At 38.9% G+C, this 142,500-nt stretch overlaps 7 protein-coding genes across 7 annotated transcripts in view; 3 read left to right on the top strand and 4 right to left on the bottom strand.

The window, feature by feature from the left end:
- The first annotated feature begins 14,921 nt into the window (after positions 1 to 14,921).
- Positions 14,922 to 15,857, top strand: LOC133647998 (neurogenic differentiation factor 1-like). Its single transcript, XM_062043766.1, has one exon. It carries the CDS (start codon positions 14,922 to 14,924, stop codon positions 15,546 to 15,548), a length of 627 nt encoding a protein of 208 aa, XP_061899750.1. The 3' UTR covers positions 15,549 to 15,857.
- A 10,605-nt stretch (positions 15,858 to 26,462) lies between these two features.
- On the bottom strand, positions 26,463 to 37,168 carry LOC133647999 (probable ATP-dependent RNA helicase DDX41). The gene is made up of 17 exons (XM_062043767.1): positions 37,006 to 37,168; positions 34,037 to 34,132; positions 33,799 to 33,949; positions 33,629 to 33,703; positions 33,490 to 33,550; positions 33,275 to 33,411; positions 33,116 to 33,188; positions 32,653 to 32,806; positions 32,397 to 32,533; positions 32,069 to 32,231; positions 29,769 to 29,900; positions 29,610 to 29,681; positions 29,428 to 29,524; positions 29,114 to 29,263; positions 27,371 to 27,442; positions 26,880 to 26,990; positions 26,463 to 26,807 (listed from the first exon to the last, which is right to left on the bottom strand). The coding sequence occupies exons 1-17, from the start codon at positions 37,030 to 37,032 to the stop codon at positions 26,671 to 26,673; spliced, it is 1,845 nt and encodes a 614-aa protein (XP_061899751.1). The 5' UTR covers positions 37,033 to 37,168; the 3' UTR covers positions 26,463 to 26,670.
- Positions 37,169 to 38,909: 1,741 nt separating this feature from the next.
- Positions 38,910 to 64,303, bottom strand: fam193b (family with sequence similarity 193 member B). Its single transcript, XM_062045713.1, has 10 exons — positions 63,877 to 64,303; positions 60,457 to 60,735; positions 55,992 to 56,172; positions 52,052 to 52,270; positions 47,567 to 47,978; positions 47,312 to 47,495; positions 46,984 to 47,217; positions 42,996 to 44,022; positions 42,830 to 42,905; positions 38,910 to 39,319 (listed from the first exon to the last, which is right to left on the bottom strand). Exons 1-10 carry the CDS (start codon positions 64,030 to 64,032, stop codon positions 39,223 to 39,225), a joined length of 2,865 nt encoding a protein of 954 aa, XP_061901697.1. The 5' UTR covers positions 64,033 to 64,303; the 3' UTR covers positions 38,910 to 39,222.
- Positions 64,304 to 65,838: 1,535 nt separating this feature from the next.
- mxd3 (MAX dimerization protein 3) lies at positions 65,839 to 74,539 on the top strand. Its single transcript, XM_062045715.1, has 6 exons — positions 65,839 to 66,185; positions 71,513 to 71,612; positions 71,704 to 71,733; positions 71,797 to 71,911; positions 71,991 to 72,156; positions 73,459 to 74,539. Exons 1-6 carry the CDS (start codon positions 66,116 to 66,118, stop codon positions 73,578 to 73,580), a joined length of 603 nt encoding a protein of 200 aa, XP_061901699.1. The 5' UTR covers positions 65,839 to 66,115; the 3' UTR covers positions 73,581 to 74,539.
- A 565-nt stretch (positions 74,540 to 75,104) lies between these two features.
- Positions 75,105 to 91,197, bottom strand: prelid1a (PRELI domain containing 1a). Its single transcript, XM_062045714.1, has 6 exons — positions 91,093 to 91,197; positions 86,639 to 86,761; positions 80,393 to 80,618; positions 80,181 to 80,294; positions 79,929 to 80,007; positions 75,105 to 76,161 (listed from the first exon to the last, which is right to left on the bottom strand). Exons 2-6 carry the CDS (start codon positions 86,728 to 86,730, stop codon positions 76,040 to 76,042), a joined length of 633 nt encoding a protein of 210 aa, XP_061901698.1. The 5' UTR covers positions 86,731 to 86,761; positions 91,093 to 91,197; the 3' UTR covers positions 75,105 to 76,039.
- Positions 91,198 to 96,196: 4,999 nt separating this feature from the next.
- On the bottom strand, positions 96,197 to 105,222 carry npy7r (neuropeptide Y receptor Y7). The gene is made up of 2 exons (XM_062043768.1): positions 105,063 to 105,222; positions 96,197 to 100,473 (listed from the first exon to the last, which is right to left on the bottom strand). Exon 2 carries the CDS (start codon positions 100,417 to 100,419, stop codon positions 99,313 to 99,315), a length of 1,107 nt encoding a protein of 368 aa, XP_061899752.1. The 5' UTR covers positions 100,420 to 100,473; positions 105,063 to 105,222; the 3' UTR covers positions 96,197 to 99,312.
- Positions 105,002 to 142,500, top strand: part of trim105 (tripartite motif containing 105) — a 66,814-nt gene continuing 29,315 nt past the window's right edge. The window contains 5 exon segments of the mRNA XM_062046058.1: positions 105,002 to 105,010; positions 105,090 to 105,228; positions 129,838 to 129,950; positions 129,952 to 130,029; positions 141,296 to 141,391. Coding sequence (XP_061902042.1) covers positions 105,002 to 105,010; positions 105,090 to 105,228; positions 129,838 to 129,950; positions 129,952 to 130,029; positions 141,296 to 141,391 — 435 coding nt within the window.

Here is a 142,500-nt window from a genome sequence, read left to right on the forward strand (position 1 = left end):
TAACTATTATTATTGCATTGCTTCATAAACTACTGTAGTTTTGTTCTATATTCTAATGTAATGTTGTTATACAATCTTTCTTACCCAACAGGGTGTTTTCATTTTTCAACGGCATGTTTCATGTTGAAGTGGTGCTGTTTTGGGCACCGATTGAACGGGAGATGTTGATTTGAGGTACACGTTTTTAAGTTCGAAGCTCCGTCACAGAACCAATTAAACTTGTAAGTTGAGGTCTTTCCCAAAAGACACCAGTGGCTGTGACACCCACAGGAAGTGAATATTTAAAGACAAGATGAAGATAGTTCTTCCATCCATCCATCCATTTTCTACCGCTTGTCCCGTTCGGGGTCGCAGGGGGTGCTGGAGCCTATTTCAGCTGCATTCGGGCAGAAGGCGGGGTACACCCTGGACAAGTCGCCACCTCATCGCAGGGCTAACACAGATAGACAGACAACATTCGCACTCACATTCACACACTAGGGCCAATTTAACGTCGCCAATCAACCTATCCCCAGGTGCATGTCTTTGGAGGTGGGAGGAAGCCGGAGTACCCGGAGGGAACCCACGCAGTCACGGGGAGAACATGCAAACCCCACACAGAAAGATTGAACTCAGGACCTTCGTATTGTGAGGCACATGCACTAACCCCTGTGCCACCGTGCTGCCCGGAGATAGTTCTTATTGTAAGCTATTAAAACCTACAACATTTTGGAGCGTGTCCAAGCTATATTTGCCAAGTCCCAGGACACTGGTGTCGGGCGCCTTTTTCCACAACCTCAGTCCTCCCGAGTGCTTGCTCAGTGGCCTTGTGGTTCGAGTGTCCGCCCTGAGATCGGTAGGTCGTGAGCAATGTTCCCTCTAATTTCTCATGTGTGTGAGCAAACGCAAAAACTCCCTGAGCATTGAGTGGAGCCCATGTGAGCAACATCAGACGTGCACACTGTGGCTACACCAGCAGCACACCTGTCCCAAACCTGACTAAATAACAAGTTCAATCTCCATCCATCCATCCATTTTCTACCGCTTGTCCCTTTCGGGGTCACGGGGGGTGCTGGAGCCTATCTCAGCTGCATTCGGGCGGAAGGCGGGGTACACCCTGGACAAGTCCCCACCTCATCGCAGGGCCAACACAGATAGACAGACAACATTCTCTTATTATTATAATCAAATGACAGCAGTCATTTCCATGAGGTTGTTTTCTAATATAAGTGTTTAGGCCCACTTACAATGACAATAACAAAAAATATAGTTTTTTTATGAACTGTGTACTTGTATTGTTTGTCTGGGTGGAGGTCCTGCTTTGGAAATAATTTGTACCCCTTTCAGACATTGCATTTAGTTCCCATTAAAACATTCACATGTTGCACAATGAGATGTAAGCAGGGGATCATGTGTACATTCCTGCAACTTCCTGTTTGTAAAAAATATATTTTTATTAGTATCTATTTAATATACTAACAGCATTTCATGATTAATATTTATAAATGAAGATTCCTAATAAATGACACTAGAATAAGCACACATTTGATTGGTAAATCATAGTGTAACGACCTGGAATGACCCTGTGTGGTGTTGGAGTTGTCCGACTTTTTGTGTGGCTGTAAACGCATCACTGGCTAGGTGCCATATGTGCATGTGTTGGCGCAAGTGAGAAAGAGCGAGCGGCTGCTGTTGATATAACAAAGTTGCTTTTGGTCTGGTTTGTACTGCAGAAAATGACCACTTTTGCTGGATATCATTTTTTTTACTAATGTTTTGGTGATGTGTTTATGGCCGACAATAAAGAGTTTTGCTCAGTAAAGTGATGGATGGAATTCATGTCCTCAAAGCGTCTCGACAGACGTTACAATATTTGAACAATGATGACGAAATCTGTTTTCTCTGTCGTGTCGAAAATTGTTATGCGCTTATTTTTTCATTTGATTTTGTGCGTGGCATAGATTTGCCGTGCGCAGAGGACGCTTGAGCATTGCGCAACTGCACAGGCGCGCACCTTAGAGGGAACGTTGCTCGTTAGTTCAAACCCCAGCCGAGTCATACCAAAGACTATCCATCCATCCATCTTCTTCCGCTTATCCGAGGTCAGGTCGCGGGGGCAGCAGCCTAAGCAGGGAAACCCAGACTTCCCTCTCCCCAGCCACTTCGTCCAGCTCTTCCCGGGGGGATCCCGAGGCGTTCCCAGGCCAGCCGGGAGACATAGTCTTCCCAACGTGTCCTGGGTCTTCCCCGTGGCCTCCTACCGGTCGGACGTGCCCTAAACACCTCCCTAGGGAGGCGTTCGGTTGGCATCCTGACCCGAACCACCTCAACTGGCTCCTCTCGATGTGGAGGAGCAGCGGCTTTACTTTGAGCTCCACCCGGATGGCAGAGCTTCTCACCCTATCTCTAAGGGAGAGCCCCGCCACCTGGCGGAGGAAACTCATTTCGGCCGCTTGTACCCGTGATCTTGTCCTTTCGGTCATAACCCAAATCTCATGACCATAAGTGAGGATGGGAACGTAGATCGACCGGTAAATTGAGAGCTTTGCCTTCCGGCTCAGCTCCTTCTTCACCACAACGGATCGATACAGCGTCCGCATTACTGAAGACTATACCAAAGACTATAGAAAATATAAATATGGGACCCGTTACCTCCGTGCTTGGCACTCAGCATCAAGGGTTGGAATTGGGGGGGGTTAAATCACCAAAATAGCTGCTCACTGCTCCCCTCACCTCCTAGGAGGTGGAACAAGGGGATGGATCAAATGCAGAGGGTCATTTCACCACACCTAGTGTGTTTGTGACTATCAGTGGTACTTTAACTTTAACTTTAAAGGAGAAAAATGTCCTCCGATACTTGTGTCCACAGTGTTGATAGATGGGCCTGGCTGGTTTTTTTCAAGTCACGCAACAAGTTGAGGTTATCCTTCATTGAAGTTTACCTCACCGCGCGTCCCGCCCTCCCCGTCACATTATGCACGCTGCAGGTCCGCGGAGATGCCAGCCACCGTCTCAATGACCGTCTCCTCCCTGCCTGGTGCCTGCTGGGAGGCATCAGTGTCTCTCCCGCAGGAGGTCACGAGGCGTTGACCTTCGAAATGTTCCTCACACCTCCCCTGCTCAGCCCGGCACCAGATGGGAAGTGAGGCTGCGTTTTTTTTTGTTTTTTTTTTGAAAGGCGGCACTCAGGGTTGCAGGCTGTTGCTCTGCCAGTGGGGCTGAAGGAATGAAATATTCATGCAGCCCCAAAAACTGAATGGACACCCCGGGACGGAGTGTGCCGATTTATTCAACTAAGACCAGGCCTCATTAAACTGCTGGCGGTGAGGCAGGTCACGGTGATTTTCTTTACTGGTGCTCAGTCATGCTTGTCACGCAAACGGCGAAAAGAGAAAGGGGAGATACTTAATTTGTTCAAGTCGGCATCGCCCCCGACGCGTCGAAATGTGCGCGGCGGTGCTGGGATGGTTCCTCTCGTGTAATTGATGACCTAATGAGGCATTAAGCTCCTGTGTCACAGCGTAGAGCGTCGGAGTTGAAAGCCGAGCGGCCGCTGCGAGCGGCATATGGGAGGCGTGGGCGACTCGGCTCATGACCGAGGTGTGCGGCTGGTGTGAGGTGCCAGGGGACGGCAGATGATAGGCACGCTGAATTTGTTGCCTCAATCATCTCAGATTTGTGCTTTCCTCGAATGCAATAACAAGGAGAAACGGCACTCAATGGAGGCGAGGCTTCCACGGTGGATCATCAGAGTTGTCGTAAGATCAGAATCAGAATCAGAAGTACTTTATTAATCCCCGTGACCAGACAGTACCATCATACTTGCCAACCTTGAGACCTCCGAATTCGGAGGGGGGGGGGGGATAATATCGGACTGCCGATATTATCGGCCGATAAATGCTTTAAAATGTAATATTGGAAATTATCGGTATCGGTTTCAAAATTATCGGTATCAGTTTCCCCCTGGGAGGTGAGGGGAGCAGTGGGCGCCCAAGTTATCATTTTTGGTGATTTAACCCCCAATTCCAACCCCAGTCGCCAAAACATTTGGCGACTGAGCTGCCAGTTTTTTTTACCGTAAAACAATTTTGGTGTACAGTAATATACAATAAAAACAACAACCAATTTCAAGGTAAAAAACAAACAAACTGGTCACTCTATTGCATGACTATTACCTTTAAAAAACAGTGGTACTGTTTTTCCATTCCATTTAAAGTAATATGCTGTAAAAAAAATTTATAATAAATATAACGATAAAATTCTGGCGACATCAGCCTCCAAATTTGTTTTAACAGTAAAATCTAAAGATGTTTTATTTACAGGGTACGCAAAAAATATAATTAAATGCATAGGCAACTACACACACATATATATATATATATATATATATATATATATATATATATATATATATATATATATATATATATCAATCAATCAATCAATGTTTATTTATATAGCCCTAAATCACAAGTGTCTCAAAGGGCTGTACAAGCCACAACGACATCCTCGGTACAGAGCCCACATACGTATATATATATATATATATATATATATATATATATATATACATATATATATATATATATATATACTACCGTTCAAAAGTTTGGGGTCACATTGAAATGTCCTTATTTTTGAAGGATAAGCACTGTACTTTTCAATGAAGATAACTTTAAACTAGTCTTAACTTTAAAGAAATACACTCTATACATTGCTATTGTGGTAAATGACTATTCTAGCTGCAAATGTTTGGTTTTTGGTGCAATATCTACATAGGTGTATAGAGGCCCATTTCCAGCAACTATCACTCCAGTGTTCTAATGGTACAATGTGTTTGCTCATTGGCTCAGAAGGCTAATTGATGATTAGAAAACCCTTGTGCAATCATGTTCACACATCTGAAAACAGTTTAGCTCGTTACAGAAGCTACAAAACTGACCTTCCTTTGAGCAGATTGAGTTTCTGGAGCATCACATTTGTGGGGTCAATTAAACGCTCAAAATGGCCAGAAAAAGAGAACTTTCATCTGAAACTCAACAGTCTATTCTTGTTCTTAGAAATGAAGGCTATTCCACAAAATTGTTTGGGTGACCCCAAACTTTTGAACGGTAGTATATATATATATATATATATATATATATATATATATATATATATATATATATATATATATATATATATATATATATATATATATATATATATATATATATACATATTATTTAATGTTACAAGCGGCCCTCTGAGGGCAGCCATAACTGCGATGTGGCCCTCAATGAAAACAAGTTTGACATGCCTGCTTTGGAGCTAATACTAAAAAAAAAAACATCACCGGTTATTCTCCTATAGGTACTATTTCCAGGAGGATCTAATTTAAAAAATATTTGTATGCACGTACCACGCTTAAGACCTTCAGCATATCCGTGGAATTAAATTATGGAATGGATTAAGCAAATAAATCAAACAATATTCAGTTTAAAAGACTGTTCAAACTGCAAGTGTTCACAAAGTACAAAGAAGAACAATAATGATGAACATCTTAAATCTTTTTTTGTTTTGTTTTAGATAATGATTATTTATGTATTTGATATTTGTTTACTTACTTATGGTATATTATTTATGTATTCCTTGTTCTGTTACAAACAGAGAACAAGAAAATGGGATACAATTGCTATATCTAAAGGGGTAGGATTAAATAAGCTCAGCTTCTTCCTACTCCTTTTCGGACATGCTGTAATGAAACAACTGGAAATATGGGACGCTTTACATTGCATCGTATGCATGTTCGAAATAAACTGAAACTTAACGAATTATTTTGTCGGACTCAAGTGCAAAAGACAAATGTCTACTGCAGAGGATGCTGGTTCTCATGTATGTAATGCTGTAACGCATCTATGGCCTTTTTAATGATTCATAAATGGCTTTGAGAAGACTACTTATCAGTTATCTTGGCTGTGCCATAGACAGGTGTGTCTCTCGGGCCTTGCCTTCCACCTGCTGCTTTTATTATTCCTCTGCAAATACTGTTTACAATTTGTTTGAGAACAAACTCGCCGGTCAATTAACAAGTCCATGAGAAATAAATCTAAATCTATTTTCCACGGACGCCACCTAAAGAGACACTTGTGTAGAATAATGGTCAAATATCGCAGGCAATGACAATATTGGTGTAATTGTGGATTAAAGCACCGTTTTGCAACCACTGTGCCGCGGTAGTGTGCCGTGAGATACCGTCTGGTGTGCTGTGGGAGATTATGTAATTTCACCTATTTAAAAATATTTTTTTGCAAACCAGTAATTATAGTCTGGAAATGATGTGTTGTTGTCGAGTGTCGGTGCTGTCTAGAGCTCGGCAGAGTAACCGTGTAACACTCTTCCATATCAGTAGGTGGCAGCCGGTAGCTAATTGCTTTGTAGACGTCGGGAACAGTGGGAGGCAGCGTGCAGGTAAAAAGGTGTCTAATGCTTAAACCAAGAATAAACAAAAGGTGAGCGCCCCTAAGAAAAGGCATTGAAGCTTAGAGAAGGCTATGCAGAACGAAACTAAAACTGAACTGGCTGCAAAGTAAACAAGAGCAGAATGCTGGACGACAGCAAAGACTTACTGTGGAGCAAAGACGGCGTCCACAAAGCACATCCGAACATGACTTGACAATCACCAATGGCCCCACAAAGAAGGATAAAAACAACTGAAATATTATTGATTGCTGAAACAAAGTAGATGTGGGAACAGCGCTCCAAGGAAGACATGAACTGCTACAGGAAAATACCAAAAAAAGAGAAAAAGCCACCAAAATAGGAGCTCAAGACAAGAACTAAAACACTACACACAGGAAAACAGCAATGAACTCAAAATAAGTCACAGCGTGATGTGACAGGTCGTGACAGTACACCTACTTTGAGACAAGAGCTACACTATATTCCCAAAAGTATTTGCCCACCTGCCTTGACTCACATATGAACTTGAAGTGCCATCCCATTCCTAACCTATAGGGTTCAATATGACGTCGGTCCACCTTTTGCAGCTATTACAGCTTTTTACACTTCCCGGAAGGCTGTCCACAAGGCTGTGGAGTATGTTTGTAGGAATTTTCGACCATTCTTCCAAAAGCGCATTGGTGAGGTCACACACTGATGTTGGTCGAGAAGGCCTGGCTCTCAGTCTCCGGTCTAATTCATCCCAAAGGTGTTCTATCGGGTTCAGGTCAGGACTCTGTGCAGGCCAGTCAAGTTCATCAACACCAGACTCTGTCATCCATGTCTTTATGGACCTTGCTTTGTGCACAGTCATGTTGGAAGAGGAACGGGTCCGCTCCAAACTGTTCCCACAAGGTTGGGAACATGGAATTGTTCAAAATGTTTTGGTGTCCTAGACCGTTCAAATTTCCTTTCACCGGAACTAAGGGGCCAAGCCCAACTCCAGAAAAACAACACCACACCATAATTCCTCCTCCACCAAATTTCACACTCTGCAGAATGCAGTCCGAAATGTACCGTTCTCCTGGTAAACTCCAAACCCAGACTCGTCCATCAGATTGCCAGATGGAAGAGCGTTTGCTGCACAGGTGGCATCCTATGACAGTTCCACGCTGGAAATCACCGAGCTCCTGAGTGCGGCCCATTCTTTCACAAACAGTCTCCATGCCTAAGTGCTGGATTTTAAACACCTGTGGCCGGACAAAATGTTTAGGACACCTGATTCTCATCATTTGGATGGGTGGCCAAATACTTGTGGCAATATAGTGTATATTGATGCATGGTTGGTTGTGGTTTAAAGTCATATCCAACAATTGTGACAACGACTTTTTACTGTCAACTGAGTCTGAATCTGCCTTGGCTCAAAAAAGGTTGAAAAACACTGCATTAAAGTGAGTGATCCATCATGTATAGCATTGTTTTTCAACCACTAGTGTGCCGCGGGATATTGTCTGGTGTGCCGTGGGAAATTATGCAACTTCACCTAATTGGTCCAGAAAAAACATTTTTTGCAAATCAATAACTATAATAATGTGCCGTTGTCTAGTCCCTGTGCTGTGTAGATCTTGGCAGGGTAACCATGTAATATTCCATATCAGTAGGTGGCAGCAGGTAGTTCATTGCTTTGTAGAAGTCGGAACGCGTCGAGGATGGTTTGTTGTGATCGCAATATGCAGAGCACAGTGGGAGACAGCGTGCGGGTGAAAAGGTATGTAACGCTTAAACCTAAAATGAACAAAAGGCAAGTCCCGCTAGGAAAAGGCACTGAAGCATAGGGATGGCTATGCAAAACAAAAGTAAAACTGAAATGGCTACAAAGTAAACAAAAACAGAATGCTGGACGACAGCAAAAACTTACAGGGTGTGGAGCAGCAGACGGCGTCCACAAAGTACAACCATACATGACATGACAATCAACAATGTCCCCACAAAAAAGGATAGCGTATGCACAACTTAAATAGTCTTGATTGCGAAAACAAAGCAGGTGCGGGCAATAGCACTCAAGGGAAGGCGTGAAGCTGCTCCAGGAAAACAGGAAGAGTCACCAAAATAACAGCGCAAGACAGAAACTAAAGCACCACACACAGGAAACAACAACAAACTCAAAATAAGGCACGACAACTTGGTGGAGTTTCTTTTTTTTTTTTTACCCTTTTCTGCTGGTGGTGTGCCTCCGTATTTTGTTTTTTTATTAAAAAAAATGTGCCTTGGCTCAAAAAAGGTTCAAAAACACTGGATTGTTAATTGTTGAATTGTTATTTATTACTCCGGTACTCTTGTCTTGTTCTGTATATTGTACAGTATTTTGTATTTTGTTTTGTATATTGCACAGGATTGCTTATTATTTTTATTGGATAGTAGTCGGTTTATTTCAACTGTTAGTTTTTTTCTTGATTACCTCTTGTGTAATTTATTTTTACCCCATATTTGTTCCCACTATACCGCACCTTAAGTTGGAGTCCTTAATCTCGTAATATGCAAATATAATGACAATAAAGTCCATTCTATTCTATTAAAGGGAGTGATCCATCATGTATAGCAGTGTTTTTCAACCACTGTGCCGCGCACACTAGTGCCGTGAGATATTGTCTGGTGTGCCGTGGGAAATTATGCAACTTCACCTAATTTGTTGAGCTTGGCAGGGTAACCATGTAATACTCCATACAGTAGGAGTATCTGGCTACAAAGGAAACAAAAACAGAATGCTGGACGACAGCAAAAACTTACAGCGTGTGAGCAGCAGACGGCGTCCACAAAGTACATCCGTACATGACATGACAATCAACAATGTCCCCACAAAGAAGGATAGCGTACGCACAACTTAAATAGTCTTGATTGAGAAAACAAAGCAGGTGCGGGCAATAGCACTCAAGGGAAGGCGTGAAGCTGCTCCAGGAGAACACCAACAAAACAGGAAGAATCACCAAAATAACACCACAAGACAGAAACTAAAGCACCAAACACAGGAAACAACAACAAACTCAAGGTAACCAATGTAATCAAAAAGGTCAACCAACGAACGAGATTTCTCTATAGCAGGGGTCACCAACGCGGTGCCCGCGGGCACCAGGTCGCCCGTAAGGACCAGATGAAAAATAAATAAATAAATTTAAAAAAAATAAATAAATTAAAAACTTTTTTTTTTTTTTTTTTAAATTAAATCTACATAGAAAAAACACAAGCTACACTTTCAATCAGTGCATCAACCCAAACAACCTCCCCCATGCACACTCATCCACACCCACACACACAAAAGGGGTTATTTCTTTCTGCTACCAATATTCTGGTTCCCACAACATAGACAACACATCTGCAAGGGACACAGTCCCTGAAGCACACATGATTGTATAGGCTGCTGGTCCACTAACATTTTCATTAATTACTATTTTTTATGTAATTATTTTTATATTGTTTTACTTTCTTTTTTATCCAAGAAAATGTTTTTTTTATTTATTTATCTTATTTTATTTTATTTTTTTAAAAAGGGCCTTATCTTCAACAGACCAGGTTGTCAATGAAATTAGATTTGTTTAAAGGGTTTTTAAAACCAGGCCCAGTCCAGATAATGTCCAAGTCGGACTCAGCAACACACACCTTCATTCATGTACACAGAAAAAAAATAGGGAACACAACAGATTGCATATAATTTATAAACAAAATTACATTTTCAAAATAAGCATTTATGTACAGTCCAGATTATGTCCAGGTCACTCAAATCAGGGAACACAACAACAGATATCATATAATCTATAAACATAATTATACTTTCAAAATAAGCCCTTGAGGACTTCTCATCTTTTTTTTTTAATGTTTTTTGGCATCATTATCGTTTTCAACCATGTAACTTTCTAAAGTTAGAAAATACTGAATAAATGTTTTAAAGAAAGTAATACTAAGTGAATATCTGTTTTTTACCGAGCACTATAATTAAATTGACTAAATCATGATTGTCAATGAACTCTCCTAAAATAACAGAAACCACATTAAGCTTCATAAACAAACCAATCCTTAAACACATTTTTTCAACTTCCACCCAAAACAAAGACACAATATGACAATACCAAAACAAATGCAGGGTGGATTCAGGCTCCTGACAATAAAATCGGCAATCATCTGACTCTGTCATATTCCATAATTTTAACATTTTCCCTGTGGGTAAGAAGTTATAAATAATTTTAATTTGAAAATAACGATTTTGCACATCGATAGTGGTTTTATAGATTAGTTTGAATATTGCATCCCATGGCAACGGGCAGTCAAAAAAGTCCTCCCATTTTCCATTTGTGTTGTATGAGGCAGTCTTCAAAGATTTCTTTATTAAATAAAAATTATATATTTTTCTATTTATTTTATTTCCTTTTTGCCAACTAGAATTTCTTATTAGAGGTTTACAAACTAATAATTTAGTAGTTCCATAATTAATTATTTGTTTCCATCTTTTCCCAATTACTCCAGTTAGTTGATAAAATGAAAAGCTTGAGCAAGCATCACCATACATAGCTCTAAATTCATCATACTTCATAATTTTACCATTCTCATTGATAATATCATTGACAAAAATGATTCCTCTTTCAAACATATTTTTCCAAAAGAAAGGCTTTCCATCTATTACAATCTTAGAGTTAATCCATATTAACTGCTGCAAAATATCGTCTCTTTTTTCTGGCACATAAAATTCAAAACACCACTATGAGTGGATTGTTTCCTTTATGAACCCCGCCATGTTTCCCAGCAGACTCTCTGGGAGGGGATCACTTGTAAAAAAGGACACAATTTCTTTTGATACAGTACATGTTTTTTGTCCAACAGGACATTTGTGTACCACTCAATGTTTAAATACATCTTTGGAACAATTGATGCTTTTAAAGACAGACACATAGCTTCAAGGTTGAGAAGTTTCAGGCCCCCATATTCATACTCTTTGTACAAAACCTTTCTTTTAATCTTTTCTGGTTTGCCGTTCCAGACAAAATCGAAGACCCTCCGCTCATAAATCTTAAAAAAGTTTTGTGATGGAGCTGGTAATGACAAAAACAAATAAATAAATTGAGGAATAATTAACGAGTTGGCAATAGACATTTTACCATACAAGGTTAGGGATTTCCCTTTCCATAATTGCATAATTTTGTCCAGCTTTCTTAGTCAATTATCATACTTTGCTGAGCCTAGATCTTCCAGATTTTCTGGGACAACAACACCAAGTATGTTAACTGGTCCATCTGTCCACAAAACAGGCACTTTGCATTCCATTCGAAAGGACGTTCCCTTTAGATTTCCGATCCTTAACATTTTACATTTATCATAATTAAGCTTAAGGCCAGATTGCTGTGAAAATATGTCCAAAAGATTAAGAAGGTTCCGCAAACAATGAGGAAAAATCTTATCTTTGTGAATCAGCCTTTTCTGGCATGAACTTCATCAAGAACAAACACAGAACACACCTCACTGATGCACATCTGCAAGACTCACTCAGAGTTGCAGTGTCAAGTTACACACCAGAGTACAACACACTAGTTAACAGCATGCAATGCCAGGCTTCCCACTAACTGACAAAGAAACAGATAACAGATTTGGTGTCCAGTTCAAAGTGTGACATGATTTAAAAATTTGAGAGTTGACTTTTGTATTTTACATGAGTTATTATTTGTACAAACATGGTGCAAAGTAATTCATGATTTGTTAAAAAATGTTAGTGGCTAGCTAGTTAAAATGGGATATTGTGATTTCACAAGACTGTCTTAGAAGTGATCATTTGAAAGTGTTCAATTTGAAAAATGTGCACTTAGAGAAAATATAAAAATAAAGTGTTGCATATTGATATTTATCTGTTTCTATATATATTTATTGTGAGAAATCATTAAGATGATCAGTGTTTCCACAAAGATAAATATCATTAATTATTAATAATAACAGAGTTAAAGGTAAATTGAGCAAATTGGCTACTTCTGGCAATTTATTTAAGTGTGTATCTAACTGGTAGCCCTTCGCATTAATCAGTACCCAAGAAGTAGCCCTTGGTTTCAAAAAGGTTGGTGACCCCTGCTCTATAGAATCTCCTCTCTGGTCAACAAAAGCACCATGAAGATTAGCGGGAACTCTCATCCAACCCTTTTTTGATTACGCATGCACCTCCTGGTACCCTAGCACCTCCAAAACCCTCAAATCTAGACGCCAAACATCCCAGCACAAGCAAGTCCGATTACTTCTAGACCTCCACCCCAGATCACACCTCACTCCTACCCACTTCTCCAAAGTGGGCTGGCTCAGGGCGGAGGACAGAGTAAAACAACTTGCACTGAGCGTAGTCTATAAAATCCGCTACACCTCCTTGATACCGAAGTACATGTCAAACTACTTTCGTAACGTACATGACCGCCATAACCACAACACAAGGGGGAGCTCCACTAACCACGTTAAACCCGGATTCCGATCTAACAAAGGTCTTAACTCAGTCTCCTTCTATGCCACATCAATGTGGAATGCACTCCCAACAGGTGTAAAAGAAAGTGCATCTCTATCCTCCTTCAAAACCGCACTAAAAGAACACCTCCAGGCAACTTCAACCCTAAACTAACACCCTCCCCCTTCCACATCCCCGGATTGTAAATAACCAAATGTATATACTTGGTCTTATGCTTTCTGATCTCTCTATGTCCACTACTTGCTGTACATATCCTACCACTTCATGACTGAAGTGCTGATATCAACCAAACCTAACCCCCCCCCCTCTCCACATCCCATGTCCATTGTCCATCCATCCATCCATTTTCTACCGCTTATTCCCTTCGGGGTCGCGGGGGGCGCTGGAGCCTATCTCAGCTACAATCGGGCGGAAGGCGGGGTACACCCTGGACAAGTCGCCACCTCATCGCAGGGCCAACACAGAGACAGACAACATTCACACTCACATTCACACACTAGGACCAATTTAGTGTTGCCAATCAACCTATCCCCAGGTGCATGTAAAGTTTCAATAAAAAAAAAAAAAATCTAAATAAGGCATGACAACCTGGTGGAGTTTCATTTTGTTTTACCCTTTTCTGCAGGTGGTGTGCCTCCGTATTTTGAAAATATAAATGCGCCTTGGCTCAAAAAAAGGTTGAAAACCACTGATGTTTTTGATTGATTGATTGAGACTTTTATTAGTAGGTTGCACAGTGAAGTACATATTCCGTACAATTGACCACTAAATGGTAACACCCGAATAAGTTTTTCAACTTGTTTAAGTCGGGGTCCACTTAAATTGATTCATGATACAGATATATACTATCATATATACTATCATCATAATACAGTCATCACACAAGATAATCACATTGAATTATTTACATTATTTACAATCAGGGGTGTGGAGGGGGGTGGGGGGTGGGGGGGGTATGGACATCAAGTAGTGGACATAGAGAGAGAGAGAGAGAGAGAGAGAGAGAGAGAGAGAGAGAGAGAGAGAGAGAGAGAGAGAGAGAGAGAGAGAGAGAGAGAGAGAGAGAGATCAGAAGGCATAAGAAAAAGAAAAAGTATCTGCATTTGATTGTTTACATTTGATTATTAGCAATCCGGGGAGGGTGTTAGTTTAGGGTTGTAGCTGCCTGGAGGTGAACTTTTATTGCGGTTTTGAAGGAGGATAGAGATGCCCTTTCTTTTATACCTGTTGGGAGCGCATTCCACATTGATGTGGCATAGAAAGAGAATGAGTTAAGACCTTTGTTAGTTCGGAATCTGGGTTTAACGTGGTTAGTGGAGCACCCCCTGGTGTTGTGGTTATGGCGGTCATTTACGTTAAGGAAGTAGTTTGACATGTACTTCGGTATCAGGGAGGTGTAGCGGATTTTATAGACTAGGCTCAGTGCAAGTTGTTTAACTCTGTCCTCCACCTTGAGCCAGCCCACTTTAGAGAAGTGGGTAGGAGTGAGGTGTGATCTGGGGTGGAGGTCTAGAAGTAACCTGACTAGCTTGTTCTGAGATGTTTGGAGTTTAGATTTGAGGGTTTTGGAGGTGCTAGGGTACCAGGAGGTGCATGCGTAATCGAAAAAGGGTTGAACGAGAGTTCCCGCCAGAATCCTCAAGGTGCTTTTGTTGACCAGAGAGGAAATTCTGTAGAGAAATCTCGTTCGTTGGTTAACCTTTTTGATTACCTTGGTTGCCATTTTGTCACAGGAAAGGTTAGCCTCTAGAATGGAACCTAGGTATAGCTTTCCTTTGGGGGGACGCTCTTAAATGATTAATGCACATGCCTACCCTCTGCTTGAAGATAATAATACGGTTGTGATTGAGTTACAATGCACAATAGGTGCGAGAAAGAGACCAGCTTTGTGTAATTTCTTTGGCAGGCTCAGAAGGGGGCTTGGCTGCAGCAGACCTGTCAAGAGTCAGGCCGGGCAGGGACAAGGGTGGGGTGGGGTGGGGGTGCACTTGTATAAATGCTTGCATGCATGTTGCAGCGCCAACTAACTTGGGAGGCCACGATGAGCACCAAAACAGAGCTGCCGAACTGGCTCCAGTATGGCGAGGACTTCACGCAAAGCAACGCCGCTCCCAAAAGTTGGATGTGTCATTTCGCCATGAGAGCCGACGCGGCGGAGCACCTTGCGCCGGGCGGCGCGTCCGCCCCGGGAGTGCCCGACTCCGGCCGCGAGGAGGCGGGCGAGACGGCCACCCTGCACTGCGGGGGGCCGCAGAGGCACCGGCGGGTGGCGGCCAACGCGCGGGAGCGCAGACGGATGCACGGCCTCAACAAAGCCTTCGACGAGCTGAGGAGCGTCATCCCCTCCCTGGAGAACGAGAAGAAGCTGTCCAAGTACGACACGCTGCAAATGGCGCAGATTTACATCACCGAGCTGTCGGAGATTCTGGCCAGGGTGGTGCAGCAGGAGTGCCGGAGCTCGCACCCCGCGTCCACGGACAAAAGCTCCTGCAGGAGGAACCTGGTGAACACGCTCATGCCGGACCACAGCCCACGGGCAGAGCGCAGAGACTTGGTCATACTTAATGGGCCTAAATCTGACCTGAATAAAAGCGCGTCTTGCCCCAGCAGTGATGGGGAATCTTCTCACCTCAGTGACATGGAGGAACATCTCAGTGGGAGACTTTAAAACCAATACTAGGACATAGATCATAGATATAGGCTCTAGAACACAGGTGTCAAACTCAAGGCCCGGGGGCCAAATCTGGCCCGCCACATTATTTTGCGTGGCCTGTGAAAGCCTGGAAATAATATGCATTAATAAAATGCTAAATTATATATATTTGTTCTTTCCCTTTTGACATTAAAAATCATATACTGCATATCTTTTAAAATTCAATATTATCAAAATTAAAATATATTATCATGTATTCCAAACATATTTTTTGTTAAAATATCGGCTTGACTTATGATTTCAAAACAAATTATCAATCAAATTGTAGACTGTAAAATTGACAATAGTTTTTTTGTTTTTTTTTACCATAAAATCAACTTCGGTACTGTTTTTCCCCCCATACATATTAAGACACTAAAATGTAAAAAAACAAAAAAAAAAAACCATTAACAAGATTTTACTGTAAAAAAATAAACTGGCAGCTCTGTTGCCTGATGTTTACTGCTTAAAACAGTGGTATTGTTTTTCCATTCCATTTATTCAATTTTTTTATATGCTGTAAAAAAACAAAAAAACGCTGCTTTTACTGTAAAATTCTGGTACCTGAGCTGCCAGTTTTTAAAGTAAAGTTTGTCTCTTTTTTTTGCAGCTTATGTAAAAAAATATATTGTTAATGTATTATATACACACACACAATATATATATATATATATATATATATATATATATATATATATATATATATATATATATATATATATATATATATACACACACACACATGTATATTCATATATTACTCATTGTTAAAAGCGGCCATAACTGCGATGTGGCCCTCAATGAAAATGAGTTTGACACCCCTGCTCTAGAATGTATCACTTCCAATGAGAACTTTTTTGCACTTTACAGGAGCTGAACCACCATGAATGTCAAGAATGACTTTTTTTTTTTTTTTTTTTAACACATTTTTGGGAAATCTTTATTTTTGGTATTTATGTACACGTATATAAATATATATGGGATTTATGCAGGTTTTTAGAAAATTAAAGAGACTGCTGATATACTTTGTACACTTTTCATACTTTACATCAGGGATATTCAACTAAATTGTTCTGGGGGGTCACATTTCTAGAAAGTTTCTCCCTTTACTTTATTTTTTATATTGAGAACCGGCATCCTTTGCAGGGGACGTTTGTTACACATTTTGGGGAAAGATATAGCCCTGCAATGCGAAACACAAGTTTCTTAGGGAGGTTAAAATGCCAATGCAAGGATCGGACACACCCTAAAAGTTTTACATCAACAAATGGGTATTTCAAACACAAGCAATATGTTTGAACTGGTCCAAGATCCCCTACACCAGTGGTCCCCCAAAATCCGGCCCGCGGGAAGCTTCAAGTTGTTTTATTTTTTATTTGTCTGACCGCTTCCATGTTAGCTACCTCTCTTTCTTTATAATGTCTATTTTCTGCTGGATCTACTCTCTATTTTATGCTCCCCTCTTTTTGCTTCAGCTGTTACATATACTGTAATATTTTACATCAGGGGTGTCCAACTCATTTTAGCTGAGGAGCCGCATGGAGGGAAATCTGTGCACACGCGGGCCGGACTATTAAAATCATGGCATTGAAACTAAAAAATAAAGAAAACTTCAGATTGTTTTCTTTGTCTTACTTTGGCCAAAAATGGAACAAACACATTTTGAAAATATGACAATTAAAGTATAGAAAAAAATACCATGCAGCGGTAAAGTTTAGATCAGGGGTCCCCAAACTACGGCCCGCAGGCCGAATGCGGCCCGCCAGCGTCCAAAGTCCGGCCCGTGGGAAGGCTCAAGTTTTTTATTTTTTTTATTTGTCCTTTCTAATTAATTTTCTACCGCTGGTTACTCTCGGGGTCTCCTAGCCGCTCCGGCAAATCATATTGTCTAAAAATTAATTTTGCCATCGATAACGTGATATCGTGCTCACGCCGCAGTGTCGGCAAGTGCACACTTTCACTCAATTAGTGTGTGAGGAATATACATATATACATATATATATATATATATATACATATATATATATATATATATATATATATATATATATATATATATATATACATATATATATATATATATATATATATACATATATATATATATATATATACATATATATATATATATACATATATATATACATACATATATATATATACATACATATATATACATACATATATATATATATATATATATATATATATATATATATACATATATATATACACATATATATACACATATATATACATATATATATACACATATATATATAAATATACACACATATATATATATATACACACATATATATATATATATACACACATATATATATATATATATATATATATATACATATATATATATATATATATATACATATATATATATATATATATATATATATATATATATATATATATATATATATACACACACACACCTACACACACAGCCCCCGGCCAACTTTTTTTTAACCCAATGAGGCCCCCGAGTCAAAAAGGGTACATACACATGTCATTTCAAGGGTACCTTTATGGCAATAAAACATGTGTTCAGCTCAGACAATACCTATTCAATTAGGGCAGCATACTAATGGTATAGTGTAAGGCATTTAGAGACATTATGATAATAAAGTTTGGCATATTTCATTTTTGCATCATCTCTATTATAAGAACTTCATTCTTAACATGATCTTGTTTTATTGTCACTTGTATCCTTCAAGATTTTACTTATTGTTGTATTCCTAGCTTTTATTTTCTTGAACTATTTAGGAGGTTCCTTTGGGTTGTATAGAGTAGACAGTAGAGGGTTTTAACAATAGTACTTAAACTGGTACAAATTGATAAGGTACACAAATGTACCTTGAGTGCAGGGTAGAGAAACATCTCTCAAGAAAGGTACACATCCAGCGACAAGCATTGTACCCTTTTGGGTGGTATCTCTACTTTTGAGAGTGAGAACAAGAGCACTCTGTCGTTTTAAAAAATTGCTTTAAAAAGCGATAGTCAAAGATCATCTACATGACAACACCCTAGTGTTTTTGTACACGCTAAAAAATAATGGGTTATTTGATAACCCAATTTATGAGTTGCTAGTGTTGGTTTAAATTTTGGAGTTATTTTTATGAATAACAATAATTTTATTGGGTTTTTACGGTATAATTTTAACTCAATTTCTGGGTTTTTAAAATTATGAACCTTTTTTGGGTTGTTTTTCAACGAGTAACGCCTTTTTGGGTAAAAGGCTTTTAATTAAAAAGTTACCTTTTTCTTGAATGGAATTTTATTCTGGATTCCTCTCGTTAACATTATTTACAATCACCCAACATTGAGTTGGCCAACTCAACTATTGGGTTAAATAATCAAACCCATTAGTTTGGTTGGGAATAACCCAACATTTAGTTATCATAACTCAACTTTTTGGTTAAATAATTCAATGCAAAAGTTGGGTTGAAAAAATGAACCCAAAATGTTGAGTTAAAATAACTCCAATAAGGGGTGTGTCCTTTTCTGAACCAGCAGTTGGGTTAAAATTGGGTTATTTTTTAACCCAACATTTTTTAGTGTAATCTGCTGCAAACATGTTACTTCCTCGCAAGTATTGAAACTAAACTCAGGGGTCGGTCGAGTGATATTCCCGGGCCGCCAGTTGGAACCCACTGCTTTACATTGTGTCCAAATATTTATATTTAACGGTGACATACTTTTGTAATAAAAGCTAAATATTAGTGGAGTGAGGAGAAATGTACTGCAGGTATTAGTCACCGCCTGCATTTCCACCAGTTCAAAAGTATTGACATAACCTTTGATTCAGGTGTACAGCAGGGAACTACACTATATGCTCAAAAGCAAATCGTTATTTTATTAGTGCTGTCAAATGGTTACATTATTTAATCATATTAACCACACATTTGTATTTTGATCAATGACGAATAATCAAAGTAAATTAGTTGTACATGTGATTTAATTTAACTAAAAAAAATAATACATTGACACAAATGCAATGTTATTGTCAGGTTTTACTTGAATTCATGTCATTTATTTGCTCAGAACTTGTTAACAGTTTTATATTAAGTACCGCCTGGGTGTATTTTGAAGTGGAATTTGCCAGAAAGCACAGCAGTCAGTCTCTTCACTTATCTTTGCATATAGTATGCACTGACCTGATCGTTGACCGCATAACAACCTGCTCCATTTTTCAGGTAACCATTCGTGGTTAAAGTAAAAGAGCGTGTGTGGTCGAATAAATTGCACGATTAATCTGCATTTAAACATGATTAGTGCGATAATGTTTTGATTTATCACATGAGTTAGAACGCATTAACTTTGACAGCCCAAATATGATCTAATATACACTACCTGTCAAACGTCTTAGAACACCTCATTTATTATTCAACATCCTTTGCTGTCCAATTTTTAGTTTTGTAAACACAGCTACTGTAAGGTCTACAAATATTTGGAAAGCGACATTTTTTCAATGCTTTTGTCTTTACAGTATACACCATTCACAATTGATTAGAAATAAATCAGCATGCATTTGAGGTGTAGACTTTCAGCTGTAATTTAAGAGCTGTGACAAAAGGATGCCATTTACCATTTAGGAATTAAAGCTAGAGGTACAGGATAACATTGAGTGTGCTTAAACACACACTGACGACATAAACACGGTTTAAACACTTGGATGGAAACAGTTTGCAGTAAATGAAGGCCATAGACATCATTAAATTATGAGTATTAAATAAGATCAATATATTTGCAATTATGTCAATTGTAAATAAAATGGACATACACTACTGTTCAAAAGTTTGGGGTCACATTGAAATGTCCTTATTTTTTAAGGAAAAGCACTGTACTTTTCAATGAAGATAACTTTAAACTAGTCTTAACTTTAAAGAAATACACTCTATACATTGCTAATGTGGTAAATGACTATTCTAGCTGCAAATGTCTGGTTTTTGGTGCAATATCTACATAGGTGTATAGAGGCGCATTTCCAGCAACTATCACTCCAGTGTTCTAATGGTACAATGTGTTTGCTCATTGGCTCAGAAGGCTAATTGATGATTAGAAAACCCTTGTGCAATCATGTTCACACATCTAAAAACAGTTTAGCTCGTTACAGAAGCTACAAAACTGACCTTTCTTTGAGCAGATTGAGTTTCTGGAGAATCACATTTGTGGGGTCAATTAAACGCTCAAAATGGCCAGAAAAAGAAAACTTTCATCTGAAACTCGACAGTCTATTCTTGTTCTTAGAAATGAAGGCTATTCCACAAAATTGTTTGGGTGACCCCAAACTTTTGAACGGTAGTGTATCTACATAAAGTAACTGCAGATGTTATTCCTAAATGCCATATTTTTTGTCAAACCTTTTAATTAAAGCTGAAACGCAACACTTCAATCATGCTAATTTGTTTATTGATTTATAATCCATTGTGGTTTTCTAGTGTGAATACTGTAAAGGTAAAATACATTTTAAAAAAACCTGTCACTCTCCAAATACTAGTTTCAGAACAACAACGTTAATGGTAAAGGATGTAAAAGTCCTGGTTAAATATTTAAACATACTTACTTACTGCTATAAATGAGGTAGTGAATATACAGTGTTGTCATTTAATTTTGACAGTGATTGTCAGCCAACGTTCTGGTAGCATTTCACAAAAGCTATTGTATAATTGGCATGGTGTAAAACAGTGCATCATAATGAGAGGTCTTGTGACACTAAATGAGCTGAAATATAAACCTATACGCAAGCCAAAGGGTATCTTCTCCAAGAAGAATGGCTTTAACAGCCAGCTAATAAAGCGGCAGACTGTAATAAAGCTAATGATGCTGCATGGTTATCTATAACAGTTAAAGCTGCTCTTTAGTGACAACAATTGGGAACATCCTCTCTGAAGGAGAGGTACTTGGACATTTTCCAGGACTTTGGAAGTGTTTTCTGAACACCCTGAGTGTCAAATTGGCAGAGGTCTGAAGAGCTGATGGGCTCATCCTCCTCTGCCTTCATCTCCTTCATGTCATACCCTGGCTAGAGGTAGTTACTTGCAGGGGGATGCTACTCGAGCTGGATCAGGAGTTCCAATGGGGACTAAAACACACTGTGAATCTTTCATCTGAGGCACAGGCTGCTGAGCATTTTTGTATGAATATAGGCAGGGGGCTCCCAGGTCATTATAAAGGATGTCATCTGTGACATTATCCAGCCTCAGAGGAAAACCTCAATGCATCCTCCCCTCTAGAACCTTTCTTGTTTGCCTTAATAAGAAGAAGCTGCTTTGTAAATTCTACAGAGGCGTCATTAGAGCGGTCGGCATACAGGCTCATAACCTGAACCTCCACAAAGCAGCAAAAGGTGAGCTGCTTGTGATTGGTAGGAGTAGAAGAGTATGTTAGATAATGATCTTCTGAGGGAGCTCACATAGGAGCTGGCTGGACACAGGAAATATTTTACACAAATAATAGATATAGAATGAGAATAATGTCAGGCACCACAAGTCCCCCTTGCATTCCTATTCCTATTTTTTTTCTCATGCATACAATTTCAGCTAAATGACTGTCATTGAGTGGTCTAATGTGCATACAAGTAACGCATGAGACTAATTGTAAATATAAAAGTCACAGACCTTCACATTATTAATTCTGGCACAGTAAAACAGTAGAAGATACATCAATATCAGATTGTGTGAGATACTTCCCGTTACATTTTAGTGAGAATCTTGATAAAAAAAAAGCTAATAAAAGGAATTTATTACCAGGTTTGAATCACTATTGCATTAAAGGAATGGTCCCCCATAATTATATTAATATTATGATATTGTCACCTCGCTGTCATCCCCCAGCAACCCGGAAGTAGCCTGCATAATAGGGCCCCTTTAAATGTAGCAACAAAAAAAAATCACAATATGACCTGTTTAAAGGCCTACTGAAATGATTTTTTAAAATTTAAACGGGGATAGCAGATCCATTCTATGTGTCATACTTGATCATTTCGCGATATTGCCATATTTTTGCTGAAAGGATTTAGTAGAGAACATCGACGATAAAGTTGCAACTTTTGGTCGCTGATTAAAAAAAGCCTTGCCTGTACCGGAAGTAGCGTGACGTCAAAGGTTGAAAGGCTCCTCACATTTCCCCATTGTTTTCAATGCAGCGAGAGCGATTCGGACCGAGAAAGCGACGATTACCCCATTAATTTGAGCGAGGATGAAAGATTCGTGGATGAGGAACGTGAGAGTGAAGTCTAGAGTGCAGTGCAGGACATATCTTTTTTCGCTCTGACCGTAACTTAGGTACAAGCTGGCTCATTGGATTCCACACTCTCTCCTTTTTCTATTGTGGATCACGGATTTGTATTTTAAACCACCTCGGATTCTATATCCTCTTGAAAATGAGAGTCGAGAACGCGAAATGGACATTCACAGTGACTTTTATCTCCACTACAATACATCAGCGAAGCACTTTAGCTACGGAGCTAACGTGACAGCATCGTGCTTAACTGCATATAGAAACAAAAGAAATAAACCTTTGACTGGAAGGATAGACAGAAAATCAACAATACTATTAAACCATGGACCTGTAAATACACGGTTAATGCTTTCCAGCTTGGCGAAGCTTAGCAATGCTGTTGCTAACAACACCATTGAAGCTAACTTAGCAACCGGACCTCACAGAGCTATGCTAAAAACATTATCTATCCACGTACGCCAGCCAGCCCTCATCTGCTCATCAACACCCGTGCTCACCTGCGTTCCAGCGATCGACGGCTCGACGAAGGACTTCATCCGATCACAGATGCGGTCGGCGGCCCGGAGACTGAGGAAGTCAAGGTGAGGTCGGCGGCTAGCGCGTCTGCTATCCATCTCAAAGTCCTCCTGGTTGTGTTGCTGTAGTCCGCCGCTAATACACCGATCCCAACTACAACTTTCTTCTTTGCAGTCTTCATTGTTCATTAAACAAATTGCAAAAGATTCACCAACACAGATGTCCAGAATACTGTGGAATTTTGAGATGAAAACAGAGCTTTTTGTATTGGATTCAATGTGTCCGCATACTTCCGTTTCAACCATTGACATCACGCGCATACGTCATCATACATAAACGTTTTCAACCGGAAGTTTAGCGGGAAATTTAAAATTGCACTTTATAAGTTAACCCGGCCGTATTGGCATGTGTTGCAATGTTAAGATTTCATCATTGATATATAAACTATTAGACTGCGTGGTCGATAGTAGTGGCTTTCAGTAGGCCTTTAAAGGAGACTTTTGATGATTTTTGTTTTCTCGGACTTATAAATGTTGTTACATTGTTGGGCACTCGTGTTTAACAATGCCAAAGTGTCAAATTATAAAGTTCATGCATTTGGACGTAAGCTAGCAGACACTTTTGGATGCTCCTGAACACTGTGTTTTGCAGTATTTTTTAACAGTGGTCAATTTGTGGTGTCACAGATTGATGGATGTACAAGCGGTGTCAACCTCCCTCTGCCGCCATGTCATTCCTTCTCGTTTCATACCCTCCCGTGTTTATTTGTCCACGATATTTTACACAAGACTGTTTTGTCAAAATGGGCCACTACGTAATTGGATTAGCCGCTGAAATCTGACGGAACATATATTATTTAAACCACAAGAACGTGTGTTAAATGTAAATTAGAATCATCAAAACAAGTGAGCCTTGGAGGAGATGTATGCTATATTAGGAGAAATTCTAGTCCAACATGGTAATTACAGTATTTCTACAACGAGGTATCTAACGGTGGGTGGCCAAATAGATTTTTACATTCCTGCATATATTGTATAAATGGTCATCCACTTACATACATGGCTCCCTCAATTAAACACTGTTGGTACAATCTCCCTACTAAATTATGCCCCATTACAAAGTAGTCTGTTTTGCTGAGTATCATTTTGCGTTATCAAGTACCCAAACAAAGAATCACATGTGTTAACTCAGTCTCTGTTAAGAACAGATCGTAGTTGTTTTAGAGTTGGGATACTATAGGCAGACTCAACCCCAGGAATCAATCTTTATTTGAAGTGTATGTTTAGTTTATTTGTTCATAAAATGGACCTCTTTTTTGTGTCAGAGGAGGCTCTATCAAGCACAGTGCTGTCTATGAGCTGTTTAAGTGATGAGGCGTTCAAGCACACTGTGTTTGGCAAATAGGCTTTCAGACAGTCTTTGGCTATCTGTAAATGCACATTAACGTCACTAGTGGGCCTACAGTTGTTGTTTTAGATTCATGCTAAAAAAATTATAACAATTTCAAAATTGTTAAAAGAAAGGAAGGTGAAGAAGGCGAACATGATGTATTCAAATCTTTCTGATCAATGCAATTTGTTACACCACACCAACTATCTAACTGTAATGTTGTGTTTTTTTTAAAATGTGCTTAACTTTTATAATCAATGTTTTTTAAGTATATTTCTTATGAGTGGTACGCCCTATGAGGTCAAAGCCCAAGTGCATCAGCAAAACAGAATAAATGTACTTTCTCACTTTGAGGCAAGGCTGATTTAAAAATGCTTGCATTCTACAAATTACCTCATGTGTCTGTATTTTCTCGCTGACATGTAATCCATTAGGAAAGAAAATAAATAGATGTGTCTAAACCAGCTCGGAATAAATTAGTGGCTGTAGCTGCTGCTCAAACATTTCTGCTGATTTCTGCCGAATTTATAATGCACTGCTTTTTTACAACAAGCTGCTAGTTTTGCTTGTGGTGTTTTCTTTAAAAGTATAAACAGGCCACTTTATTAAATACACATGCAAAACAAAATAATACTCAAATTCAATTGACATTGTCAATTTAGCAATGTTTGTCAATGTGGAGTTTGCAGGGGTGTAGATTAGAACTGTGTCATACTTGCCTGTGTTGTTAACATTTTGTGAACCATTAACTAAATAAGGGATGGAGAAAATCCAAATAGATTATTACCCGAAGCACCTCTCATCCCGATTTCCTCACAACTATACTACCAGGGATGATTGTGTACCCACATGACGACAGATCAGCCGCCATGGGAAAGCTCTTACCGGTTGTCTACGTTAAAAGTTATTATCCTTCCGTCACGCTATTTCCAAGAAAGCCCCTCCGTTTGACTGAGCAGGATCCTTCTGTAAACACAGTGGCATGGTAAACATAACAGAGTACACCAACTTCTTATCACCGTTTTATGGCTTAAAGAGGTAAGATTCAAGCATAAGAATTAGAGAAGTGACATGTCAGGAGTTGGAGCTTCCTCTATGTGCTATCTAGATTGCACGTACCCCACAATATACAGGATACTATAACCTTGACCTGGTTAAAGGCAGTAAAGGTCCGGTCTAACAGTGATGTTTCCCCATTGTGTGTGAAACAGGAAAACAACATCTTTAAGACAGAAGGAACTTTGCAGATATTAATATATGCTAACACCAACACATTGCTCTTTATTGCATGGAATAAACTTAATTACCTTATTTAGTGACATGAGAGTCCAAATAGTAGAAACAGCTTTCAGTTAAATGCACCCCTGCAAGGTAAAATCACAATAATGGACATTTTGTTAAAGTCTCACTTAAAGTGTAAACCAAAACAAACCATTATTGTTATATAGATTTAACTCGGATAATAATAATTAAAATTTCCCATGCTGCCCACCTACCGTCCCTACGGACTTTCAACCCATTATTGAGAAACACTGCATTAGATGGAGCAAGATTGTTAGTACAGCACATTGAAAATATTTTCAAACCAACTTACTCCAAACTTTGGTTTGCTCGGTGATGAAACACAGAAAGGATAAAGTGACATGTATTAACTTGATGTGAAGATATTTTGCTTGATCAGCGTCTGTTGCAGAGAAGAGATGATACATCCAAAGTAGAATGCCCTTTGTTTTCTCAAAAAAGATACGGTATATTTATTTACAATCAGCAGTATGTAAAAAATGTTACAAAGTCTTGACGTTGAAAAAATTAAGACTGAGCTGGGCTGAAGGTTCAGATCTACTTCCTGGTATGGCTGGTAGCACACACACACAACAGGACACAGAGCAGCACCTCAGTTATCGGTGGAGAATCGTTCTTTTCACAAAGACACTTAGAAGTCCATAGAGCTATGAGCCAAGTAATCTTTCCGCCCGATGTTGGTGACCTGCTTTGTCTGCATGGCCTCCAACTTGGGACAGTCCGTAATACGATGACCAAGACCACCACAAAATGTACAGCCCCTCTCCCCTGTAAAAACACAAGAATCCTGTGTTAAGACAAGCATGGTCAAACACTCCACCACAACTTTAAATGGCTCACCTCCAATATCAAGCATGGTTTCATCTCCTGATTGGAGCACTTGGAGTACTGGTGGGACTTTTTGCTTGGCTTCAATGAGAATGGCCTTCAAATCCATCAACACTGACTCATCTGTGAGGGGAAACATACATGGATTTCTGCCATTATCATCCAATGATATTGTCTATAATAGTTTCATACAGTTATGCCCAAAGTTAGTATGGCCAAATTGAGAATTTTTGTTGAGTTGGTATATTCTGACTTGAAAGTGGCAAAAGTCAAGCTTGTATTGACAAAATTATACTATTTGACATTTATGTCAAAATGTAATAATGAATGAAGATAGTAAACCTACTTTTTTTTAATCAACGTCTTAGTCTTTTGATATTTTCTTGTACAATGTCCAGTTAAAAGATACCCAATCAGCAAATTTTACATTTAAACTTCAAATTTGGCCCGAGGGATGAAGTATTTTTTTTAATTTTTGTTTTATTATCGGTGCTCTTCCTTACCACAGCCTTTATTGATGAACGTTGTAGCGATGCCAGTTTGACCAGATCGTCCTGTTCTTCCAATTCTGTGGACTGAAAACACACAGAAATAGTTTAAGGGTTACATTCATGGCAAATATGATTAATCAATTTTGCAATGTTGAATTGAAAGTCTAAACATCTAAGATGCTAATTTTTGCTCTGACAGTCAGTGCTAAAAAAAAAAAAAAAATAATCATGGCAATTTTCTAAATGGACATTTTGGAACCCCTTTTGTCTAAGCTGCTTCTGGAGAGACTGCTTGGCTGCCAGATTCGGTCCGCCGAGATGGATTATGATATAGGACCTGCTATACATGTTTCATTTATGATGAATATTTAAAACCCTCTTCGATCTTACATACTATGTCCTAGAGGCTATTTGAAGAAATGTCCACTTTGGTCCAGATTTAGCACATAAGTCATGGTTTGTTCTAACATAAATCCAACCGTCAACATCAACAGGAAGCGTATTCAAATGTTATTTAGGATGCACTATAAGGACAAAAGTATTGGGACAACTAGACATTACATCTACTAGAAGAAAGAATGAAAGAAAAGTCAGAGTTGCTTTGTAGCTATAAAAAAAATGTTCCACTCTTCTAGGGAAAAAAAAGGATTTTGTGATGTATGTGAGAAATGTTGTACTTTTTGAGGTCAGATGTCACCAACTCTGTTTATTTTAATCTAACGCAGTTTGCTGCACCATAAAATGGGCATTTCAAAATGATTGATTGAGGGGAAATAAAAAGATTGGACCAACTCTTGCATTACCTGATTAAGAAGTCTTACATAAAACCTAACCAAGATACTGTGGCAGTGTGAAGAGAAGACAACCCAACATTGTCTAAACAATTGGAACAATTTCCCTTGTGGATCATTAAAGTTTGTCTAAGTCTAAGTCTAAAGTGATGCACACTTTCAACGCAACAAAGCATTGCAGTGTTTCCCACACATTCATTTATTTGTGGCGGCACGCCACGAAAGAATTACGTCCGCCACAAATAGATTTTTCGGCTTTTTTTTTTTTGTGTCCTGTCCAGCTTCTCAGGCAAATCATACACCGGTAGTTGATGTAGATGCCCATATGGGCTGTTCAGATTTACTTTACAAAAGAGAAGTGTAGGATACTTCTCTTGTTGCCTTATTTGTATTTGACCACTACTGTTTTCTGTTTATTTGTTACTGACTGTGGCAGGACACCTCTGCCTCTGTTTCACTTTATGTTGCTGGTAAATAATATGGTTGTAGTAGTAGGCTAAAGTTAAATTATTTAGAATGCACTAATTAAAGGGGCAGAGCTTTAAGAGACATTTTAGCTTTTATATTTTATAAGATATTTTTTGTAAGAACCACAATAAATATATTTCAATGAATAACTTATTGTTCAAATCTGTATATAAATATGTACATAAAGTGTTGTAATTATATTGTAAAATGGATGGATGGATGGATGGACGGACGTTTAAAACAAAACTGTTATTATTAATTAGTAAATATAAATTTTTTGAGCCTTTTTAGAGAAAATCATATCATTGTAGTAAATTATGCAAATTACTCAATGATGTCATGGTGACCACGCCCATAGCCACGCCCCCACCGCCACAGGTATCTTGGCAGTTTATGGGAAACACTGCACTGTATTGGATCAGGCTTGCTCTTGTTTTTATGCATATTTGAAATAAAAATATATCAATCAATCAATAAACACACACTATTATCTCACCATAGTTTTCAATCTCCTCAGGCATGTCATAGTTGACTACATGCTGGATGGCTGGGAAATCCAAACCCTTGGAGGCCACATCTGTGGCCACGAGGACGTCTTTCTTGCCTTCTTTGAATGCTTCTATGGCTTTTGTTCTTTCCTCTTGGTCTACAATAGAAGAGAGCATTTGAAGTTAACTTGGAACATGTCAAAAAAACATTGAACACAATTCCCCTGAGCACCTGCTGTGACAGATACAATATTGACCTCTAGTGGTAATGATGTGAAGCTGCAGGCACCGTTTTAGATTTTGTAATGAACACTGTGTATACCTTTTCCTCCATGGATGGCCACAGCCTCCACACCTTTCAGTAGCAGATACTCATGGATGGCATCTACATCAGCTTTTTTCTCAGCAAATATCAAAACCTGTTGAAATGAAAAGGAGTTTGACTTTTACCAAATGTGAATTAATTTCACGTGTGTCAGAGCAGTACGGCGGTATGGTACTAACAGGAGGTGTCGTTTTCTGCAGACACTCTAACAGATACACCATCTTTGCCTCCTCTTTGACGTACTCCACTTCCTATTGGTACAAACAAGTCAAGAATCAGGGTCAACTCTAATTTAAAAGGTTAGTGTTGATTGAATGCTGACATAACGAAGCACAAACCTGTATGACATCCAAGCTGGCAGCCCCGGCTCTACCCACGTTAATTGTGATGGGTTTGACCAGAGCACTCTTGGCAAAATTCTGGATCTTCTTGGGCATGGTTGCACTGAAAAGCAAGGTTTGCCTTTGACCCTATAGGAAGAATACATTTATACTAAATTTCCAGCTATTTCAGCGAGTTACAGATGCACTGCCTCCATTAGATTTGTATTCAATTGAAATACTAACAAATTATATCTTTAATGTGATTTCTAGGGCTGCAGCAATAGATTATTTTATTAATCGGGTAATCTATTGATTAGTTTGTTCAATTAATCGAGTAATGGATAAAACCTACTTTATAGTCTGAATGCGTATTTTAGGAAAAATAGTTTGAATAACACATTTTCTGCTTGCTATATAACCTTCATTTCTTTCCCTTATAAACCCACATCATCAACATTGAAATTACACTTTTGTGGGCATTAAGTTTGAGCAATATAGACTATATAGTATGTGAATGATATAAATTTGGCTGACAATATACATTTAATTGAGTAATAGCAAAACAGGCTACACTACAGACAGTAGGAGGATACAATAAGCCAAGTTAACGGTTGGGCAGATCAATAAAAATATCAACAGTAACGATACCAAGTCTAGTATCAGCGTATGGTCAATATAATGATTTTAGATCTATATTATTTATTGTTACAAAATATATATTTTTGTCATTTTTGTTATTGTTTACAAACACAGGAAATAAGCCCGTGATCACAGATGAGCAGAAACCAATATTAATTTGATATTGTTACACCGTCATCCTGTGTTTTATCATCAAAAACTAATGTAAAGTATCAAACAACAGAAGAGTATGTGCTTAGTACATTTTAACAGAAGTGTAGATAGAACAGTGTGACAACAGAAAGTATCCAGATATCAAGAGCAAATTAGCAAGTAGATTAATAATAGCAGCGTTTCCCCTAATGTAATTGATCGTGGCACACTGCCACACCAAAATAAACGCTGTAACGCCTTAAAAATTTGTGTTTTTACGTGAAAACAAATTAAAGTAGTACAATGTAGTCTAGCCTCCAGAAAAAGTCACACAAAGTCTGACGCTCTTTTTAAATTTTATTACCAATCTGGCAATTCCAACACGTATTTCCTCCCGTGCACACACGTCCCGTTTCCGTGTTTCATTCCCAGACACATAACACTTCCACATTCTATGCCAACATGGTGTGTTCACAACCATGGGAACAATAGACATCAATAATAAACGGAGGCAACATTAACACCAGTAGGTAGTTACAGTACGGAGACATATAGCCTATTATTTGCGCACTACAACTGACCACCAGAACAGCACTGACGAAACCAGATGTGATGACGTAGGCAATATGCACGGGATTGTCTGGAGCTCAGGCAGCATGTCTGCAATGTGGAAGTACTGTAATATATCCGAGATATATGCAGTGTCCTTCCAGTTAGTCCTTTCAAGTTACCGGAAGTAGAATTGCCGTTCAGTCTTCTAGCCGCCCATAGCATTCACCATTCATCACTCCAAGCAACATTTGTAAGTTCTTCCAAATATTTTAAACTGTTTATACTAACAAAACCGTACTATGATGTTTGTAGAAGTGTTTTCATGCATATTTGTACGTGCTATCGCAAAGTAATGAAGCGTGCGTCGTTTGCATTAGCTAATATGCTAACATGTTTACGAGTGCCTGTATTAGTATTATTAATTTACAACTGCATTCTTTTTGTATTGTTTCAGTTTGACAAATTCCTTGTAAATTCGACGAAACATCGCCGTGGAACTATTTAGTCTGTTTAGCTGATTGGAGAGCGAGCTTCAGCAGCTAGTGGGTCCATGACAATGACTGTAGTTTCATCAGCCATTTTACTGCCCTGTTACAGACACCTTTTGGAAACAATTAAGGTATTTATTTACAAAATATTTGTGTAAATATCTTATTTCGCAACATATACATATGCGGCTTATATGCAGATTCAGCTAATATATGGAAAAATAAAATGTTTCCCTAAAATTTTGTGGGTGCGGCTTAAAACCCCGGTGCGTTCTGTAGTCGACAATACGTTAAGTGTATTTTTGATTCCTAGAAAAGTATGCACATTATGGTGACCACACCCCTAGCCATGTCACCACCGCCACCGGTATCTCAGCAATCAAGGGAAAACCCTGAATAGTTTCGTGAAAATAATACAACTGTAAATGAGGCTATGTGTAACCAAAAGGTTGAAACTTATATATTGTGCTAAGTAAATATACCAATAACAGAAGAGGGCTTTACCTTGAAATAGGAAAAGATGGTCCTGATGTCCTCCTCAAAGCCCATGTCAATCATCCTGTCAGCCTCATCTAATGACAAGTAGCGACAGATGTCCAGACTCACCATCTTCTTCTGTAACAAGTCCATGAGACGACCGGGTGTGGCGACCATCATGTGCACACCACTGCAAACATGGAGACGCACAAGGTCTGATTGCGTGCATCTGAATCTCATTATATGCTCAATCACAAAGTAACCAAACCTTACTGATATCTTCGAAAACTAAAGGTTTCTTCTTCTGGGGTTTTAAATAAAAAACAAGTGACCTCCTACTGCTTCTTACACTTACTGTTTCACAACCTCCATTTGCTCCTTGACTGACATCCCTCCAATGCAGAGAGCCGTTCGAAGCTGAGGGGCTCCCTCCTCCTCTAGCAACTTGCAATAGTATTCAATGATGCCGTGTGTCTGTCTTGCGAGCTCTCGCTGGGAAAAAGGGAGAGGTATAACAAAATAGTTACAACATTGTCCCATTCATTATTTAGCGCTGTATGAAAGGTAATTTTAACCAATGAACTCAATAAGATACAGAGGCTATGTCTTACTGAAGGACAGATGATGAGTCCATACGGACCCTCTCTCTTAAAGAAGGGCAGCCTCTTCTCCTGCTCCAGAGAAAACATGATGATGGGTAACGTGAAGACCAACGTTTTGCCCGAGCCAGTGAAGGCGATGCCGATCATGTCACGACCTGACAGACTACAAGCACAGTCATTTCATTGATGTGTGCAGTAATTACACACAGTTGTAAATGTGTCCTGAGAGATCCAGGCCTACATTGATGAGTCATGTTAAGAAACCTTTACAAAGAAAATATTGCGCAGTTTTGCTTGACAACGTCAGAGAGAAATTAGGTCAACAGTGTGTTTATTAATGTTGAAAATTTCTACCCTGCCAAACTTCAGCTACAATAGAATGAACAGACTGTAAAATGTACATGTTTCCCTAACGAACAGAATGGTAATTCAAGTCCAGACTTTTCATTGTAGCTTTGCATAGCTCACTTACACTGTCGGGATTCCTTGAATTTGAATCGGCGTCGGATGTACGATTCCTTTCTTCTTCAAACCTTTTAGAATAGCTGTAAATAAACGTAGATTTGTTGGCAGACAGTATCTTTAAGGTTTTTTTTTGTGTGTGTGTGTGAACCAGCAAATGGAGTCAAACCTGGGGGTAACTTCATCTCTCTGAAGCTTTTTATTGGAGGAGGGATGCCGTCTCCGTCAACCAGGATGTGAAACTTCTTCCTGACACGCTCATTTCTGGTCTCTGGCATATTCAGGATGTACCGAGGAGCCTTCCAGCTACAAAGAACAGTCAGGATTTAACACAAGCTACAAACTTTGGTAAATGTATAAAGAATTAACAAATAAAACGCATACCTTGTTTTGATTGGATCATCATATATGATACCCTTGGCCATTTCCTTCACAGACATCAAAGCTAGTAGAGAAATGGATGTGTTGTCAATATTGGGAATTTAGCTTGTTTGAATTCTTCACATCAGTAATGAATTATTACCTCTTCCCTCTGCGACACTTTCAAGAATCTTCTCTTCCTCTTTCAGTTGCTTCTCCTTGGCTGACTCTTTACGTGCTATAAACGCAAAACAAAAAAAACATTTTAGAAAATGTGCAAAGTTCGAAAGAAACTTTCAAAATCCCAAAGGGGATCCGGCTTGAAATGGAGACCTTCTGCTTTTTCCTTAAGGTGCTGATGCTGGTCCAAGAGACTGACATTGGAGCGCGGACCAAGTCCTTCATCCTCATCCCTTTGCTCCTCTCCGCTGTCTCTGTGCTCGTCATCCACCGCTTTACCACGGAGGCGTAACATCTTCTGAATCTGCCATTTGAGCAGCAGATGTGTTTGTGATAACTTTCTATTCCAAGTCAAGTACACACATAAAGACTCGCCAATAAGATGACTTACCATTTGTTGTTTTCTGATTTTGACTGGAACATAGGGAACATAGTCATCATCCTCCGACCCCTTTGAGTCAGAACTGTCATCCTCTCCATGGGATCGCTGTCGGAAGATAAATAAAACTGGAATTAATACATACTTTTTGGCTTTGCAAAAGTACACGAAAGAAAAGAAAACACGACTTTTACAGATGACATTGATTGATAATTCTATAGAGTGGTTATGATACAATATATATAATAAACTGGAATAGTATACCTTTATTCATCTAAATTATAAAGTACACAGATTTCATCGCGTGCTATGTTAGCTACAAAGAACGGAATATGTCTCACCCCGACTTAAACAAGTTGAAAAACTTATTCGGGTGTTACCATTTAGTGGTCAATTGTACGGAATATGTACTTTACTGTGCAACCTACTAATAAAAGTCTCAATCAATCAATCAATCACTAAAGCACAATTTCCTTAATGTTAAAGGGGTCATTTATAACACAAATAGATTGAGTAGAAATCGACAGAGTAAAATAAACCACATTTTTGTGGAATAATGGTTGATGAAAGGAACTGGAAATCTCATTAAAAAATATACAACATATAGTGACAAGAAATATTTCAATAATGAATAAAGCAATTTCGTTGTGGACCAAAAATCAGTTTGAATGAAGCAATTCCGTTGTAGACTAAAAATCACTTTATATTCTCTACTGTTTGCTAGTGTTATCGTATCTGAATTAATACACAGAGATATGGGGAAATAATTAAAAAAGTGCACTTAATTCACTAATCTTGTTACAATAAAAGGTTTGTTAAAATAATGATATCGAATATTGAAAAAATACAAACCCTTTTATTAAGAGTTTGTCCAACTCAAAACATTCAGATCTCATTATTCCCTTCTCCTCTGGTGTACCCCAAGGTTCTGTCCTCGCTCGGACCCCTCCTGTTTATCATCTACCTTCTCCCTCTTGGCCGTTTTTTCCATAAACATAACATTCAATTGCATTGCTATGCAGATGACACCCAGCTCTACCTGTCCTCCAAACCCACCATGTCTCTCCCTCTTCGATTGCCTTCAGGAAATCAGGTCCTGGTTCTCTTATAACTTTCTCAAACTAAATAGTGATAAAACTGAACTCCTCCTTATTGGTACAAATTCCACCCTCTCTAAAATAAATGCCTTTTCCATCTCCATTGACAATTCAACAGTTTCCCCCTCTCCCTAGGTCAAGAGTCTGGGTGTCATCCTGGATAGCACCTTATCATTCAAGTCCAATAATCAATAATGTCACTCGGTCAGCATACTTCCATCTACGCAATATCTCTCGCCTACGCTCATCTCTCTCCCTCAGCAGTGCTGAATTTCTGGTTCACACCCTGGTCCCATCCCGTTTGGACTACTGTAATTCTCTACTCTTTGGTTTACCTCACCTCTGAAACTCTCTGCCCCTGGACATTTGACACTCCTCTTTCATTGCCACCTTCAAATCTCGCCTGAAAACATATCTTTTTAAACTAGCCTACTCACGTTAATTAGTTGCCCCCATGTCACTTCCCATTTGCACTGTTCTTATTATGTATTTACATTTTTTTTTTTACAGTTGATTGATTAAGACTTTTATTAGTAGGTTGCACAGTTGCACATGTTTGTCACATGACTTTTAAAGTGAACTTGAGTGCTGAGAAAGGCACCCATTAATAAAATGAATTATTAATATTGAATCCAAAATCTTCAATTATTCTGTGCATTTGCAAACTGCCACAGCACACTAGTGTACCATGAGATGTTGTCTGGTGTGCCGTGGGAGATCATGTAATTTCACCTAATTGGGTTAAAAATATTTCTTGCAAACCAGTAATTATAATCCGCAAATGTGCCGTTGTCGAGTGTCTGCGCTGTCTAGAGATCGGCAGAGTAACCATGTAATACTCTTCCATATCAGTAGAGGCAGCAGGTAGCTAATTGCTTTGAGGATGTTGGGAACATGGTTTGTCGTGATCACAATATGCAGACGACAGTGGGAGGCAGTGTGCAGGTAAAAAGGTGTCTAATTCTTAAACCAAAAATAAACAAAAGGCAAGTGCCGCTAAGAAAAGGCATTGAAGCTTCGGGATGGCTATGCAAAACGAAGCTAAAACTGAACTGGCTGCAAAGCAAACAAAAACAGAATGCTGGACGACAGCAAAGACTTGCAGCGTGTGGAGCAGCAGATGGCGTCCACAAAGTACATCCGTACATGACATGACAATCAACAACAAAATAGGAGCGCAAGACAAAAACTAAAATACTACACACGGGAAAACACCAAAAAACTCCAAATAAGTCACAGCGCGATGTTGATTTGCGAGAATGACTTTTTACTGTCAATGTCGGCTGCTGAGTTTCATTTATTAATATTTTCTGTTGGTGGTGTGCCTCGAGATTTTTTCAATGAAAAATATGTGCCTTGGCTCAGAAAAGGTTGAAAAACAGTGTACTAATCTAATGCTGTTTAAAAGGATGTTCAAACTAAAACTGCTTCGAATGTAAAAAAAGAAAAATTGTGGGAAACATCTAGAAGTTTATTGAAAATGAGATGTTATTCATCTAATTGACTCAACTACATATGGAATTGAACTGCTGTATATGATGATTTGATGACTATAAATTGAAAAAGGGGTAGGATTAAATAAGTTTTGCTTCTTCCTACTTATTTTGGCACATGTTGAAAAGAGAAATGAGAATATGTAAATTATATGACGTTTTACATTGTAACTGCACCCAAACAATTTAATGCACGTCGTAGCTAAATTCGTAGAACTGTTATATAATGTAAGGTTTTTGAACACACACATATTACACTAAACAGGTCAACAGCGTCAAATACTTAGTAAACATGCTTACTCAATACAAGTGTTGCTATATATGCTATTAGCTAATGGTAACGTAGCTTGTTCTGTAGCCGAAAGAATGAGGGCTTTTAGTTTAATCTTACCTTTTTAAATCGATTGTCGTCTTCCATTTTAATTTAATTGATGGTGAAATGTGACATACAATTTTTAAACTATCCAGATTTGGACAAAAAGTGCATCTATGCCGTACGATTACGAGTCAGGGCATTATGGGAAATAAAGTAAGGAAAGCGAAACGGTTCAAACGCAAACAACAGTGAGTGACGTCACACAATGGCAGCGAACATTCCAAGAAACCAAACGCCACACTTAATTGTATTTCTGCCATAACTGTATCATTTTAATCTTTCGGAACGAAAGATTTTTCAGTCTCAAAAGTGATATTTGCTTAATAGAACAAAACAGCCAACATAATCTTGGCTATTATTGGTATAGCATAAATCTGCATTTAAAGTTAAAAGTTAAAGTACCACTGATTGTCACACACACACTAGGTGTGGCGAAATTATTCTTTGCATTTGACCCATCACCCATGATCACCCCTTGGGAGGTGAGGGGAGCAGTGGGCAGCTGCGGTGACCATGCCCGAGAATCAATTTTGGTGATTTAACCCCCAATTCCAACCCTTAATTAAACATTAAGGTTCACATCTCTAATGGGATCAAACCGGATACGCCAGATATAATTATTATTTATCTAAGCAGTGGCAGGATGTGTGTTTCCCACCTAGGCCTTCAGTCATTTCCTACTTAGTCCGACTTTAATAAATACCCCTCAAAATACCATAATTTATATCACCACATGACCACGGCTGGAGAAATGCTATACACTTACGTGGACCCCGACTTAAACAAGTTGAAAAACTTATTCGGGTGTTACCATTTAGTAGTCAATTGTACGGAATATGTACTGTACTGTGTGCAATCTACTAATAAAAGCTTCAATCAATCAAACAGAAAGACACTTGTGCACTACTGGTCATTGACAGTGTACAAAACAGGCTATATTTCGGCACATTTAAAAATCAATGAACCCGCATCATCATTTAAAACATACCTTACATGGTACTGTCAAAATTAAAATAATTGTAAAGAACATATTAAATATGGAAAACTAAATAAAAAAAATATTTGAACTTTTTCTTTGGGAGTTAAAAAAAGAGAGAACCGATGATTTCTCTGTTGGCCGGGTATGGCTCCGGTGACCCTTCCTGCTTTTCGCAAATTACAACTTGTGATTGGATTCTCATTTGGGAGTGACAAGTGAAAATCCAATCACAGTCACTTTTAGCGTAAGGCTACCTAGATGGGCTACAGTCAACAACTCGTGATCTGATTGGCTATCGCAACTGTCTATCCGGTAGAATTGATACAGCGCTGGAAACAAGCCAGCTGAATTCTGATTGGATAAAAGCTCCAACGTAAAAACAAGCAACACTGGAGCCTAATAAGACATGAAGAGAATATGATGAATACTTTATGGAAAGTAGATTAAAATGAACTATTAATAATCTATGATCATGATTTATGTTAGGCCAGCAGAGAAGGCCTTGCTGGCCCTAACGGCACACCACTGTATCCAAGTGATGTCATCATGGGTGTAGCTTGTGTTAGCATTTTCCTTAGAAGATAATCAACTCTTGGACCAACTAGGGGAAAAGAAAGCACTGTGGTTGACCATCTTTCTGTAGACATATACGGGCTAGCACCTCTACAGACAGAATAATTTAACATGCATGGGTACTCCATAGGATGCATCCTTAGTCATTTCAAGTGGTGTGTATTTTGCCTAACTTTTTTATAGGAGTGTATATTCACGTTCTGTAACTTTTTTTGGGGAACAATTAAACTGGAAGAAGGTCAATATATTGCTTCCTGCTTGTGAGTAAACACATACATTTTGTTTTTTGAGGACTTAAATGACAACTGATAAGTAACAAGATCACAAAGAGCACCAGAAGACATGTAGCACGGTTAAAATGTCAAGATTTCTGATAAAAACATTTATTTCATGTAAGGTAAATGTTTACATACTACATACGTCAGCACATGGATGCAGTGGATCAAACTTGTTTCCGGTCATTTAGTGAACAATGTAATAGTAGCAAAAAATGGGATAGCTGGCCTTGATATTGATCCCTGGCGAACAGGCCACCAGTTGGACTGGTTGGAGTCTTAAACCAGCGTGATGTCGTGAGCGAGGTCCTTCAACTCGGCGAAAGAGAGAAAGGCCTCGGATCAAACAGCTCTACTGAAAGAGTTTGTGGTGGTGGAAGATGTATTTGCTGGCGCTGGGCCGAGCTATTGAGCTGCATTGGAGGGGACTTTTTTGAGGCTGAAGTTGGACCAATTCACTGCTACCTTCTGGCGGGTTTGTTTTGCCGAATCGAGGCAGAACCTAGACAGGACAAACACGGTGGCAAGGGTAGAAGAGGCATTGGGAAACATGACATTTTTGGTTAATATTGTGATACAAGACAGAGCTTGTGTACAGTGCAACCTCTAAAGCAGTGGTTCTTAACCTTGTTGGAGGTACCGAACCCCACCAGTTTCATATGCGCATTCACCGAACTCTACTTTAGTGAAAAAAAAAATGTATTTTTTCAAATTCAAGACAAAGTTATATGTTTTTGGTAACACTTTAGTATGGGGAACATATTCTAAGTAACAAAGACTTGATTTAGAGTTATTTGGTTAGGGTTAGGGTTAGAGGGTTAGGGCCAGGGTTAGAGGGTTAGGGTTATAATAAGGCCATGCCGAATAAGGCATTAATAAGTACTTAATAATGACTAGTTAAGAGCCAATATGTTACTAATTTGCATGTTAATAAGCAACTATTTAATGGTGAATATGTTCCCCATACTAAAGTGTTACCATGTTTTTTTACTGGTGCACAAAATGAACCGTGCATGAACATCACCTTTTTCAAAGAACAAAACCAACACAGTGCATAAACTCACAACAAATTACACACCTGCAAATCAGTCTGACTTCTGCTGTTGCCGTATCCGTAACACGCCGATAGGGAGAAGTTTTTATTTACACGATGAGTCGGGTGTGTCTTGACCTCCGCCGAACCCCTGAGCCCGACTCACCGAACCCCTAGGGTTCGATCGAACCGAGATTAAGAACCACTGCTCTAAAGTTTAATGCTTCTTAAATTATGTAACATATCACACGTTTCAGAACAAACATGTCACAAAAGTTGTACAAAAACATACATTTGAAATGGCTCGCAAAAATTGGTGCTTCCACAGATTATGTCAACAAACAAACGCTAAAGATGGAGTTTTTGAAATGACAGAATCTAAAAAAAAAACATTCATGTTTCCTGGGCTCCATGGACGTGTGCGCGAAGTGTAATCTGGGCATCCAGATTGAGGAAGACCTGTCGTGGAGTGCGAACACCTCAGTGACCATCAAAAAGGCAAAGCAGAGACTTTACTTTCTGAGACTCCTCAAAAAGAAGCACCTGTCACAAAAACTGCTTGTGTCTTTCTATCGCTGCTCAATAGAGAGCGTGCTGACATACTGCATGTGTGTATGGTATGCCAGCTGCACGGCGGCAGAGAGAAATGCACTTCAGAGGGTCATAAAAACTGCCATGAAGATCACTGGCTGCTCTCCCCCCTCCCTAGATGTACTGTACAGTGCCAGGTGCCTCAAAAAGGCCCACAACATCATAAGGGACCCATCTCACCCCGAACATAACTTTTTGAACTGCTGCCCTCAGGCAGGAGATACAGGACAATAAAATGCCGGACAAACAGATTTAAGAACACTTTTTTACCCGAGAGCAATAGTGTCGCTAAACACAAGGCGTAAAAAAGAATGACTGTGCATGTGAGCTGTGTGTTTGGTATTTTTATATATTTTTATCTATTTATCTGAGTGCCATGTTCTTATGTTTTTATGTGTTATTATGATCATGTTTAGTTTGCTTGCAATTTCGTTGTACAATGTACTATGACAATAAAGATATATTCTATTCTACTCTATTCTAAAGATAATGTATACGTCATTTTAATTTAATACAGCAGTGTTTCGTAACCGTAGGACGAGGTTCCATTGTTGGGCCGTGAATGTCCCCCAGAGGGCTCTCAAAAAATATGTTTCTCAGCTGTGGTCCGTAAGGGCCGCACCAGTACTCAGTTATAATACAATTTTCCACCACTTTTGGCAGTAATGACAATCTCAAACAAACAGAAGAAGCCTGGAGCTAAAGTCATAGAAGTTTTTAAAGCGCAAAAATTATGACAAAAGTGATAAAGCTGTAGTTAATTTGAACTTAAATTTGATTGGCAGATTATTTATGTTACATATACACTACCGTTCAAAACTTTGGGGTCACATTGAAATGTCCTTATTTTTGAAGGAAAAGCACTGTACTTTTCAATGAAGATAACTTTAAACTAGTCTTAACTTTAAAGAAATACACTCTATACATTGCTAATGTGGTAAATGACTATTCTAGCTGCAAATGTCTGGTTTTTGGTGCAATATCTACATAGGTGTATAGAGGCGCATTTCCAGCAACTATCACTCCAGTGTTCTAATGGTACAATGTGTTTGCTCATTGGCTCAGAAGGCTAATTGATGATTAGAAAACCCTTGTGCAATCATGTTCACACATCTAAAAACAGTTTAGCTCGTTACAGAAGCTACAAAACTGACCTTTCTTTGAGCAGATTGAGTTTCTGGAGAATCACATTTGTGGGGTCAATTAAACGCTCAAAATGGCCAGAAAAAGAAAACTTTCATCTGAAACTCGACAGTCTATTCTTGTTCTTAGAAATGAAGGCTATTCCACAAAATTGTTTGGGTGACCCCAAACTTTTGAACGGTAGTGTATATTATTATTATTTACTATTAATTCAGTTGGAATTTATGTGTTTTAGCACTGCGCGATTGTATGTAAACGTATCAGTTTTTATGAGTCCCTTCTTTTGCAGTCTATTTGATTAGACTTTATTTTGTATTTAGTCTGACCTAAACCTTGATAATAATCTTTGTAATTAGCGCATGGTTTTAATATAATTTGATATGGTTTATCCTGTTAAAGGCTAAGGAGGTCAGATAAAATTGTTGACAATGATAAAAATCAAGATTAAGATTAGTAATTCAGTGTTAATATTTGAGTGGGCCTTGGGACCCTCAGTAGTAAAATCAGTTGGGCCCCGAAGTTAAAAAAGTTAAGAACCACTGTAATACAGTATGAGGTGTTAAAATGTGCGGCCGTAGTTGCTTTTTAGGAAAGCTGCTCACATGTCTGGTGTGTCTGCCTCGTACTATATGGCTATCAATATTTAATGTTTGCCAATGTGTCGTTAAATTAACGGTAAGTTGTTTTACTCTTTATGCATCATCATAGGGTGATTAGTTTTGTTTATTTATTCGGTCTGTCTTAATATACAGTTGTTAGCTTTTATTTAGACTAGTGGTTCTCAAACTTTTTTCACCAATTATTATCTCAGAAAACACTTAGCTCTCCAAGTACCACCATAATAAGCAACATTAAAATACAGTAGCGTAGTAGGCCTGGGTAGGCATTAAAACAAGGCAGGGATTTTATTTAACAAGTATATTTAATATTTTTATTACACACAGTTTGAAAAGTAACACTGTGTTTAAATATAGGAAAAAAAAAACCTGTACTTTAATCAATTGATTCTTTGGCGTACCACTAGATGGAGCCAGCATACCACTGAGAAACTCTGATTTTGACATTTGAGAATGCTAAAATTTTACCTAAATCTGGTAGCAAACTGACATCCTGGGATGTGTTGAGTTGATTACAATTGAAGCAATAAACATAAATGAGAAATTAGAACAAATCTGAGCAGCGTTAACATTATGGTCGACTTTGGAGGTTCCACCGTATTCTGACGTATGATTTTGCTTTGTTTACCTTTTGAAGTATTCCACTTCCCGATCAATTTCATCCATTTCTTTTGGATCCACATCTTTTGGCAGAAATACATCATCTGCAGAAAAAGTTACAAATACAGAAATAAATAAGAATTTGCAATCATGCACACAGTTACATAAATGTATGTAAATCAAGAATCTCGCACCGATAGCACTAGTGGATTTTTCCCCCTTGTTCTTGTTCTTCTTACTTTTCGCCTTGGATTGCACCTGCTGCTGCACATTTGCCGCAATGCTGGGATGAGCTTTGCTCTCGGGATCCTGCTCACATCTGCTTGAACGTATCTCAGGGTCACTTTTAACTTTGTGCACATTTGGGGGGCCCCCGTTTGCAGCAGTGGCTGCATTTCTGGATGGTCTGTTCTCGTCAGTTTTTTTCAAGCCGTTCCTCTGGCTGTCAGGCGACTGCTGGAGCTGTTTGAGCGCTGCTTTTGAGGCATTCCGAATGATTTCGGACACCCTTGACTCACTGACTTTTGGATTGTGCTCCGAAACAGATTGCTCCTGTTTTGGCTGTTGCTGCTTTTTACTCTTCTTTGACTTTGTACCAGCATTTCCGACTGTGCTGGTTTTAGGATCGGCAATGTCCTCCTTTGTTGTAACTGTTCCTTGGTTGGATACTTGTAACAAACTGTCACATCCAGAGGAAGTGCATTTTTCCGGGGAGCGCACCCGAATGAGCTTGGAGAGACTTGGCGTAGTGTTCAAGCGCTGGATGTCCTTAGACCCGCCTGTGACCCCTCCAGATGTGACGGTGGTGGTATCTGGGGATGTGTTGGTGTCCTCCCATCCATTGACCAGGTCCAGATGGTTCCTAAAGGTTCCCAGCGAAAGAGGGGCTAAGTCAAGGTCTATCTGCTGCAAATCGGAAGACCCGTTGAGATGAGACAGTAAATGGTTGCCTTCCAGCGTAGCTGCCTTTTTTGGGAAATCATTGACATCTAGATTGAGGTCGTACATGCTAAATGAGGCCCGAATCGAGTCTTTGATGGTGTTTTTAATCTCTTCCAGTCGACTGGTGAGGAAACTGTTGACTCGCTCAAGTTCCAGCTGTGGCCAGTCCAGTAACCGTGAAGCCTCTGAAGTGTCAGACATGGGCTCGTCCGTGGACTCTGATGGATTGGAGAGGGGATCACTGCCTGCAGCACCCATGTTGCCCTGTAGAGCTTTTTCCTGCAAAATAATATGTATGAGGTTGATCACAAATCTAATGAGAGTTAGAGTAAAACCTACAAAATTATCTTCCACTGACAGCAGTGCATGTAGTGCGCTACTGTATACAGTCCTGGTCAAAAGTTTACATACAATTGTAAAGAACAACGTCATGGCTTATTGAGTTTCCAAAAATGTCTACAACTCTTATTTTTTTTGTGATAGAGTGATTGGAGCACATACTTGTTGGTCACAAAAAACATTAATGAAGTTTGGTTCTTTTATGAATTTATTATGAGTCTACTGAAAATGTGACCAAATCTGCTGGGTCAAAAGTATACATACAGCAATGTTAATATTTGGTTACATGTCCCTTGGCAAGTTTCACTGCAATAAGGCGCTTTTGGTAGCCATCCACAAGCTTCTGGTTGAATTTTTGACCGCTCCTCTTGACAAAATTGGTGCAGTTCTGCTAAATTTGTTGGTTTTCTGACACGGACTTGTTTCTTCAGCATTGTCCACACGTTTAAGTCAGGACTTTGGGAAGGCCATTCTGAAACCTTAATTCTAGCCTGATTTAGCCATTCCTTTACCACTTTTGACATGTGTTTGGGGTCATTGACCTGTTGGAACAAACAACTGCACCCAAGAACCAACCTCCGGGCTGATGATTTTAGGTTGTCCTGAAGAATTTGGAGGTAATCCTCCTTTTTCATTGTCCCATTTATTCTCTGTAAAGCACCAGTTCCATTTGCAGCAAAACAGGGCCAGAGCATAATACTACCTGGGATTAAAGGCCTCACATTTTCTCCTCCAAACATATAGCTGGGTATTGTGGCCAAACAGCTAAAATTGTGTTTCATCTGACATCACATGGACAAAGATAAGACCTTTTAGAGGAAAGTTCTGTGGTCAGACGAAACAAAAATTGAGCTGTTTGGCCACAATACCCAGCAATATGTTTGGAGGAGAAAAGGTGAGGCCTTTAATCCCAGGAACACCATTCCTCCCATCAAGCATGGTGGTGGTAGTATTATGCTCCGGGCTGGAACTGGTGCTTTAAATGGGACAATGAAAAAGGAGGATTACCTCTAAATTCTTCAGGACAACCTAAAATCATCAGCCCGGAGGTTGGGTCTTGGGCGCAGTTGGGTGTTCCAACAGGAAAATGACCCCAAACACATGTCAAAAGTGGTAAAGGAATGGCTAAATCAGGCTAGAATTAAGGTTTTAGAATGGCCTTCCCAAATTCCTGATTTAACTGTGTGGACAATGCTGAAGAAACAAGTCCATGTCAGAAAACCAATAAAATTATGCATCTGAACTGCACCAATTTTGTCAAGAGGAGTGGTCCAAAATTCAAGCAGAAGCATGTGGATGGCTACCAAAGGCGCCTTATTGCAGTGAAGTGAAGTGAATTACATTTATATAGCGCTTTTTCTCAAGTGACTCAAAGCGCTTTACATAGTGAAACCCAATATCTAAGTTACATTCAAACCAGTGTGGGTGGCACTGGGAGCAGGTGGGTAAAGTGTCTTGCCCAAGGACACAACGGCAGTGACTAGGATGGCGGAAGCGGGGATCGAACCTGCAACCCTCAAGTTGCTGGCACGGCCGCTCTACCAACCGAGCTATACCGCCCCTTGGCAGTGAAACTTGCCAAGGGACATGTAACCAAATATTAACATTGCTGTATGTATACTTTTGACCCAGCAGATTTGGTCACATTTTCAGTAGTCCCATAATAAATTCATAAAAGAACCAAACTTCATGAATGTTTTTTGTGACCAACAAGTATGTGCTCCAATCACTCTATCACAAAAAAATAAGAGTTGTAGAAATTATTGGAAACTCAAGACAGCCATGACATTATGTTCTTTACAAGTGTATGTAAACTTTTGACCACGACTGTATATACTGTATATCAGTCTCGAACCTGAGTAGTCAAACTCATTATTGTGCTTACTTTGTGTTCAAATAAATTAACCAAGTCTAATCACAATAAAGTGTACTATTCTATTCTTCGTTTGAAACACTGGCTTTGGTTGTTAAAGTCATTGTATGTAACTTTTTTTTTATTACAAATATTTATTTTAAATAGAATCGGAATCAGAAATACTTTATTAATCCCAGAGGGGAAATTCAGAGCATTTTCCTCAATTTCACAGCCAATCATATTGAGTAACAGTTAACCTGATGATAAAACTACCAACGGTCAGTATGACCGTTTTAAATTAAAATTATCGAAAAAATCATGATATATAATCACACTTATAAAAACACATTGTCTAAGCAACTAAGCTAATCATTTGTGCGAATTGAACCCATGTGCTGTGTTTTCTTACACTAGAATGATCGACCTATACTCAAAAGAATACGAGCCCACTTTACGTTTATCATTGAAAAATCACTCGTAAACCTTTACAAATGAAGACAAATGAAGATTAACATTTAGAAACACTCAAATAAAAAAAAACATGGCTCTTAGGAAGCCAGAACAGTATTATATGTTTCTTCTGACAAGAAAGTATATTTTGTATGAGAATATTTTATAATTAAAACTTCCATTGTGTATAAGTACTTTTTGAGGACATTCAACAATACTGTAATAATAATTGTGATAATTTTGCTTACAAAAACTGTGAAATGTTCCTATCATCCATCCATCCATTTTCTACCGCTTATTCCCTTCACGGTCGCGGGGGGCGCTGGAGCCTATCTCAGCTACAATCGGGCGGAAGGCGAGGAACACTTACATCTCTAATACTGACTGAGCAACCGCAAAGGTCAAAGTGCGTTTATTCTGCCTGCTGACAGACAGAAGTGGCCAATTCTAGCAATACTTAAAAAACGTTACAGGTGGCAATATCATTATTGACTTTTTAGTTATTGTCCTTTTTTATCCTTCATTTACTGCAAAACTGAAGTGTAGCACAGCTGGAAAGAAACAAAATAACATGTAACATTTTACAGTTGCCATACCTTCTTTTTTTGTTTGTGCCGAGCCCTTTTAGCTGCTTTAGCGCTGTTAACAGGTTTGGGCTCTGAACTGTTGATGAAGTCCAACAACTCGTCCACATCACGGTTGTCAATAGCACCAGCCACTGTCAGCTCAGAGTCCTGACGCTGAGGCAGCTCCTCCTTACGTCGGGTCAGTCGCGACCGGAGCTTCTCTCGGATCTCAGCATAGTTTCGACTGGTTGGAGCAGCTGGAGGCTATGACCAAATCAATGTTTTTCAATGATAAAAGTGTCTTTACTTTGACTTCACATCATATTTAAAACGAGGGTGAAAAAAGAAAATGTTTTACCGCGTTGTGTCCGAAGAACTCGCAGTAACAGCAGTCGCAGTACTTTCCGTCCTTCTGGTTGGTGGAAGAGGAGGCGCAGGAGCTCCTCTCAGAGCTGCTGTCTTCATCCTCCACCTCCTCCAGCTCTGGTGACGGGTGACACAGCGTCCCGTTTGTCATTTTGTGCCCCTTACAAGCCTGGTCCCTGCAAATAAAACAAATATACAACATTTGGTCATTCGACAATCATAGTTAATAATCCTTGTGAGTACTGACCTGCAGGCCCCAGTCGACAAACTGCCTACATTGGTAGAGGCCGCGGTTCCCGTACTGTGTCCATTACAAGGGTGGTTACAGCCTGCCACCGGTGGGCCCGATTTGCCGTGTTGAGTGTTCACAGCAGGAATGTGGGAGTTTTTGCACGGAGTGGGCTTGTGAACTGACGTTGGGCTGTCTGAATTGGAAGAAGCCATTTTAGCGGTTGACCCGTGGAGGTTTGGTACCAGAGGAGAGAAAGGGCTATGAGCTGTGACACCGGAGGGGGATGAAGAGGTTACGTGGTTGTGTTGTCCCGAACTCGATTTTGGGGGCAGGAGGGAGGAATGTTGGGAAGACAGGCCCGTGGGACTGTTGGGGGGTACCGACAAGTCTGTGTGTTGATGATGGTCGCTGGCGTGGAAGGCTTCACCTGGAATATCACACGTGTCAAAACAAATGACATTATTTTATCTACATTTAAACCTAGTGTATGTCATTGGATAATAATCCTATTTTAAACAAAAAATATAACAACAACATTATATTATAAGAACAGATTAAAATATAAGTGCCTGTATTTGTCACAAACAGTGTTGGGACTAACGCGTTACAAAGTAATGTGTTACTGTAACTATTAGTCTAACACGTAATTTTTTATATTCAGTAACTCAGTTACCGTTACTACATGATGCGTTACTGCGTTATTTTACGTAATTGTTTATATAGTACCGGCTAGAAACTGAGAAGATCTGAGTATGTTTTATTGGAGAGCTGCGGTGTCGTCCTTCTGATTCCTCCTGTGTCACAAGGAAGAGAAGGGGCGCGCTGTGTGTGGGTGTGTGTGGGGTGGGGGGGCGTGTCTGTGTTTACTAACAAGACATCATGGCGGAGCCGAAGCCGAGTTTCTTAACATGGAGATATTCACGCTACTTTTCTTTTGTCTAGCACAAAGAAAAGAACATTTTAGTTTAAATGTAAGTTGTGTCTTGGATCAAAGATCCTATCTACTGCCCAAAACAGCAATTCAAATATGCTGAAACAGCTACAAAAGCAACATGCTTTGACGAAGCTAGTAAAGAGAGACACAGACTCCGATGCCACTTCACCTCTACCTCCACCACAACCTAAGGATTTTAACGGAGGGACTGCTAGCCAGGACAACATTGATAGAGCCATTGCAGCGTATGTGCTAGAAGACATGGAGGCTATTTCTACAGAGGGGTCACCCGCTTTCAGGCAGCTAATTAGCATGATAACGGGCGTCAAACGGCAAATGGCACGAAAACATTTTCCAAGTACTTAGACACAGTGGACAGTGAGTATATAAAAATGGAAAGCAAGCTAAAGAAGACACTCCAAACTCTGCCTCTGCTCATCATTCAGCACTGAAGGTACACACACTCTGTCAATTCTCTTATGTACTCTTTCATTCTAGACTTCTAGAGTGTTTGATTATCACATCACTCTAAATGTATAGACTATAAAGTTCACAAACATAAAGAGGGATCCTAGTGGGCCAGGCCAATCTTTCCTTTTCTCTAAACTAAAACTGGGGAAATGCGTAGAGTGTTCTGGGCTTCAGTACAGTGTTGATCTCCTGAAGACATGATTTTATTTCACAATTCCTTGAGAGAAAAAAACGCCTGGTTAGGCGTGTGTATATAGTGACATGACATAATCATGTCATGTGTGCCTTCCTTGGGTGAAGTCAGGTTTACAGCTATGTTGTGACATGTTGTTATTGTGCGGTTTGTTACTTATGTATGTTATGTTGCAGCGATTTAAAATAGTTTTGTCAATTTGTTCTGGCCCAAAATAAATTGGCCCTTTGAAACACATCTTTGTCTTTGTGTGTTGTATGTAGACCACATTGCTTAGCAGAGTTCAGTGATGCGAATGCATGTCAAGTTGATCAACAGATTGTATTATTCTCCAGTGCAATAACAGTACTGAAATAAAGGCTAAAAGAGCATTAATGGGAGCCTTAAATTTTTTTTTTTAAATAAATAACTAAATAGTTACTTTTCACAGTAACGCATTACTTTTTGGTGTAAGTAACTGAGTTAGCAACTGAGTTACTTTTGAAATAAAGTAACTAGTAACTGTAACTATTTACTGGTTTTCAGTAACTAAGCCAACACTGGTCACAAATAGAATAAGCATTTTTGAATAAGATGACTGCCGCTCATAGTTGTCTCGTGAGGATCGTGTTGCCAACTTGGTGACTTTGTCGCTAAATCTGGCGACTTTCCAATCCTCTTGGCGACTTTTTTCTGTAAATAGCTACTAGCGACAAATCTAGTGACTTTTTCCAGATTATTTGAAGACTATTTTGTGTCTTGAAGACTCTGAGGTGAAAGCACGCAGCAGTTACTTTCCTCAGCAGGCAGTGACGGGTGCTGTCGGTCAGCTGGTGCTGCCGCTGCGCGAGCAGAGTGGAACTGGGAAGATCAACATTTCCGAGTTCGACTGTAATTTTAAATGTAATTGTTTCATTACTGTCACACTTAAATAAATCACTGAATTTGATTTGCCCACTGTACACAGCCTAAGTCACTTACTTGCCTTATCTGTGTGTGTGTCTTCCTGTGACAAAAGTAGAACATCTAGCTAGCTAGCTCATTATGTCAGAGAGGAGACCCCCACACCTCCAGACTGCAAATGAAAAGCGCATGTGCAAAACTTTTTCCATCTTGGTTTTACAGAGCGAGATATAAATGTAAATATTTCTTTACCGTCTTGTCCAGCTAATACAAATCACAGCAACGTCCAAATTCCATTGTTTACGGTAATTAGCCAGTCATTAGATTTGGTTCATTAGTTAATTTTTATTCTTTTGATCAAATGTATACACTAACAAACAATGTAGAACACAATTGATTTAAAAAACAACTCAGAATCAACAGAAGAATGTTAATTTGCAGTTCTAATCATACTTACCATTTTTTCAAATCACTTTTGTGTCTCTGCTAAAGCATCCATTGCAATAAATTATAATATTATATTATCATGTTATAATATAAAGACAATATAACATACATCCATAAACCTGGATGCATATGCAAAAGTGCAATATATTTATCTGTACAGTAATCTATTTATTTATATCTGCACCTTATTGCTTTTTTATCCTGCACTACCATGAGCTAATGCAACGAAATGTCGTTCTTATCTGTACTGTAAAGTTCAAATTTGAATGACAATAAAAAGGAAGTCTAAGTCTAAGTCTAAATTATGCAAATGAGGTGATGACATCATCTAGCGTCTTTCTTTGCTGAGGAGTTGGCAACAATACATACGACGCATAAGCCCGTAATGCACGCAGACACACAAAAGCAGCAGGTGGCACCATCTTAAAAAACAGATGCTATGGTTGCAACATTCCTCTTGAACAGGATTGTAAAACCATACACTTCTGCTAACACTGCTTTTGTAAAGCAACATTGTATTGTTACTGATCTCCTACGTATGGGTGTGTGTGTGTTACATGGGGCGTAGCTCACATGCTCGAGGCATGAAGTGGGTGGGATATAATGTTTGCAGCATGTTTACAATTTAGAGCAATCTGGGCCGCCGTGTAACTGTGGCAAAACATTTAAGGACATATGAACTAGTGTAAATTACATAATGAATAACTGGCTATTAACTATTATTATAACTTTAAAAGTTAAAATTAAGCATTCAGTAAAACTTCTAAGGTCAAACAATCTATTCAACCTCCAATTTGTTCTGATGTTGAAACAACATTTTCCGTAAGAAATAATAAAAAAATAATCCATTCCAGGTTCAATCCTAAAATAGTCGTCTACCGTAGAAATGCACCAAAATTACAATTCTTGGCCAAAATTGAAAATAATGAAACCAAAGCAGAAAATTGTAAAACAAAAACACCAAAATATATAATGCAATTATTGTATGTATTGTACAAGCCAAATACTGAGTGGCACATCCGACAGGGTCAACACGTTCTGGCGCACATTCCTTTTCAGTGCGGTGTTGATAAAATAATGAAAATGGCAATCGTAATGTTTTGATTTCAGGTGGAGAACATATTTGCAGAAGATTCCCCTGTTGATATTTTCACATATTGCAGATCGCTGTATGAGGGTCTTTCTCGGATTTACCAAAGTGCGTTCACACCGCAGTCATTTTGCCTCCACTTCAGACAAGAGCATGCTTCTGCTTACGTCATCACAACATCCTATTTTGGCGCCGTTCCGGTGATAAAAGTATTTTGCCGTAAATTTGGTGCATCACTAATCTACAGGCAATGTTTTAGGTATTTATCTAATATTTTCCATTTTCATACATATGAAAAAAAAGCAAACGATGAAGCATTTAATCTTCAGATACTTGCTAAACAAATGCATATTTTACCTGAAAACTTTTGTTGAAATCCGAATTGGGAACTTTGATAATACGTTTCTTTATATGTAATAATCCTTTAAAATCCAATTCAAATCCAACCAGGAGATTCTCTGAAACCCAAGAAGTCCTACGCACCTGGTGGCGTTGGTCGACGGCACATAGTCTTGAAATGCTTGGGAGTGGTCTTGCACAGGTCCGCTGAGGTAGAGAGGGGGTTGCCAGCAGATGAGCCGCTGGAATTCTGGGTTGACGGATGACTGTAGGGACACACTTTGGCTACCGACGTTTTAGCAGACTTTCCGGGTGCTTCGTGGAGTCCTCTTTTCTCGTGGCAGACTGCTCCCGTTAATAAACCTGCACAAAGAAAGTAAAACTCAGTCAAGAATATAATTTTTCTTAATTGCAGTGAATGATGATTACTCGTCATCTAAAAATACAACCCTGAGAGATGCATCTGATAGTGAGTACCGTATTTTTCCGACTATAAGTCGCAGTTTTTTTCATAGTTTGGCCGGAGGTCCGACTTATACACAGGAGCGACTTATGTGTGAAATTATTAACACATTACCGTAAAATATCAAATAATATTATTTAGCTCATTCACGTAAGAGACTAGACGTATAAGATTTCATCGGATTTAGCGATTAGGAGTGACAGATTGTTTGGTAAACGTATAGCATGTTCTATATGTTATAGTTAATTGAATGACTATTACCATAATGTGTTACGTTAAAGGCCTACTGAAACCCACTACTACCGACCACGCAGTCTGATAGTTTATATATCAATGATGAAATATTAACATTGCAACACATGCCAATACGGTCGGGTTAGTTTACTAAAGTGCAATTTTAAATTTCTTGCGAAATATCTGCTGAAAACTTCTTGGTATGATGACGCTTGGGATGTAACGTCACGAGTTAGACAGGACATTTTAGTCCAGCACCGCGGCCAGCTTAAAGTCATAAGTTTTCATCGCAAAATTCCACATGACTCTGGACATCTTTGTTGGCGAATCTGTTGCAATTTGTTCATTGCATTATGGAGAAAGAAGCTGAGCAAGCAAAGAAGAAAGTTGTCGGAGCGAAGCGGAGTATTTTGCGAGGGAAGTCAGCAACACAACACAGCCGGTGTTTCATTGTTTACATTCCCGAAAGATGCAGTCAAGATCGAAGAACTCGGACAACAGAGACTCTTACCAGGAGGACTTTGACTTCGATACACGGACGCCTGTAGAGAACTGGGACAACACAGACTCTTACCAGGATTACTTTGATTTGGATACACAGACGCAGACGTGGTACCGTGAGTATGCAGCTGCGCTTCCAAACATTTGATCGCTTGCCCGTACGTGCGTGTCACGTACGTAACTTTGGGTAAATATATAAGCTTTATGAATCTTGGGTTAGGTGAACAGTCCTTTGGGCTGAGTGATTGTGTGTGTTGTGCAGGTGTTTGAATTGTATTGGCAGGTTATATGGACGGGAGCTAGGAGCTAGCATAACAAAAACCTAGGTGTTTGTTATGCGGGATTAATTTGTGGCATATTAAATATGAGCCTGGTTGTGTTGTGGCTAGTAGAGTATATATATGTCTTGTGTTTATTTACTGTTGTAGTCATTCCCAGCTGAATATCAGGTCCCACCCGCCTCTCACAGCATCTTCCCTATCTGAATCGCTTCCACTCCCCACTAGTCCTTCACTTGCACTTTCCTCATCCACAAATCTTTCATCCTCGCTCAAATTAATGGGGAAATCGTCGATTTCTCAGTCCGAATATCTCTCACTTCTCGCCACCATCACTGTAAACAATAGGGAACTTTGCGGAAATGTTCAACTGACTACGTCACGCTACTTCCGGTAGGGGCAAGGCTTTTTTTGTCAGATACCAAAAGTTGCGATCTTTATCGTCGTTGTTCTCTACTAAATCCTTTCAGCAAAAATATGGCAATATCGCGAAATGATCAAGTATGACACATAGAATAGATCTGCTATCCCCGTTTAAATAAAAAAAATTCATTTCAGTAGGCCTTTAACATACCAGGCACGTTCTCAGTTGGTTATTTATGCGTCATATAACGTACACTTATTCAATTGTTCACTATTCTTTATTTATTTTAAATTGCCTTTCAAATGTCTATTCTTGGTGTTGGGTTTTATCAAATAAATTTCCCCAAAAAATGCGACTTATACTCCAGTGCGACTTATATATGTTTTTTTCCTTCTTTATTATGCCTTTTCGGCCGGTGCGACTTATACTCCGGAGCGACTTATACTCCGAAAAATACGGTACAACAATGTGACGTGATAACAATTGAAAATAGAGGAGTAGGGAGCAGTTTGAAATGCCAAAAGATAAAAACTTGTCACACTTCCTTTGATTATAAGAGCATTAGAACTTGGACAAAACAGACAATAATGTAAGTAACGTATTTTACGCACTATAAGTCGCTAATGTTTTCCCAAGCTTTGAACCTTGTGACTAATCTATAGATTTTTCTTTACTAACGGCTAAATTATAGAACGGATTAAGCAAAGAAATCAAAGAATGTACTAAACTGATCCACTTTAAGAAACTGTTAAAGCTCACAGTTTTTAAAAAGTACAAGGAAGAAGAATCGTGATAACATCCATCACCTACCTAGGTTCCATTCTAGAGGCTAACCTTTCCTGTGATAAAATGGCAACCAAGGTAATCAAAAAGGTTAACCAACGAACGAGATTTCTCTACAGAATTTCCTCTCTGGTCAACAAAAGCACCTTGAGGATTCTGGCGGGAACTCTCGTTCAACCCTTTTTCGATTACGCATGCACCTCCTGGTACCCTAGCACCTCCAAAACCCTCAAATCTAAACTCCAAACATCTCAGAACAAGCTAGTCAGGTTACTTCTAGACCTCCACCCCAGATCCCACCTCACTCCTACCCACTTCTCTAAAGTGGGCTGGCTCAAGGTGGAGGACAGAGTTAAACAACTTGCACTGAGCCTAGTCTATAAAATCCGCTACACCTCCCTGATACCGAAGTACATGTCAAACTACTTCCTTAACGTAAATGACCGCCATAACCACAACACCAGGGGGTGCTCCACTAACCATGTTAAACCCAGATTCCGAACTAACAAAGGTCTTAACTCATTCTCTTTCTATGCCACATCAATGTGGAATGCGCTCCCAACAGGTATAAAAGAAAGGGCATCTCTATCCTCCTTCAAAACCGCTATAAAAGTTCACCTCCAGGCAGCTACAACCCTAAACTAACACCCTCCCCGGATTGCTAATAATCAAATGTAAACAATCAAATGCAGATTCTTTTTCTTATGCCTTCTGATCTCTCTCTCTCTCTCTCTCTCTCTCTATGTCCACTACTTGATGTCCATATCCCCACCCCCACCCCCCACCCCCCCTCCACACTCCTGATTGTAAATAATGTAAATAATTCAATGTGATTATCTTGTGTGATGACTGTATTATGATGATAGTATATATGATAGTATATATCTGTATCATGAATCAATTTAAGTGGACCCCGACTTAAACAAGTTGAAAAACTTATTCGGGTGTTACCATTTGGTGGTCAATTGTACGGAATATGTACTTCACTGTGCAACCTACTAATAAAAGTCTCAATCAATCAATCAATCTTACCTTATCACCTAATTAAAAAGGGAGAAAATCCTATTCATTTCATAAAGGATGAATAAAGACCTCAATGACTTTTCTGTTTTGTTTGATCAGCCGTTTTACTGCCCTGTTACAGGCAATGTTTGGAAACAAGATATGTAAATAAACATTAAAAAAATATTTGTATGTAAATATCTCATTTCACAGTGTACCGGTGTACATCTGCAGCTTATAGTCTGGTGCGGCTTATAGCCCGGAAAGTACGGCAATTTGTAATCGAATTCAACTATATATCAACTCATCTTTAACAACCCAAATAAAGTACTGTACTTCAGATTTGAAAATACATCAAAAGGTCATGAAGTCAACAATCAGTTAGTGACTGAACCTCACATGCATGAGGCCTGAAATTTGATGTTCATAGTTGTTAAAGGCAATGCAGTGATGACAGACCTTGTTGTGAGTGTAAAGAGGCGCCATGGTTGCAGTGTTCCCCCCCATGAGCTGAGTTCCACAGTCCTGACAGTTTGTGGGCTGACAGGAATGAGCTTGGGTCCCAATCCACAGTACTTTGCTCTGGGTAACCATTCCCACAGTTCTGGGACTTACAAGAGGAAGAGTGTGACAATGGTACCTGCAATAGGAAAACACACACAACAATTAATCAAGGGCCTTGCATTTCATCCTCACTAACAACAACAAAATAAGATGTTAGAGACACAATATATGAGGATTGGGGAATAGGCCAAAAAACTAATACTGTTAAATCACTTCAGGAGACTCTGCAGCAATGCTCTCATTCATGCTTACTATTTTTAGCATTAGCAACTATGAAGCCAAACGCGACCAAAATAAATTACCTTCAAAAGCTGATTTAGTATTTTTTAAATGGCTTACAGTCGTCTTTTGCCACATTTCGCTTCAAACGTTGCTGCTTTACTAGCAGTGGAGTCTTATTAATATAAATATATTTTAAAGTACTGTTTTGTTTTCCATTATTATGTTGTGATCACAATAGATATATTCGCCATGGGGGACTTCTGTTTTCATGCCAATAGAGCCATTGTTTACATGCCTGTTTTTCATCTTTGACTCCTGCCTAATCAAGAACACATTGGTGAGCCCTGCCGTGAGCGATGTCGAACGACAAACGCGGTAACAGCTCGTGCCATTCAATGCTAACAACGCGGCTGAAGGTCATGCTATCTTTGCGGCGACAATCAAGTTAACCAAGTTTTCGACACATGGTTTCAACATGTCAAAGCCAACCAATTTAGAGCAATTAGGAATTAGGATGTGACCAATATTTTTTTGGGGTTGTAACGGTTTTGTAGATAGATTGTATTGTGGTTTCAAAGTCTTCACAATAATACCTTGACACAAAAACTTGGTGAGTAGTTTTTTTTCAGCGCTTTGGCGTGGGCCAGGTCTGAAAATATGGAAAAAGGAAAAACGGAACGGCTTAAACAGGAAGTGAAGGGTGTGTTCGTAGTAGATGAGCGGAATTGTTGTTTTCTGACATTTATTCTAAATCTGTCCAAAACTTTTTGAGTTATGTTGCGAAGAAACACAAAAACAAACCCTGGCGAAAAGATACCCTCTTTGACGAAGGTAATTAAGTCTGCTGCACTCTGGACAAGTGGTCAAGTCGCCGTCACCCAGAAAATATATTTGAAGCCAGCGAAGCCAAACATCAGTAGGTGAGGTATTAACATTATTAAAAGTTAAATTGTTAGGTAACTTTTCCGGGAAACAGCAAATTCCAAACTGATAAAATCAATGTCCACTGTGGAGGACAATGTTTTTTAGGAAGTAAAAGTTGAAGGATACTAAAGTGAACATTGTTGTTTTATACTTGATGTTAACAGTGTCACTTTAAAGACACTCAACGGTAAGTTCTTTTGGAAATATTTGCTTGAAACAGTGGATATTCCTGCACAAGTATGTGGACTTAAAATACATAATAAATATGATTAGAACATTTTAGCATTATGTTTGTATTTAATTCCAGTAAGTGTGTTTATCCTAAACATTCTTGCCAATTTATTTTACACACTTTGGCATTTTAAAGTGTTTTTTTCCCCGACATATACCACAATAATATTGTACAGTGGCCTTAATACCCTGATAATATCGCACAGTGAGATTTTGATACATCCCTAGTATTTTCATAGTGGCCGTGTTGAGGGGAGGGGAGAGGGTTCCTGTTGAAATGCTCAGGCTGTTATCAGATGACAGTTTTGCAGAGGAAATTCCAGAATATTGAATTTGAATAAATAATTTATCTGTCTCTTATTTATATATGTTAAATGTATCATTCAGTCAACCTCCAGAGGATTAACTTAGATTTCTCTGGCTTCCCTGTTTTTTTTAAACCCTACCCAGAAGGGTACCAGTAGGGATGTAACGAAAATAATCAAAAATCCGTGATTGATGACTGAACTTTGAATAACGCACAGGCGCTAGCCTAAATTTTAACATAAAACAAGAATTAACGTCTTTCTCCATTAACAAATGACATCCCCCAAATAAAATGGGTAAAAAATTGCTATGTGCAGCTTATAATAATCAGGTGCGCGCTATAGCCAGGCAATTAATGTACATAAATGTACATATTTAGCAAATAGTAAATGCCTAAATAAATTTTACAACAACTATTTAAATACATTCATTTTTGCTTTTGTTTTGTGCTAAGTGTAGACAGAGTTTTTTCAATTATACATTTTATATTTTCATTCAAAGTTATAAGAAGAGTTAATTACACGCTATACAATTTTACAATATAACAATCTAAAAACATCCCTACTCTGTATTTAGGTTTTTGGATGATTTCAGGACCAATGTTATAATAAACAATGTTAAAAAAAATATATAAAAAAAGCTGTATTCACACACGTGTACTGAAAACAAGACAAACCAACCGAAGCGAGAAAAACAGTTTCTAAGGTGTGCTAAAGAAATAAATACATAATTACATAAAAACGCTAAAGACTACTTTGGACTGTAAAAGTTTTTGGGGTGTTTACTAGGGATGTAATGATGTCAAAATCTCACTGTATGATATTATCACAGTATCAAGGCCAGGTTAAGATATTATTGCAGTAATGTAAAAAAAATGCCATAGTGTGGAAAATTAAGTGCTACTTATGTAAGGATAAACACACTTACTGTAAACAAACACAGACTTAATGCTCAAATGTTTAGGTATTTTCAAAGTGCAAAGAACCGTGAAGGAACAGTGTTTCAAGTAACAAGCAAACGTAAAAAAAAACATTCAGTTTTAGTGTATTTCAACTGACGGTGTAAACATGCTGTGATGAGGAAAACTTGATTGAAATGCCTCAAAAATTGATGTTTGGCCTGGCTTGCATCTTGGCTTTTCGTCAATTATCTTTTCTGGGTGATAATTAATCAGGCGACTTCTCATGTTGCTTGTATTTCCGGACTTGCAGACGATAGCGGTCTGGCAATATCTGCAAACTGTATTTTGCATGTCTGTTACGTTTTGCGTCTTTATTTTTTCTTGACTGCGAAGCCAAAACGCGTCCAAACGGTCGGTTTTAACTTTGCGGGAGGATCCACGAGCTTGGGCTTTTTGCTCTGCTTCCCTGTGTGTCCTACCATCTTTGACTGAACTACGCTGCACGGGGGATTATGGGAAATGTTGTTTGGTGTGCCAGAAAAAAAACACTCTGGCAAGAATTGTGAGAATTTTGAAAACGCAATTCCGCGGTATTGACAAGAGAGTCACCACCCATGCAGACTCAGTAATCCTCCCTTTTAAGCCGTTCAGTCTTATGTTATGCATTTGCATCTACAGAAATTACTTACAAACTCGTGTATGGCATTTTAAGAATTGTAAATTGCACAATGACTGGCTTTTTTTTAGCCATCACCTCTTCTTGCTGTTGTATTTGTGTACAGCTCTGGTAATGGGTACCTTCGCACCCATCTGCACAAATGTACTTCAAAATGTAACAATCAAAATAAATACGACTTTGTTTTTGTTTACTAGGGCATGCATATATAATATGCATTAGTTTGACCATTTAAAATCAACGATAATAAAAAGGAGATGCTTGGAAATAGCATAAAAATGCCCCAAAAACTTGGAAAAACGCGATTCATAGCGTTACTTTTTGGTGTAACCATCATGAGCGTTCTGTTTAGGTATATTTCTTTTATATTTTGATAAATCATCATATTTATGTATTACTAAATTTAAATAGGTATTGATCAATCTTTAAGCTGTGTGTATTTGATTTCAGTTTGCTTTTGACACCTTATTTAGAATTGTAGTTGAAACTTTTACAACCTTGTGCTGCGCTCATGAGGGCGTAACCAAACTAGATTTAATTTAATGATCTTATTTTGAATATTTATTCCCTTTTTTACATTTAGTATATTTAAATATACTGTGTTTTATGTTTTTTTCTTTTTGGAACATGTACTATACATATAATACAATAAAGTCCCATATAAAATTATGTTTCTAGCAATACTTTAATTTTGCCTTTGAAAGTACACTTTTGGTTTACTTATGTCATGAAATCATTAAAAGGTGACAAATGTCATTTTAGCCTCATTTCGTCCGAAAGAGCAGCCAGTTACCTTATTTTTACCCTTGTATGACAGTAAAGGATGTTTAAAATGTTACCTGAAACATTACCTGTATTGTTAAAAATGATTTAATGCTGGTAACAGTTTGACCCTGGAACAGACTTGCTCATTCACATTATTTGGTAAGAGGTCGAGCAGCACCACGGAATAGACCTCGGTCTACTAAGGAGGTTCCAGTGTATTTAGTGAGTAAATAAACATAAACAAGATCATTGCTGACTACATAACCTCATACTAAAGACAATATGGCTTAACTAAAAAAATAAAGAATCCAGACATATGAGCCAGTTGCATTTACCGGTGTTGGCTGCTCCTGGGTGCTCCGTCTCTCTTCCTCCTCCACACTCTTGCAGCAGCTCTGACAGATCCACAGAGGCACTTCACCCAGCAGGGACTGGGACAGCGAGGGCACCGAATCGGCCAGCTTGCGCCCTGGCGCCTCCCGCAATAAAGCCTGGGAGAGAGCGGGCACGGCGTCGGCCAGCTTGGTGCCGTGGCCACCGGGGAGTCCGTTGACAGAGTTTGCCCCCCAGTCCTTAAATTCGCGGTGGCACAGGAGGCAGCAGGTGTGCATTGGCTACACAAGGACATACAAAAAAGACAGTGAATTTATTTCAACAGCATGTATAATTAGGAGCATTCACACAATTACCTGTCAAAGACATCATCTTGTTTGTTAATTACCACAACAGTGACAGTGGTTTGGTGCCTCTTTGAATACCTTCCGATATATGTGACGATGTCAACTAATGAGTTCAAATTCAACGACAGCCAGGAGTTAAAGTCAAGTTTTTTTGTTTTTTTTTAACTGAACCAGCTAAATAGTCCGAAAGATGAAAAGGGGAGGACCTTAAAAGGAACTTTGAGAAAAACTTTTAGTACTACTGAATAAGTTAAACAAACGACTACTGACTGGATAGGAAGTAAACAAGCTACAGCAACATCTTAGTTACATATATCACACACTACAAAAAAAATGTAACTGCCCAAAAAGAGATGACTTAAAAGGGTGCCTTGAGGAACGACTCCGTTGTAAATTACGTTTGGACCACAGTGTTGTGTTTGCTAGCAAGGTACAAATGCCAATACAAGGATCTGCCAATGTGGTTGCAGTGGTCCAAGTTCCTCTATACAACAGGTGTTTTTTTCAGAAATTTGATTAAAATGTTTTACCAAGTTTTAAACTAAACTCGGCAGCTTGTATGGTGTCATTCCCGGGCCGGATTTGGCCCCCAAGCCAAGTTAGACCAGGGGTAGGGAACCTATGGCTCTGGAGCCAGATGTGGATCTTTTGATGACTGCATCTGGCTCTCAGATAAATTTTGGCTGGCATTGCTTAACACGATAAGTAATGAATAATTCCGCTGGTAATCAGTGTCAAAAATAACGTTCCAAAATATAAAACATTCTCATGCATTTTAATCCATCCAACCGTTTCCTACCGCACCTGTTCAAGAAGTGGCATTAATGGTAAAAGTATTTGATCTATTATTGGTTAGCTTCAGAAAAACAATGTTATTAAAAAGAATAAGACACTTATTATACTCTAAAAATGTTGGTCTTATTTAAAAATGCACGCATTTAGTTCTATTCAGTGTTAAAAAATATTGTATGGCTCTACGGACATAAATTTTAAAATATTTGGCTTTCATGGCTCTCTCAGCCAAAAAGGTTCCCGAGCCCTGGGTTAGACTCTGCTTGCTGAAACATTCTTGCCTGAGATCATTTCTAGTCCTAATTGATAATACCAAATATAATGTTGAAAATATTTTAGCAGATGCAATAATAAAATGTGCAATAATAAACATGTATTTATCACACTTTGGTTAAATCTTAAAATCTCACCAACAAGCAGCCAAGTTCAGAGGTCAAATGTCAGGTTAGTGGGCTATTTAGTATCTGCAAAACGAGCTAGAAAAAAAAAGCTAGTATGCTAATGTTAGCATGTCAACAGTTAGCATGCGCCAAGTACCAAAATATTAGTCTTAGGCAGGGGTCGCCAATCTGTCGATTGTGATTGACCAGTCGATCATTGGGACCCTACCTATTAATATTACAACAGAAAATATATTAACATGACATTAGCGACACGCATTTTAACCCCTGAACACGCCCGCCGTCTCTTCAGCCTCACATCTTGTTTCCCCAGTATATATATATTTACATATATATATATGTATCATGATTACATATATATATACATATATATATATATATATATATATATATATATATATATATATATATATATATATATATATATATATATATATATATATATATATACACATATACATACAAACACACTTATATGTACATACATAGACACACATATATATTAATACATGCATAGTTACATACACACATATATACATACACATATAGTCGAAGTTTCTGTGGTGTATCCGTTATACACTGATCAATACCGAGGTAGAGCGAAATATACGTTAGGTCAGGAAAAAACACAAGAGGCTATATCATCCCTACAAGCCTGTTTACAATCCCCTGATGAGCAAGGAAACCTGTGAAACAGGCTTGTAGGGATGATATAGCTTATTGTGTTTTTTCCTGACCTAACTTATACATACACATATATGTGTGTATATATATCTATACATATATACATATTTATACATATACACGTACACACATACATTTAGGGTGACAGTTTACAATCCCCTGACGAGCAGGGAAACCTGCGAAACAGGCTTGTAGGGATGATATAGCCTCTTGTGTTTTTTCCTGACCTAATGTATACATACACATATATGTGTGTATATTTATACATATACACAAACACACATATACATTTAGGGTGACAGTTTACAATCCCCTGACGAGCAGGGAAACCTGCGAAACAGGCTTGTAGGGATGCTATAGCCTTGTGTGTTTTTTCCTGACCTAACGTATACATACACATATGTGTGTGTATATATCTATACATATATACATATGTATACATATACACATACACATTTAGGGTGACAGTTTACAATCCCCTGACGAGCAGGGAAACCCGTGAAACAGGCTTGTAGGGATGATATATCCTTGTGTGTTTTTTTCCTGACCTAACGTATACATACACATACACACACATACATTTAGGGTGACAGATATCCAGCCTGCAGAGCATGCAATCCCAACTTTCTGCAATTTAGACGCTAATCACCCATACACTTAGCATTCATTCTTTATTTTCGAATCGCAAAGCATCATTAGCCGTTCAGCACGCTCCGAAACACATGCACATTTTGCATTCAGGTGACAAAGAATGAATTGCGAGACAACACTGAGGACGTTTTTTTACCCGGACAGAGCAGGAATAAAGTGGCGGGGGGCTAGCTAGACGCTTACAACGCCGTTATTTACGGGCGCTAACTGGCCGATTAGCTCGTAGTTCGTTAGCCGTTTCCTGTGGTGTGTACACGGGAAGGTAGTAAGCACGTTTGCAGCATGCTAGCTGAGGGGCTAGCCTCCTGGCTAACACTAGCAAGCGGTGTTGAACGTCTGTTGTGCCGTCACCTGTCCTGCAGACAATGACACCGTCCTTACCGCCACTTCAACATGGGTGACAGACGATGAACCTCTAACGTTCCTTCTACTGTTATTACGTCAAGGGGTACAATTGATGTATGCAGTTTTAGAATATAATATGTAAGATTGTACTAGGGTGGGCGATGATGCGCTAGTATTGCAGTTATTAGCCGAACTGGCTTGCCTGGTTCGCCCTGGTGGAGGCGGTCAGCCTATCCAGTCCAGCATCCCCGCCGCCAGTTGCATCGCCGGGAGAGACTGGGTTCTTGGGTACGGTCTGCTGCCCAGGTACAAGCTCCTTCTGAGCGACGCCTTGTTGCTTGCTTTTCTTCCTCGCCATCGCGATAGGGGTCCGCGGTTACGCTTTCGGGCCAAGTTTTGCACCAGTTTCGGGGATTTCGAGAGCACACTTTTCGGTTATTGTCGGACCTCAAATGTTCCCTCTCTCCTCCAGTCAAGACAACAGTCAATATGGCGGAGGGCTGGCACACTCGGGAGTTCATAGGTTACACAGCAGCAAGTGCTGGCGCCGTGGCTTCACTTTCACAAGGGCGACTACAACGGAAATTGACGTGGGCGCTGAAGAAAGCGCCGCCATTTTTAGTGAGGGCAAACGTCTCCTCCCATAACTAAAAGTACGTTAAATCAAACATGGTTTAAATACCCTTCAAAACTTTCAATTGTTTTATACATAAATTTAAAAAAAAAAAACTTTTTTATAGACCGTACCATGCTATTTATTTTTTAAATTTATTTTTTTTATTTATGTATATTTTTTTAAATGTATGCCAATGATTATAAAATTAAATCAGACTTCAGTCTCTTTAATTTCATTAAAATATTTTATAATTCAGGGTATGAAATATAAATAAATAGCACATTCGAAAGTTATTGACAAAAACGTCTCCTCCCATAACTAAAAGTACGTTAATTCAAACATGGTTTAAATACGCTTCAAAACTTTCAATTGTTTTATACATAAATAAAAAAATAAATTTTTATAGACCGTACCATGCTATTTATTTTTTTATTTATGTATTTTTTAATTTATGTATATATTTTTTTATTTATGCAAATGATTAAAAAATTAAATCAGACTTTTGTCTTTTTAATTTCATTCAAATATTTTATAATTCATGGTATGAAATATAAATAAATAGCACATTCGAAAGTTATTGACAAAAACGTCTCCTCCCATAACTAAAAGTATGTTAAATCAAACATGGTTTAAATATGCTTCAAAACTTTCAATTTTTTTATACATAAATTTAAAAAAAAGAAAAAAAACAATTTTATAGCCCATACCGTGCTATTTTTTATTTTTTTTATTTATACCAATGATTAAAAAATGTAATCAGACTTTTGTCTTTTTAATTTCATTCAAATATTTTATAATTCCGGGTATGACATATAAATAAATAGCGCATTCGAATGTTATTGACAAAAAATATCTCCTCCCATAACTAAAAGTATGTTAAATCAAACATGTTTTAAAACTTTCAATTGTTTTATACATTTAAAAAAAACAAAAAACGTTTTTAAAGACCCATCCAGCCATCCAGCCATCCATCCATTTCCTACCGCTTGTCCCTTTCGGGGTCATGCTATTTATTTATTTATTTATTTATTCATGCCAATGATTAAAAAATAAAATCCAAAGCAGAAAAACAGAGTTTTGTCTTTTTAATTTCATTAAAATATTTTATAATTCAGGGTGTGAAATATGAATAAATACCACATTCGAATGTTATTGACAAAAACGTCTTCTCCCAAAAGTACGTTAAATCAAACATGGTTTGAATACGCTTCAAAACTTTCAATTGTTTTATATATTTAAAAACAAAAACAAAAACAAAAAAAACGTTTTTAAAGACCGTACCATGCTATTTATTTATGTATGCCAATGATTAAAAAATAAAAATCCAAAGCAGAAAAACAGATTTTTGTCTTTTTGATTTCATTAAAATATTTTATAATTCAGGGTATAAAATAAAAATAAATAGCACATCCGAATGTTATTGACAAAAACGATAACCTTCCAGGGTTGGGCGGGGAAGAGGGCGTGAGAATGACGTTTTACGTTGTCTTCTGATGCCTTTAAAATAATGCGAAATGTTGCAACCGTAAGTTCAAACCACACAAAGCCCACGCCACAAACTTATGTTTACCTTTTTTTGTCATATTCACAATAAATTAATATATAAAATAAATATATGTATCTATGTTTTGAAATTTTTTAGGCAGGAATTTGTTTTTTTTGGAAGGAGTATTGAGATATCCGAGTTTGGACGTAGTCCTGAAGGCAGCACCAGTCAGTGTGTCGAGGACGTTGCAGTTTGCAGAGTGAGTCAAGTCAGACGCCGCTTTTAGCCCCACTTACTTCTTTAGCTTATTCTTTTGAAGAAAAACATATATTTGGAAAAATGGAAGCTTCCATTTGCAACATCCAGGTGCTTCTGCGGGCCGCCGAGTTTTTGGAGAGGAAAGAGCGAGGTGAGTGGTTGTGATATTGTGTCGGCGGCGAAGTTTCTCATTGTTAACGCAACAAAATCACACACAAAGGAGCGAGTGCAATTGTGCCGGTCAAATATTATAAAATGTCAAATTTAATATCCGTTTTAGTGGTCACTTAAAGGGCATGTATTTTGGGACGAGCTTCCCCATATTTGACTCAGTGACCTACATATCGTCCACATCATTGTACGCGAAGGCGCCAATATGGTCCTGGTTCAAAATGACGCCCGGCGGCTCTCAGCGGTTCTTAAAGTCAACAGAAATTTCCCTCGGTATTTTTGTGTTTTTATTTTCGTTGCTCGCCTTTACGTCGTCCACGTACGCGGTTGGTTTTATGTAAGAAGCTCGGGGTGCTTGCAGAAAGCGACTGAAAATGTTGACTGGCCGATGGCGCCAAAATTGAACACAGCTGATGCTGATGACAGGCTATTTATGTCTGGTCACGTGATCACGTTAGACCAGTGATGTTATTGTTTGGTTTTTTGAAATGACATTAAAACAATCTGTATCAGAAGTGTGCTAAGGATGATGAAGGACCGCACTGAAAGCTAACAAAAAGATACTAAAAATGTTGTTAAAAGTATTGGCCTCGATTTAGACCAGTGGTTCTTAACCTTGTAGGAGGTACCGAACCCCACCAGTTTAATATGCTTATTCACCGAACCCTTCTTTAGTAAAAAAATAAAAAAAATGTTTTCTTAAGTTATAAATATGAATCATGTTATTATATTAAAGAAATACTAATAAAGATATATTTTACAGACAGAAAGTTACAGGAATTTACGCATGATCCCATGTTTACATCTCATTGTGCAAAATGTGAATGTTTAAGTGGGAACTAAATGCGATATCTGAAAGGGGTACAAATTATTTCCAAAGCAGGAACCGCACCCAGACATACAATAGTCGTACACAGCTCATGAAAAAACTATATGTTTTGTTATTGTCATTGTAAGTGGGCCAAAACACTTATATCAGAAAATAATCTCATGGAAATGACTGCTGTCATTTGATTATAATAATAAAACATTTAACTTGTTATTTAGTCAGGTTTGGGGCAGGTGTGCTGCTGGTGTGGTCCTTAACCTTGTAGGAGGTACCAAACCCCACCAGTTTAATATGCTTATTCACCGAACCCTTCTTTAGTAAAAAAAATAAAACTTTTTTTTTCTTAATTTATAAATATTAATCATGAAATTATGTTATTATATTAAAGAAATACTAATAAAGATATATTTTACAGACAGAAAGTTACAGGAATGTACGCATGATCCCATGTTTACATCTCATTGTGCAACATGTGAATGTTTAAGTGGGAACTAAATGCGATATCTGAAAGGGGTACAAATTATTTCCAAAGCAGGAACCCCACCCAGACATACAATAGTCGTACACAGCTGAAGAAAAAACTATATGTTTTGTTATTGTCATTGTAAGTGGGCCAAAACACTTATATTACAAAATAATCTCATGGAAATGACTGATGTCATTTGATTATTATAATAATAAAACATTTAACTTGTTATTTAGTCAGGTTTGGGGCAGGTGTGCTGCTGGTGTGGCCCTTAACCTTGTAGGAGGTACCGAACCCCACCAGTTTAATATGCTTATTCACCGAACCCTTCTTTAGTAAAAAAATAAAACATTTTTTTTTCTTAATTTATAAATATTAATCATGAAATTATGTTATTATATTAAAGAAATACTAATAAAGATATATTTTACAGACAGAAAGTTACAGGAATTTACGCATGATCCCATGTTTACATCTCATTGTGCAAAATGTGAATGTTTAAGTGGGAACTAAATGCGATATCTGAAAGGGGTACAAATTATTTCCAAAGCAGGAACCCCACCCAGACATACAATAGTCGTACACAGCTCATGAAAAAACTATATGTTTTGTTATTGTCATTGTAAGTGGGCCAAAACACTTATATTAGAAAATAATCTCATGAAATGACTGCTGTCATTTGATTATAATAATAAAACATTTAACTTGTTATTTAGTCAGGTTTGGGGCAGGTGTGCTGCTGGTGTGTGTGTGTGTGCAGAAAACATCGCACAGGGCGATGTGATGCGTCTAGTGCAGTAGCCTTGGAGTAGTAGTACCTGTAGTTAGTGCATGCTGCATGCCGCTTTTGCTTGCTATGCTGCATGCTGCTTCTGCCTGATACTCACTGCTTTCAGCTAGTGCCGCCGGCTAGCCCTCTGTCTCAGAGGGCGAAAAGAGGAGCCGAGTGCATAAGCCTCCTCAGCCGGTACATAGCCTCTCCATTGTCAAGACTCGTACATGCCTCCTCGTGGCCACACACGGTAACTGGAACCTCGCGGTTCCAGGCTAAGTTGTACGGGATCTCGGAGCAGCAGGGGGCCCCAGAGACGGGGCATGCAGGCCCACCGGTGTGTGGACATGCCCTGGTGCCCAGTCAACCCCTGTCCCAGCTATGGGTAAATAACCCCAGCTATGGGCGAATAGTGAAAACCGCCTCAACGGTGGACCAGGCGGAAGATGGCGGCAGCGGAATGCACCACAACGGCTGGGAAGGCGGATGAAGGCTGCAGCAAAGACGGGTCCCCAGTCGTCTTGGTCTCCATGCCACTGGACCCTGGCCCGCTCAATGCCAAGGACTGTGTGGTGGCTGACCGTGCACCAGTCTCCCCACATTAAAAGATTCCACGCACAGGCGTCCTCCATATAGGGAATACGACCCTACGGAGGACAGTCATACTCGTTTCGAGTGACCGCCGACGACGACGGCTGCTGGTGTGGCCCTTAACCTTGTAGGAGGTACCAAACCCCACCAGTTTAATATGCTTATTCACCGAACCCTTCTTTAGTAAAAAAAATAAAACTTTTTTTTTCTTAATTTATAAATATTAATCATGAAATTATGTTATTATATTAAAGAAATACTAATAAAGATATATTTTACAGACAGAAAGTTACAGGAATGTACGCATGATCCCATGTTTACATCTCATTGTGCAACATGTGAATGTTTAAGTGGGAACTAAATGCGATATCTGAAAGGGGTACAAATTATTTCCAAAGCAGGAACCCCACCCAGACATACAATAGTCGTACACAGCTGAAGAAAAAACTATATGTTTTGTTATTGTCATTGTAAGTGGGCCAAAACACTTATATTACAAAATAATCTCATGAAATGACTGCTGTCATTTGATTATAATAATAAAACATTTAACTTGTTATTTAGTCAGGTTTGGGGCAGGTGTGCTGCTGGTGTGGCCCTTAACCTTGTAGGAGGTACCGAACCCCACCAGTTTAATATGCTTATTCACCGAACCCTTCTTTAGTAAAAAAATAAAACTTTTTTTTTTCTTAATTTATAAATATTAATCATGAAATGATGTTATAATATTAAAGAAATACTAATAAAGATGTATTTTACAGACAGAAAGTTACAGGAATTTACGCATGATCCCATGTTTACATCTCATTGTGCAAAATGTGAATGTTTAAGTGGGAACTAAATGCGATATCTGAAAGGGGTACAAATTATTTCCAAAGCAGGAACCCCACCCAGACATACAATAGTCGTACACAGCTCAAGACAAAACTATATGTTTTGTTATTGTCATTGTAAGTGGGCCAAAACACTTATATTAGAAAATACTCTTGTGAAATGACTGCTGTCATTTGATTATAATAATAAAACATTTCACTTATTTAGTCAGGTTTGGGGCAGGTGTGCTGCTGGTGTGGCCCTTAACCTTGTAGGAGGTACCGAACCCCACCAGTTTAATATGCTTATTCACCGAACCCTTCTTTAGTAAAAAAAAAAAAAAAAAAAGTTTCTTAATTTATAAATATTAATCATGAAATTATGTTATTATATTAAAGAAATACTAATACAGATATATTTTACAGACAGAAAGTTACAGGAATGTACGCATGATCCCATGTTTACATCTCATTGTGCAAAATGTGAATGTTTAAGTGGGAACTAAATGCGATATCTGAAAGGGGTACAAATTATTTCCAAAGCAGGAACCCCACCCAGACATACAATAGTCGTACACAGCTCATGAAAAAACTATGTTTTGTTATTGTCATTGTAAGTGGGCCAAAACACTTATATTAGAAAATAATCTCATGAAATGACTGCTGTCATTTGATTATAATAATAAAACATTTAACTTGTTATTTAGTCAGGTTTGGGGCAGGTGTGCTGCTGGTGTGGCCCTTAACCTTGTAGGAGGTACCGAACCCCACCAGTTTAATATGCTTATTCACCGAACCCTTCTTTAGTAAAAAAAATAAAACTTATTTTTTCTTAATTTATAAATATTAATCATGAAATTGTTATTATATTGAAGAAATACTAATAAAGATATATTTTACAGACAGAAAGTTACAGGAATGTACGCATGATCCCATGTTTACATCTCATTGTGCAAAATGTGAATGTTTAAGTGGGAACTAAATGCGATATCTGAAAGGGGTACAAATTATTTCCAAAGCAGGAACCCCACCCAGACATACAATAGTCGTACACAGCTCATGAAAAAACTATGTTTTGTTATTGTCATTGTAAGTGGGCCAAAACACTCATATTAGAAAATAATCTCATGGAAATGACTGCTGTCATTTGATTATAATAATAAAACATTTAACTTGTTATTTAGTCAGGTTTGGGGCAGGTGTGCTGCTGGTGTGGCCACAGTGCATCTGCACGTCTGATGTCGCTCACATGTGCTCCACTGAAGGCTCAAGCAGTTTTTGCGTTTGCTCACGCATATTGAAAATTAGAGGGAACATTGTTTGGTGGTATCCATAATACGCCGATAGGGAAAATATGTTATTTACACGATGAGACGGGTGTGTGTTGACCTCCGCGGTGGAGGCTCCGCCGAGCCCCTGAGGCCGACTCACCGAACCCCCAACCCCGCCCACCTCAACCTCCTCATGCTCTCTCAGGGAGAGCATGTCCCAAATTCCAAGCTGCTGTTTTGAGGCATGTTAAAAAAAATAATGCACTTTGTGACTTCAATAATAAATATGGCAGTGCCATGTTGGCATATTTTTCCATAACTTGAGTTGATTTATTTTGGAAAACCTTGTTACCGGTACATTGTTTAATGCATCCAGCGGGGCATCACAACAAAATTAGGCATAATAATGTGTTAATTCCACGACTGTATATATCGGTATCGGTTGATATCAGAATCGGTAATTAAGAGTTGGACAATATATCGGCAAAAAAGTCATTATCGGACATCTCTACTTGTAAGTATTTTTTTCATGTACCGTATTTGTGATGTTGTTTTGTGTGTCACAGAGGCGGAACATGGCTACGCTTCCCTGCTGCCTCCCAGTCCGAGTCTGTCTGATAAGGGAAGCAAACAGAAGAGCAAGAAGATGTCTGCTGGTGGCAACAGGTGAACACATGCTGGCAGGAGGACATGGCTGGTCTAGACTTGTGTAGTTCTTGGAAATCAACCTCCCCTTTTCCTTGTGTTGTGAATGCAGGTCTGCGCACAACGAGCTGGAGAAAAACAGGTAAGTTGCAGTGATTTGAGTAACGAGCGTACTTAGTTGTTGAGCGTTGTCGTGCTCTTGCAGACGAGCGCAGCTGAGGCATTGCCTGGAGCAGCTGAAGAAGCAAGTTCCTCTGTCATCGGACACTATGCGGAACACCACGCTCAACCTGCTCAGGCGAGCTCAGCTTCACATCAAGGTACAGTGCGGGGTGTCCTCCAACTTTGCATTTGAAGGGTCCATTTTAGTCGCTCATCTGTCGCACTTTACCCCGTCAGAAGCTGCAGGAGCAGGACGAGCGCGCGGAGCAGCTGAAGGGTCGCCTGCGCTGGGAGCAGAGGGAGCTGCAGGTGCGTCTGGAGCAGCTGCAGAGAGGCACCGAGCGAATGAGGAACGACAGCCAGGGGTCCACCATGTCGTCAGAGAGGTCGGACTCGGACAGAGGTGAGTTCTACCTTGCAATAATAAGAGTACAGGTGCACCTCAATCACAATTAACATAAGGGAAATTTCTCTGTGTTTCTTAGTAAGATTTGGATCGGTCTCTTTTAAATTGTGGAGTATCAATTCGAAGGGCATGATATCAATCCCCCCCAACCCCATGGTTGTCTTGAGCATGAAGCAGCAGTATCGCACCATGCTAAAAGAAGCTTCCAACAAGCTCTGGAGGGAAGATTAGGGTTGGGTATCGATAAGAACCAGGTTTTACATCCCGATCCTCCCAAAACTGTTGACATTTTTAAACGTTGATTCCCATTTTTAATGCTCAGTCCGTCAAGCGGAAGAGTTAGCTGCGACAGAGGCGGCTATCAGCTAACTGTCTATCTTCATACACAGTGTGGAGCCACTCTAAGGTCAATAATGCTCCGTTGTGGCAAATAAACGTTTTTTTACAATTATCACTGGAGGTATTGAAACAGGAAGACGGGTCGACCCATAAATCAGTAGTGTTGATACCAAGGTTAGAATCAGTGTGTGTATATATATATATATATATATATATATATATATATATATATATATATATATTAAAGTGATTAGATCAATATTTGTATCGTCCTTAAATCTTATTTTTTGCAACTTTTTTTTTTTTAATGTGGACAAACTCAGGGAAGAAGGACTTTAAGGGTAAAAGCCAAGGATTTTAATGATTAATAACATAGGTTTTGCTTTTGTTGAGTTATCGTGTCCTGATAACTGTTTTGCTCAAGCTATTGAATGTAACAAAAAATATTACATTTGAATATTGTGTTGGTATTGTTACACTGTCAACACTCACCATAAATAAAAACAACTTTTCGACCTTTAAAATAAATGGCTGTGCATTGCATTCCGTCTGACTGCGCGAATAAGATAAGTGTCTCAGAAAAAGAGCTTAAATATTTACTGTTATTATTCAGTACTTGAGAAAAAAATACTTTAAATACAATTTGCAGTGATGGGACACTTTCACTTGCAATTCCTTTCTTAATTCAAAATGGAACTTTTGAGCCTCGAAACAGTCTTGGTTAGAGTTAAATTTACAAGTTTGCACTTACTATCAGTTTAAAGTGAAGAGTAAAAGTAAAGTACTTTTGCATTTTCAACAGAATTGAGACATTTTCTTTAAGTGCAGATCCAATAGAATTTTGATTATTCGATGTAAAACCTTTTCTGAATCGAATTGATTTAGGAAATAGACCATAATAAACTGCAATACTCAGTTCAGTTTGAAACATGGCTGATGGCTTTTGTTTGCTCCTTCCAGAGGACGTTGAAGTGGACGTGGAAAGCATTGTGTTTGACTGCATGGACTCTGACGGCCTGCACTATAATACACGCAGCGATGAAGATCACTGTTACTCCAGTATGGACAAAGCCTGGCTATGACAGCAGCCAGAGAGCGCTTCTTTTATTAGCGTCCTCGCTGAGGAAAGGGAGAGGAGGAAGAGAAACCATTCCAAAAATAAGCAGGGTGAGGAGGATGATGCTGCACAACTGAACCCCATTTTTCACAAAGGCAGTTTTTTTAAACATATTACACCGTGAGCATACTCATGAATGAGCTTTGTCCACTTGCACTGAAAAGCAGTTCAGATCACTGTGCTGGGAAGTAACAACTATATCCAAAGCCACCTAACATTAGTTTTTTGAGGGATTTTACTAATCAAAACAGCTTTTAACTTCACTATGTCTTCACATAATACCATTGAGACTAGATTTATTTGATCTAGTGTTCTATTCCGAAGCATTGCAACTCGGTTAGGCCATGTGTGGCATGCACTTAAATATTCATCTCTGCTATGGTTTATGTATATACACACACACACGCTAGTAAGTCTTTTGCTCTTTTTCTTTTGTTGCACAAAAACATCCACACATTGCACTTGTTTTGTCTCCAAAGAGTTGCAGATTTATCAAGTGAGGAAAAACAGGTAACCAGAACGATCTGGTGGCATTTGCACGTACATGCCTGCCAATTCGGCGACTTGACCAGGCGTTCATTTGGTGTATTTGCACTCTTTTGTCTGTAATTAGGTGATGTGTGATGACCGGTAGTTGGAGAGCATCGGTTTTTTGCACATGCCAGGTTCTTTTTGTTACCGTTAACTTTACAACAAGTTCACCAGACGGACAGCTTTTTACACTTGCTGACAAATATGTATCATGTTGCTCTATATTTAATAACAGAAGGCACATTTTGCCCTCACTTTTGTATTATGCAAGATGCCTTATTACTTTTTATAATAGTATGTATGCATTAATCAGTCTCTCCGCCCAGTAATATTATGTAGCATTTTTGTAATGGTGTAAGCTTTTCTATGAATAAATATTTTCTATATTTTAAATGAGTACTGTATTCATTTCAGACAAGGCCACACTGGTGAAAAAGATTGTCCATTTATTGACAAAAGGATATTTCACTGATATATTAAGAGCACATTGTAAATATAAATGGCATGTATTAAATGTTGCTTTAACATACAGTATGTGTTCTGTAGATAATGCAATTTCAGTCAACAGGCAGGAAGATTTTTTATATTTGTTATAAAAATGTGGATCTCTATTAAAGGGGCCCTATTATTCAAAACCAAGTTTTCTAACCTGATGGTACCTGCTTATGTGCATTTGCGCAAGTCCCGAAAATTTGAAATCAAACCATGGTGGCATTGCAGATATTTATAAAATAATCTTGCCTTCCTTCATACCATAGCCTAACAAGCTGTTTGGAATTTGCTCTGTTCTGTGATATAAGACCTGTGATGTTTGCAGATAACTCCATACGTGGTAAAGGCTGACCAAAAGTGCTTTGCGTGAGTCTGACGTTTTTAATTTAAGTAGGAGCGGTTGTGATCGACATGTCCACGATAAAACCCAATGAACGAAAATGCTTTTAATGGCGGGCTCGCGCCTGCTGTTAATGGCAATGGAGGAGACAATGAAACGCTAAGTAATAATAGTAGGTTAGAAATGTGTAAATGATTTGTTAGCAATCTTAGCTCGATTTGATGTGTAGCTAGCTTAACCTTCTAATGTAAGAGAACAGCATCACCGTCTTGGGGCAAAATAAAGAATGATTTTCCTAAAAACTACTCTTAACTGGATCAGTGCCTACTGCGTTCGTAGCATAGCTGATAGCCTGTTGGTTGTGATTTTTATTCAAGTGCAAAATTTTAATAAAGTATATTTTATTGTTTAATACAATTTGGAGATTTAGAAGTTCACATTCCAATTACGAAGTTTAACGATACGAGAAATGCAAGTTCATTGCATTTGAAAGGATATACATTTATTATGTATTAGCATTACATCAGTGGTTAGTTTGGTCTAAAAAATGGCAATAATATTGTTTACCGGCAATAATTTTTAAGTCAATATATAATTGAGCAAAATTTGTTATCCGCCCAGGCCGAGTGAGGAGGGTTTATTTACATCTAAAAACTCTTCTCTCAAAAGTGTCTTCAGGATAGGTCTGTAAAACAAAATCTATGCAAAAATGTTTTCAAATAACCACCATTATGTGTTATGTAAACCACAGGGAGGTGTTTTAAATGTAGAAAATCATAATATGACCCCTTTAAACATAGATTGAAATGTTGATCGTGATTAGTTAGACAAACATATAGCGAACATTCAGTCTGCCAAGCTGCGAGATGAAGTGCAGTCAAAGCAACTTGATCAGGTTGACACAGGTGCAGGCCAAGTGGCTTGATGTGGTTGTCCTACCAGATCAGCAGGCTACTTCCTCATAGAGGAATCCACTTGCATTAGTTTGTCCCCCACAATGCATCACAGAACTGAAGAGGATTTAAAGACAAATGTGTCCTGACAACAGAAGCAGGGGTTTGTCACACAAATTGTTTCTTCTGGGCATGTGAGGCCAAGTCTTTGGCTTTCTCTTTAGCTGCCAGCGCCGTCTCCCTTGCACGCTCTGTCGCCGCTTCAGCCAAACTCCTCGATGGCGTTTCACCTGCAATCAGTCATCAGAGTAAATCTAAGTTCCCACAACTGACCACATTTTCTGGAAAAACGTGCCTGTGGATCACCACAAAAATTAGGTAGTTGAACAGCCATCATGCATGGCGTCAAGCCCGACGTAAAAGGCCAATGGCTTCATGTATTATACCACGAAAACCTGACACACGGCAGAGTTGAGATGTATTGAGAGTGAACTGAACGGGGAAATGTGCGGTGCCTCACGCCGTCTTTATGGCTCACGTAAGCACATTTTTACATGCTGTGGATACTTTGGTGATACACATAGATGATGCTGAGTAACTTGTTTAAATAAAACATGTGCAAACAGACTGATTGATGTGCACATTGAGATATGAACAATTAATCAACACTTGAATTTGTACAATCATCACACAAAAAAAACATGTCTTGTCTAGCAGGGGAGCCGCAGAACCCTAGGAAAATTATTTAGTTGTTCAGTTATGTTTGAAAGCAATATTACTGTATTTTTCGGACTATAAGGCGCACTTAAAAACCTTTCATTTTCTCAAAACTCGACAGTACGCCTTATAACCCGGTGCGCCTAATGTACGGAATAATTGTGGTTGTGCTTACCGACCTCGAAGCTATTTTATTTGGTACATGGTGAAATGATAAGTTTGACCAGTAGATGACAGTCACACATTAGACATACATGTAGACTGCAATATGACTCCGGTAAACAGCACCAAAATGTTATATGTTCAATTGAAAGTATAGAACATTACACACGGCGCTCAAAAATCTATCAAAATGTTTTAGTACAACTTTGGTAAGCTATGAAGCCGCACCGCTTGATGGATTGTGATGTGCTTCAACATACGAGTATTATGCTGTGTGTATAAAGTAAGACATTATCTGGCGTTTTGTTTCGCAATATTATGCAAAAGAAACTTTTCTTACCTTCTGGTACCTGCTGATCTGTATTTGGGATCTGCATAAGTCCTGAAAATGTGCGCATCTCCGCCTTTATAGTCCACGGAGACACCGTAATCGGTAAGCTTCTTCTTTTTGTCTATCTTCTTGTTATAGGACATTCATCCTCTGCTGTTGCCATTTGTAATATAAAGTAGTGTAAAGTTCTTACTTATATCTGTCAGTAAACTCGCTATGAAAGCGCTAAAACATACTGATATAATGAGTTTACATTATTTACCCAAGGAACTTTAGTTATTAGAGTTCCGGTCGGACGGTTTTTCCCGAGACACATTTCCGGCGCTTTTATTGCACTAGTGAGCCACGGATGAGGAGATGCGGCTCCGTTATTGATTTAAGTAAAGTCTGAATGTCATTAAAACAGTTAGCTCCATTTTTTGACACTTTTTCCACTCCCGTCCTTGCACGCTACACCGCTACAACAAAGATGACAGAGAAAAGATGCTGCCGAAGGTGAGTCACGTAATTAGGACTGCCCACAAAACGAAAAAAAAACAAAAACTGAAGTGACTGCCAGAAAGCGACTTGAAGAGGATCTGTATAACATAATCTATGCAACATTTTGACCAAAGAACCACCATTACATGTTATGTAGACCACAAGGAATTGTTTTCAATTTAGAAAAATAATAATATGACCCTTTAATGCGCCCCATAATCCGGTGCGCCTTTTGTATGAAAATAGACCTGACTAGACCCGCTCATCGGCGGTGCGCCCTATGGTCCGGAAAATACGGTAATTGATTTTTTTCTTCCAATGGTTTGAGAGTAAACAGTGAACAGAGTCATGAGAAAAGCAGAAAAATCTAAATATGCTTCAGAAAAATTTGATTTTGGGGAAATTGGGGAGGCTCCATCAACAGCATTTCTTAATATTTTTTATGCACCGCCACAAATAGATTTGACGCGATCTGTTTGCCCTCACTCAAAAACACATAATGGGACTTTCTGTGTAACTCTGATAGTTGACACAAGCAGCAAGTGCTGCTGTGGGCCACTGCCCCATTTAATTGCTTTTACATACGCCTCCGTCTTGTTTGTGACAATAAAAAAATGACAAAAAGAAGCAACATGAGAAAGTTCCTTAGTTTTTTTACTAACTTTTTATCTCTCACATTATTCCTCTCTCCCACAGCGTCCATTACAATTACATGCAAATGCACAATGGCCATTGATGCACAGGCGATAATGTCTACATGCCTAACAAATAGTTTGTCAGTGCATAGAATAGAATAGAAAGTACTTTATTGATCCCTGGGGGAAATTCAGCACCACAGTTCGCTCACAATAGACAATGAAAACAGCTTAAGCTTCTTTTACCGAATTTTCGGACTATAAGTCACAGTTTTTTCATAGTTTGGACGGGGGTGCGACTTATACTCAGGAGCGACTTATGTGTGAAATTATTAACACATTACCGTAAAATATCAAATAATATTATTTAGCTCACTCGCGTAAGAGACTAGACGTATAAGATTTCATGGGATTTAGCGATTAGGAGTGACAGATTGTTTGGTAAACGTATAGCATGTTCTATATGTTATAGTTATTTGAATGACTCTTACCATAATATGTTACGTTAACATACCAGGCACGTTCTCAGTTGGTTATTTATGCGTCATATAACGTACACTTATTCAGCCTGTTGTTCACTATGCTTTATTTATTTTAAATTGCCTTTCAAATGTCTATTCTTGGTGTTGGGTTTTATCAAATACATTTCCCCAAAAAATGCTACTTATACTCCAGTGTGATTTATATACCGTAATTTCCGGACTATAAGCCGCTACTTTTTCCCCTCGTTCTGGTCCCTGCGGCTTATACAAGGGTGCGGCTTATTTACGGCCTGTTCTTCTCCGACGCCGACGAAGAGGATTTCGGTGGTTTTAGTACGCAGGAGGAAGACGATGACACAATGATTAAAGACTGACTTTTCATATACCGGTAGGCTGGTTATTTTGATAACGTACAGGCGAGCACTTTGTATTACTTTGCACCGTTGTATTATTTGTACTCTGCACGAATGCTGTTCGCCATGTCAAAGATGTGAAAGTTTGATTGAATGATTGAAAGATTTATTGTTAATAAATGGGACGCTTTGCGTTCCCAAACAGTCATCTCTGTCCCGACAATCCCCTCCGTGGTAGCAGGAACCCCTATATACTACGGTAATTACACATCAAAACCCTGCGGCTTATAGTCGGGTGCGGCTTATATATGGAGCAATCTGTATTTTCCCCTAAATTTAGCTGGTGCGGCTTATAGTCAGGTGCGGCTTATAGTCCGGAAATTACGGTATGTTTTTTTCCTTCTTTATTATGCATTTTCGGCTGGTGCGATTTATACTCCGGAGCGACTTATACTCCGAAAAATACGGTAATTATTTTCTTTGGAAAAACTGGGCGTAAATCCAAATAATTTTGAGTTAAAATGTTTGGACTAAGTGATGATATTTAGAACCATATTAGGACAAGCGAGTTGTTGTCAAATTATACTTGGCAGAGCCAACTTTTTTTCGTCAGCGGGGGTTTTGTGTCATGTCCCAATTTTTTTCTACAGTTACACAACGAAAGCTTTGCCAGCCAGCGGGTGCAAATGTTTTACATGTGCTCGATAAAGAACACTGTCACACTGACAGGGTTGGATTGGGCACACTACGACTAGTTTGATGAGACCTAAGAGTTATTCTGATGTTCCAAATATGAGCCTTCTGCACTTTGACAAATTGTGTGTTGGAATAAGAACACTTTACTTAGTGTTTCCTCAATGAAATGCGGCAAAGAGTATGTTTGAAGAGAAAGCTTACCTTGCATTTTGGCCAGCACGTATTCAAAGCCCTTCATAGTCTTATTAACACTTGTCTTAAACCTTGCTAGACCAAACTCCTGGAAAAAGACAAAAACACGGCATCAGCCCCATACAAATCAATGCATAAATGACTCGCTTTCTTTCAACGTCCGCGAACCCTTCAGCTTAATAACAATAACAACATTGAGCATACAAGTCAATTATCTAGCAAGTGTGACGGGTGTGTTGGTTTCAATTTTGCTCTGCTGACCTGAACTGCCCTCGAGAGTCCATACACTTTGGAAGAGATCCAAGCTTCTCTTTTTATCTCTGTCCAGCTGCCATTCTCAGGATTAATGCTGTATTCGCACCGCTCCTCCACAGACTGGGGTCAAAGAGGAAAGCAAGGCAACATGAGATCATTAAATATACTGTACCTATATCAACAACAGAGCCTTTGTGTTAACAGGACACTTGTTTTACCATAAGACGAGCATGGGTGATATTCCATGTAAGTGTGGTCATTGTTCGTTTCTGAGGGTCCACTACGGAGTCCTCAAGGATGTAAGCAGAGCTAGACATTTGTTTTGGAAGATAGCGCTCCATCCAACGCGGCGAACGGCTCGTTTTGGTCAGCAGACGTCTGGAAATGAGGCAGTTGGCGGGAGTAACCTCTCGGAAAATGATGTCTTCTGTCAATACATGGTTACTGAAAGGGACACACACAGAAACAGCACAATGTGCTCAATTATTTGATACCTGACTTGTCCTGTATCCAACACTTATAAAAGATGATTTACACTTTATGTAAAAAGGGGATACATTTATCTACATATGCCAATATAAACAGCAATAATTGTATACTGTGTACTACAGAATGTAGGAAATAATAATTGACTGAACACTTAAATTCTGACAATAAAGTTGTCATTTTATGAGATTTTTATACGACAATAAAGAAAAAAGTCGTATATATGAGAATTAAGTAGTAATATTGCAAGAAAACTGTAGTATTTGTGTGAGAATGAAGTAGTATCACATGAAAAAGTAAAAACAAAAGTATGAAAATACTACTATAGTAATTTATGGTCATAAAGACAGTAATATATCTTCAAAATGTTTGTTTTAAATTATTTGTGAATTTGGTTGCAAGACATAAGTTGTAACTTTATGACATGTAAACTATGATTTAATAAGTTTGTAACCAATAACTCTGGTGATACAACAAAGTTGTAATATTAATACAAAATTAATTGTAATTTTGTGAAAATAGTCATAAGGAAGGAAAAGGGAATTTTACAAAATAACAGTCATAATTAAAAAGGCAAGGCAAGGCAACTTTATTTGTATAGCACTTTTCATACACTAGGCAGACTCAAAGTGCTTCACAGCATAATATGTGGGACACCAAAGTGAAATAAAAGAAAAGAAAAGCAAAATTAAAATTAAAATGCAGACAATAAAAAATAAAAACAGTGCGGACGTTAAAAGGAGGATTTTGAAATCAATTATCTGATGTATGTAAGGATTTAAGAATTGGTGTAATATGCTCACAGTCTTTGTTAGAACTCTAGCAGCAGCGTTCTGAACAAGCTGTAGCTGCCTGACAGTTTTTTTTGGGAAGACCTGCATGGAGACCATTACAATAGTCTAGCCTACTGGTAATAAAGGCATGTACAAGTTTTTCTAAGTCTTGAGCTGACATGAGCCCTCTAAGTCTTGTTACATTTTTGAGGTGATAGTAGGCCGATTTGATTTGATATGACTGTCGAAATGTAAATCAGAATCTAAAATAACCCCAAGATTTCTGGCTTTATTTGAGGTTTTCAGGGACAGTGATGGAAGATGTTGGATGACCTTAAACCTTTCTTTTTTAGCACCAAAAACAATCATCTCAGTTTTATCTTCATTTAGTTGTAGGACATTTTGGCACATCCAGTGTTTGACTTGCTCAATGCACTGGCACAGAAGATCTATGGGGCGATAGTCATTTGGTGATAGCGCTACATATATTTGGGTGTCATCTGCTTAGCAATGATGGTCAATGTTATTATTTTGCATGATTTGTCCTAGTGGGAGCATATAGATGTTAAATAAAGTCGGCCCCAAGATTGAACCTTGGGGGACTCCACAGTTACGTTGGTTGGTTCTGATACAAAGTCACCAATGGAAACAAAATAGTTCCTATCTTGTAGATATGATTTGAACCAGCTTAAAACTGTGCCTGAGATCCCCACCCAGTTTTCCAACCTGTCCAAAAGTATTGAATGGTCGATAGTGTCAAATGCAGCACTGAGGTCCAATAGCATTAATACTGAAATTTGCCAGAGTCGGTGTTTAGACGGATGTCATTTATAACTTTAAGAAGGGCCGTCTCTGTGCTATGAAGAGGTCGAAATCCTGACTGAAAGTTGTTGTGGCAGCCAGTAGAAGCCAAGAAGTGATTTAGTTGTTGGAGGACAACTTTCTCAATTATTTACTGTGACGTCACGCTACTTCCGGTATAGGCAAGGCTTTTTTTTTATCAGCGACCAAAAGTTGCAAACTTTATCGTCGTTGTTCTATACTAAATCCTTTCAGCAAAAATATGGCAATATCGCGAAATGATCAAGTATGACACATAGAATGTATCTGCTATCCCTGTGTAAATAAAAAAAAATTCATTTCAGTAGGCCTTTAATGTTGACTATTGATTATATTGTCAAGTTACACTTAAAAGGGCTGTTTGAAACATTAGAGGGCGCCAACTTTTCAATGTGTTCTACACAATATATCCCCTCTCACGGCTTCTCCTACGTAATTACGTACATACGTAACACATGGTGTCAGCTAATAATAGCAATTTGGATGGCTAGCGTCAGTGGTCATTGAATGTGTATTCTACCATAAAAACAACATTACTACAAATTGTTTGTTGCTTCTCTTGGACTGCTTTTGTATGTGTGAAAGCACTCCCTGCATGAATGTATTGACAGCCTTAAACACCAATCATTTAGGGCTAGTAAAACAACTGTATTACATAAACTGTGTAATTGTGAAAAAAATTGATAATTGTCAAACAAATGTGTTCTGTCAAGCTAGCCGGTGGTGGTGTTCTTATATTTTTTTTGTTTGAAAAATGTTACTGTGAGGTAGTTGCAAACAGCACTTCAAGAAACTCTTCCAACTTAAAGTGATTACAAAGTACATGATAAACATTCTGAATTTATTTCGTCCAACCATTAATTTCAATCTTACTCATCTCACCATATGAAATGTAACTTACTTCACCGAGTATTTTTTATTTATTTTTGTTGTGATTACTTATGGAGTATATTGTGAATAAATTGAGAACAGGAAGTGAACAAAAGTTTTAGCAACTGTTATGTAAAAGAAAAGGGGTAGGATTAAATAAGCTATACTTCTTCCTACTCCTTTTCGAACATGTTGAAAAGAGAAACTGGAAATTGTGCTGTATCATGTTGTTTGCTTGCATGTTTGAAATAAACTCAAACTCAACTCAACTCAAGACAAGAAGACAAAAGTTTTTGTTTTTTTTGCTTTCTAACATATACAAATCGTCTCGTTCTAAGTGGCTAGCAATGCAGCTAATGGGAGCAATCAATTCTACCTCTAAATAACTTTAAAAATACTTTGAAAAGCCGTCAACAATACTTGATTTACGTAACCTAACCCATATAATAACCAAACTGTAGCGACATTGTTTTTGTAAGAGCAAACACTGAGGAACTCTTTTTCTAGCATACTAACACATCGCCATGCTACGGTATCACCTGTAAAAGCTAACTACGGCAAGAGATAACCTAGATTCTACGTCAACACAAAACGCGTTTGAGTTTGTAATGCACAACACTGCGATAGGACAGGGCGGTATAGCTCGGTTGGTAGAGCGGCCGTGCCAGCAACTTGAGGGTTGCAGGTTCGATCCCCGCTTCCGCCATCCTAGTCACTGCCGTTGTGTCCTTGGGCAAGACACTTTACCCACCTGCTCCCAGTGCCACCCACACTGGTTTGAATGTAACTTAGATATTGGGTTTCACTATGTGAAGCGCTTTGAGTCACTTGAGAAAAAGCGCTATATAAATGTAATTCACTTCACTTCAATTTGTACTAACTGAAAAACATGAACAATCACATTACAGTATCTGTAAAGTATTATTTCATGTTTTGTTTGTACAGAGCTGAGCTTGCCAGACAGCGTATGTACTGTAGTTGTACTAACACGCCTGGCGTGCTGCGTGTATCATGATCGATATTAAAGTGTGACTCCAGGGTTTCCCACACATTCATTTATTTGTGGCGGCCCGCCACGAAAGAATTACGTCCGCCACAAATTAAAAAAAAAAAAAAAAATTAAAAAAAATTAAAAAAAAAAAAATTTAAAAAAAATGTTTGGTCCTCTCCAGCTTCTCAGGCAAATCATATAGTTGATGTAGATGCCCATATCGGCTGTTCAGATTTACTTTACAAAAGAGAAGTGTAGGATACTTATCTTGTTGCCTTATTTGTATTTGACTTTATTAAATGTATTTATATTAGAAACACAACATGTGTATATAACAAAGGGTGCAAAGTCTGCAGGCAGTAGGAAACACATGGTTAAGTGTAGGGAGTAAAACTGATGGCAGTCTAAAGTTCCAAGATTTTTGGAGCTCTTTGTTCAGTGGATCAGATGTTTGATGAAGCTCTGTGTCTATCTACCACCACTACTGTTTTCTGTTTATTTGTTACTGACTGTGGCAGGACACCTCTGCCTCTGTTTCACTTTATGTTGCTGGTAAATAATATGGTTGTAGTAGTAGGCTAAAGTTAAATTACTTAGTATGCACTAATTAAAGGGGCAGAGCTTTGAGACATTTTAGCTTTTATATTTTATAAGATATATTTTTTGTAAGAACCACAATTAATAAATATATTTCAGTGAATAACTTATTGTTCAAATCTGTATATAAATATGTACATAAAGTGTTGCAATTATATTGTAAAATGGATGGATGGATGGATGGATGGATGGATGGATGGATGGACGTTTAAAACAAAACTGTTATTATTAATTAGTAAGTATACATTTTTTGAGCCTTTTTAGAGAAAATCAAATAATTGTAGTAAATTATGCAAATTAACCGATGATGTCATGGTGACCACGCCCACAGCCACGCCCCCACCGCCACAGGTATCTTGGCTGTTTATGGGAAACACTGGACTCACTCGATGGACAGTTGTTCGTCTAGTCCAACCAGACCGGGAACATTTACTGTTGATTTTGGGTAAGCAATCTATTTATGTCGAAATAGCTGGACTACCATATTTTTCGGACTATAAGTTGCAGTTTTTTTCATAGTTTGGCCGGGGATGCGACTTATACTCAGGAGCGACTTATGTGTGAAATTATTTACACATTACCGTAAAATATCAAATAATATTATTTAGCTCATTTACGTAAGAGACTAGACGTATAAGATTTCATGGGATTTAGCGATTAGGAGTGACAGATTGTTTGGTAAACGTATAGCATGTTCTATATGTTATAGTTATTTGAATGACTCTTACCATAATATGTTACGTTAACATACCAGGCACGTTCTCAGTTGGTTATTTATGCGTCATATAACATACACTTATTCAGCCTGTTGTTCACTATTCTTTATTTATTTTAAATTGCCTTTCAAATGTCTATTCTTGGTGTTGGGTTTTATCAAATAAATTTCCCCAAAAATGCGACTTATACTCCAGTGCGACTTATATATGTTTTTTTCCTTTTTTATTATGCATTTTCGGCCGGTGCGACTTATACTCCGGAGCGACTTATAGTCCGAAAAATACGGTACAAGTTTCATATTTATAGCGTCAAAATCGCTTTCACCTCACTCTCCCGGCTTCCGTCTGCTCCAATGTCTCACTCTTCCTTCGCACTGGCTTCTATAAGCAGCAGTATATATAGCTTCAAAAGTATAAGGTTGTGAATCCTCATTTGTCCAAAAATAGTCACTTTGTTGTCTTTTACCAAGTCTGCCATGATTAGAAAACACAAACGTGTTTGATTGCAGAAGTGGCAACACGTATTTGTTGCCAGAAGTCAGAGGTGCGCTGCTATGGAAACAGAAATCAACGCGCGGAAGAAATCAGTCCCGGAAATGATTAAAATGATCAAAATACGGTAAATATTGAACATATTACATATTGTTATGAACCTGTCTATTACTACATTATATGTAGACTTACAGTGTGTATATATAACTTTGCTGGAGTGTTAAGTTGTTTGAGAGGGTTTTGGTGGCAATATCGGTGACTCCCTTTAGCTGCATCTTTCAAGCGTTTTTAATCCTCTTTAATATCCTAAAAAAAAGAAGAAGTGTGTTCTTGTCTTTTGTAATGATTGTGAACGATCGGCAAAATTCCAAAAAAAAGTGCAGTTCCCTTTAAGTAGAAGTTTGACCAACCAGAGTGAATATTGTAATGTTTCAATTTAAGTTAATTGTGACCATTACGGAGAAACTACACTACACTGACATTTGTATTAAATGTATTACTAATTTTATTACTATTTTGGTCACAAAATTACCTAGCTTGGCCTTCATATGATATTGTTTTCAATCATGTAATTGAATACAGTTGTGCTTTTCCTTAGAGATTGATGCACTGTTGTGTAATCTGGATAAGTGGAATAAAGACATGAGTGGAACAAGTGTGTCAATAATAAATGCATTCTCTCTGGACCTTTGGCCTCACCTGTAAGGGTTTGGATAGCGTTGCCAGAAAGCAAGGCAAACTTGGTCCCAGGAGCTTTTTAGCAAACCTGCGCAGCAGAAATACTTGACCATTGTTCCGTCAGCTTAGGATCCAAGCACCCTGCTGTAAAGACAAACACGTGCAAAGCTTCAATTGGATTTGAAGATCCAAAGGCACTCCACAAAGGGTTAAGGTATCGATCCTTTTTCAAATCCTTTGAAGTTTTGCCCTAAAGCCATATGTTTTCTAACTGTGGTACGCGGGCTCAATCTAGTGGTACGCCAAATATTCTATTAAGTGATTAGTGTTTTATTTTCCTATATTTTAACGCAGTGTTATTGTTCAAACTGTGTGTAATGTTACAGTGGCCAAAAACGTATTAAACATACTTGTTAAATAAAACATTTGCCTGGTTTTAATGCCTACTTAGGCCTATTACGCTACTGTATTTTAATGTTGGTCATTATGGCGGTACTTGGAGAGCAAAGTGCGTTCTGAGTTTGAGGAACACTGCCCTAAAGTCCTGCTGTATCCGAAAACGTTCTTCAACAACATAACAAAACACATAAATATTTTTTATAAACATAGTAAAAAAGTAAAAGTGAGCTAGTCTAACTAGTATTGACCCGATACCGATATTACACCGGTATAGATAATATTGATATTTAGATCGACTGACTTATCTATTGAAATACAGTACAGGCCAAACGTTTGGACACACCTTCTCATTCATTGCGTTTTCTTTATTTTCATGACTATTTACATTGTAGATTGTCACTGAAGGAATCAAAACTATGAATGAACACAAGTGGAGTTATGTACTTAACAAAAAAAAAGATGAAATAACTGAAAACATTTTTTATATTCTGGTTTCTTCAAAATAGCCACCCTTTGCTCTGGCTACTGCTTTGCACACTCTTGACATTCCCTCGATGAGCTTCAAGCACACCTGTGAAGTGAAAACCTTTTCAGGTGACTACCTCTTGAAGCTCATCGAGAGAATGCCAAAAGTGTGCAAAAAAAGTAAGCAGAGCAAAGGGTGGCTATTTTGATAAAACTAGAATATAAAACAGGTTTTCAGTTATTTCCCCTTTTTTTTGTTAAGTGCATAACTCCACTTGTGTTCATTCATAGTTTTGATGCCTTCAGTGACAATCTACAATGTAAATAGTCATGAAAATAAAGAAAACGCATTCAATGAGAAGGTGGGTCCAAACTTTTGGCCTGTACTGTACATGTAAAAACGCCGATTTTGCACGATTTAACCCTTGTGTAATGTTCATATTGTTATTACTCAGCCAGCGTTTGTGGGTCTGATGGACCCGTTGCATTTTGTGGCTTTTAATGCTTCACAATCAAACACTTTTATGTTAAAATACTGAACAGATGTTTACCTTATCCCAATAAACATCTGTTCAGTATCAATCACAATCAAACACTTTTATGTTAAAATACTGAACAGATGATTACCTTATCCCAATAAACATATGTTCAGTATTTTAACATAAAAGTGTTTGATTGTGAGGCATTAAAAGCCACAAAATGCAGCGGGTCCATCATACCCACAAATGCTGGCTGAGTAACAACAATATGAACGCCCATCCATCCATCCATTTTCTACTGCTTGTCCCTTTTGGGGTCGTGGGGGGTGCTGGAGCCTATCTCAGCTGCATTCGGGCATAAGGGGGGGTACACCCTGGACAAGTCGCCACCTCATCGCAGGGCCAACACAGATAAACAGACAACATTCACACACTAGGGCCAATTTAGTGTTGCCAATCAACCTATCCCCAGGTGCACGTTTTTAGAGGTGGGAGGAAGCCGGAGTACCCGGAGTGAACCCACGCAGTCACGGGGAGAACATGCAAACTCCACACAGAAAGATCCCGAGCCCGGGATTGAACTCGGGCTACTCAGGACCTTCGTATTGTGAGGCACATGACAATATGAACGTTGCACGGAAAACTTCTCTGGCAGTTTCTGCATCCCACAGGGATTCTTCTTTTGTGTGTCTGCCCCTGCGGTTCCTACACAAGGTTGCAACATTGTTTGTCAACACTGTCTGCTCTCATTTTCTCGCACATTTGACCCTCTGATGTTCGGTGTACCTACACTCTGTCCTCCCTCTGTCTAGACCTGCTGTGTGTGTGTGTGTGTGTGCGTGGTACACAGAACATTAATTTCCACACTTCTATTAGTCCCGGGTCCAGTGGACCCGGACATCTTATATGTAATAGAAATGTTTGGGGGGGGGGGGTGTATGGTCATTAAATATGTATTCTGATATATGCACACTTGCCAACATTAAGACCTCCGAATTCGGGAGATGGGGGGGGGGGGGTGTATATATATTTTCAAGTATATATATACAGTATATATATATACATAAATAATCCGTTCATGAATGAGTATATCCGTTCGGCCACCGTGTTCAATGGAGAAGTCTGATCTACAAAATTTGCAGGCAGCATACCCATTACCCATGGAGCTGTCCTGGATGAATTGAAATTATTTTTCCCAATCATTTTGGAACTTGCAAGCGTACTTCTTCTTCTTACACGTCGTCGCCATGTCTCTTCTTCGTTCTTCTGCTTCGTCTCTGTTATGTTTTTGGACATTACTACTTGCCGTATTTTTGAAGCAATGCATGATGGGAATCCGGATGTTGTGTGTCAGTGTTTTAATGTGCCGGCTGGAATAAACACATGCTGAGAAAAAGCTCCGTGCCTGCCTACTTTATGGGTTATAGATAAACCTATGGATAACTGAGACATAATAAGTCTCCTTTTAGATTTAGATGTATTGGTCCCCTTGGGGAAATTCATTGTCACTGCCGTACATTTGAACAATAGACATTACACATCACAAAAAATAACAAAAAGACATCCTACATGACCAACACACATTTTACAGGCTTGTCAGACAGGTCGGCCGGGCCTGCTGTTAAGGCCGGCTATAGCTGCAGGGATAAGGCTTTTCCTGAGGCGAGCCCTCCGGAATTTGATAGTTCTGTACCTGAGCCCTGATGGTAGTGGGATGATGTATTGGTGTAGTGGGTAAATGATATCCTGGACTATTGTTTTTGCCAGTCGAGTGATGGACCTGTGGTTTAAGTCTGAAATGTTTCAGGTGAGAGAGGACGTTAAAGGCAGTGCCTTAAAGGCATGCCCCCAATATTGTTGTCCGGGTGGAAATAGGGAGAAATTCGGGAGTCTCCCGGGAAAATCGGGAGGGTTGGCAAGTATGGATATACACTACCGTTCAAAAATTTGGGGTCACATTGAAATGTCCTTATTTTTGAAGGAAAAGCACTGTACTTTTCAATGAAGATAACTTTAAACTAGTCTTAACTTTAAAGAACTACACTCTATACATTGCTAATGTGGTAAATGACTATTCTAGCTGCAAATGTCTGGTTTTTGGTGCAATATCTACATAGGTGTATAGAGGCCCATTTCCAGCAACTATAACTCCAGTGTTCTAATGGTACAATGTGTTTGCTCATTGGCTCAGAAGGCTAATTGAATATTAGAAAACCCTTGTGCAATCATGTTCACACATCTGAAAAAAGTTTAGCTCGTTACAGAAGCTACAAAACTGACCTTCCTTTGAGCAGATTGAGTTTCTGGAGCATCACATTTGTGGGGTCAGTTAAACGCTCAAAATGTCCAGAAAAAGAGAACTTTCATCTAAAACTCGACAGTCTATTCTTGTTCTTAGAAATGAAGGCTATTCCACAAAATTGTTTGGGTGACCCCAAACTTTTGAACGGTAGTGTATGTTCTTCACAGAAAATGAGTAAGGGTCAGTGAGTCTCAGTTTGAAAAATTAATTAATTGTATCATTTTTCTTTCATAAAAAAATGAAAACGGGTCCCACAGACCCGAACACCACACAATTTCTCAATGTAATTTCTCAGGTCATCTATCTCGGGGTCGCTGGAGCCTATCTCAGCTGCATTCGGGCGGAGGGCGGGGGTACACCCTGGACAAGTCGCCACCTCATCGCAGGGCCAACACAGACAGACAGACAACATTCACACACTAGGGCCAATTTAAGTAGTGCCTAATTTGACCAAATTAGGGGGGATAAAAATCAGTGTTCTGTGTTTTAAGCATATAATAAACTAATTTAAGACTGTGGTAATTAGGACCCGAATCATGGTAGCAGTCGTGATTACTTTCCTACGTTTTACAACCCGATGTGGCAGCAGCATTTAAAAGAGTAAAACAATTCAGTTATTGCAATAATAATTTGGTCCGCATAGTTAATTAGATGCCAATATGTGACCAGCGTCACTGTCATGTGTCACGTACACACACCGTTAGCATTGATAGCATGAGCTAGGCTAGCATAAGAAAACTATGAATGAACGGCATAATTGTGTCAAAAACTACGCAGTCGCTACACCGTAAACCAATAGTCTAAGCTGTTCCAGAGACAAACGCGGTTACCTGGACGGCGGTCCTCTTCATAGAATAAATATTTGCATGTTTCAACTCCCGTCCGCTCGGAATTTACGGGGCCAAGTCGAGTGAGACACACAAGCAGAGCGGAAGGTCAAATGACGTCATATCCTGTCAATTTCATACTGCAATACATATGTCGAACACGAGAGGGTGACATGGAGCTGTGCTATTTTACATTGCATTTATCTACGCTACAATTTGGGTTATTAATGAAGAATAGTATAGTTCACATACACTAGCAATGATGATTTCACAAATATAATGATCACTCCACATCATATTCCTCACGTATTGTTTATTTCAGTGTGCAGAAGGTGCACACTTGTATGTTATGGTATTAGTTGTGTGATGACTGTATTATGATGATAGTACATATCTGTATCATGAATCAATTTAAGTGGACCCCGACTTAAACAAGTTGAAAAACTTATTTGGGTGTTACCATTTAGTGGTAAATTGTACAGAATATGTACTATACTGTGCAATCTACTAATAAAAGCCTCAATCAATCAATCAATCAATCAATCAATCAATAGTTTATTTTGCACATGCATGCAATTTCAATATAGTACATAACATATTTCCAGTTTCTCATTCCTGAAAAGGAGTAGGAACAAGCAGATCTTAATTAAATTAATTAATTAATTAAATTAAATTAAATCTTAATTAATTAACAATCCTTGATGTGGGATCTGAACCAAGGACGTCGTTGTGGCTTGTGCAGCCCTTTGAGACACTTGTGATTTAGGGCTATATAAATAAACATAGATTGATTGATTGATTGAATTAAGCCTACCCCTTTTTGCTTCATAGCAATTTCCCCCCCTTTTTTTGTACCGTATTTTTCGGACTATAAGTCGCAATTTTTTTCATAGTTTGGCCGACTTATACTCAGGAGCGACTTATGTGTGAAATTATTTACACATTACCGTAAAATATCAAAATATATTATTTAGCTCATTCACGTAAGAGACTAGACGTATAAGATTTCATGGGATTTAGCGATTAGGAGTGACAGATTGTTGGCCCTGTGATGAGCTGGCGACTTGTCCAGGGTGTACCCCGCCTTCCGCCCAATTGTAGCTAAAATAGGTTCCAGCGCCCCCCGCAACCCCGAAGGGAATAAGCGGTAAAAAAATGGATGGATGGATGGAGTGACAGGTTGTTTGGTAAACGTATAGCATGTTCTATATGTTATAGTTATTTGAATGACTCTTACCATAATATGTTACGTTAACATACCAGGCACGTTCTCAGTTGGTTATTTATGCGTCATATAACATACACTTATTCAGCCTGTTGTTTACTATTCTTTATTTATTTTAAATTGCCTTTCAAATGTCTATTCTTGGTGTTGGGTTTTATCAAATACATTTTCCCCAAAAATGCGACTTATACTCCAGTGCGACTTATATATGTTTTTTTCCTTTTTTATTATGCATTTTCGGCCGGTGCGACTTATACTCCGGAGAGCGATTTATACTCCGAAAAATACGGTACTTAATCTGTAACACAAACAGTGGACAAATGAAGAAATAAAAAAGGAAGTAAATGATATATGAATAATAAATAAGGTTCTCATAAATAAATAGTTAGGCAGGATGTGATCCACGTAATGAGATGAATAAGATTGTCTAATTTTTCAACCAGGTTCGAGGTGTTGATCTTTCTTCTTCTTTGCACCATGTAAACACTTTGAGTTGGAACAAGTTTCTTAAACTTGATTGTGTCAGTAATTTGCTTGACTTCTTTGCTTAATCCCCTTCCATAATGTAGTTTCACATACTGGGCAGCACGGTGGTACAGGGGTTAGTGCGTGTACGAAGGTCCTGGGTTGGATCCCGGGCTCGGGATCTTTCTGTGTGGAGTTTGTGGGTTCCCTCCTGGTACTCCGGCTTCCTCCCACCTCCAAAGACGTGCACCTGGGGATAGGTTGATTGGAAACATTAAATTGTCCCTAGTGTGTGAATGTGAGTGTGAATGTTGTCTGTCTATCGATGAGGTGGCGACTTGTCCAGGGTGTACCTCTCCTTCCGTCCGAATGCAGCTGAGATAGGCTCAAGTACCCTCTGTGACCCTGAAAGGGACAAGCGGTAGAAAATAGATTGATGGATGGAGTTTCACATACTTATATACCAATGGTCTTAATTGTTGTACGTGATACAAATGTTTGAAGTTTCATTTCCCCCCAAGGTTTAAATGCTCCTGATTGGTGTATATTTTGGGGTAGTAGGTTATAGTTTGCTTTGTGTATAATTGTAGCTGTTTGCAAATGCACCATATCAAATATTTTTGATTCACTAAATAAAGAGTTTGAATGTTCTCTATATCCAACATTACGTATTATTCTGACTGACCTCTTTGGCAGTAACACGGTCAGTGAATGAAGTGTACTTTCATACTAATTTCCCCATATTTCTACAGAATAACTCATATGGTAACACTAGCGAGCAGTAGAGAATATGGAGGGATTTTTGGTCCAGAACACATTTTGCTTTAATTATTATTGAAGTACTTCTTGCCATCTTATATTTCTTTTTATGAGATTTCCATTTTAATGTGTCATCTATTGCTACGCCCAGCAGAAATTGTATTTCTTTCACCTTTTCAGTAGGTTGTTTATTTGTGTTTGACTTTCCCTTCCGAATAGCATTATTTTAGTTTTACTGAGGTTAAAAGATAGCCTGTTTTTGTCAAATGGCGTGGCTCGGTGGGCAGAGCGACCGTTTCGATCCCCAGCTTCTGCCATCCTAGTCACGTCTGTTGTGTCCTTGAGCAAGACACTTCGCCCTTGCTCCTGATGGGTGGTAGTTAGGGCCTTGCATGGCAGATCCTGCCATCAGTGTGTGAATGTGAATGTGTGTGTGAACGGGTGAATGAGTGTCAAAGCGCTTTGAGTACCTTGAAGGGAGAAAAGCTCTACTCAAGTATAACCCATAAACTATCTCTTTAATTGGTTCATTTCTTCTGTTATTGTTATATTAGCTTATGTGAGTTCTCTACTGAACAAAATGCTAACTTTAATTCCTTTGTAACTTTACAAATGTCGTTTATTTAGAGAAACAACAATTTTGGTCCCAGTATTGATCTCTGGGGTACGCCACAGGATACTGTATATTTAGCACTGTCGACGTGTGTACGCCTGGCTTTACTGTTGATTAAGTAGATTCTTATCCAGTTCAAGACCAATCCTCTTGTTAATTAAGATATTATGGATTATGTTGACACAAACATTATGTAGAGCCGACATCTATTTATTTTTCCATTACCAAATGAGCTATGTGCAAATTCTATTGACCCCACTATCACACCTTCTTGTTTTTTTTACCTTTCAATTACAATATGGTAATATGTGGACCAGGTTAAACACATACTTGAGCAGTCAGTAACTGCAGAATTAAATCATATCCGCTTCCTTCCAGATATATTGAAATAAATAGGTAACCAATTACCATTAACGGGTCATTGGATAGTGTTACTATAAATCACACTAGAGCAGGGATGTCCAAAGTGCGGCCCGGGGGCCATTTGCGGCCCGCCGGTCATTTTTTAATGGCCCCACGGCCCATTTTAAAATACGATTTAAAAAATTAAAAACATAACAAGGGGGTGTTGATGAAAGACCAAACAGGTAAAATGTAACAAAAAAATGTTGCAATAAATAAATGGGTTATACTTGTAAAGCGCTTTTCTACCTTCAAGGTACTCAAAGCGCTTTGACAGTATTTCCACATTCATCCATTCACACACACATTCACGGCGGGAGCTGCCATGCAAGGCGCTAACCAGCAGCCATCAGGAGCAAGGGTGAAGTGTCTTGCCCAAGGACACAACGGACGTGACTAGGATGGTAGAAGGTGGGGATTAAACCCCAGTAACCAGCAACTCTCCGATTGCTGGCACGGCCACTCTACCAACTTCGCCACGCCGTCCCCATGTTTACTCTAATAACACAAAGCTGCCATGCAGGCTGTTTCTTTCTTTAAAAAATAACAATGAATCAAAATCAATGTTATTATGAATTATTGACCTATCCAAGGCTCCAATTATGTCACATTAAATATTGCACTTTGTGGTATTTTTTTGGGAAAATGTTGCATATTTTGTTTTTGCCATATAAAAAATTTAGCTTTTTTTAAAAAATTTTTTTAAGAAGGGCCTAAAACGAACAAAAAAACATAACAACAATACAACGTATAATTGTCGGATAGATCTGAAGTTGATCTCGAGATTATTGTGTTAAAAGTAAACAGTAAAAAAAAAAATATTTTTTAACACTTTAATGAGTAGGACCATTTTGGTTCCCCAATAATTTTTGTGTGATTTGTTTTTAAGTGTCATTGCTCAAAAAATAATAATGAATTAAAATCAATGGTGTTATGAGTTATTGACCTTTTTAAGGCTCCAATTATTATATAATCTGAAATATTCCTCTTAAAAATTTTATTGAGTGAAAATATTGCATATTTTGTGTTTTTTTCCATAAAAAAAACTGGGTTTTCTTTGACAAAAAGAGCATACGACTTAAATCTTTAAAAACGTTATATCGACAGATAGACCTAACGTTGATCTAGAGACACATTTTAAATATTTTTCGGACCAAAACCCTTTGGGGTCCCCGGGATCAAGGCTGAGTGGAGGCCTTAATTTATATTTTTTATACATATATTTTTTAAAATAAAAAAAATGGCCCCGCTTGCTTTGATTTTTCAGTGTGCGGCCCTCAGTGGAAAAAGTTTGGACACCCCTGCACTAGAGTAACTATTTTTCTTTTCATCACATTGCTGTAACGCACTCCCCATTGAGAAGCAGACGGATTATCAATTCTGCACACTAGTATATCTTGAATTATATACCCAATCTGAAGAATTATCTAATGCCTGGTGTATTGCATGCCCTGTGCCTATACCTCCCTTCTTCCTCCTTCCTTCCTCTGCCAGCTTCTATACATGACTCTCAAGAACATAAAGAAAAATGTAGGCTAAGCCATGAAATTTGCCATGTGGGTGTTAAGATACACCAAGTATTGCTACAAGCATTTTCTCTGCAGGGAAATAAAAAAGCACGGAGTCGGCCACGAAGGACTGTTTTGTTAAATGCTTTATTTGCTGCTAAGTCCACTGCTGCGTTGTTCGGAAAACAGTCCAAACGTTTATAGATGAAATGGTCGGTTGAATAAACGGTCCTCTCATTGATGGATGATGTTGTGTGTGTGTGTGTAAGCAGGCTGTAGGCAACAACACCGTAATATGTTGTGATTGCTGTATTTACCCACACTTCCAACACTCCATGCATCTGCAACAGTGCCCATTCAAGGGTTTCTTTTTGACATTTCTCGATTTGATGTTTTTCTTTTCTTTTTTTGTACATTTTGTTGATCAAACACAACGTGCAAAGGTCAACAGGATTCCTTGACAGCCTCACTTCCTTTACATTGAACCTTGCATTTGGCGTGGAGCACTTTTTTAGGTCAACATAATTAACGTCCTGTTTGGACGGAGAAAGCAGCTGCGGGCTGTCAGCGGGGACCTTGGAAGGAGATTAAAACGTCACTTGTGTTGGCACGTGAATTCAAAGCGGCATGTCCGCAAATAATGAAACGAGTGTTAAAAAAAAAAATTCTACTTGTCCCACAAGAGTCACCCTCTTCTTCATAAAGGGAGGGCTAAACATTAATGCGCTTGAGTTCATTACTAGATTGGACATGATTTACATGAACAGGAAACACATTATACAGGTAGCTTATAATGAGCACTGGTAGGCATCATTTGAATACATTAGATTCACTATTATCAACAGTCACAAACAAAAGCATGACATTACCTCGAGGCCAAGTCATAATGGACAAAAGGTACCTTTGTGCGAGGGATGGGCATAATTATCAATTCCTTGAATACGTTACTAGAACAATAGAAAGCACTACAAGGCCGCGAGTAAAAGAACAATATGGAGAGTGGTTCTGGGTCCACACTTTATGTTATTCTGCTCAATAGTACACTAGCATGGAAACAGGAGTTCAGAACATTCAGAGAGCGAGAGCTCCATCGCATTAAAAACATTTAACTGGTAATTTGACAGATTAATTCAGGGGTGTCAAACCTATTCTTATTAAGGGCCGTTTATAACAGTGGATATATAAAAACATAAATGTATAAGGATTCAACCATTATTACCCAATTGCCTACGAATTTAGAAATTATAAATTTTTTCCTTACGTTCACTTAACTCTAAAGGCTTAGTTGGCCACATGCGTGGACAGCACCTTTTAGCTCTTATTTCCAAGATTGTGTACACTACTGAATTGGGGTCTTACGTGCTTATGTGGACACTTATACTTCCATCTGGTGGTGTCAGAAGAGTATAACATACAATGGAATTTGGGGAAAAAAAGTGTAAAAATAAGAATTAGCATGTCACTAAACATGAAGTACAGGTTTGTTACTTATGGACTAAGTACATCATATCAAAAGATGATTCACAGTTTGTATTCTAATTAGGGTCCAATAAGCCCAAATAGCAAAGATAAATAAAAAAAAAAAGCATGTAAACAAACAGCTTGGGCCTTAAAAGGTTAAAAAACAAATTGGCAGCTCAGTCGCCAAAATTTTACCTTATTTCTACATTCAAATGATGGGTAAGTTGATGGTTAACTTGCTTAAAAATCATAAGTCAAGCAGATATTTAGTAAGTATGTTGTTTTTTTCTACAAAAATCATTTTGGGAATATTTGTTGCATTATTGGATAATTATACGGTTTAAAATATATACAACAGTGCATGTATTTTTTTCTGTCAAAATGGAAATAACATATACCGTATTTTTCGGATTATAAATCGCTCCGGAGTATACGTCGCACCGGCCGAAAATGCATAATAAAGAAGGAAAAAAACATATATACGTCGCACTGGAGTATAAGTCGCATTTTTGGGGGAAATTTATTTGATAAAATCCAACACCAAGAATAGACATTTGAAAGGCAATTTAAAATAAATAAAGAATAGTGAACAACAGGCTGAATAAGTGTACGTTATATGACGCATAAATAACCAACTGAGAACGTGCCTGGTATGTTAACGTAACATATTATGGCAAGAGTCATTCAAATAACTATAACATATAGAACATGCTATACGTTTACCAAACAATCTGTCACTCCTAATCGCTAAATCCCATGAAATCTTCTTCCTCGGTGTCTAAACAACTCTGCCAACTCTGCCAACTCCAAAGGTATGCGCCGCTTCCTTTTGCCGTTTTCTGCTGCATATTTCACTACGTCCAGTTTGTAATCTGCAGTACCGTATTTTTCGGAGTATAAGTCGCTACGGAGTATAAATCGCAACGGCCCGAAAATGCATAATAAAGAAGGAAAAAAACATATATAAGTCGCATTTTTTGGGGACATTTATTTGATAAAACCCAACACCGAGAATAGACATTTGAAAGGCAATTTAAATTAAATAAAGAATAGTGAACAACAGGCTGAATAAGTGTACGTTATATGACGCATGAATAACCAACTGAGAACGTGCCTGGTATGACTCTTACGTGAATGAGCTAAATAATATTATTTGATATTTTATGGTAATGTGTTAATAGTTTCACACATAAGTCGCTCCTGAGTATAAGTCGCACCCCCGGCCAAACTATGAAAAAAACTGCGACTTATAGTCCGAAAAAATACGGTATATGATTTCCTTTTCGGTGCCATTTGTGTTCAGCACTTCTCAGTTCTTATAAGTTACCGCCAATGTTGAAATGATCCATTTTTATAGCTACGGACGTAGTAGCAGGTAGCATCCCATGACCCACAATGCACTTCTGCCATGACACGCCCCACGCCGAATGTTTATTGGTTGAGGTGTGTGTGACGATTGCTGACATTCGCCTCGTCTCTTATGGGAATGAGATAAATAATATTATTTGATATTTTACGGTAATGTGTTAATAATTTCACACATAAGTCGCTCCGGAGTATAAGTCGCACCCCCGGCCAAACTATGAAAAAAACTGCGATTTATAGTCCGAAAAATACGGTAAATGTAGTGAAAAATATAAAGTATTTTGTGGGCCTTATAAAATGATGCGGCCTTGAGTTTGACACCTGTGGATTAATTGATCAAGCATTTCCGAGGAACTTTAGTCCATCCCTACTTTGTGCCGGGGAAAAAAAAAAGCAACACTTTCAAATGTCTTCATGCAGGCGTCTCACACCGCAGTGGGTGGGTGTCCGCCGTTGCGGCCGTTGAGCGTTAGCCGCCTGGTGGAGCGAGTCCGGAAGGAGCCCTCGGGGCGGAAAGAATCGGGCTTATCCTGGCAGCGGAAGACCATTAGGAAGCCATTTCTGTAGTTTTTATTCATCCATCCGTACAGCAGCGGGTTGGTGCAAGTGGAACACATGGCCACGATATGGAAGACGGTGTATATCAGTTTGTACTCCTTAAACCTGAGCACCAGGTCCAGATCGCTGGCCAGCTGGAACACATGGAAGGGCAGCCAGCAGATTGCAAACACCACCACCACCAGCGCCAACATCTTGGTGGTCTTTTTACGCCGGGCGATGCTATCGTTGCGTGTAGACGGGCTGATGTGGTTCTTCAGCTTGACCCAGATGCAAATGTAAGCGTAACTGATGATGGCTAAAGGGCTAATGTACTGCAGGAGCAGCATGGAGAGGCTGTATATGACGCTGCTGGTGCCGTGCGGCCACTTCTCGGAGCACACGACGATGTGCAGATTGATGGAGGGGATCTCTTCTTGCCGGTACTCTCGGAAGATGGCCAGGGGCGCCGCCAGCACCGCCGAGGTAGTCCACGTGAACGCCATGATGAGAAAGCTGGAGTGCCAGGTGAGGCGCTGACCCAGGTGGAAAACGATGCAGCGGTAGCGCTCCAGGGCGATGACGGTCATGGTCAGGATGGACACGTGCACGCTCAGGGCCTGGGCGAAGGGCACCATGTGGCACAGCACGGCGCCGAACTTCCACTCGTCCAGCAGGGTGTAGACCAGCGTGAAGGGCAGGCACAGGGTGTCCACCAGGAGGTCGGCCAGCGCCAAGTTGGCTATGAAGAAGTTGGTGACCGTGCGCATGTTCCTGTAGCGGATGATCATGTAGACCACCAGAGCGTTCCCCAGCAGGCCCAGCAGGATGATGACGGAATAGGCCGTGATCAGGGTGATCTGCACCCCGATGTGCTTGGTGACGTCTATGTGGAATCCGTGCAGGTTGGAATCCATGCTCCCATTCGCCAGGTTCCACACGTCCGTTTCGTCGGGCTCCCATCCCGTGCTGTTGGACGACTCCCGGGGACTCATTTCTACTCCGGGCTGTGTGCAAACACCCGAGAGGAAGCCAGGCCCAGCTTGATTCTACACAGAGGTTGAGAACATCAAAGAAGTTATTATTCAGCCTCCTTTTCGCGCCACTCAAATCACACAGCATGAACCAGCATCACAAACAAAACATGATTTAAAAAAAAAAATCCCAATCCCTGTGTGGCCTCCTGCACCCGATTTGAATGTGGGTCACCTTAACTTGTCTGCTATGTACTTGTGCTTACGTAAAATCAAATCAAATCATGTTTGGCAGCGCACACCCTTTAAGTGTCTTTTCCTACCCGCATTGCATAACCACTTCATGATATTATTAAGGAAATGCATGTTGTGTTGTATAGAGTAATCATCCTGCCCTTCCTGCCACTTGCTGCATTCACATCCACCTGCTTCCACTCCTTGGAAAATGGAATAAACACCTCGGCGGAACATAATAATTAAATGAAATCAGCTGTCTTGTACGCCGACCCTCCCGTGAAATAGGCTATGAACATCACTGGAATTATTCATGTTTGGATTGTTGTCTCTCGGGTACCAACATGTGTGTCATGATCAAAGCTTTAGTGAATGTTCTCATTAAAAAGACATTTTTTAATGCAAAATGCACTGTAAACGAACCTGTTATTATTGACGAAATAAACACTGTTTATAATGCATGATGTCTAATGGTAATAGGTTTTTTTCTTCAATACAACGACACAACATCCGGATTCCCATCATGCATTGCTTACAAATACGGCAAGTTGCGATGTCCAAAAACATAACACTGTGCATATACATAAAACATCATGCAGCTTTAAATTGTTTGCATGTATTCATGACTCTGTTGTATGTGATTATTGCAGTGGTTCTTAACCTGGGTTCGATCGAACCCTAGGGGTTCGGTGAGTCGGCCTCTGGGGTTCGGCGGAGCCTCCGCCGCGGAGGTCAGGACACACCCGACTCATCGTGTAAATAAAAACTTCTCCCTATCGGCGTATTATGGATACCCCCAAACCTACTCAGTGGCCTAGTGGTTAGAGTGTACGCCCTGAGATCGGTAGGTTGTGAGTTCAAACCCCGAGTCATACCAAAGACTATAAAAATGGGACCCATTACCTCCCTGCTTGGCACTCAGCATCAAGGGTTGGAATTGGGGGTTAAATCACCAAAAATGATTCCCGGGCGCGGCACCGCCGCTGCCTACTGCTCCCCTCACCTCCCAGGGGGTGAACAAGGGGATGGGTCAAATGCAGAGGACAAATTTCACCACACCTAGTGTGTGCGTGAGACAATCACTTTAACTTAGGTGCCACACCAGCAGCACACCTGTCCCAAACCTGACTAAATACCAAGTTAAATGTTTTATTATTATAATCAAATGACAGCAGTCATTTCTATGGGATTATTTTGTATTATACATTTTTTGGCCCACTTACAATGACAGTTACACAACATATTGTTTTTCATGAGCTGTGTACTAGTATTCTATGTCTGGGTGCCTTCTTTGGAAATAATTTCTACCCCTTTAAATGATAAATGAGTTATACTTGTATAGCGCTTTTCTACCTTCAAGGTACTCAAAGCGCTTTGACAGTATTTCCACATTCACCCATTCACACACACACGCCATGCAAGGCGCTAACCAGCAGCCATCAGGAGCAAGGGTGAAGTGTCTTGCCCAAGGACACATAAGACGCGACTAGGATGGCAGAAGGTGGGGATTGAACCCCGGTAACCAGCAACCCTCCGATTGCTGGCATGGCCACTCTACCAACTTCGCCACGCCGTCCCCTTTCAAAATCGCATTTAGTTCCCACTAAAACATTCACATGTTGCACAATGAGATGTAAACATGGGATCATGTGTACATTCCTGTAACGTTTTGTTTGTAACATGTATTTATATTAGTATTTCTTTAATATAATAACATCATTTCATGATTAATATTTATAAAATAAGATTCAATTAAGAATTTTTAAAAAAATTTTCCCCTTAGAAGGGTTCGGTGAATGCGCATATGCAACTGGTGGGGTTCGGTACCTCCAACAAGGTTAAGAACCACTCTACCAAGTTCGCCACGCCGTCCCCTTTCAAAATCGCATTTAGTTCCCACTAAAACATTCACATGTTGCACAATGAGATGTAAACATGGGATCATGTGTACATTCCTGTAACGTTTTGTTTGTAACATATATTTATATTAGTATTTCTTTAATATGATAACATCATTTCATGATTAATATTTATAAATTAAGATTCAATTAAGAATTTTTTTAAAAAAATTTCCCCTTAGAAGGGTTCGGTGAATGCGCATATGCAACTGGTGGGGTTCGGTACCTCCAACAAGGTTAAGAACCACTCTACCAACTTCGCCACGCCGTCCCCTTTCAAAATCGCATTTAGTTCCCACTAAAACATTCACATGTTGCACAATGAGATGTAAACATGGGATCATGTGTACATTCCTGTAACGTTTTGTTTGTAACATATATTTATATTAGTATTTCTTTAATATAATAACATCATTTCATGATTAATATTTATAAATTAAGATTCAATTAAGAATTTTTTTTAATTTTTTCCCCTTAGAAGGGTTCGGTGAATGCACATATGCAACTGGTGGGGTTCGGTACCTCCAACAAGGTTAAGAACCACTCTACCAACTTCGCCACGCCGTCCCCTTTCAAAATCGCATTTAGTTCCCACTAAAACATTCACATGTTGCACAATGAGATGTAAACATGGGATCATGTGTACATTCCTGTAACGTTTTGTTTGTAACATATATTTATATTAGTATTTCTTTAATATAATAACATCATTTCATGTTTAATATTTATAAATTAAGATTCAATTAAGAATTTTTTAAAATGTTTTCCCCTTAGAAGGGTTCGGTGAATGTGCATATGCAACTGGTGGGGTTCGGTACCTCCAACAAGGTTAAGAACCACTCTACCAACTTCGCCACGCCGTCCCCTTTCAAAATCGCATTTAGTTCCCACTAAAACATTCACATGTTGCACAATGAGATGTAAACATGGGATCATGTGTACATTCCTGTAACGTTTTGTTTGTAACATATATTTATATTAGTATTTCTTTAATATAATAACATCATTTCACGATTAATATTTATAAATTAAGATTCAATTAAGAATTTTTTTTAATTTTTTCCCCTTAGAAGGGTTCGGTGAATGCGCATATGCAACTGGTGGGGTTCGGTACCTCCAACAAGGTTAAGAACCACTCTACCAACTTCGCCACGCCGTCCCCTTTCAAAATCGCATTTAGTTCCCACTAAAACATTCACATGTTGCACAATGAGATGTAAACATGGGATCATGTGTACATTCCTGTAACGTTTTGTTTGTAACATGTATTTATATTAGTATTTCTTTAATATAATAACATCATTTCATGATTAATATTTATAAATTAAGATTCAATTAAGAATTGTTTTAAAAATTTTTCCCCTTATAAGGGTTCGGTGAATGCGCATATGCAACTGGTGGGGTTCGGTACCTCCAACAAGGTTAAGAACCACTCTACCAACTTCGCCACGCCGTCCCCTTTCAAAATCGCATTTAGTTCCCACTAAAACATTCACATGTTGCACAATGAGATGTAAACATGGGATCATGTGTACATTCATGTAACGTTTTGTTTGTAACATATATTTATATTAGTATTTCTTTAATATGATAACATCATTTCATGATTAATATTTATAAATTAAGATTCAATTAAGAATTTTTTAAAATTTTTTCCCCTTAGAAGGGTTCGGTGAATGCGCATATGCAACTGGTGGGGTTCGGTACCTCCAACAAGGTTAAGAACCACTCTACCAACTTCGCCACGCCGTCCCCTTTCAAAATCGCATTTAGTTCCCACTAAAACATTCACATGTTGCACAATGAGATGTAAACATGGGATCATGTGTACATTCCTGTAACGTTTTGTTTGTAACATATATTTATATTAGTATTTCTTTAATATGATAACATCATTTCATGATTAATATTTATAAATTAAGATTCAATTAAGAATTTTTAAAAAAAATTTCCCCTTAGAAGGGTTCGGTGAATGCGCATATGCAACTGGTGGGGTTCGGTACCTCCAACAAGGTTAAGAACCACTGGATTATTGTCTATAGCTGGGTTGTTTCATGACCAAACAATGCATTTAATGTGTGTTTTCCTCAACAAAATAACTTATTTTTGCAGAGACATTATTTGTGCAGACCTGCCTGTGCATCAGGAGCAGACACCAGGCTGCAGGCGACGTGTGCACTTTACAAAACATTGGACAATTTCTTCAAGCATCATTTTTCACTTCAAAAAAAAAAAAAAAATCACCTGCCGGAGCGAAATCTGTCACGTAAACAGCGGTCATTCCATTAAATCTCCACTGCGTGCGTCATTTCTCTCCATGCATTATTAGTGAATATATGAATATTCAAATACTTCTAAGCGATATAGCTACAATGTTCCTCTCTTCCAAGCCGTGACGTGATATTGGAACTTCTGTTTTGCGCTCCCGCATCCAAATTACGCACACAAAAAAAACCACCGACCCGGTTGCAATGAAGCGAGTACATTTTGCGCGCCGTCATTAAAAAAAAAAAAGTGCATAAGCGGACTCACCTTTCTTCTTATATCTCCTCTCCAAAGCGAGTCTTCACTCGACGGCGGCGTGAAGTAAAGGGAGAATATTTCAAGCTCCTCCCAGGCTGCGAGATCCTGGTGCGCATCTTCGTGGATCAGTCCCGATCGGGCAGGTTCCGCGTTATATATGTGCCGAACAGCGAGTGTGAGTCTGGGCTGCACTGTCACGCAGGACGCGGATCCAAACTCGAAAGGACGAGCGGGAGGGGAGAGAAAGATCAAGGGCGAAACAGGTGCTCAATTATCACCCTTTGATGGTGTGTGTCTCATCAAGTGTATGAGGACACTGCCATGAAGCATGACGTTGGTCCTCATAGTCAAGTGTGCCATGAGTCTATGTAAGTACACAACCCAAAACCAGGGAAGTGTATTGGCACGTTGTGTACAAACCCCGTTTCCATATGAGTTGGGAAATTGTGTTAGATGTAAATATAAACGGAATACAATGATTTGCAAATCATTTTCAACCCATATTCAGTTGAATATGCTACAAAGACAACATAGTTGATGTTCAAACTGATAAACTTTTTTTTTTTGTGTGCAAATAATCATTAAAGGCCTACTGAAACCTACTACTACCGACCACGCAGTCTGATAGTTTATATATCAATGAGGAAATCTTAACATTGCAACACATGCCAATACGGCCGGGTTAACTTATAAAGTGACTTTTAAAACTTCCCGGGAAATATCCGGCTGAAACGTCGCGGTATGATGACGTATGCGCGTGACGAAGTCAGAGTAACGGAAGTTATGGTACCCGTAGAATCCTATACAAAAAGCTCTGTTTTCATTTCATAATTCCACAGTATTTTGGACATCTTTTGCAATTTGTTTAATGAACAATGAAGGCTGCAAAGAAGACAGTTGTAGGTGGGATCGGTGTATTAGCAGCGGACTACAGCAACACAACCAGGAGGACTTTGTTGGAGCGCTAGCCGCGCTAGCCGCACTAGCCGCGCTAGCCGCGCTAGCCGCCGACCTCACCTTGACTTCCTACGTCTCCGGGCCGCCAAACGCATCGGGTGAAGTCCTTCGTCCTTCTGCCGATCGCTGGAACGCAGGTGAGCACGGGTGTTGATGAGTAGATGAGGGCTGGCTGGCGTAGGTGGAGAGCTAATGTTTTTAGCATAGCTCTGTGAGGTCCCGTTGCTAAGTTAGCTTCAATGGCGTCGTTAGCACAGCATTGTTAACCTTCGCCAGCCTGGAATGCATTAACCGTGTATTTACATGTCCACGGTTTAATAGTATTGTTGATTTTCTATCTATTCTTCCTTCTATCCTTTATTTTTTTGTTTCTATATGCAGTTAAAGCACGATGCTATCACGTTAGCTCGTAGGTAAAGCATTTCGCCGATGTATTGTCGTGGAGATAAAAGGCACTGAATGTCCATTTTGCGTGCTCGACTCTCATTTTCAAGAGGATATAGTATCCGAGGTGGTTTAAAATACAAATCCGTGATCCACAATAAAAAAAAGGAGAGTGTGGAATCCAATGAGCCAGCTTGTACCTAAGTTACGGTCAGAGCGAAAAAAGATACGTCCATCACTGCCTCTCAAGTCCTTCACTGTAACGTTCCTCATCTACGAATCTTTCATCCTCGCTCAAATTAATGGGGTAATCATCACTTTCTCGGTCCGAATCTCTCTCGCTCCATTGTAAACAACGGGGAATTGTGAGGAATACTAGCTCCTGTGACGTCACGCTACTTCCGGTACAGGCAAGGCTTTTTTTTTATCAGCGAGCAAAAGTTGCGAACTTTATCGTCGATTTTCTCTATTAAATCCTTTCAGCAAAAATATGGCAATATCGCGAAATGATCAAGTATGACACATAGAATGGATCTGCTATTCCCGTTTAAATTAAAAAAAATCATTTCAGTAGGCCTTTAACTTTAGAATTTGATGCCAGCAATATGTGACAAAGAAGCTGGGAAAGGTGGCAATAAATACTGATAAAGTTGAGGAATGCTCATCGAACACTTATTTGGAACATCCCACAGGTGTGCAGGCTAATTGGGAACAGGTGGGTGCCATGATTGGGTATAAAAACAGCTTCCCAAAAAAATGCTCCGTCTTTCACAAGACAGGATGGGGCGAGGTACACCCCTTTGTCCACAACTGCGTGAGCAAATAGTCAAACAGTTTAAGAACAATGTTTCTCAAAGTGCAATTGCAAGAAATTTAGGGATCTCAACATCTACGTTCCATAATATCATCAAAAGGTTCGGAGAGTCTGGAGAAATCACTCCACGTAAGCGGCATGGCCGGAAACCAACATTGAATGACCGTGAGCTTCGATCCCTCAGACGGCACTGTATCAAAAACCGACATCAATCTCTAAAGCAGGGGTCACCAACCTTTTTGAAACCAAGAGCTACTTCTTGGGTACTGATTAATGCGAAGGGCTACCAGTTTGATGCACACTTAAATAAATTGCCGGAAATAGCCAATTCGCTCACTTTACCTTTAACTCTATGTTATTATTAATAATTAATGATATTTACACTTAATTGAACGGTTTAAAAGAGGAGAAAACATGAAAAAAATGACAATTAAATTTTGAAACATAGTTTATCTTCAATTTCGACTCTTTAAAATTCAAAATTCAACCGAAAAAAAGAAGACAAAAACTAGCTAATTTGAATCTTTTTGAAAAAATTAAAAAAAGAATTTATGGAACATCATTAGTAATTTTTCCTGATTAAGATTAATTTTAGAATTTTGATGACATGTTTTAAATAGGTTAAAATCCAATCTACACTTTGTTAGAATATATAACAAATTGGACCAAGCTATATTTCTAACAAAAACAAATCATTATTTCTTCTAGATTTTCCAGAACAAAATTTTTAAAAGAAATTCAAAAGACTTTGAAATACGATTTAAATTTGATTCTACAGATTTTCTATATTTGCCAACATTTTTAAAAAAAATTTTAATCATAATAAGTTTGAAGAAATATTTCACAAATATTCTTCGTTGAAAAAACAGAAGCTAAAATGAAGAATTAAATTAAAATTGATTTATTATTCTTTACAATAAAAACATTTTTTTACGTGAACATTGACTTAAATTGTCAGGAAAGAAGAGATAGGAATTTAAAAGGTAAAAAGGTATATGTGTTTAAAAATCCTAAAACCATTTTTAAGGTAATTAAGGAAATTAAGTAATGATAAAAAAACAAGGCAGAGGTTTTTATTTAACATGCATATTTAATATTTTCGGCCACTCTACACAGTCACACTCTGCCAATGTTAGTCTTTGTTTACATGTATTGTGCGTGTTGATTGGCTGTGTGGATGGGAAAGGGCGGACGTACGCGGAGTACGTGGAGAACATTCGGTTCACCGCGTGTTTGATAGAAATGACGAAGTAAGACCGTTCTGTTCACGTCTTAATTGTTTATTTTGGCGTTGACTACGGCCTACAGTAGTTGGATTGTAACGACTTCCATTTGAAGGCTGATAAACCTTTGACAACAGCTCGAGTCATGTCGTTACAATATTTAATTAAGTTATTTTCCTGGCGTACCACGAGATGGAGGTGGTATGTGTACCACAGTTTGAGAATCACTAGTCTACACCGTCAAGGGCGAGACATGTCCATCAAGTAGGTAGCTGGTCCTGCAACATCAAGTACTGCCAAGAAGTCAACTACCAAAAATATGCGGTTGGTCTACACCAGAGGTGTCCAAACTTTTTCCACCAGGGGCCACATATTGAAAAGTGAAAATATGCAGTGATCATTTGGAGCAGACCTGGGCAAATTAAGGCCCGGGGGCCACATGCGGCCCGTTAAGCTTTTCAATCTGGCCCGCCGGACATTCCGAAATATTTTTTTTAGATCTTTAAGATGGAAAGTGTAGCTGCCATTATGATGTGCAGTGATGTTTGCAAATAACCATGAGTCTTGAACTATACAACATGTTTCAATGGTTGGAATCTGCGCTTTTGCATGATATTTTAGTGACTAGTGTTGTCCTGATACCAATATTATTTTGATACTTTTCGGTACTTTTCGATACTTTTCTAAATAAAGGGGACCAGAAAAAATAGCATTATTGGCTTTATTTTAACAAAAAATCTTAGGGTGTGGCGGACCAGTACTTTTCAAAGGCGGTATGGTACCGAATATGATTCATTAGTATCGCGGTACTATACTAATACCCGTATACCGTACAACCCTACTAGTTACTATGGTAATCTACGTCACAGCAGGTCAGATGAGGCACCAAGGAGTGTGGGTGGGGAGCGTTTCCACAGAGTGTTTCCAGAGTGGCCAGCCTGAAATGTGGGTGTCAGGGACAGATGTGGAAGGAGATTTTTACAACAAAGTTCTAAAGCTAAGTGATATATCACATATATCAGATTGTAGATGTTTTTGTTTTTTTTACCCTTCACGTTCATATTTCGCTGTGTTTGTTGCATTCGGCTTGATTGTAATATATGTCGATTGACAGGGGGGGTGACATTCATATGTTCTCAATGTTCAGGGTTTTATCGTTCATAGGAAAAAATTAAATTCCATTCCGTTTTTAAGGCTGTCTGTCATAACATTTTTAGCATTAAATCAGACTTTAGTGTGAGGTTTTGTATTAGTTTTCCTAAAAATAGATATACCGGCCCCCAGATACATTTTTTCCTCTAAATTTGGCCCCAGAGTCAAAATAATTGCCCAGGCCTGATTTGGAGAGTATTATCATTTTGTAAAAAAAAATGCTAAAAAAATTACAAAACTTTCTGCCAGCTTTGTTATAAGGAAGGAAGGGAATTCTTATAATTATTGATGTTCAGTATTGAAATATAGTTGAAAACATGTCAGTTTTAACATGGAACCAATGTTGAAACAATATTTACAGTTTAATAATAGTGGAAGGGAAGCACAGTGGTTGTAACAAGTCGTTACAAGTGCGTGTGCCTCACAATAAGTAGGTCCTGGGTTCGATCCCCGGGCTCGGGGTCGGAGTTATCATGTTCTCCCCGTGACTGTGTGGGTTCTCTCACTCCGGCTTCCTCCCACCTCTAAAGACATGCACCTGGGGATTGTCAGGCTTGGTCAAAAGATAGGACTCAGATGCAGAGTAGGGAATAATTCGGCAGGCTTTTATTTTGAAAGCTTTCTTTCACCTCCAGAGTCAGGGCAATTCAATATAGGCTATAACTAAACTAGTCGGCGAAAAAGGTTCCATAAAAATGGAAAAACTGAAAATCCCTCCGAAAGGAGGAAAACACAAAAACAATGACGAACTATACTTGGCGCCGTATATTCTATGAAACTTATTATAAACACAAAACGCTCCAACAGGAGGAAGAAACAATGGCTATAAAACTTCTACACTTTCTCTAGTCTAATAAAGGTTAACAAAAAATGTCACTCAAAAAATTGAGGAAAAGAAAGAACTGTAAGAAAAACTGAAAACTCACCACTTCGGCTGTAAAACTAAATAACACAAAATCACTCTGCTGAGGAGGAGAAAAAGAAAACTCAAAATAGCAACGCAGGAATTCAGGATCAAGGTATACAAACACGAGACGAGGCAAGGCATGGACCGGAAGCTAGAGAGGCACGAATAAACGAGACAATCTGGCACAGAACAAAGGGAGGCGTGGGCTTATAAGACACGTGAGGGACAGAACAAAGGGAGGCGTGGGCTTATAAGACACGTGAGGGACAGAACAAAGGGAGGCGTGGGCTTATAAGACACGTGAGGGTAATGGGGAACAGGTGGAAACAATCAGGGGTCAGGGATGACGTCAGACTGATGACACAAAAAGAAGGGCAAGTGATCTGAAATGAGAGGAGTTACTTTTTAAACAGAAGAAACCAAGACAAGACATCCCTCACCGCGGTGTGACAGGGATAGGTTGATTGGCAACACTAAATCGGCCCTAGTGTGTGAATGAGTGTGAATGTTGTCTGTTTATATGTGTTGGCCCTGGGATGAGGTGGTGACTTGTCCAGGGTGTACCAGCTGGGATAGGCTCCGGCATCCCCCGTGACCCCAAAAGGGACAAGCGTTAGAAAATGGATGGATAATTGGATAATTGTCATGGAAACACATCCATAAATCAACGTTGACATTTTAACAATATTTCCTTAATATATTGTCTTCACCCATGTTATGTTTTGAAATGATCAGTCATTTTTATTTTACTAGCCTTTTTAGGATGTATATAAGAAATATGCACATGGGAGAAAAATCCATCTGATTCTACTTATTCTATCAATAAAGGCTCATTTCTTTTTTTGTATAATATTACGACTAGCATCAATCAAGTGTATTCAAATTGTGTAATATCTGTATCACTGATAAATACTGTTTGTATTGGTCTTGTAGGTTTTATATACTGGAGTGAAGTAACTTGTAGTTGTGAAAGTTTTTGTTGTGATCCGTTGCCCGGATCATGTTTTGTTCTGTTAGTTTGACTACTTCAGCTCTGTTTTCAGCACCCCTGGGTTTTTGTTTTGGTTTCCAGGGGTGCTGATTAGTTTCACCTGCCTCTGATTAGTGTTCGGGACGCTCACCATCTCCTGGGCACTAATCAAAGAGCTACATATTCCTGTCTTTTGCCACACCCTGTCTGGCTGTCTTATTTGCTTCTATGCAACAAGTTACTTTTTAAAAAAATATTTGTTATTTAATTCTTTATGCTAAGCTTTTGCGATCGGCACGCTAGTTTCATTTATTTTGTATCCTGTGTGATTTATGGGAATTAATCATTGTCTCACCTGCACCTTGCCTCCGGAGTTCCTGCTGCATCTTGGGAGAACGACCCGCGCATTGCCATGCGACCACGACGCACAAAGTCCATTATTTTTTTTAACATGCCTCAAAATAGCAGCTTGGATTTTGGGACATGCTCTCCCTGAGAGAGCATTAGGAGGTTGAGGTGGGCGGGGTTGGGGTAGGGGGTAGCTGGGGGTGTATACTGTAGCGTCCCGGAAGAGTTAGTGCTGCAAGGGGTTCTGGGTATTTGTTCTGTTGTGTTTATGTTGTGTTACGGTGCGGATGTTCTCCCGAAATGTGTTTGTCATTCTTGTTTGGTGTGGGTTCACAGTGTGGCGCATATTTGTAACAGTGTTAAAGTTGTTTATACGGTCACCCTCAGTGTGACCTGTATGGCTGTTGATCAAGGATGCATTAAACAATGTAACAAGGTTTTCCAAAATAAGAGAACAACTTCAACTCAAGTTATGGAAAAAAGTGCCAACATGGCACTGCTATATTTATCATTGAAGTCACAAAGTGCATTATTTTTTTTAACATGCCTCAAAACAGCAGCTTGGAATTTGGAACATGCTCTCCCTGAGAGAGCATGAGGAGGTTGAGGTGGGCGGGGTTGATGTGGGGGGGTGGGGGGGGGAAGGGGGTAGCGGGGGGTGTATACTGTAGCGTCCCGGAAGAGTTAGTGCTGCAAGGGGTTCTGGGTATTTGTTCTGTTGTGTTTATGTTGTGTTACGGTGCGGATGTTCTCCCGAAATGTGTTTGTCATTCTTGTTTGGTGTGGGTTCACAGTGTGGCGCATATTTGTAACAGTGTTAAAGTTGTTTATACACTCACCCTCAGTGTGACCTGTATGGCTGTTGATCAAGGATGCATTAAACAATGTAACAAGGTTTTCCAAAATAAGAGAACAACTTCAACTCAAGTTATGGAAAAAAGTGCCAACATGGCACTGCTATATTTATTATTGAAGTCACAAAGTGCATTATTTTTTTTAACATGCCTCAAAACAGCAGCTTGGAATTTGGAACATGCTCTCCCTGAGAGAGCATGAGGAGGTTGAGGTGGGCGGGGTTGATGTGGGGGGGTGGGGGGGGGGGGGAAGGGGGTAGCGGGGGGTGTATACTGTAGCGTCCCGGAAGAGTTAGTGCTGCAAGGGGTTCTGGGTATTTGTTCTGTTGTGTTTATGTTGTGTTACGGTGCGGATGTTCTCCCGAAATGTGTTTGTCATTCTTGTTTGGTGTGGGTTCACAGTGTGGCGCATATTTGTAACAGTGTTCAAGTTGTTTATACTTCACCCTCAGAGTGACCTGTATGGCTGTTGATCAAGTATGCATTGCATTCACTTGTGTGTGTGTCATAAGCCGTAGATAATTTATGATTGGGCCTGCACACAAAGGCAGTGCCTTCAAGGTTTATTGACGCCCTGTACTTCTTCCTACGTCCGTGTACACAGCGCCGTCATAAATTTTACTTTTTGAAACCTATACCGATAATTTGGAAACCGATACCGATAATTTACGATATTACATTTTAAATCATTTATCGGCCGATGATATAGGTAGATCCCTATTTAAAACAGCTCTGCTTGTGTGCAAGTTTTTTCATGGTCTTGTGCCAAAGTACATGTCAGGCTCTGAGAACCTCAGGAAGTTGGACTCCTGCTGGTGCCTAAAGTCCGGACCGAAGTTTTATACTCTTAAAATCTGTAAGAGTCTTCCAGAAGATGTGAGACAGGCTTTAACGTTGGCAATGCTCAAATCCAGACTAAAAACACTTATTTAATTTTGCATATGACAAGCGACAGTATTTTATCTACACTATTTGATGGAATTTTAATTTCAATAATGATTATTTTTATGATTTTACTTTCTGATTTTATTTTGAATTTTAGTTTGCCTTCTTTTTCCTGTAAAGCACTTTGAATTGCCTTGTATACGAATTGTGCTGATGCAATCATGCAACTTTTTTACACTTTTAATTTACTCCTACGAATTATTTGAAATGTGATACACTTTTGATGTCTTTACATTAAATATAACTGTGGTGCACCTTATTTTTGCTGTCATACCAAAACAGCTTTGATTAAAACACAGAGTTCAATGTACGGTATGTGGAATGCTATGTTTGAAAGTCATGGTTATTCATGTCAAGTGAGCATAACGGGACAGCCCAAGTCCGACCTAGGACCTAGCACCAAATTCTGGGCTGCCATGCAAAAGACTCCTGAAAGGCCCCTTAGCTCGCCCTAAACCCAACATCGCTGTGGCATACACACTTGGTTTGTTTACACGCACAAAAAAACAAACTATTGCATGATTTTGGGTGAAATCTTCTTTTTAAAACACACACTTAAATAGTTTATGACGGTATAGCTTGGTTGGTAGAGTGGCCGTGCCAGCAACTTGAGGGTTCCAGGTTCGATCCCCGCTTCCGCCATCCTAGTCACTGCCGTTGTGTCCTTGGGCAAGACACTTTACCAACCTGCTTCCAGTGCCACCCACACTGGTTTGAATGTAACTTAGATATTGGGTTTCACTATGTAAAGTGCTTTGAGTCACTAGAGAAAAAGCGCTATATAAATATAATTCACTTCACTTCACTTATTTGACTTTAAAAGATGGGATTAACATATCTAGACTATAACATGGAGCTAATCCCCCTTTTCTAACTTTAACCAAGGGTTTTTGAATGCATCACAGTTATGGGTAATGAGATGAAAAAGTGAAACTTAACATAACATAACTTTCTCCGATGCTGCCACAGATAGATTTTATACATTTTTGCCTTCATTTTATCACCTCATCCTTGTACAAAAATATTGGTGCTTTGATGACATCATGCCATCTGTTTTGAGTGAGGTATTTTCAATCTGGGTTTGCTTTTATCCATGCGGAAAACCAAACATTTTGCATTTTTGATAGGGGGTGTTCTTAATTTGATTCAAGCAACCGTATTATTGTTCAATAATGAGGTTATATTTTTTTAATCTAAACATTTATGACGTTGTTTTTTATATAACTTACAAATGTAAGTGACGGACAAAAAAATCTTCAAACTTTACAAAAAGCCCAGGGGCCCCGGTCCCCACTTTTCCTTCTACTTTGATGCCCCCTGTGTCCGATCTTGTCCCCATACATTTTGGAAACTGTAGTTCAGTAGCCCGGCCTATGTTAGGTCAACGATATCAAGTACTGGCACGAGTCCACACCATCAAGTTGGAGGCAGGTCCATGAAGTATGAGCCAGGTCCTCCTGAACGAGTACGGCACTGGGGCCGTACTTATCAAGCTTCTTAGAGTGCCATTTTACACTTAAGTCCTGAGAATTTGCGAAATTTAGTCCTATTCTCAAACTTAAGAATAAAAGCTTTTTATCAACGTTCTTAAGTCTAAGAATCACTCCTACTCTCCACGATATTTAAGAGACCTTCAGAGGTGGTTAGGAGTTGCCAGCAGGGGATGGCACTGAGGCAAGAGAGACGTGCGCGAACGTTCAGGGAACGGAACAATGTTTTGTTTTTTTTGATGACGAGCAGCTGATCAAACGGTATCGTTTAGACAGAGCGGATATTATTTTTGTCACAGATTTAATACTTTTCGATTCCATGTTGATTTCTGCATGTGTCTGCAGTGGGCTAGTATATATAGAGCCACCCACACCAGTTTCAAATTAGTTGCCTAATTAATGAATTGGAAAGAAAATGTTATGACAGTAGCGTATGTGTGTGGCCGTGAGGTGAGTGACGTCAGTGAGTGTGTGGGCGATAGAAGAGAGGGAGCGGTAGCGTGAGTGCCGACGGGGACTAGTTTGTTTTGTATTATTTTGTAGTTTATTGTCAAAATATACACTCCCATTGTCCACTTAAATATTTCCAAGATATTTCTTTATTCTTAGACAACGGATTCCCTTCCGTGATTGGTCATTTCTATGGACACAGAAATGACGTCACCTAAAATTCCGTTTACGGCACATAGTAATGTCGTAATTCAGCTCTGAATGTGACACTTAAGATTCAGTCCTACACTTCGCTGAAAGTGTGAGTAAGACGCTTGATAACTAACTTTTAAGTGCAGCTTTCAGCGAAGAATTTATTTACTCTTAAGTCAACTCTTAGCAGAAATCTTAGGAGTAATTCTAAGAAGCTTGATAAGTACGGCCCCAGGTCAACACCCTCAAGTATATGGTAAGTTTTCATAATTAAGCATGAGACAGACCAAATGAGCACGAGACAGGCCCAGGAAGTGGATATACACCATTGAGTACAGGCCAGAGGTTGCCACCAGTAAGTATGAAGCGTGTCCTTACAATTAAGTATAAGACAGGTTCATCAAGTGTGAGGCAGACCCACACAATCCATACTTGCATGAGATTCCCACCATCAAGTATGGGTCTAGCGTGGGGGTCAGCAACCCACGGCTCTTTAGTGCCACCCTAGTGGCTCCCTGGAGCATTTTTTAAAAATGATTGAAAATGGAAAAAGATGGGGAAAATATTTATTTTTGTTTTAATATGTTTTTTGTTTGAGAACAAAAATGACTCAAACCTTCCCACTTGTTAGAAAGCCCACTGTTTTATATGTTTGTGTGTATGCTTCACTGATGAGAGTATTTGGTGAATGTCGTTTTGTCCTACTAATTTTGGCGGTTCTTGAACTCACCATAGTGTGGGGTGTGACGCAACAGTTTGTTTACATGTAAAATCTTCCACTCCTTCTTTGTCTCATTTTGTCCACCAAACGTTTTATGCTGTGCGTGAAAGCACAAAGGTGCGCTTTGTTGATGTTATCGACTTGTTGGGAGTGCTAATCAGGCATATTGGTCAGTGAATGACTGCAAGCTAATCAATGCTAACATGCTATTTAGGCTGGCTGTATGTACATATTGCATCATTACGCCTCATTTGTAGGTATATTTGAGTTCATTTAATATCCTCTTTGCATATAATTTACTTTTGCATGTCTCATGACACATTATATGTATGTAATATTGGCTGCATTTCAGATAGTTGTTTGTGTGCCATGTTGTTCCAGACCACAGCAAACATTACCTAGCTTGCCAAAGATTGTAATAAATCTATTAAAAGAAGACAGCCTTAACTTGGACACACACATCTATACTGTTGGCCATTAAAAGCCAGTAATTTCCAGGCGTTATCTCACCTTCTGAGTAGCCTCTGATTTACTAATGGTTTGTAATGTTGTAAAAACGTGTCAACGAAGATTTGCTTCACATATTGACACATAGCCATTTTGACTGTATGCTATTATAGCTAAAATAGACACTTCCGTCATGTGTTGCCTTCATTATGAGACTTATATACGGCTTTTCATTTCAGACAGATTTTTTTATTTTTATTTTTGGTCCGATATGGCTCTTTCAACGTTTAGGGTTGCCGGCCCCTGGTCCAGTGGGAACCCTCAATCCCTAGTCTGTGGGGTTGCAACTATCAACATTAAGCATGAAAGAGGTCCATCAAGTGAGGCATGTCCACACTTTCCATCACTGAAAGATTTGTGCAGCGTTTGCATATCTCTGATTAGTTTTCCATCTCATCTGCACTGCATTTCACAGGAAATAAATTAAATGCCAGATCAGCTAATAAGTGATTCAACTTAACTTTGTTTCCACGCAGGGCGGGTCCTTCTGTGTGAGCCACATGCACAACAGTGAATGGACCTTGGAGCGGCTGTAAAAATAAAATCTGTAACACTTGACAACAAGTGACATATATATTTTTGTAATCGCTTCACGTTCCAATGTATGCCTAATGATGGCTTAATTTATTATGACTAAGGCCAGATTCTCATGTGTTATACATGACCTGTCAATTATTGATGCATTTTAAAAGTCAACAACAAAGGCTATCAGATAGACGGATTAACAGGCCAATCGTGCTTTGAATTCTAGCACTGGCACATTTCTCTTAATGGTTGCCGAGTGTGTATGCGTAGGCCCAGAGCTTTTATAAACCTTCCTGCATCTGCCTTATCTAAAGAGTAAACACGTTGCAGCCAGCGAAGGTGTTACACTTCATTTGTTCCCTTCCTCACCAGCGACAAAGGCTCATTAAATGAATGGAAGTTACTTCCAAACTTTTAAACAGCCCACATTTCATGCATAATATAACATTGTTTCGAGGAATATTTTATATCTGGGTAAAGTTATTTAAAAAAGACAAATACAGTAATATGGGTCAAATGCGGAGAGTAATTTCACCACACCTAGTGTGTGTGTGACTATCAGTGATACTTTAACTTAACAATGTTTTTTACAACTTCCATCCAGTAAAAGCCATATAAGGAAGTTTTATTATCTATTATTATTGTCTGTTCAGAATGTAAAACCATGTGACACCCAACATGTCCACAGGTGTCAAACTCACTGATTTGGCCAACCACAATAATGTGGTTGGCCACATTATTTTAAATTTTCCCACCACATGATTTAATATAATGCGCCACATTATTAAAGGTAGTCAGCCACATTACTTTCTCTGGCCCGCCATAATGTGCTGTGCCACATTATTTTATTTGGGTCGACACAACATTTAACGTCGGCCACCAAGTTTATTTACCGTATTTTTCGGAGTATAAGTCGCTCCGGAGTAGAAGTCGCACCGGCCGAAAATGCATAATAAAGAAGGAAAAAAAAAACATATATAAGTCGCACTGGAGTATAAGTCGCATTTTTGGGGGAACTGTATTTGATAAAACCCAACACCAAGAATATACATTTAAAAGGCAATTTAAAATAAATAAAGAAAAGTGAACAACAGGCTGAATAAGTGTACGTTATATGACGCATAAATAACCAACTGAGAACGTGCCTGGTATGTTAACGTAACATATTATGGTAAGAGTCATTCAAATAACTATAACATATAGAACATGCTATACGTTTACCAAACAATCTGTCACTCCTAATCGCTAAATCCCATGAAATCTTATACGTCTAGTCTCTTACGTGAATGAGCTAAATAATATTATTTGATATTTTACGGTAATGTGCTAATAATTTCACACATAAGTCGCTCCAGAGAATAAGTTGCACCCCCGGCCAAACTGTGAAAAAAACTGCGACTTATAGTCCGAAAAATACGATATCTGGCCAACCACATATTTTACGGGGCCTGTGAAAGGCTGGAAATAATAAAGCACTTTCTGGCTAAATGTATTTATTCTTTAAATTTTGACCAAAAAATATGTACTGGATGTAATTGCATGTGTTACTGAAGTAAACTATTAACTCATATCATGTTTTGCTTATGGTGAAGATTTATATGCAACTTGGAGAAGCAAACCACCAGTTTAACTAAATAGTGGTATTTCAGTTTGAGCACATAATAAAATGATATTCGCAGGTGGATTGGATCACTTCTTGTAGGAAAAGAGGCTCTAATTGGGACTTCGGAATGCAAAAGTGATAGCCCTATCCTTGAGAAGAGACTACCTGTCTAGCTCAAAGCCAACATTTAAGTTATGACTTAAATCAGTTGTTTTTCAGACACTTTCACATGAACATCTCCTTACACACACCCAGACGCAGGAAGAAGGAATATAAGACTGTGGTTCGGCCTCTCCAGGTTAGGAGTGCCTCATTTTCTTGACCTGACCTCCTCCAGGAACTGCAGTTCTGTAAGATGACGCTCGCTTGTAATAAAGCAACTTTTGGTTCAGTAAAGCGTCTCCGACGTCTCTTTTGATCCAACCGCATTGCCGTGTCACCCTTCTGTCTGGATGAGGATGACAAGACCAGAAATACACATCATTACCAAACATGAATACTTAAATCACCTATAGTCTCACCTTTAGTTATGATTTCAAACCAAGTTATCCATCAGTTTGTTAGTAAAAAGTATAATAATCAAAAACAGTTGCCTATGCAAATTGTGTTATAAGGCTTTTATACGTTTACATTTAAATACAGTATATTCACTGTTAAAAGTGTCTATCTGAGGGCAGTCATAATTGTGACATGGCTCTCAATAAAAACAAGTTTTACACCCGTGATTTGGTTGCTCGGTCAGTTTTTTTTCTTTTAAAAAAGATTGCTGCCTCAAGCATCACATGTTTTTGCTCACATAACTGAATGTAAATGGTAAATGGGTTATACTTGTATAGCGCTTTTCTACCTTCAAGGTACTCAAAGCGCTTTGACACTATTTCCACATTCACCCATTCACACACTGATGGCGGGAGCTGCCATGCAAGGCCCTAACCACGACCCATCAGGAGCAAGGGTGAAGTGTCTTGCTCAAGGACACAACGGACGTGACGGGGTTGGCAGAAGCTGGGGATTGAACCAGGAACCCTCAGGTTGCTGGCATGGCCACTCTCCCAACCACGCTGCAAACATTCCGAGTCATGGAGGTCTTTACTCAGGTTCTTTATTTCAGAAGAATGTGCGGAGTCTCTCCCGAGCAACTCATCTTCGTAGAACTGAAGTGCACTCTGACAAGAGGGTTCACCCAGTTTATTTCATTCCGCAAAGAGTGAACACTCCTGCAGTCTGTTTGGAATCAACAAACTACCAAATGGCTATTTAATATATCCTTTGATCAATTATCTCTGCCAGGAGATTAATGTTTTTTTCTGGGATTTGTTTGTCTGTTTGCTAGTTAGTAACATTGCTCAAAAAGTTATGGGCGGATTTTGATTTAACTTTCAGGAATTTTTAGAAATGGGATAAGAACATACTTGCCAACCCTCCCGAATTTTCCGGGAGACTCCCGAATTTCAGTGCCTCTCCCGAAAATCTCCCGGGACAATCATTCTCCCGAATTTCTCCCGATTTCCAGCCGGACAACTATGTTGGGGGCGTGCCTTAAAGGCACTTCCTTTAGCGTTGTCTCTCACCTGAAAAGGAGACTATTATATATGTCTCCGTTATCCATAGGTTTATCTATAACCCATAAAGTAGGCAGGCACGGAACTATTTCTCAGCGTGTGTTTATACCAGCCGGCAAGTTAATACACTGACAAACAACATCCGTATTCCCGTCATGCATTGCTTCAAAACTACGGCAAGTAGTAATGTCCAAAATTTCCAGCCGGACAAACAATATTGGGGGCGTGCCTTAAAGGCACTGCCTTTAGCGTCGTCTCTCACCTGAAAAGGACACTATTATATATTTCTCCGTTATCCATAGGTTTATCTATAACCCATAACACGGTGGCCGAATGGATATAGTCACTCATGAACGGTCAGAGAAGCACAAGGCGGCAACGCAGTATTATGGGCCACCTTGCAAGCAACATTCCGTTCTCATTTGCGGATGTTTTCAACAAATCCGTGAAGGATATGTTCCCGGATTCAGAGATCGCTCGCCAGTACTCAAATGGCAGAACAAAGGCTACTCAAATAGTGAAAGGTAAGTGTTATTTTTTTTTAAGTAAGCAGCAAGTACAGTACAGTTAATAGAACAACTGTGTTTTAATTACTGTGTACTGTACTATATATATATATATATATATATATATATATATATATATATATATATATATATATATATATATATATATATATATATATATACTGCATATGTATATGTAAGAAATACTTTAATTTCAGTGAATTCTAGCTATAAATATACTCCCCCCCCCTAACCCCCCCCCAATCTCCCGAATTCGGAGGTCTCAAGGTTGGCAAGTATGGATAAGAAACAATTAATTAAATTTTGGGGATTCCAGATTTTCTGAAAGGATTCTTTGTTATTGAGAGATAGGGCCTGGTGGAGGTCTGTGCTTGCCGAGTGCTTTTCTAGTTCTTAATTCTATGTTTAATGATTACATCTACACTCAGTACGTGTCTATGCACTGATTTACCGTATTTTTCGGACTATAAGTCGCAGTATTTTTCGTACGACTTATACTCAGGAGCGACTTATGTGTGAAATTATTAACACATCACCGTAAAATATGAAATAATATTATTTAGCTCATTCACGTAAGAGACTAGACGTATAAGATTTCATGGGATTTAGCGATTAGGAGTGACAGATTGTTTGGTAAACGTATAGCATGTTCTATATGTTATAGTTATTTGAATGACTCTTACCATAATATGTTACGTTAACATACCAGGCACGTTCTCAGTTGGTTATTTATGCGTCATATAACGTACACTTATTCAGCCTGTTGTTCACTATTCTTTATTTGTTTTAAATTGCCTTTAAAATGTCTATTCTTGGTGTTGGGTTTTATCAAATAAATTTCCCCCAAAAATGCGACTTATATGTTTTTTTCCTTTTTTATTATGCATTTTCGGCTGGAGCGAATTATAGTCCGAAAAATACGGTAGCTCGATTCTTAAAATATTTCGGCTCTAAATAAGTCTCCTACAACCCATGGAAACACCTTAATCCGATTGTGTTTGGTTTTTGAAAAGTCAATTATGCGATTAAAAACCAGGGGCCGTACTTATCAAGCTTCTTAGAATTACTCCTAAGAAGTCTGCTAAGAGTTGACTTAAGAGTAAATAAATTCTTCGCTGAAAGCTGCACTTAAAAGTTAGTTATCAAGCGTCTTACTCACACTTTCAGCGAAGTGTAGGACTGAATCTTAAGTGTCACACTCAGAGCTGAATTACGACATTACTATGTGCCGTAAACGGAATTTTAGGTGACGTCATTTCTGTGTCCATAGAAATGACCAATCACGGAATGGAATCCGTTGTCTAAGAATAAAGAAATATCTTGGAAATATTTAAGTGGACAATGGGAGTGTATATTTTGACAATAAACTACAAAATAATACAAAACAAACTAGTCCCCGCCGGCACTCACGCTACCGCTCCCTCTCTTCTATCGCCCACACACTCACTGACGTCACTCACCTCACGGCCACACACATACCCTACTGTCATAACATTTTCTTTCCAATTCATTAATTAGGCAACTAATTTGAAACTGGTGTGGGTGGCTCTATATATACTAGCCCACTGCAGCCACATGCAGAAATCAACAAGGAATCGAAAAGTATTAAATCTGTGACAAAAATAATATCCGCTCTGTCTAAACGATACCGTTTGATCAGCTGCTCGTCATCAAAAAAAAACAAAACATTGTTCCGTTCCCTGAACGTTCGCACACGTCTCTCTCGCCTCAGTGCCATCCCCTGCTGGCAACTCCTAACCACTTAAGACACCTCTGAAGGTCTCTTAAATATCGTGGAGAGTAGGAGTGATTCTTAGACTTAAGAACGTTGATAAAAAGCTTTTATTCTTAAGTTTGAGAGTAGGACTAAATTTCGCAAATTCTCAGGACTTAAGTGTAAAATGGCACTCTAAGAAGCTTGATAAGTACGGCCCCAGATCCCTCGAGCGCCCCAAACTCAAGGCAAATTCCTTTACTTTTCTGAGACACAAAACATGTGTACATAAAAGGACATTTAAAAGATGATATAAACTGAATTTATCAGTATTTACTGGTTATAGTAGGCTGTGCTTATCGTTGTCAGTCATGCTGTGTTTGCTCTCTGTTGGAATGCTTTGAGCAATCCAAGCAGGGTAGTTCCTACTTCTAACAGCCTGGAATGCAGCAGTAAACTGCAAGGACAATGAATCTGGCCAATGAGGCAATAAAATCACCCAATTTGACGTTGATTGTCCATCACTGACAGTCAACTCCAACCATTTGACAAGGAGCCAAGTTGTTTCAGTTTTTTCGTGGTGTTTGCATGCAAAGACAATGGCATGCAAAACTACCTCAGTGACTGCCGTGTCTACCTAAAATAGTTGACATAATTGCTATTTATAGTTCCGCTGCATCAAACACACGCAAGCGCTATCATGCAAACATACTGAACTTTTCTCTCAGGTCGCCGACTCTGTTTTCCTGTTCTGATTAATGCGACAAACCTTTGACCTTTAACGGGTTTTAAATCATTTTGTAATACATAGCTTGCCAGAGGGTATTTCCTTTATGCGGCATGAGCGAGCGTGGAGGGAGGCTGTTTGACAATATTTGAGCCTTACTTTTGACATTTACACAGCCACAGCTACTGTATTAGCACCTTTCATGGATGAAACAGGGTCACATAAAACCCACAAGCAAAACATTTCAGCAGATCTTGAAGTTACCGCAGCTGATATTTTTTATGGGACTTCAGGTCGGTAGATCTTTAACTAGAGTGTCATCAGATAATTCAGGGAAGAATCTGCCATCACTTGGAGTTCCACATAAAACAAGAAGACTTTCACCAGATTGAGAGCCATTTCAGCCAGTAAACAAACATTTTGTTAATTTGATAGGACATGCACCTGGGGATAGGTTGATGGGCAACACTAAATTGGCCCTAGTGTGTGAATGTGAGTATAAATGTTGTCTGTCTATCTGTGTTGGCCCTGCGATGAGGTGGCAACTTATCCAGGGTGTACCCCGCCTTCCGCCCGAATGCAGCTGAGATAGGCTCCAGCACCCCCCGCGACCCAAAAGGGACAAGCGGTAGTAAATGGATGGATGATAGGACAATGGCAGCTCATTCCTTCAGGGGCTTTATTTTTCCGCTTTTAATTATTTTTTTTGTGTGAGTGTGAGGGAGATATGTATGCTTGTGGGGACTAACAATGCGTTTAAAATTGGGGGACATCAAGGTCATGGTGGGTCCCTACCATGCCGAGCCCCCAAAACCCTAAGTGTCTAACATGCAGCTACAATTGAGGGATGGATGAGCAGGGGACAAGTCAGGAGGACTGGAGCCCCCTATAGGCCTCCCTGCAGGACAATCCCTCAAAGTCTTGTATGTGTGTGTGTGTGTGTGTGCTATAAGTAGGAGGAGCAGAGGGCCCGGACACACCCACCCAGTCCACGCAGGAGGCAACCAAGAACTACTGCCAGGAGCCCCCCCTACCCCCACAGCCCATGACCCCGCAGGCGCTTCACACCAGTCTAACACGACGAAACACGCGTCCGCCCCCTGCCAAACACCTTTTAATTAAGTTTCGGTAAAAGTTGTGATGTTTTGAGGCTAACATTAAATCAACAAGGGATATTATGATAGTTTTAAATCAATGTTTTAAGTATTATTTTTAACCTTAGCCTCAAAAAGCAAATGATTCCCACAAAAAGTGGAAAACAACTACACTGTACTGTATTGATGTTTTACTAGTTTTATACCAGACATACTTAGAAAAAACACTAGACGGCAGTAAAAGCGCATAATCAGAACTCATTGTAAAATTACTGTACTTGTTTAATCACTTTTAACTAATTATAATAATAAATGAAATTATAAAAATAAACACCACTAAAGGCTTTATTATTGTCCGCTGTCTGCACTGTCGTCCACATGTTATAGACATTATGTATCTTTACTTTAGGTCTTAACGGTTTTTGTCCATCTTAAACATTCATTCATGTCGAACTTGTGAAGTTGAGAGCAGTCTATAGTTCTAAATAATATAATTGCTGTTGTTGAATGAGAGACAATGAGAGATTATCATCACGCTTCAACATCTCTAAGATGCAAATGCTGCCTCTTTGCTAGGTCAGCATTGCAAATAAAATCTGTTCTTAATTGTCATTCCCCTTGATCAATATATGTTAAATAAATATAAACTAGGAAGTGACAATAACTGTGTGGTACTATATGTTTGTATACTACATTACCCAGAAGGCTTAGCGCGGTACAGAAAGTATTTGGTTGCATTTGCGTGAATTGGCGCGATCACGACATCGCAAATTCCTAGAGGATTGTTGCTTTTTGACATTCTGACCCACACCGATTGTTCCAAGTGAGCAATAACAGAAGTGGTATCTGGTGATGCAACAATGATTGTCTCAGCAATGTGTGATGGTCTTGTATCGATTGAGGCACCTCAATGTATTCTTTTGATTGAGCCATCCGCAACCTTTATGTGAACTCGATCTTCTAGCTTAACCTGCAGTCATTATCGCAGGTATTCTCAAACTGTGGTACGTGTGCCACTAGTGGTACGCAGGCTTCATTTAGTGGAATGCCAAATTATCACTTGATTAAAGAACAGTGTTTTATTTTCCTTATTGTTATACTGTGTGTAATGTTACATTGGCCAAAAATATTAAATATACTTGTTAAATAAAAACTCCACCTTGTTTTTATTGAATACCGTATTTTCCGGACCTTAGGCTTACTGCCGATGAATGGTCTATTTTTGATCTTTTTTCATATACAAGGCACACCTTAAAGGGCGCATTAAAAGGAGTCATATTATTATTATTTTTTTCTAAATTGAAAACACTTCCTTGTGGTCTACATAACATATAATGGTGGATCTTTTGTCAAATATGTTGCATAGATTATGTTTTACAGCTCATCTTCAAGCCGGTTGCACCATTTTGTGGGTGGTCTTATTTACGTGGCTCACCTTCGGCAGCGTCTTCTCCCCGTCATCTTTGTTGTAGCGGTGTAGCGTGCAAGGACGGGAGTGGAAGAAGTGTCAAAAGATGAAGCTAACTGTTTTAATGACATTCAGACTTTACTGAGATCAATACCCAGAAATGTGTCCCGTGAAAAACCGTCCGACCGGAACTCTCTAATAACTAAAGTTCCTTGGGTGAATAATGTAAACTCACTATACCGGTATGTTTTAGCGCTTTCATGGCGCGTTTACTGACAGATATAAGTAAGAACTTTACACTACTTTATATTAGAAATGGCAACGGCGGAGGATGAATGTCACATAACAAGAAGGTAGAGAAAAAGAAGAAGCGTATCGACTACTGTGTTGGCACGGACTACAAAGGCAGACGCGCGCAATTTTTTCTGGATTTATGAAGATCCCAAATACAGATCATCAGGTACCAGAAGGTAAGAAAAGTTGCTTTTGCATAATATTTCGAAACAAATCGCCAGATAATATGTCTTACCTTATACACACACCATAATAATACTTGTATGTTGAAGCACAGTACAATCCATCAAGCAGTGCGGCTTCATAGCTTTCCAAAGTAGTACTAAAACATTTTGATAGATTTTTGAGCACCGTGTGTAATGTTCTATATTTTCAATGGAACGTGTAAAATGTTGGTGTTGTCTACTTGAGTCCTATTGCCGTCATATTGCAGTCTACATGTAACTCTTATGTTTGACTGCCATCTACTGGTCACACTTGTCATTACACCATGTACCAAATAAAATTGCTTCGAGGTCGGTAAGCAAAACCAGAATTATTCCGTACATTAGGCGCAGCGGGTTATAAGGTGCACTGTCGAGCTTTGAGAAAAAAAATAAAGATTTTAACTGCGCCTTATGGTCCGGAAAATACGGTACTTAGGCCAACTAGGCTAATGTATTTCAGTGTTTGTCATTATGGAGGTACTTGGAGAGCTAAGTTGTTTTTTGAGGTGGTACTTGGGGGGGGGGTTTGAGAACCACTGCATTATCGAACTCATGTCCTTGTCCAAAACATTAGTGATCTTGAACGCTTCTCTGAATGGTAGTGAGCTGGTTTAATGGAGGCCGGGTGCAGCAAAATGCATTTGAAAGGTGGTTTAAACTGTCTCCTGTTGCCTCACACTTACTGTCAATATAAATCGACGTAAAGCCAAAGTGGGAGTCAGGATACTGCATTTATAACCACATCTAATCCAGTACTGGTGCTGACACAAACTGACAGGGGCATTAATTGGCAGATCAGTATGTATAGAGACTTGGGGCCTCAGACCCAAAGGCGTTTGAATCCGCACTGCAGACAAAAAGAAATTGCAACAAGTTATTGGAGAGATGCATACTGACTATTGCTAATGTGCTCTTGAGCCAGTCACCAAGTCTCAGCTCAGTCATGCCGTCACATAATGTGTGCCCCTATCACTCTGACATATCTTTTTGCATATCTTCATGTGTTAGGCCTGGTTCTGTGTGGTGTGCAACACAATGTACACACAGCAGGGTGTAAATTGAATTAGCCTTGAGGGATTACAAACACTATTAGAAATATATAAGAAATCCACTCACGCAGCCATCACACCCAATGCAGACACAGCTGGGTTTGGTCTTCTCTTTGTTTCTGTATGCTGCCTTGTTGTTTGCAGGCTGCGTCCATAGTGAACGAGGGCTTTGACATTGAAAAACGTCTCCTGCAACTGTATATATTTCTCAAGGAGGGGAAAGTTGACTGCATACATTAGTGTAGCCTGGACTTGCAAAACAGATTAGGGGCCTATTTGTTCCCCTTGGTACAAAGAATTGATTTAAAAGGACGGCTGTGTGAAGTTTGCTAATTGGATGTTGGGTAAACAATTGGTGTGTGGGATGCTCTAAGTCCCTCTCCCACTGTTTCTCCTTTCATTCCTAACCCTGCACCAATAAAAGATCAATCTCTCTGGCAAGACTTCTTCAATACTTTTTTTTTGTTTTTGCAATTTCCTAACTCAACGCATTAGCAATCACATTTAAATGTAAATTGCCCTTAATACACCTTAATTCCACTTCGCAATGATCAGCAAGACAACAATATTTAGTAGGGCTGTGAATCTTTGGGTGTGTCACGATTCGATTCAATATCGATTCTTTCGATTTTTTTTCAATTCAACACGATTCTCGATTCAAAAACGATTTTTTTCCAGATTCAAAACGATTCTCTATTCATTCACTACATAGGATTTCAGCAGGATCTACCCCAGTCTGCTGACATGCAAGCAGAGTAGTAGATTTTTGTAAAAAGCTTTTATAATTGTAAAGGACAATGTTATATCAACTGATTGCAATAATGTCAATTTGTTTTAACTATTAAATTAACCAAAAATATGACTTATTTTATCTTTGTAAAAATATTGGACACAGTGTGTTGTCAAGCTTATGAGTGTAAGCCACTGTGACACTATTGTTCATTTTTTTAAATTTTATAAATGTCTAATGATAATGTCAATGAGGGATTTTTAATCACTGCTATGTTGAAATTGTAACTAATATTGATACTGTTGTTGATAATATTCATTTTTGTTCCACTACTTTTGGTTTGTTCTGCATGTTTGTGTCTCCTCTCAATGCTCTGTTGATTGCAGTTCTGAGTGTTGCTGGGTCGGGTTTGGTTTTGGAATTGGATTGCATTGTTATGGTATTGCTGTGTATTGTTTTGTTGGATTGATTAATTTAAAAAAAAAAAAAAAAAAAAAAAAAAATCAACAAAAAAAAAAAGATTTTTTAAAAATGTAATCGATTCTGAATCGCACAACGTGAGAATCGCGATTCGAATTCGAATCGATTTTTTCCCACACCCCTAATATTTAGTCAAATCAATAAAACAATACATTTCTCAAAACAACAGGGCAGTTTGCATGTGCATGGATTTTCTCGGGGTACTTGGATCCGACATACCAAAAACAATTAAGAGTAAAAATGTTCATAGATGTGAATGTGACTAACCGAATGCTTCTGAGATAGGCTCCAGTTCACACCAGTGACCTTGAACATGGTAGAACATTTTTAAATTAATGTTAAAAAAAATAAAGGGAACCATTTAAAAATCACACCTATATTTAATATTGATTATGTTTGTTGAGAATGAGGTAATACCAAATGAAATAAAAAAAACTAAAAAACAGTACATTTCCTGAAGACCACACTTGTCAGATTCAAGACTCAGGGGACAGATCTGGCCCACCACGTCATTTAATGTGGTCTGCCACATAGTTTACGTGGCCTGCGAACGAGTGGAAATAATTAAGCACTTTCTGGCTAAATGTATACTTTGTTTCTTTCAGTTTTGACATTAAAAAAAAAAATGCTGCATATTTTCTACACGTTCATGCAACAAGATGTTCCAAACAGTTTTTGAGGGTTATCAAAAATAAGTACTTAAGTATCTGCTTGTCATAATATTTTACTTTTCAGTAATTTCATACTTTAACATGTGGGTACATCTCAAAAGTACATTATAGCTAACTATTTACATTTATTTTCACAAGGGTAAACAGTAACTATTATTTGTTTATAAGGTGCACACTTTGTCTGTGATTTGTGGTACTACCTGTGCTTTTTAATATCCTGTAGCAGTACAAGTGTTTTAAGGTCTCTCAATGTGTCATACCATTTGTCTCGTTCTCCCAGCCTGGAGAGAGTGTTCCTTCACAATGGCTGCACCTGCTTCTGCACCCCCATCCAACAGCAATGGCAGCATCAGAGACGACCGGACATGCGCCATTTGTCGCAACCTTTATCCTGCAGCCCGTCACGGTGGCTTGCATGCACCGCTTCTGCAAGGCGTGCATCTCCACATACTGGAGAAAAAAAAAACATAGGGTGTGTCCTGCCTGCGGGGCGCAAAATAATTCAAATCAAAAATGTTATTGGTGGAGAAGGTCAGGGGCCACCTGCTCACACATTCGGAACCTTGAGGTGAGTCTACTGCTTGCCCCATACCCCTTCAACCATATTGGAGGTCTGCATGGATGTAGCTCAATTTCTCATAGTCGTGTTGTTCTTCTGTAGCCCACACACCATTTAGATGGAATAAACAGTGCCTCTGCTGGTTGCAGTCAGCACAGCACAACTTTGCCTCAATTGCTTCAGCATGCAGTTAATCAACACTCAATTAACAATCTGGATATTTATTATGTCCATTCCTTAATGTATTACTTGTGGCCTTTGTCAGTAGTGAGTAAAAAAGAAGTATGCACAAATCAAACTCGCATCTCCAACATGGCACGCGAGAATGCTTACATGAAGATTCAAGATTGTTTATTGTCGTATGCACAGTTAAAACAGACAGTTTGCCGCACAATGAAAATCTTACTTTGCTAGTCCACCCTTCAACAAGTCACACGGTACTTAGCTAAAATAAAAATAAAATAACATTTTATATACAAGGCACAGTAAGTAACATTACATTATTGCACATTCTGATTGACAGTCAACAGTCTGCAGTTCCATTCCAATGGACTTTCTGGTACTTATAGTGCTCCACGACTGCCACCTGGATGGTGATGAGTAGCACTGGGGTCCTCTTCCTCCGAAAGTCAATGACCAGGGGACTCATGTAAAGAAGTTGTGTGGCTTCCCCACCATAAATGGATGTACAATCAATTCCATAAAACGGTTTAGCATGGTCTGACCAATCATAAGTCAGTAAGAAGGGCATTGCTGTGTTTAGAGATGTCCGATAATGGCTTTTTTGCCGATATCCGATATTCCGATATTGTCCAATTCTTAATTACCGATTCCGATATCAACCGATACCGATATATACAGTCGTGGAATTAACACATTATTGTGACTAATTTTGTTGTGATGCCCTGCTGGATGCATTAAACAATGTAACAAGGTTTTCAAAATAAATCAACTCAAGTTATGGAAAAAAATGCCAACATGGCACTGCCATATTTATTATTGAAGTCACAAAATGCGTTATTTTTTTTTAACATGCCTCAAAACAGCAGCTTGGAATTTGGGACATGCTCTCCCTGAGAGAGCATGAGGAGGTTGAGGTGGGCGTGGTTGGGGGTGTGTCTGGTGTGGAGGTGGGGAGGAGGTTAGGGGGTAGGGGGGAGTGTATATTGTAGCGTCCCGGAAGAGTTAGTGCTGCAAGGGGTTCTGGGTATTTGTTCTGTTGTGTTTATGTTGTGTTACGGTGCGGATGCTCTCCCGAAATGTGTTTGTCATTCTTGTTTGGTGTGGGTTCACAGTGTGGCGCATATTTTTAACAGTGCTAAAGTTGTTTATACGGCCACCCTCAGTGTGACCTGTATGGCTGTTGACCAAGTATGCCTTGCATTCACTTGTGTGTGTGAAAAGCCGTAGATATTATGTGACTGGGCCGGCATGCAAAGGCAGTGCCTTTAAGGTTTATTGGCGCTCTGTACTTCTCCCTACGTCCGTGTACATAGCGGCGTTTTATAAAGTCATACATTTTACTTTTTGAAACCGATACCGATCATTTCCGATATTACATTTTAAAGCAGGGGTGTCCAAAGTGCACCCCGGGGGCCATTTGCGGCCCGCAGCTAATTGTTTACCGGCCCGCCACACATTCTGGAAATGCTATTGCAAAAATAAAAAAATAACATCAACAAAAGTGGAATGAGGTGAAATCTAACGAGAAAAAAGTGAAATATTGACACAAAGCTGCCATGCAGGCTATTTTGTTATACTTTTGTCTTTCTTTCTTATGACAAAAAAACCCCATGTTATAATGAAGTATTTTCAAGGCTCCAATTACTTCAAATATTTCACTTTAAAATGTTTTATGTGGTAAATATTGCATATATTGTGTAGTTGCCATATAAAAACATCAACGTTTTCTTTGACAAAAGAGTATAAAACATACTTGCCAACCCTCCCGTTTTTAGCGGGAGAATCCCGGTATTCAGCACCTCTCCCGACAACCTCCCGGCAGAGATTATCTCCCGACAAACTCCCGGTATTCAGCCGGAGCTGGAGGCCACGCCCCCTCCAGCTCAATGCGGACCTGAGACTGAGTGGGGACAGCCTGTTCTCACGTCCGCTTTCCCACAATATAAACGTCATAATATCTAGGGCTTTTAGAGAGTAGAGTGCACAACTGCGCACACAACAAGGAGACGAAGCAGAAGAACGAGGAAATTACAGACATGGCGACGCCGTCGACGAGCAAGATGAAGAAATACGCTTGCAAGTTCCAAAACGAATGGAAACAAGAATTTCAGTTCATCCAGGACAGTTCGAAGGGGAAGGTGTATGTTGCCTGTAAATTTTGTAGAACAGACTTCTCCATTGAACACGGTGGACGAAATGATATATACTCATCATGAACGGAGAAGTTAAACAGGACAATACTGCCATCTAATGGATATCCACCGGAACACTGAAATTCAAGTATTTTTTTTTCTATGTAAATATATATATATATATATATATATATATATATATATATATATATATATATATATATATATATATATATATATATATATATATATATATATATATATATATATATATATAGCTAGAATTCACTGAAAGTCAAGTATTTCATATATATATATATATATATATATATATATATATATATATATATATATATATATATATATATATATATATATATATATATATATATATATTTATTTATATATATATATATATATATATATATATATATAAATATATATATATATATATATATATATATATATATATATATATATATATATATATATATATATATATATATATATATATATATATATATATATATATATAAATACATTATATATAAATAAATTATACATATATATATAATTTTCCGTGTGCGGCCCTGTGTGGAAAAAAGTTTGGACACCCCTGTTTTAAAGCATTTATCGGCCGTTAATATATCGGCAGTCCGATATTATCGGACATCCCTAGCTGTGTTTCTGAAAACTGAACACAGGCAGAAAAAACTAAATTGGTCGTGTCAGGAAGAAAGTGAAGAAGAAGATAGATGTGCGTGGCCAAAATTGACTTGGGGAAATTAGTGCTGGAAAAAGTGGGTAGTTACCCCAATATAAAAATACGATCCAGAGAGGGACAATTGCGGTAGAAAATGGATGGATTTGTTTGAAATTTTTTACTTTTAAACAAGCCAGGATTTCACAAATGATACAAAAGACTTTAACTTTTGTTTGATTAGTAAATGTATAAATAAAATACACAAGAGCGGCGGTAACAGCTGCATGTGTGACCACCACGTGCCGCTACTGTTTGCGTCACATGATCACGTATTCACAGCAAAAGGTGGCGATGTGATCAAAAATTAATACATGTCCTCACCAAAGTTCCCTCTAAGGTGCGCACCTGCGCAATTGAGCAATGCTCACGCGTCCTCTGCGCACAGCAAATCTATGCCGCGCAAAAAATCAAATCCCACTCTAAACAAAATAAACAAATCGTTTGTTTTGTATGATATTGCAATGCAACTGTGAGTAACAGGTGACGAAAGGCGGCCACAACAGATAAAACAATGTTTGTCAATACTTAAATTATTGTAAAGTCTGTGGAGGCACTTAAAGGAGGACAGGAATTCCATCGGTCCCTTTATTTAGCAAAATAGTTTGTCGGCCATAACCACACCAAAACAATGTGTAAAATACTTTTATCTAGCAAAACTGGTCGTTGTCTACCGTACAAACCAAGCCAAAAGCAACTCTTTGTCATCTGTTATATCGCTCTCTCACCTGCACCAACACATACACTATGGCAATTAGCCACTGGTGCGTTTATGGCCACACAAAAAGTTGGACAACTCCAACACTACACTTAAAGTGTAAATTTCAGGTCGTTTTACTATGACTCCTCAATCAGTGTGCTTATTCTACTGTCATTTGTTAAGAAGGTTATTTTTTGGATATTAATCTTGAAATGAGGTTACAGGACTACATAATTGCTAATAACAAATATTTATTTTACGGACAGAAAGTTAATAAACACTTCATCTCATGCAACATGTGAATGTTTAAGGGGAACTAAATGTGATCTCTGAAAGGGGTACACAATCTTTCCAAAGCAGGACCCCCACCCAGGCATAAAATACTATAGTGCAGGGGTCACCAACGCGGTGCCCGCGGGCACCAGGTAGCCCGTAAGGACCAGATGAGTAGCCCGCTGGCCTGTTCTAAAAATATCTCAAATAGCAGCACTTACCAGTGAGCTGCCTCTATTTTTTAAATTTTATTTATTTACTAGCAAGCTGGTCTCGCTTTGCCCAACATTTTTAATTCTAAGAGAGACAAAACTCAAATAGAATTTGAAAATCCAAGAAAATATTTTAAAGACTAGGTCTTCACTTGTTTAAATAAATTCAATATTTTTTTTACTTGGCTTCTTATAACTTTCAGAAAGACAATTTTAGAGAAAAAATACAACCTTAAAAATGATTTTAGGATTTTTAAACACATATACCTTTTTACCTTTTAAATTCCTTCCTCTTCTTTCCTGACAATTTAAATCGATGTTCAAGTAAATTAATTTTTTTTATTGTAAAGAATAATAAATACATTTTAATTTAATTCTTCATTTTAGCTTCTTTTTTTTCGACGAAGAATATTTGTGAAATATTTCTTCAAACTTATTATGATTAAAATTCAAAAAAATTATTCTGGCAAATCTAGAAAATCTGTAGAATCAAATTTAAATCTTACTTCAAAGTCTTTTGAATTTCTTTTAAAATTTTTGTTCTGGAAAATCTAGAAGAAATAATGATTTGTCTTTGTTAGAAATATAGCTTGGTCCAATTTGTTATATATTCTAACAAAGTGTAGATTGGATTTTAACCTATTTAAAACATGTCATCAAAATTCTAAAATTACTCTTAATCAGGAAAATCTACTAATGATGTTCCATAAATTCTTTTTTTAAGTTTTTCTCTTCTTTTTTTCGGTTGAATTTTGAATTTTAAAGAGTCGAAATTGAAGATAAACTATGTTTCAAAATTTAATTGTCATTTTTTTCGTGTTTTCTCCTCTTTTAAACCGTTCAATTAAGTGTAAATATCATTAGTTATTAATAATAACATAGAGTTAAAGGTAAATTGAGCAAATTGGCTATTTCTGGCAATTTATTTAAACTGGTAGCCCTTCGCATTAATCAGTACCCAAGAAGTAGCTCTTGGTTTCAAAAAGGTTGGTGACCCCTGCTATAGTGCATAGCTGATTTAAAAAAAAAAAACAATATCTAAGTGGGCCAAATCTCATATATTAGAAAATAATCTCTTGAAATTAAATAGTCACTTGATTATAATAATAAGACATTTAAATTGTTATGTCGGGTTTGAGACAAATGTGCTGCTGGTATGACCACAGTGTGCACGTCTGTATTCCACTGAATGCTCAGGGTGTTTGTGCGTTTGCTCACACTTGAAAAATAAGAGGGAACATTGGTCCTCACAAATAATTACATGAATATTGGTGAAAAAATTAATTTTATTTCCTTGCTTCGATCTTTTTAACATCGTTGAAATGTCGCAGAGCCCAATCATTGGGTTGGGGGAGTGGGAGGATAATTGTTAATATGTTTCTGATGAGCACTTCAATCAGTCTGAGGAGTAAAAGTTGGCCCTTTTTTATGTGAAGTGCTACCCAGCATCATGTCTGTGTGTCTCTAAAGTATCCACAGCCTGTAGAACTGTGCGTTGCCCTGAGGCAGCGCACATTTCAACGTCAACATCCGTTTTGATACATCTCAACTTTGCCATGAACAGGGGGACGCACGTTTTTGTGCATCCCCAAGCCCGTTATATGAGGCCCCAGGAATGGAGAAAGAGCAGTCCCCTGTGGAGCACCTGCACCACTGTCTGAGAGGGGCCTGTCAAACAGATAGCTTGTGATCCGGCAGACAGTGGATGAACTGACACCCGTCCTGAGCAACTTCTTACTCTTTGGAAAATGCTGGAGAACTCAAAGAACATGATCCTCACAGTTCCCCTCCCATCTTCCAAGTGAAAGTGAGCATGATGCATTAGGTAGGTCATCTACAACAAATGTGTCGGTACTCGGGTTGTCACGATACCAGAATTTCAGTAGCCCACACCGACGCCTATACATTTCCACAAACGTAAATACTGTACTTATTTGATAAGGCCATAAAAAACCTGAATTGTTTTAAAGTGTCAAGTATTTAAGATCACTGTGCTTCGGCAGCTTTTTGTGCAGAATTTAAACTGCTGTATCAGCTGCCAAGAAGTAACTATACATTAAAGGCCTCCCGAAACCCACTACTCCCGACCACGCAGTCTGATAGTTTATACATCAATGATGAAATCTTAACATTGCAACACATGCCAATACGGCCGGGTTAACTTATAAAGTGCAATTTTAAATTTCCCGCTAAACTTCTGGTTGAAAATTCCTTTGGAGGATGACGTATGCGCGTGACGTAGCCAGTTTAACAGAGGTATGGCTTCCCCATTGAAGCCAATACGAAATAGCTCTGTTTTCATCTCATTATTCCACAGTATGCTGGACATCTGTGTTGGTGAATCTGTTGCAATTTGTTCATTGCATTATGGAGAAAGAAGCTGAGCAAGCAAAGAAGAAAGTTGTCGGTGCGAAGCGGAGTATTTTGCGAGGGAAGTCAGCAACACAACACAGTCGGTGTTTCATTGTTTACATTCCCGAAAGATGCAGTCAAGATCGAAGAACTCGGACAACAGAGACTCTTACCAGGAGGACTTTGATTTGGATACACAGACGCAGACGCGATACCGTGAGTACGCAGCTGCGCTTCCAAACATTTGGTCGCTTGCTATAACTAGCTCGAGCTAGTAGCTAGGAGCTAGGAGCTAGCATAACAAACACCTAGGTGTTTGTTATGCGGGATTAATTTGTGGCATATTAAATATAAGCCTGGTTGTGTTGTGGCTAATAGAGTATATATATGTCATGTGTTTATTTACTGTTGTAGTCATTCCCAGCTGAATATCAGGTCCCACCCGTGCGCTTCCAAACATTTGATCGCTTGCCCGTACGTGCGTGTCACGTACGTAACTTTGGTTAAATATATAAGCTTTATGAACCTTGGGTTAGGTGAACGGTCCTTTGGGCTGAGTGAGTGTGTGTGTTGTGCAGGTGTTTGAATTGTATTGGCGGGTTATATAGACGGGATCCCGTCCATATAACCCGCTCGAGCTATAACTAGCTCGAGCTAGTAGCTAGGAGCTAGGAGCTAGCATAACAAACACCTAGGTGTTTTGTGTCATATTAAATATAAGCCTGGTTGTGTTGTGGCTAATAGAGTATATATATGCCTTGTGTTTATTTACTGTTGTAGTCATTCCCAGCTGAATATCATGTCACCCCCGGCTCTCACAGCATCTTCCCTATCTGAATTGCTTCCACTCCCCACTAGTCCTTCACTTGCACTTTCCTCATCCACAAATCTTTCATCCTCGCTCAAATTAATGGGGAAATTGTCGCTTTTATTTTATGTAGGTTTGTTTTAAAAGCACTGAGCTGGATTGCTGCCCAATTTCATTGTTTCCATACAATGACAATAAAGGTATTCTGATTCTGATTTAATGGAACACGAATAAGCATCTAAAGTCAACTTGTTTTTCCACTCTACTGGTACTTTACAAATGTGCAGATAATACATGTGATCGGTATCAGTATCAGTATTGGTATCTGTCGATCTCTCTCATACATGATCGGAATCAGCAACATTAAACCTTGATTGGAACATCCCTACTTTTGATATGTACCTCTACTCGCTAAATACACTGTAGTGACAATGGTGCTAAAGTGCACCCGGACAATTTCTGCTTCGTCTGGCAAACCAGGCATGTATGAGGTGTGTTGTTAAGCAGAGTTGTGTCAGTTATGCTTCACTGCCACAGTTCCATTATTTGTCCAGACACCTCCAGGCAACTTCAACCCTAAACTAACACCCTCCCCCTTCCACATCCCTCTTCCCCGGATTGTAAATAATCAAATGTAAATAATCAAATGTAGATACTTATTATTATGCTTTCTGATCTCTCTCTAAGTCCACTACTTGCTGTACATATCCTACCAAGTCAGTCCTACACGGTTCCGAGGTCCATTTCTCTGATGATGCAATTGTTGATGACTGAAGTGTTGATACCAACCAAAACTACCCCCCGCCATGTCCCACACCCCGGATTGTAAATAATGTAAATAATTCAATGTATATACTCTGATGATTATCTTGTGTGATGACTGCATTATGATGATAGTATATATGTGTACCATGAATCAATTTAAGTGGACCCCGACTTAAACAAGTTGAAAAACGTATTCTGGTGTTACCATTTAGTGGTCAATTGTACGGAATAGGTACTGTACTGTGCAATCTACTAATAAAAGTTTCAATCAATCAATCAAAAAGTCTATGAGCGAGGGCAAATCTGCATTTGTGACAGGCTTGCAGAGGAAAAAGTGTTACACCGTTTTCGGTATTTTGTATTTTGACAACCCTAGTCAGTATAAGCTAAATGTCCCACTCCTGGGAAAAAGGATGTATGCATTTGCCAGGAATCAAACCCTTACCACACCCCTCATGGTTGGATAAGCTGCACCAGTTTTCAATAATACGCAGAGTTTATTCCAGTGAAACGGCTTCCAGGTGCCAAAAATCCAAAAAACTGGGCAAGTCTTCCAGTACTTGCACAAAAATGTACTTTCTTCTAATGGGTCAAAAACAGAAAAAGTAAACTCTGCATTGTGGATATCTTCCCCGCTCTTTGGAAAAAACAACTGTACCGTGGCAGGCGAAGATCCTACCACTTAAAAAACCCAAAGCCCGCAATTACAACTTGTACTTCTTCACCTCTGTGCTTTCTCAATAGAATCTTTGTGAGGCCACACTCGTACACAGTTAGTATATACCGTACATACAGTACCAGGTAATGTACAAACCCCGTTTCCATATGAGTTGGGAAATTGTGTTAGATGTAAATATAAACGGGATACAATGATTTGCAAATCATTTTCAACCCATATTCAGTTGAATATGCTACAAAGACAACATATTTGATTCAAACTGATAAACATTTTTTTTGTGCAAATAATCATTAACTTTAGAATTTGATGCCAGCAACACGTGACAAAGAAGTTGGGAAATGTGGCAATAAATACTGATAAAGTTGAGGAATGCTCATCAAACACTTATTTGGAACATCCCACAGGTGAACAGGCAAATTGGGAACAGGTGGGTGCCATGATTGGGTATAAAAGTAGATTCCATGAAATGCTCAGTCATTCACAAACAAGGATGGGGCGAGGGTCACCACTTTGTCAACAAATGCGTGAGCAAATTGTTGAACAGTTTAAGAAAAACCTTTCTCAACCAGCTATTGCAAGGAATTTAGGGATTTCACCATCTACGGTCTGTAATATCATCAAAGGGTTCAGAGAATCTGGAGAAATCACTGCACGTAAGCAGCTAAGCCCGTGACCTTGGATCCCTCAGGCTGTACTGCATCAACAAGCGACATCAGCGTGTAAAGGATATCACCACATGGGCTCATGAACACTTCAGAAACCCACTGTCAGTAACTGCAGTTGGTCGCTACATCTGTAAGTGCAAGTTAAAACTCTCCTATGCAAGGCGAAAACCGTTTATCAACAACACCCAGAAACGCCGTCGGCTTCGCTGGGCCTGAGGTCATCTAAGATGAACTGATACAAAGTGGAAAAGTGTTCTGTGGTCTGACAAGTCCACATTTCAAATTGTTTTTGGAAACTGTGGACGTCCAAAGAGGAAAAGAACCATCCGGATTGTTATAGGCGCAAAGTTGAAAAGCCAGCATCTGTGATGGTATGGGGGTGTATTAGTGCCCAAGATATGGGTAACTTACACATCTGTGAAGGCACCATTAATGCTGAAAGGTACATACAGGTTTTGGAGCAAAATATGTTGCCATCCAAGCAACGTTACCATGGATGCCCCTGCTTATTTCAGCAAGACAATGCCAAGCCACGTGTTACATCAACGTGGCTTCATAGTAAAAGAGTGCGGGTACTAGACTGGCCTGCCTGTAGTCCAGACCTGTCTCCCATTGAAAATGTGTGGCGCATTATGAAGCCTAAAATAGCACAAGGGAGACCCCCGGACTGTTGAACAACTTAAGCTGTACATCAAGCAAGAATGGGAAAGAATTCCACCTGAGAAGCTTCAAAAATGTGTCTCCTCAGTTCCCAAACGTTTACTGAGTGTTGTTAAAAGGAAAGGCCATGTAACACAGTGGTGAACATGCTCTTTTCCAACTACTTTGGCACGTGTTGCAGCCATCAAATTCTAAGTTAATGATTATTTGCAAAAAAAAAAAAAAAGTTTATGAGTTTCAACATCAAATATCTTGTCTTTGTAGTCCATTCAATTGAATATGGGTTGAAAAGGATTTGCAAATCATTGTATTCCGTTTATATTTACATCTAACACAATTTCCCAACTCATATGGAAACGGGGTTTGTATGTCCGAGTGATGCATCCTTAAAGTTCAATCTGAATCGACCCTCTGGATCAAAAAGTGTTTTGTCAGGTATTTTTAGCTCCATGCTAACTCACCTAGTTTTCTAAAACCAAGCCCACACACTCACTCTTGGCCTTTTTAAAAACATACACTCTGTATGACAGCTTATTATCATAACCAAAACACAGATACTAGGACACAGGGAGACTCGACTTGGGTGTCTACTTTACAAGGGATAGTGAGCAGTAAAAAAAGGTTTGTTTATTACTGATTTATTTTCCAATACATTCCACGTTTTTGCACAAAAGAAAACGTGGGTGGCGAACATACCAGTTTACATCCAAACAGGGACTCATATCTTTTGTTTTTGCTCCAGTAGAGGCCACCTTGATAATGAAAAATTGTTATATGAGAAAATAGATTTACTGAGGACCCATGGTTTTAGGAGGACACGTTAATAGTCCACCTGTGCAGTATAATGCCTGCTCTCTCCACTATGAACAGATTTTCCTCAAACACCTAAAAAAGTATGTACATTTTAAAGGCTTGTTTAACAATTTTACTTGATTAAACACTGATAATTTTTTGTCCAAGCACTGATTTTCTTCGTGTTTTGAAATGCAGAAACAGCCGAAAGAGACACAGAAGAGCTGTCGCCATAGGAAAGATGACTTCCCCAATAGGATTTCCAGAAACAAAGACAAGATGGACACCATAAAGGTGCACTCCTGCAGAACATTTATCAGATAAGAATGCAAGCGTCCCTCCATAATGGCTGTTTACAGTATGTCCTTTCACATACGTAATGATGTTTGCATATGCTTTAAGTGACACTTTGTGCTGAGATATCTACAAAGGCGGTCTTGTGTGCTCATGCATGAATTACTTCTGACTTAATTATCATTTGCAGGAGCTGCCATGCAGCCACTCTATCATTTGACACCCAGTACAGTACAGTCTGACAGGGTAATGAGATAAAAAGTAAGTATGCCTTTACACAAACAATAATGCTCGCTGTTGTTACAGGGATATTATTCATATTTTCATCAAGCTTCATTTACAGCTGTGCCAGTATAATATTACTGCTATAGCTCCAAAATGAATTAGCCCATTGACATGAAACTTTGTAGAGGGCTGCGGCACAGACAGAGGAAAAACCTTCAGGGTGCATGATAAATATCGGACAGATAATTATTGGGCCGGTATAAGGAATTATGAGGTCACACTAGGGTTGTACGGTAGAGTGACCATACGTCCTCTTTTCACCGGACATGTCCTCTTTTGCGGGGCTGTCCGGGCGGAGTTTCTTAAATGCCTCAAATGTCCGGGTTGCGTGTATTTTCAATGTACGTTCAGGGGTAAGAAGGGGTTAAAAACAAAACAAATTGTGAAAGTGTCCGCACTCAGCAGCATTCGTGAGGGAGGGACAGAGACAGAGAGAGCGAAAGAGTTATGATAAACGCGCATGCGTCGCCAGGCTCTGATTTTTATCGATAGATTTATCAGATTACATTTTTTATTATCTATAGCAGGGGTTTCAAAAGTGTGCCCACAGCTAATGTTTTAAAGGCCCACGGCACATTCTAAAAATACTATTAAAATAAAAAAAAACCTAATAAAAGTGAAATTAAAAAGCTTAAAGGTGAAATGTAATTTAGAAAAAGTTGCAATGTTGACTAATAAAACATAGCTGTTTTTTTTTTTCCTTTCAAACGGTCATTGCTCAAAACATAATATTGAATCAAAATCAATGTTGTTATGAATTATTGAGCTATCCAAGGTTCCGATTACGTCACATCAAATATTCCACTTTGAAAAATATTTTCGGT

The sequence above is a fragment of the Entelurus aequoreus genome, linkage group LG04 (genome assembly GCF_033978785.1).
Source record: "Entelurus aequoreus isolate RoL-2023_Sb linkage group LG04, RoL_Eaeq_v1.1, whole genome shotgun sequence".
NCBI lineage: Eukaryota > Metazoa > Chordata > Actinopteri > Syngnathiformes > Syngnathidae > Entelurus > Entelurus aequoreus.

Bases quoted from the DNA above. Each gene is read 5' to 3' on its own strand.
- LOC133647998 (XM_062043766.1), top strand. From the start codon at position 14,922: ATGAGCACCAAAACAGAGCTGCCGAACTGGCTCCAGTATGGCGAGGAC.
- LOC133647999 (XM_062043767.1), bottom strand. From the start codon at position 37,032: ATGGAAGACGACAATCGATTTAAAAAG. The intron at 33,950-34,036 runs GTAAGTCATCTT...CTCAAATGGCAG, and splicing joins AAATCAGAAAACAACAAATG to ATTCAGAAGATGTTACGCCT. The intron at 33,189-33,274 runs GTTTGACTCCAT...GTTTATTTACAG, and splicing joins AGAGATGAAGTTACCCCCAG to CTATTCTAAAAGGTTTGAAG.
- fam193b (XM_062045713.1), bottom strand. From the start codon at position 64,032: ATGGCGAGGAAGAAAAGCAAGCAACAAGGCGTCGCTCAGAAGGAGCTT. The intron at 60,736-63,876 runs GCAAGCCAGTTC...GTCCTTGTGTAG, and splicing joins CCTCCACCAGGGCGAACCAG to CCAATGCACACCTGCTGCCT. The intron at 47,979-52,051 runs GTGCGTAGGACT...GTGATATTCCAG, and splicing joins CCGTCGACCAACGCCACCAG to GTGAAGCCTTCCACGCCAGC.
- mxd3 (XM_062045715.1), top strand. From the start codon at position 66,116: ATGGAAGCTTCCATTTGCAACATCCAGGTGCTTCTGCGGGCCGCCGAG. The intron at 66,186-71,512 runs GTGAGTGGTTGT...TGTGTGTCACAG, and splicing joins TTTGGAGAGGAAAGAGCGAG to AGGCGGAACATGGCTACGCT. The intron at 71,734-71,796 runs GTAAGTTGCAGT...GTGCTCTTGCAG, and splicing joins AACGAGCTGGAGAAAAACAG to ACGAGCGCAGCTGAGGCATT.
- prelid1a (XM_062045714.1), bottom strand. From the start codon at position 86,730: ATGGTCAAGTATTTCTGCTGCGCAGGTTTGCTAAAAAGCTCCTGGGAC. The intron at 80,295-80,392 runs GTAAAACAAGTG...CTTTGACCCCAG, and splicing joins TCACCCATGCTCGTCTTATG to TCTGTGGAGGAGCGGTGCGA. The intron at 76,162-79,928 runs GTAAGCTTTCTC...GACTGATTGCAG, and splicing joins CGTGCTGGCCAAAATGCAAG to GTGAAACGCCATCGAGGAGT.
- npy7r (XM_062043768.1), bottom strand. From the start codon at position 100,419: ATGAGTCCCCGGGAGTCGTCCAACAGCACGGGATGGGAGCCCGACGAA.